Raw genomic sequence first — 144,179 nt, 5'->3', positions numbered from 1 at the left:
TGTGGGACTTTTTGGGAGCCTAGCCGCGTACGGGGCCCCGAAAACCAAGCACCGCCTTCAGGCTTTCTAAGGGCGTAAATTTTTGATTTCACTTCTCACTACCTATTACAGTTTTGAAGGCCATAAAATGCCAAGATGGCACAAAACCCCCACAAATGACCCCATTTTAGAAAGTAGACACCCAAAGCTATTTGCTGAGAGGCATTTTGAGTCCATGGAATATTTTATATTTTGCCACAAGTTGCGGGAAAATTACAAACTTTAATTTTTTTTTTTTTTTTTTTCACAAAGTTGTCACTAAATGATATATTGCTCACACATGCTATGGGCATATGTGAAATGACACCCCAAAATAAATTCTGCTGCTTCTCCTGAGTACGGGGATACCACATATGTGGGACTTTTTGGGAGCCTAGCCACGTACGGGGCCCCGAAAACCAAGAACCGCCTTCAGGTTTTCTAAGGGCGTAAATATTTGACTTCACTCCTCACTACCTATTACAGTTTTGAAGGCCATAAAATGGCAAGATGGCACAAAACCCCCACAAATGACCCCATTTTAAAAAGTAGACACCCCAAGCTATTTGCTGAGAGGCATGTTGAGTCCATGGAATATTTTATATTTTGCCACAAGTTGCGTGAAAATTACAAACTTTTTTTTTTTTTTCACAAAGTTGTCACTAAATGATATATTGCTCACGCATGCCATGGGCATATGTGAAATGACACCCCAAAATAAATTCTGCTGCTTCTCCTGAGTACGGGGATACCACATATGTGGGACTTTTTGGGAGCCTAGCCGCGTACGGGGCCCCGAAACCAAGCACCGCCTTCAGGCTTTCTAAGGGCGTTACAGTTTTGAAGGCCATAAAATGCCAAGATGGCACAAACCCCCCCCAAATGACCCCATTTTGGAAAGTAGACACCCCTAAATTTAGGGGTACACTAGTGAGACTAGGTAATAAATGGCGGGTGCCCTGAAACTATAAAAAAAATAACTAACCAACCAGCGTCACCTGTAACAGTTATATGGTGATCACTGGTGAAAGGGTTAACTAGGGGGCAATCAGGGGGCTTTATGCGGTAGTATATGGGGGTCCCTGGCGCTATAAAAAGCTGCGGCGAACCTAAATACCTACCTGCCTAACTAGCGTCACCTGTGACACTAATACAGTGATCAGAAAAACGATCGCTTATTAGGCTGGGTTCACACTGGAGCGATGTGGGAACGCCACGAATGCGCGGCGGGTTCCCGCATCACATGCCTCCCGGCGGCAGTTCACACTGCCCTATGCGAACTGCTGGGAGTGTCAGTGAAATGTTAATGACACCCCCAGATCAGTTCGCATATCGCAGTGCGATCTGCAAACTCGGATCGCATGGTGTGAACACCCATGCGATCCGATTCTGCTGCGGACCAAAAAAAGGGTCCCGTGCGAGTTTGCGGCGGGTGCGACACGAATTCAGCCATACTATCTGTATGGCTGAACTCGAATCGCACAGAGATCGGATGTGATTTGCACTGCAGTGCGGTGCGAATCACATCCGTTCTCATAAACCGCTGCAATGTGAACCCAGCCTTAGTGACACTGGCGACGGGGGGTGATCACGGGGTTAAACCTTTATTGGGGGGGTTAGGGGGGTACCTTAGAACTAAAGGGGGCTAACCCTAACTGCCCTAACAGTTATTACAGTCACAAATGACACCCGCCGGGTGATCAGGGGGTTAAACCTTTATTAGGTAATAAATGGCGGGTTCCCTGAAACTATAAAAAAATAACTAACCAACCAGCGTCACCTGTAACAGTTATATGGTGATCACTGGTGAAAGGGTTAACTAGGGGGAAATCAGGGGGCTTTATGCGGTAGTATATGGGGGTCCCTGGCGCTATTAAAAGCTGCGGCGAACCTAAATACCTACCTGCCTAACTAGCGTCACCTGTGACACTAATACAGCGATCAGAAAAATGATCGCTTATTAGGCTGGGTTCACACTGGAGCGATGCGGGAACGCCACGAATCCGCGGCGGGTTCCCGCATCGCATGCCTCCCGGCGGCAGTTCACACTGCCCTATGCGAACTGCTGGGAGTGTCAGTGAAATGTTAATGACACCCCCAGATCAGTTCGCATATCGCAGTGCGATCTGCAAACTCGGATCGCATGGTGTGAACACCCATGCGATCCGATTCTGCTGCGGACCAAAAAAAGGGTCCCGTGCGAGTTTGCGGCGGGTGCGGCGGGTGCGACACGAATTCAGCCATACTATCTGTATGGCTGAACTCGAATCGCACAGAGATCGGATGTGATTTGCACTGCAGTGCGGTGCGAATCACATCCGTTCTCATAAACCGCTGCAATGTGAACCCAGCCTTAGTGACACTGGCGACGGGGGGTGATCACGGGGTTAAACCTTTATTGGGGGGGTTAGGGGGGTACCTTAGAACTAAAGGGGGCTAACCCTAACTGCCCTAACAGTTATTACAGTCACAAATGACACCCGCCGGGTGATCAGGGGGTTAAACCTTTATTAGGTAATAAATGGCGGGTGCCCTGAAACTATAAAAAAATAACTAACCAACCAGCGTCACCTGTAACAGTTATATGGTGATCACTGGTGAAAGGGTTAACTAGGGGGAAATCAGGGGGCTTTATGCGGTAGTATATGGGGGTCCCTGGCGCTATTAAAAGCTGCGGCGAACCTAAATACCTACCTGCCTAACTAGCGTCACCTGTGACACTAATACAGCGATCAGAAAAATGATCGCTTATTAGGCTGGGTTCACACTGGAGCGATGCGGGAACGCCACGAATCCGCGGCGGGTTCCCGCATCGCATGCCTCCCGGCGGCAGTTCACACTGCCCTATGCGAACTGCTGGGAGTGTCAGTGAAATGTTAATGACACCCCCAGATCAGTTCGCATATCGCAGTGCGATCTGCAAACTCGGATCGCATGGTGTGAACACCCATGCGATCCGATTCTGCTGCGGACCAAAAAAAGGGTCCCGTGCGAGTTTGCGGCGGGTGCGGCGGGTGCGACACGAATTCAGCCATACTATCTGTATGGCTGAACTCGAATCGCACAGAGATCGGATGTGATTTGCACTGCAGTGCGGTGCGAATCACATCCGTTCTCATAAACCGCTGCAATGTGAACCCAGCCTTAGTGACACTGGCGACGGGGGGTGATCACGGGGTTAAACCTTTATTGGGGGGGTTAGGGGGGTACCTTAGAACTAAAGGGGGCTAACCCTAACTGCCCTAACAGTTATTACAGTCACAAATGACACCCGCCGGGTGATCAGGGGGTTAAACCTTTATTAGGTAATAAATGGCGGGTGCCCTGAAACTATAAAAAAATAACTAACCAACCAGTGTCACCTGTAACAGTTATATGGTGATCACTGGTGAAAGGGTTAACTAGGGGGAAATCAGGGGGCTTTATGCGGTAGTATATGGGGGTCCCTGGCGCTATAAAAAGCTGCGGCGAACCTAAATACCTACCTGCCTAACTAGCGTCACCTGTGACACTAATACAGCGATCAGAAAAATGATCGCTTATTAGGCTGGGTTCACACTGGAGCGATGCGGGAACGCCACGAATCCGCGGCGGGTTCCCGCATCGCATGCCTCCCGGCGGCAGTTCACACTGCCCTATGCGAACTGCTGGGAGTGTCAGTGAAATGTTAATGACACCCCCAGATCAGTTCGCATATCGCAGTGCGATCTGCAAACTCGGATCACATGGTGTGAACACCCATGCGATCCGATTCTGCTGCGGGCCAAAAAAAGGGTCCCGTGCAAATTTGCGGCGGGTGCGGAGGGTGCGACACGAATTCAGCCATACTATCTGTATGGCTGAACTCGAATCGCACAGAGATCGGATGTGATTTGCACTGCAGTGCGGTGCGAATCACATTCGTTCTCATAAACCGCTGCAATGTGAACCCAGCCTTAGTGACACTGGCGAGGGGGGGTGATCACGGGGTTAAACCTTTATTGGGGGGGTTAGGGGGGCACATTAGAACTAAAGGGGGCTAACCCTAACTGCCCTAACAGTTATTACAGTCACAAATGCCACCAATGCAAAAAAAAAAAAAAAAGAAAAAAAAAAAAAAAGCAATTGGTGTCACTGTGACTGGGGGGGGCAGGGGTAATTGGGGGGTGATCGGGGGGTAAAGGGGGGGGGTGTGAGTGTGCCTGGCATGTTCTACTGTGTAGTGTAGTGCTTGTGCAACTCACCGATGCTCTCTCCTCGGTGCCGGAACGAAAAATACCGACACGGAGGAGAGAATACATCACTTCCTCTCCTGTGTTTACATTACAGGAGAGGAAGTGATGTCACGGGACATTTTCATTCGTCGGGAGCGATCGCGAGGGGGTGGCCATGAATGAATGGCCGTCCCCTCGTCCGGGATCGCTTCCGAACGAATACCGACCGCCGCAGGCACCGGGCGGGGGCCCGATCGGGCCCCCGACCCGCGGGCAGGCAAGGACGTACATGTAAGCCCTTATGCCTGCTCGTGCCATTCTGTCGACGTACATCGTCGTGCGGCGGTCGGCAAGTGGTTAATGGCGGCCTTATATAGTGTGGGGCGTGCACTACACAGCCTGAGCTATGATTGGCCACAGGCAGGGTGCCTGTGGCCAACCATGGCTCTCCTCGCTGCTGGCGCTGCGATTGGCCAAGCATGCGGGGTCACAGTGCATGCTTGGCCAATCGTGAGACAGCAATGCATTGCGCCATCGCAGTGCATTGTGGGCCACACGAATTTTGCCGCGAACGGCCCAAACGTTCGGAATTCGGCGAACGCACGAACGACCGATGTTCGAGTCGAACATGCGTTCGACTCGAACACGAAGCTCATCCCTAATCATGGGCCTCTTGGCTGCATCTCTGATCAGTCTTCTCCTTGTCTGAGCTGAAAGTTTAGAGGGACGGCCAGGTCTTGGTAGATTTGCAGTGGTCTGATACTCCTTCCATTTCAAAATGATCGCTTGCACAGTGCTCCTTGGGATGTTTAAAGCTTGGGAAATCTTTTTGTATCCAAATCCGGCTTTAAACTTCTCCACAACAGTATTACGGACCTGCCTGGTGTGTTCCTTGGTCTTCATGATGCTCTCTGCGCTTTCAACAGAACCCTGAGACTATCACAGAGCAGGTGCATTTATACAGAGACTTGATTACACACAGGTGGATTCTATTTATCACCATCAGTCATTTAGGACAACATTGGATCATTCAGAGATCCTCGTTGAACTTCTGGAGTGAGTTTGCTGCACTGAAAGTAAAGGGGCCGAATAATTTTGCACGCACCACTTTTCAGTTTTTTATTTGCTAAAAAAGTTTAAAATATCCAATAGATTTTGTTCCACTTCACAATTGTGTCCCACTTGTTGGTGATTCTTCACAAAAAATTTAAATTTTATATCTTTATGTTTGAAGCCTGAAATGTGGCAAAAGGTTGAAAAGTTCAAGGGGGCCGAATACTTTCGCAAGGCACTGTAAATACAAAAAATAAACCTCCACCATATGTTGAAATAAAATATGACAATGCTGTCAAAGGACACAGGTAACTTCCACAGATACTCATCCATCCACATGCACACTAATATATATTAGAATATGTTTTACCAAAAGCCCACTGTGAGGAAGGTAGTCACAGACCCAGGAAAACAGGGATTGCTCAGTAAAGAAATAACCTCACTGTGGGCTTTGGTGCAGAGGTGAGCCGTGGATGGGGGATGGTGGGTACAGAGGTGAGCTGTGAATGAGGGGGTACAGAGGTGAGCTGTGGACGGGGGGTGCAGAGGTGAGTTGTGGATGAGGTGGTACAGCTGTGAGCTGTGCACGAGAGGGAACAGAGGTGAACCAGGGAATGGGGGTACAGAAGTGAGCTGTGAATGGGGGGTACAGAGATGAGCTATGAATGGGGGGGGTACCGGGGTGAGCTGTGAATGGGGGTTTAAAGAGGAGAGCTGTTGAAAGGGTGCAAAGACAAGCAAAGAGGTGTGCAGAGATGAGCAATTGATGATTACTTTGGGAGGGGATATGTAAGTGCTGTCTGTTGTGATAAGAGGCATGGAGGAGCTCAGCTAAGAGGAACAATTAGCTGAACTGAATTTATTCTCTTGAGAAGAGGCGATTACAGGGGGATATGATCAACATGTATAAATACATCCTGTATGTGGTCCATACTGTAGAGTGAACTCTGTGTTAAGTTATTTATTTTAATGTCATTGCAAAGGACACTGGGGCACTCTTGTAGCTACAGGAAAAGATGTTCAATCTACATATTATAGCTGCTGGAGCCCTTACAGCCAACGGCATCCTTGTTTGGCCCTCCTCTGTCCCTCTCCATCAGCGTTGGGGGTTGCATTAGCTGAGGGATGAAGAAAACCTGAGGGAGAAGAAAAACATTGGAATACTAGTTAGTACCATTTTCCAAAAGTGTATTTGCCTTGGAAGAATAATTAACCTCTAATGTTGGGTGTCCTACATGTTTGGACGTTGCTGCGTTATGTAAAACTATTAGAATAATTTTGACATTTTAGAATGGGTGCCTCAAGACTGTCCATCATTTTTAAGAGTGCCTTGGCTAAAAAAAAGTTTGACAAACACTCGTATAAGGTTCTGTATAAGGACGTTTTCAATTTATTAAAATTTATATAAATGTATTACATTTTTATGTTGGTTAAGCTCAATGAACTTGTGTCTATTTTTTAACCTAACAATAAATGTAATAATTCAATAATGTAAGGTTTAGGAAAACAGGATCTAGATCAGAAGGGAGAAAGATCAAACGCTCTACAATATATGGCTTTTCACTGTGATATCTTCAATGGGAATAACAAATATTGTTTGGTTACATAGGAAAACACAAGTTTAGCACAAGTAAATACATAAGGTATCCAATGTTTATCAACAAACACATAAACCATCCAAGTGCTGACAATGTACAAAGATCAATATGACATAATCTTCAGTATAGTATTGGTCACATGTATGGCCTGGGCACACAAGTCACCACTAAATAGGTAAAGTCAAGTAGACAGATATTTTGTTGTTTCTGCTTTGTGTTTTTTAAAGTTATTGCTAAAAGAAATATTGTATAGAGGCAACACAGGACTTATATAGGCTTTCTCATTGGACAGGTCAGGAAAGATACATATGTATATCATTTTTGGTCAATAATAGAAACACTCCTGTATACACTCTCCCCTCTGCCTCCTCAACTCACAGGCAGGGCTATTTTAATGAATGGGCACACCTGGGCATTGCCCAGGGCACCCAGCTGCATGGGGGGCCCTGCACTTTACCCAAAGCAGTTGGTCCTTGAGACCACGCTGCTCTGAAATTGGGGGCCCTATGATGGTACTGAGAGTGATGGGTACACAGGGGAGACAGGCTGGCAGCGATGTGCCGTGCTCTGCAGAACGATACCTATTATTTCACAGCCAGCAGGGAGGGGCAGGGCTGGAGTGCCAGTGATGCTCTGACCCCTCCCCATGCAGCTTGACTGCTCGGGAAGGAGGCGGGGTAGGAGCTAGAGTGGGAGCTCCTGAGTCGACAGCACTTAGAGCCCACCTGTGGAAGTAGCATTTTGGATGGTGTCATGGTGAGCCCAGCTGTCCAGTATTGTTTGCACCGAAAGGCTTGGAATGTCTGGAGGGATGCTCCCTCCTCCACCCCTCATTCTGCCTGCTTGTTGGGTATAGGCAAGTCCAGTGCTGGAGGTGGGCCAAAAGTTTACATGCACTGTATCTCCACTGGAAAAGGGGGTACTACATGGATGGAATAATGTGCTTGGAGATATCAAGGGTGTATGGGGGAAAACAATGCGGGGGGGATCTGGGGTGTATAGGGGTAGCAGTGTTCGGGGTAGCTTGGGTGGCTATAGTGCTAGAGGTATCAGGGATGTAGTGAGGCCACAGTGTAGGGTGTATCAGGCATGTAGTAGGGTCACAATACATGGGGTATCTTATGGTATATGGTAACAGTGCTGGGGGAAATATCTAGGGTGTAGAGGGGTCAGAGTGCTGGGGGGGATATCTAGGGTGTAGAGGTGTCAGAGTGCTGGGGGGGATACCTACGGTGTAGAGGGGTCAGAGTGCTGGGGGGGACATCTGGGATGTAGAGGGGTCACAGTTCTGGGGGGATATCTAGGGTGTAGAAGGGTCAGAGTGCTGGGGGGATATCTAGGGTGTAGAGGGGTCAGAATGCTGGGGGGATATCGGGGATGTAGAGGGGGTCACAGTTGTGGGGGGATATCTGGGTTGTAGAGGGGTCACAGTGTTTCTTTGCTGTACAGCATGATTGCTCATGTAGTTAATGCAAAGCTCCACCCAAAGGGGGAAGCTCCGCTTGTCTGCTTCCTACCTACTCGATGATGTCTGTTTACCTGCGCTGTCTCCACTGTAGGGGCCCCAGAGCATTACTTTGCCCAGGGGCCCATGATGCTATTAAGACAGCCCTGCTCATAGGCGAGCAATCCTGCACAATATTGAAAACAGTATAAACAAAATTAGATTGAATAGGATGGCTCCTGTCAGGAAAGGTTCCCTCCGCTGGTAATATCAATCATTTGGCATGCAGTACTGCGATCCACCAGCAGGTGTCTCCTGCTGGAATTATGTCATCTTTGGTCCGCAGTACTGGTGTCCACCAGCGGAGGGATCCTGGCAGTATGGAGCAGGTATTGCCTTCTGCAGTCAGGCGTCACATGACTGACAGCAGCCATTATAAATACCCGGCAGGTGCACACACACCTCGCCTTGGTATTGTTCCTTGTGCCCTGACCTGCTGCTTGCGATCCTGATTCTGTACCTATTCCTGTGCCCTGAACCTGTGCCCTGAACCTGTGACCCGTGGTTCTTATCCTGTTTCCCTGTCCTGGTCCCTACCCTGTCCCACCTGTTACCATTATCCCTGTCCTGCAGTCTGATCCGTCCATCCTCTCCCTGTCCTGTGTTCCTTACCCCATTTGCTGATCTCCCGTGTATGACCTTGGCCTGGCTTGTGACTCTGATTCTGGACTGCCCTTGTTTATCTGCTGATCTCCCTGTGTATGACCCTGGCCTGCCTATCGTTTACGGTCCTTGCATTTCCCATTTATTGTACATATCTGTCTGTTGTTGTTTGGGGGCTTTGTTGGTTGGTTTATTGCACTGTGTGGTTGTATTTATATTATTCACTTTCTTTAATAAATCATATTTCACTTATACACGTTTGGGTTTCCTCTGTTGCAGTCCACACAGTTCTGGTCTTATCTGATACTTAACAGAATACCAAGGCCATCCCTGACCAGAAGTGGCTACACAGAGGAACCATCTTGGTTCAGGTTGCTTACAGAAATGAATTTAGAAGTGATTCGTTATTATGCTTTGTTGACGTCTGAGAGTGGTGACTATCTCCGCCAGACACTGAAAGGGTGGACCAGTGATCAGCTGTTGGAAACCATTCGTTTAGCTCACTCCTGGGTTGATCAGGGCTGTATGTTGTTTGGGGATGTTCAGCCGTTAATTCAAATCTGCACAGAGCTGGCCCTGCCCTGCATCCCAGGGGGCCAGGATGATTTTTCTCCCCCTTTCAGTATTAATCAAGTCACATCACTGGTATGGCTTCTGGAAGATGATTCCCCTTACTTTTTTGAGCATTACACAGCCTGTTCCCAACAGATGTTAATAGAATGTGTTGATTCCGTACAATCCCTTGTCAGACAGGCAGTATGTAACCTGCAGTTTGTGCAACCACTACTTTTAGCATGGTCTGGTATTTTGCAATCAGCCACAGCCAGCCCACAACAAACCATCTCTGCTACCAAACACCTGCCTGCCCAAGAAACTCTTCCTCCATCACCTATGGCAACCTCAGTTTCAGCCCAATATACTCTACTCCCCACCAAATATCAATACCCTGTTTCTTCCTGCTGCACATATCCTGCCTTTAATCCAACTGCCTCTTTCCCATGGCCCACTATCCCTCAAGAACTTCCCCCAGCCACTGTTACCTCTTCCCTGCCATATTCCAACCCTTCTCTCCAGTTTGCTTCATCCCCTACCTATAGATCTGCAGCTACCTACAGGCCTTCAGTAGCTAAATCTAAAAAGAGACGGAGGTTCTTTCCTACCCATTTGATCCTGCCAGTAACGCAACCTGCCTCCACATCAACCAACCTGCTCCAGCCAGACGCCTTCCAGCCAGACGCCTTGCAGCCTGATGTCCCGGCCTTCCAGCCAGACGCCTTGCAGCCTGATGTCCCGGCCTTCCAGCCAGACGCCTTGCAGCCTGATGTCCCGGCCTTCCAGCCAGACGCCTTGCAGCCTGATGTCCCGGCCTTCCAGCCAGACGCCTTGCAGCCTGATGTCCCGGCCTTCCAGCCAGACGCCTTGCAGCCTGATGTCCCGGCCTTCCAGCCAGACGCCTTGCAGCCTGATGTCCCGGCCTTCCAGCCAGACGCCTTGCAGCCTGATGTCCCGGCCTTCCAGCCAGACGCCTTGCAGCCTGATGTCCCGGCCTTCCAGCCAGACGCCTTGCAGCCTGATGTCCCGGCCTTCCAGCCAGACGCCTTGCAGCCTGATGTCCCGGCCTTCCAGCCAGACGCCTTGCAGCCTGATGTCCCGGCCTTCCAGCCAGACGCCTTGCAGCCTGATGTCCCGGCCTTCCAGCCAGACGCCTTGCAGCCTGATGTCCCGGCCTTCCAGCCAGACGCCTTGCAGCCTGATGTCCCGGCCTTCCAGCCAGACGCCTTGCAGCCTGATGTCCCGGCCTTCCAGCCAGACGCCTTGCAGCCTGATGTCCCGGCCTTCCAGCCAGACGCCTTGCAGCCTGATGTCCCGGCCTTCCAGCCAGACGCCTTGCAGCCTGATGTCCCGGCCTTCCAGTCTGATGTCTTGCAGTCTGATGTCCCGGCCTTCCATTCTGATGTCTTGCAGTCTGATGTCCCGGCCTTCCAGTCTGATGTCTTGCAGTCTGATGTCCCGGCCTTCCAGTCTGATGTCTTGCAGTCTGATGTCCCGGCCTCGCAGTCTGATGTCTTGCAGTCTGATGTCCCGGCCTTGCAGTCCGATTCCTACCAGTCTGATGTCCCGGCCTTGCAGTCCGATTCCTACCAGTCTGATGTCCCGGCCTTGCAGTCCGACGCCTTCCAGTCTGATGTCCCGGCCTTGCAGTCCGACGCCTTCCAGTCTGATGTCCCGGCCTTGCAGTCCGACGCCTTCCAGTCTGATGTCCCGGCCTTGCAGTCCGACGCCTTCCAGTCTGATGTCCCGGCCTTGCAGTCCGACGCCTTCCAGTCTGATGTCCCGGCCTTGCAGTCCGACGCCTTCCAGTCTGATGTCCCGGCCTTGCAGTCCGACGCCTTCCAGTTTGATGTGCCTGATGTCCCAGTGCCCGCCTTCCAGCCTGACGTGCCGCTGCCCGCCTTCCAGCCTGACGTGCCGCTGCCCGCCTTCCAGCCTGACGTGTCGTTGCCTGCCTTCCAGCCCGATGTGCCAGCTTCCCGGTCCGATGTGCTTCTGTCTGCTGCCCTGCTTGAAGTGCCCGTTACCCAACCTGATGTGACTTTGCTCATAGCCCAGCTTGACGCAATGGACTTTCCCCAGCAACTGCTAGTTGGAGCGTCCGGAGGTCGCTCCTTTGAGGGGGGGTACTGTCAGGAAAGGTTCCCTCCGCTGGTAATATCAATCATTTGGCATGCAGTACTGCGACCCACCAGCAGGTGTCTCCTGCTGGAATTATGTCATCTTTGGTCCGCAGTACTGGTGTCCACCAGCGGAGGGATCCTGGCAGATTGGAGCAGGTATTGCCTTCTGCAGTCAGGCGTCACATGACTGACAGCAGCCATTATAAATACCCGGCAGGTGCACACACACCTCGCCTTGGTATTGTTCCTTGTGCCCTGACCTGCTGCTTGCGATCCTGATTCTGTACCTATTCCTGTACCCTGAACCTGTGACCCGTGGTTCTTATCCTGTTTCCCTGTCCTGGTCCCTACCCTGTCCCACCTGTTACCATTATCCCTGTCCTGCAGTCTGATCCGTCCATCCTCTCCCTGTCCTGTGTTTCTTACCCAATTTGCTGATCTCCCGTGTATGACCTTGGCCTGGCTTGTGACTCTGATTCGGGACTGCCCTTGTTTATCTGCTGATCTCCCTGTGTATGACCCTGGCCTGCCTATCGTTTACGGTCCTTGCATTTCCCATTTATTGTACATATCTGTCTGTTGTTGTTTGGGGGCTTTGTTGGTTGGTTTATTGCACTGTGTGGTTGTATTTATATTATTCACTTTCTTTAATAAATCATATTTCACTTATACACGTTTGGGTTTCCTCTGTTGCAGTCCACACAGTTCTGGTCTTATCTGATACTTAACAGCTCCCTTTAGCAGTTCAATGCAATTTGAATAGATGAGGAGAGAAAATTATAAAAAGGTGAGTGTCAGGGCTGGCTTAGCCCTTCCTTCTCTGGGCTGGCTGCACAGCTGTCGGCTAATTGCCAGCTCTCATCTCTCTCCACAGTTACCATCTGTTCCTGATCATGCTCGTCTGACCTGCCTACTTAAAGCTGTCCAGCTCACTTCACCTCTGCCTTCGCCTTGGTCACATTACAAGAAACCATCTCCTGTGGTTCTGTTTTAAGACTGGCTTGCTGACATCCATTCTGGCTCCTTATCCTGCTTGCAGTTGCTCTACTTGGATCCCTGACTTCTGGCTTGGCTGATTACCCGATATGGTTATTGAACTCTGGCCTGGCTGACTACTCGATCTGATTACTGGACTCTGGCTATGCTTTGACTATGCTTTTCCTATGTACCTTTTTATTTAATAAACAAGTGTGATTTAATTGTACTTCTGTCTCGGTCTTATTCATTGTTTCTGACAGTGAGAAAGGGTATTCCTTGAAATCCAGATGTCTTCAGCTAGCCTCTTTTAAGTTGTGAATAAAGTAATCCAAAAAGGCAAGGTTTAGCAAAGTTAGCAAAGCTGTGATTTATCCTGGTAGTAGTATAACTTCCTTCCACCTAAAGATGTGATCTGATATGGCTACTGAAATCAGTAATGTATACTGAGCATAGTCATCTACTGGCTGTGTACGTTATAATAGAGAGTTTAACTTCCGTGGGACTACAAGTACCACCAGCTAAGTTGTGTGAGTGTTGTTTAACCAGCAGTGTCCTCAACTATAACATGGGCCATGCCTGCTCATCACTCCAAATCTCATATGGATTAGATAATAGTGCAAATGATGAGAAGACTCCAGCCGGAACTCTCTCCCTCTCCCTCTCTCTCTCTCTCTCTCTCTCTCTCCCTCTGCTCTCTAAAATGACGGCCGCCATGCCATGCTGCAGCTCGCTGGATTCTGGATTCCGCACTGAAGAAGCTATCTGCAGATCCCTCTGGGTATATCTGTCTGGCTTCCTGCTGTGTAGGACACAAATTGTCAGCAAACTCCCTGTCACACAGACCTCCTGCTTGCAGAGTCAAAACGGTGTCCAGAGAGGCTGATCTAGGCCACGCCAGCCCTTTTTATATCCTCTCCCAGCAGTCTGTTCTGTGAACCCAGCATTCTGTTCCTTGTAGTTCAGCTCAGTCCTGCTGGCGATGTCACTTCAGCATTCGGAACTACACGTCCCATGATGCTTTGCTCTACATCCTGCCACAAGAAGAGAAGAAATTCACCCTTAGAGTCCAGCAAACACTAGAGGGAGCCAACCCCACATCAACAACACAGAAAATGTCTCTAACTTATAAGTATAATAGCTGACATTGGCTACACTAAAATGAGATATGTTTATAAAGCCACCAAAACGGGTTTTTGACAATTTTAAAAGGGCCATGATGGAAGTGAATGACTTACTAAACTAGAGATTTTTTTTTCCAGTTTCTGCATGTTAGGTTTAATAGGTTTTTTTTCTGCAGAGAAAGGCGTGGAGAAGTACATTGATTTTTTTTAAATGCACGTATCTTTATATATTAACAGCCATGCCAATCACTACAGAGTAGGGATGAGCCGAACACCCCCCGGTTCGGTTCGCACCAGAACTTTCGAACGGACCCCGCGTTCGTAACGAACTTTAGAACCCCATTGAAGTCTATGGGACTCGAACGTTCGAAATGGAAAGTGCTAATTTTAACAGCTGATATGCAAGATACTGTCCTAAAAAGGGTTTGGGGACCTGACTCCTGCCTCAGGGGACATGGGACAATGCAATAAAAAGTTTTAAAAGCGGCTGTTTTGGCGGGAACACTGATTTTAATGACGATTAAAGTGAAAAAAAAAAAATGAAATATTCCTTTAAGTATGGTGCCTGGGGGGTGTCTGTAGTATGCCTGTGAAGTGCCACGTGTTTCCCGTGTTTAGAACAGTCCCTGCACAAAATGACATTAAACGGAAATAACACCATTTAAAACTGCTTGCGGTTTTAATGTTATATCTGGTTCCTGCAATATGGTTGAAAATCATTCAGAAAAATGGCATGGGTAGCCCTCCCTGCCCATTACCAGCCTATTTGGGTCTTTTACGCATATTAAGGGGAACCCCGTACCCATATTAAAAAAAGGAAATGTGTGTGGCCCCCAGGCCCTATATACTCAGAACAGCAGTATACAGGTGGTGCAAACAAGACAGGGACTGTGTAGGTTTGTTGTGTTAAGTTGAATCTGTTTGTAATTTTCAACTGGTACATTTTTAAAGTGTAGCTCCAGTCAAAAAAACTATTTTTAAGCTTTTTGGAAAACATAGGGAAGGGTTATCACCCCTGTATAATTTGTTTTGTCGTCCATCTTTTTTCATCTCACTTGCTGTTGTCTCCTTCCGTTTGCAAGTAGGAGATGTTTGTAAATTGGATGTTTGAAAGTAGGGGCCTGCCCTATATGCTCTGCAGAAATGGCGGAACAAGGTGTTGTTTTTGCCACAACATTGTAAGCCCTCAAAGTGACTCTTGGTGGGCGCTGGAGCGCCCTGCTGTGAGCGATTATATCAAGAATTGTAATTACATGCCATTGTTGAACAGTGGTAGAAAAATTGACCTTTGGTGGTTGGGGTGCTGGTGCCACAACACTATAAGTCCTCACCGTTACTCTGGGAGGGCACAGGAAGGGGCCCTCCTGTGAAATATTATATCAAGAATTGTAATTACATGTCCCTGTTAAACAGAGGCAGAAAAATTGGGCCTTAGGCACTGGTGCCATCACACTGCAACCTCTGCCATATACTCTAGTTTTATTGCAGGAATTAGCCCTGCTGCAAAGCATTGCATCAAAAATTGTACTTAAACGCCCCTGTTAAACAGGGGCAGAAAAATTGGGCCTTAGGCACTGGTGCCATCACACTGCAACCTCTGCCATATACTCTAGTTTTATTGCAGGAATTAGCCCTGCTGCAAAGCATTGCATCAAAAATTGTACTTAAACGCCCCTGTTAAACAGGGGCAGAAAAATTGGGCTGCTGGCATCCCCCAGAACCAAAAATGTTCTTCCAACATATCAGCGGAGGAGGAAGAGGATAGACAATCAACATAACAGGACAGTCACTCAGCATCAGCATAGGCAGTCTTGAAGGGATGTGGTATTTCAAAAAAAATTATTATTATCTGCTTCAGGTGCTTGGTAGCTGTGGGTGATCCAAGACTGATTCATCTTGATGAAGGTCAGTCGATCAACTGATTCGGTGGACAGGCGCACCCTGTGATCGGTAACGAAGCCACCAGCAGCACTGAAGGTGCGTTCCGAAAGAACGCTGGATGCAGGACAGGCCAGTAGCTCAATTGCATACTGTGCAAGCTCTGGCCAGTGATCCATCCTCAAGACCCAGTAAGCCAGAGGATTTTCAGTGGGAAAGGTGTCCAAGTCTGACCTTGCCCCTAGGTATTCCTGCACCATGTAAATTAGACGCTGGCGATGGGTGCTGGAACCAATCATACCTTGGGGCTGCGGACTAAAAAATTGTCTGAAAGCATCAGTCAGACGGCCACCTTCTCCACCGCTCCTTCTGACTGATGCCTCAGCAACACGTTGTCCAGGACCAGGAGTTTGTGACCTCCCAGTCTCTGGGAACGCGTTGCACAGAGCTTTCTGCAAGGCCTCCCGGAGATGTCTCATCCTCTGCTCCCTCTGCGATGGCAAGATAAGGTCGGCAACCTTACCCTTGTACCGTGGATCAAGGAGAGTGGCCAGCCAGTAATGGTCCCTCTCCTTGATCCGAAGAATACGAGGATCCTTCCGCAGGCTTTGCAGGATCAGGGAGGCCATGCAGCGTAGGTTAGCTGAGGCATTCGGTCCGGAGTCCTCTGGGTCACTAAGGACAACATGATCCGCAGCTACCTCCTCCCAGCCACGTACAAGTCCACGTGTTTCTTGGGACTGTAAATCATCCCTATAAGACTGCTGCTGCTGCTGCTGCTGATGCTGAGTGCCAGCCTCCACCTCCATGCTGACACAATCATCCTCCTCCTCCTCTTCCTCCTCCTCACCCTCTTCCTGTGTGATGGGTGGCACAGCAGGAACACTGTCTGGATAAAGGGGGCCTTGAGAGGCAAGGAAGTCCTCCTCTTCCTGCCTCTGTTCTGCCTCAAGTGCCCTGTCCATTATTCCACGCAGCGTATGCTCCAAGAGGTGGACAAGAGGTACAGTGTCACTGATGCATGCACTGTCACTGCTCACCATCCTTGTGGCCTCCTCAAACGGTGACAGGACAGTGCATGCATCCCTGATCATGCCCCACTGGCGTGGTGAGAAAAAACCAAGCTCCCCTGACCCTGTCCTGGTGCCGTAGTCGCACAGGTACTCATTGATGGCCCTCTGCTGCGTGTGCAGCCGCTGCAGCATGACCAATGTTGAGTTCCATCTGGTGGGCATGTCACATATAAGGCGGTTCTTGGGCAGGTTCAACTCCTTTTGGAGCTCAGCCAGCCGAGCACAGGCATTAAATGATCGGCGGAAATGCACACAGACTCTCCTGGCCTGTTTCAGGACATCCTGTAAGCCGGGGTACCTGCCCAAGAACCGCTGCACCACCAGGTTAAGGACGTGAGCTACACAGGGCACATGGGTCAGTTGTCCCTGTCGGAGGGCGGAGAGGAGGTTGGTGCCATTGTCGCAAACCACCATTCCTGGCTTAAGCTGGCGTGGCGTCAACCACCTCTCGGCCTGCCCCTGCAGAGCTGACAAAACATCCGCCCCAGTGTGGCTCCTGTCCCCCAAACAAACCAGCGCAAGAACGGCATGGCATCGTTTTGCCTGCGTACTTGCGTAGCCCCTGCAACGCCTACGGAGCACCGCTGGTTCTGAGGACAGAGCACTGGAAGAGGCCATGGAGGAAGAAGAAGAGGAGGGGGTGGAGGAGAGAGGTGTGCCACAACCAATAGTAGCATTTTGGAGGCGTGGTGGCGGAACAACCTCCAACACTACTGCACCTTGTCCTGCATCCTTCCCAGCAGCCAGAAGAGTGACCCAATGGGCCGTGAAAGACAGGTAACGTCCCTGTCCATGCCTGCTGGACCATGAGTCAGCGGTAATATGCACCTTACCGCTGACCGCCCTGTCCAGCGAGGCAAGGACATTGCCTTCCACATGCCGGTAGAGAGCCAGAATCGCCTTCCGTGAGAAAAAGTGGCGTTTGGGGACCTGCCACTGAGGAACCGCACATTGTACAAACTCACGGAAGGGGGCCGAGTCTACCAACTGAAAAGGCAGCAGTTGAAGTGCTAGCAATTTAGCCAAGCTAGCATTCAACCGCTGGGCATGTGGATGGCTGGGAGTAAATTTCTTCCGCCGGTCCAGCAGCTGGGGCAGGGACATTTGCCTGCTATAATCGGACGTGGATGTACCACTAGCAGAGTTCCCGGAAGCACTTGGCTGTGACACACCTAATTCTACACCTTCATTCCTCTCAGAGCAGGTTTCAGAGAGGACTGAAGGTCTAGTGGGGTTGGAGATGCCAGCTGATGAGGAGCAAGGAGAGGTCCGCTTTGTTCTTTGGTGTGGGTCTTTGAGGTATGCTTGCCAACGAGCTGCATGGCAGGTCAACATATGTCTGGTCAAGCATGTGGTGCCCAAGCGGCTGATGTTTTGGCCACGTGAGATACGCTTGAGACATATGTTGCAAATAGCAGCGGTGCGATCTGATGCACTCGTCTCAAAAAAGGCCCACACCAAAGAACTTTTAGAATAACGCGCAGAGGAAGCGCTCTGCGCAGGCGGAGCTCTGCGGTGTGATTCAGTCGGTGTGCTGCCCCTAAGCTGGCCCCCGGAGGGCATCCTGCCTTGTTGGACATGTGCCTCCTCCTCCTCCTCCTCCTCCTCCCTCCTTCCAGGCACCCACGTGGAGTCAGTGCCCTCATCATCCCCTCCCTCTTCATCGCTGTAGCAAACCTGGCAGTATGCTGCAGCTTGTGGAACATGACTGCCAGATTGCTGTGCTTCTTGAGCATCCTCTCTCTCTGCGCTCACGCTACTGCCTTCCTCTAGCTGAGTGTCATCATCAGAGCCCACCAAACACTGGGCATCCTCCTGGAGCATGTACCCAACACTGTGCTCAAAGAGTTCAGGAGACTCCTCAGGAGGACGTGGTGGGTCTAGGGAAGGAGTCACTGATGATGACATTGAGAGGAGGGACGACGATGTGTTGGCAGCTGCTTTTCTACTACCCTGAGACTGGGTGAGAGAGGATGAGGAGGATGAAGAGGGCTTGGTCATCCACTCTACCAAGTCGTTGGCATGTTGCGGTTCAACATGTCCAGCTGCAGAAAAGAAGGACAAGCATGTCCCATGGCCACGTGCTGATGACAATGCACCGCGTCCACGACCAGCACTGTTGTCTCTAGACACAGAGCCTGCTTGCCCTCTTTTATCGGCTCGCGCCTGTCTGCCTCTCCTTGCTGGCCTTCCAGACATGGTAATGGCCTGAAGGGAGTTGGGTAAAACAGTAGTTGGGTAGTTTATATTGTGCTGGAGGCACACAACACCCACTAACTCCTGCAGATGCCTTTTTTATAGAACAGCAGAGTTAAAGGGGTATATACAGATGTATACTGTGCTGTGCTGAAAGCACACACAACTTCCAATAACTCCTGCAGATGACAATCGGGCCCAAATAGAGAACAGCTATGTAGGTGGATTATAGCGGTATGTACTGGGTACAGAGCACGCACACAGCACGCACTATCTCCTGAGTGACACTACTGACTGCAAGCTCTATTGTTAAAGATGGACCACTAGCTATATAGGTGAGGTGAATATCATGGTGTATACTGCGGTCAGGGCACGCAGACAATAACCAGAAAACGGCAGAGTTAAAGGGGTATATACAGATGTATACTGTGCTGTGCTGGAAGCACACACAACTTCCAATAACTCCTGCAGATGACAATCGGGCTCAAATAGAGAACAGCTATGTAGGTGTATATAGTGGTATGTACTGGGTACAGAGCATGCAGACAGCACGCACTAACACTACTGACTGCAAGCTCTATTATTAAAGCTAGATCACTAGCTATATAGGTGAGGTGAATATAGTGGTGTATACTGCGGTCAGGGCACAGACAGTAACCACTACACAAGAGCAAGATAGTAAATCAGCCAAAAACGATTGGTGTGTAACTGTGTTGAAGGTACACAGAACACCCACTGCTTCAGACGCCAACACACTGCACGAGGCCGCCTTAACCACCTTCAGACCGGACCATTTTGCTGGTAAATGACCAGAGGTCTTTTTACAATTTGGCACTGCGCTGCTTTAACTGGTAATTGCGCGGTCATGCAATGTTGTACCCAAACAAAATTTGCGTCCTTTTCTTCCCACAAATAGAGCTTTCTTTTGATGGTATTTGATTGCCTCTGCGATTTTTATTTTTTGCGATATAAACGTAAAAAGACCGCAAATTTTGAAAAAAAATGATATTTTCTACTTTTTGTTATTAGAAAAATCCAATAAACTCAATTTTAGTCATACATTTAGGCCAAAATGTATTCAGCCACATGTCTTTGGTAAAAAAAAAGTCAATAATTGTATATTTATTGGTTTGCGCAAAAGTTGTCACATCTACAAACTAAGGTACGTTTTCTGGAATTTACGCAGCTTTTAGTTTACGACTGCCTATCTCATTTCTTGAGGTGCTAAAATGGCAGGGCAGTACAAACCCCCCCAAATGACCCCATTTTGGAAAGTAGACACCCTAAGGAAATTGATAAGTGGCATGTTGAGCCCATTGAATATTTTATTTTTTTGCCTCAAGCGATTGAATAATGACAAAAAATATTTTTTTTTTTTTTTTTTACACAAAGTTGTCACTAAATGATATATTGCTCACACATGCTATGGGCATATGTGAAATGACACCCCAAAATAAATTCTTCTGCTTCTCCTGAGTACGGGGATACCACATATGTGGGACTTTTTGGGAGCCTAGCCGCGTACGGGGCCCCGAAAACCAAGCACCGCCTTCAGGCTTTCTAAGGGCGTAAATTTTTGATTTCACTTCTCACTACCTATTACAGTTTTGAAGGCCATAAAATGCCAAGATGGCACAAAACCCCCACAAATGACCCCATTTTAGAAAGTAGACACCCCAAGCTATTTGCTGAGAGGCATTTTGAGTCCATGCAATATTTTATATTTTGCCACAAGTTGCGGGAAAATTACAAACTTAAATTTTTTTTTATTTTTTTTTCACAAAGTTGTCACTAAATGATATATTGCTCACACATGCTATGGGCATATGTGAAATGACACCCCAAAATAAATTCTGCTGCTTCTCCTGAGTACGGGGATACCACATATGTGGGACTTTTTGGGAGCCTAGCCACGTACGGGGCCCCGAAAACCAAGAACCGCCTTCAGGTTTTCTAAGGGCGTAAATATTTGACTTCACTCCTCACTACCTATTACGGTTTTGAAGGCCATAAAATGGAAAGATGGCACAAAACCCCCACAAATGACCCCATTTTAAAAAGTAGACACCCCAAGCTATTTGCTGAGAGGCATGTTGAGTCCATGGAATATTTTATATTTTGCCACAAGTTGCGGGAAAATTACAAACTTTTTTTTTTTTTTTCACAAAGTTGTCACTAAATGATATATTGCTCACGCATGCCATGGGCATATGTGAAATGACACCCCAAAATAAATTCTGCTGCTTCTCCTGAGTACGGGGATACCACATATGTGGGACTTTTTGGGAGCCTAGCCGCGTACGGGGCCCCGAAAACCAAGCACCGCCTTCAGGCTTTCTAAGGGCGTTACAGTTTTGAAGGCCATAAAATGCCAAGATGACACAAACCCCCCCCCAAATGACCCCATTTTGGAAAGTAGACACCCCTAAATTTAGGGGTACACTAGTGAGACTAGGTAATAAATGGCGGGTGCCCTGAAACTATAAAAAAAATAACTAACCAACCAGCGTCACCTGTAACAGTTATATGGTGATCACTGGTGAAAGGGTTAACTAGGGGGCAATCAGGGGGCTTTATGCGGTAGTATATGGGGGTCCCTGGCGCTATAAAAAGCTGCGGCGAACCTAAATACCTACCTGCCTAACTAGTGTCACCTGTGACACTAATACAGTGATCAGAAAAACGATCGCTTATTAGGCTGGGTTCACACTGGAGCGATGTGGGAACGCCACGAATGCGCGGCGGGTTCCCGCATCACATGCCTCCCGGCGGCAGTTCACACTGCCCTATGCGAACTGCTGGGAGTGTCAGTGAAATGTTAATGACACCCCCAGATCAGTTCGCATATCGCAGTGCGATCTGCAAACTCGGATCGCATGGTGTGAACACCCATGCGATCCGATTCTGCTGCGGACCAAAAAAAGGGTCCCGTGCGAGTTTGCGGCAGGTGCAGCGGGTGCGACACGAATTCAGCCATACTATCTGTATGGCTGAACTCGAATCGCACAGAGATCGGATGTGATTTGCACTGCAGTGCGGTGCGAATCACATCCGTTCTCATAAACCGCTGCAATGTGAACCCAGCCTTAGTGACACTGGCGACGGGGGGTGATCACGGGTTAAACCTTTATTGGGGGGGTTAGGGGGGGTACCTTAGAACTAAAGGGGGCTAACCCTAACTGCCCTAACAGTTATTACAGTCACTAATGACACCCGCCGGGTGATCAGGGGGTTAAACCTTTATTAGGTAATAAATGGCGGGTGCCCTGAAACTATAAAAAAATAACTAACCAACCAGCGTCACCTGTAACAGTTATATGGTGATCACTGGTGAAAGGGTTAACTAGGGGGAAATCAGGGGGCTTTATGCGGTAGTATATGGGGGTCCCTGGCGCTATAAAAAGCTGCGGCGAACCTAAATACCTACCTGCCTAACTAGCGTCACCTGTGACACTAATACAGCGATCAGAAAAATGATCGCTTATTAGGCTGGGTTCACACTGGAGCGATGCGGGAACGCCACGAATCCGCGGCGGGTTCCCGCATCGCATGCCTCCCGGCGGCAGTTCACACTGCCCTATGCGAACTGCTGGGAGTGTCAGTGAAATGTTAATGACACCCCCAGATCAGTTCGCATATCGCAGTGCGATCTGCAAACTCGGATCGCATGGTGTGAACACCCATGCGATCCGATTCTGCTGCGGGCCAAAAAAAGGGTCCCGTGCGAATTTGCGGCGGGTGCGGCGGGTGCGACACAAATTCAGCCATACTATCTGTATGGCTGAACTCGAATCGCACAGAGATCGGATGTGATTTGCACTGCAGTGCGGTGCGAATCACATTCGTTCTCATAAACCGCTGCAATGTGAACCCAGCCTTAGTGACACTGGCGAGGGGGGGTGATCACAGGGTTAAACCTTTATTGGGGGGGTTAGGGGGGCACATTAGAACTAAAGGGGGCTAACCCTAACTGCCCTAACATTTATTACAGTCACAAATGACACCAATGCAAAAAAAAAAAAAAGCAATTGGTGTCACTGTGACTGGGGGGGGGCAGGGGTAATTGGGGGGTGATCGGGGGGTAAAGGGGGGGTGTGAGTGTGCCTGGCATGTTCTACTGTGTAGTGTAGTGCTTGTGCAACTCACCGATGCTCTCTCCTCGGTGCGGGAACGAAAAATACCGACACGGAGGAGAGAATACATCACTTCCTCTCCTGTGTTTACATTACAGGAGAGGAAGTGATGTCACGGGACATTTTCATTCGTCGGGAGCGATCGCGAGGGGGTGGCCATGAATGAATGGCCGTCCCCTCGTCCGGGATCGCTCCCGAACGAATACCGACCGCCGCAGGCACCGGGCGGGGGCCTGATCGGGCCCCCGACCCGCGGGCAGGCAAGGACGTACATGTAAGCCCTTATGCCTGCCTGTGCCATTCTGTCGACGTACATCGTCGTGCGGCGGTCGGCAAGTGGTTAATGGCGGCCTTATATAGTGTGGGGCGTGCACTACACAGCCTGGGCTATGATTGGCCACAGGCAGGGTGCCTGTGGCCAACCATGGCTCTCCTCGCTGCTGGCGCTGCGATTGGCCAAGCATGCGGGGTCACAGTGCATGCTTGGCCAATCGTGAGACAGCAATGCATTGCGCCATCGCAGTGCATTGTGGGCCACACGAATTTTGCCGCGAACGGCCCAAACGTTCGGAATTCGGCGAACGCACGAACGACCGATGTTCGAGTCGAACATGCGTTCGACTCGAACACGAAGCTCATCCCTAATCATGGGCCTCTTGGCTGCATCTCTGATCAGTCTTCTCCTTGTCTGAGCTGAAAGTTTAGAGGGACGGCCAGGTCTTGGTAGATTTGCAGTGGTCTGATACTCCTTCCATTTCAAAATGATCGCTTGCACAGTGCTCCTTGGGATGTTTAAAGCTTGGGAAATCTTTTTGTATCCAAATCCGGCTTTAAACTTCTCCACAACAGTATTACGGACCTGCCTGGTGTGTTCCTTGGTCTTCATGATGCTCTCTGCGCTTTCAACAGAACCCTGAGACTATCACAGAGCAGGTGCATTTATACAGAGACTTGATTACACACAGGTGGATTCTATTTATCACCATCAGTCATTTAGGACAACATTGGATCATTCAGAGATCCTCGTTGAACTTCTGGAGTGAGTTTGCTGCACTGAAAGTAAAGGGGCCGAATAATTTTGCACGCACCACTTTTCAGTTTTTTATTTGCTAAAAAAGTTTAAAATATCCAATAGATTTCGTTCCACTTCACAATTGTGTCCCACTTGTTGGTGATTCTTCACAAAAAATTTAAATTTTATATCTTTATGTTTGAAGCCTGAAATGTGGCAAAAGGTTGAAAAGTTCAAGGGGGCCGAATACTTTTGCAAGGCACTGTAAATACAAAAAATAAACCTCCACCATATGTTGAAATAAAATATGACAATGCTGTCAAAGGAAGGACACAGGTAACTTCCACAGATACTCATCCATCCACATGCACACTAATATATATTAGAATATGTTTTACCAAAAGCCCACTGTGAGGAAGGTAGTCACAGACCCAGGAAAACAGGGATTGCTCAGTAAAGAAATAACCTCACTGTGGGGTTTGGTGCAGAGGTGAGCCGTGGATGGGGGATGGTGGGTACAGAGGTGAGCTGTGAATGAGGGGGTACAGAGGTGAGCTGTGGACGGGGGGTGCAGAGGTGAGTTGTGGATGAGGTGGTACAGCTGTGAGCTGTGCACGAGAGGGAACAGAGGTGAACCAGGGAATGGGGGTACAGAAGTGAGCTGTGAATGGGGGGTACAGAGATGAGCTATGAATGGGGGGGTACCGGGGTGAGCTGTGAATGGGGGTTTAAAGAGGAGAGCTGTTGAAAGGGTGCAAAGACAAGCAAAGAGGTGTGCAGAGGTGAGCAATTGATGATTACTTTGGGAGGGGATATGTAAGTGCTGTCTGTTGTGATAAGAGGCATGGAGGAGCTCAGCTATGAGGAACAATTAGCTGAACTGAATTTATTCTCTTGAGAAGAGGCGATTACAGGGGGATATGATCAACATGTATAAATACATCCTGTATGTGGTCCATACTGTAGAGTGAACTCTGTGTTAAGTTATTTATTTTAATGTCATTGCAAAGGACACTGGGGCACTCTTGCAGCTACAGGAAAAGATGTTCAATCTACATATTATAGCTGCTGGAGCCCTTACAGCCAACGGCATCCTTGTTTGGCCCTCCTCTGTCCCTCTCCATCAGCGTTGGGGGTTGCATTAGCTGAGGGATGAAGAAAACCTGAGGGAGAAGAAAAACATTGGAATACTAGTTAGTACCATTTTCCAAAAGTGTATTTGCCTTGGAAGAATAATTAACCTCTAATGTTGGGTGTCCTACATGTTTGGACGTTGCTGCGTTATGTAAAACTATTAGAATAATTTTGACATTTTAGAATGGGTGCCTCAAGACTGTCCATCATTTTTAAGAGTGCCTTGGCTAAAAAAAAGTTTGACAAACACTCGTATAAGGTTCTGTATAAGGACGTTTTCAATTTATTAAAATTTATATAAATGTATTACATTTTTATGTTGGTTAAGCTCAATGAACTTGTGTCTATTTTTTAACCTAACAATAAATGTAATAATTCAATAATGTAAGGTTTAGGAAAACAGGATCTAGATCAGAAGGGAGAAAGATCAAACGCTCTACAATATATGGCTTTTCACTGTGATATCTTCAATGGGAATAACAAATATTGTTTGGTTACATAGGAAAACACAAGTTTAGCACAAGTAAATACATAAGGTATCCAATGTTTATCAACAAACACATAAACCATCCAAGTGCTGACAATGTACAAAGATCAATATGACATAATCTTCAGTATAGTATTGGTCACATGTATGGCCTGGGCACACAAGTCACCACTAAATAGGTAAAGTCAAGTAGACAGATATTTTGTTGTTTCTGCTTTGTGTTTTTTAAAGTTATTGCTAAAAGAAATATTGTATAGAGGCAACACAGGACTTATATAGGCTTTCTCATTGGACAGGTCAGGAAAGATACATATGTATATCATTTTTGGTCAATAATAGAAACACTCCTGTATACACTCTCCCCTCTGCCTCCTCAACTCACAGGCAGGGCTATTTTAATGAATGGGCACACCTGGGCATTGCCCAGGGCACCCAGCTGCATGGGGGGCCCTGCACTTTCCCCAAAGCAGTTGGTCCTTGAGACCACGCTGCTCTGAAATTGGGGGCCCTATGATGGTACTGAGAGTGATGGGTACACAGGGGAGACAGGCTGGCAGCGATGTGCCGTGCTCTGCAGAACGATACCTATTATTTCACGGCCAGCAGGGAGGGGCAGGGCTGGAGTGCCAGTGATGCTCTGACCCCTCCCCATGCAGCTTGACTGCTCGGGAAGGAGGCGGGGTAGGAGCTAGAGTGGGAGCTCCTGAGTCGACAGCACTTAGAGCCCACCTGTGGAAGTAGCATTTTGGATGGTGTCATGGTGAGCCCAGCTGTCCAGTATTGTTTGCACCGAAAGGCTTGGAATGTCTGGAGGGATGCTCCCTCCTCCACCCCTCATTCTGCCTGCTTGTTGGGTATAGGCAAGTCCAGTGCTGGAGGTGGGCCAAAAGTTTACATGCACTGTATCTCCACTGGAAAAGGGGGTACTACATGGATGGAATAATGTGCTTGGAGATATCAAGGGTGTATGGGGGAAAACAATGCGGGGGGGATCTGGGGTGTATAGGGGTAGCAGTGTTCGGGGTAGCTTGGGTGGCTATAGTGCTAGAGGTATCAGGGATGTAGTGAGGCCACAGTGTAGGGTGTATCAGGCATGTAGTAGGGTCACAATACATGGGGTATCTTATGGTATATGGTAACAGTGCTGGGGGAAATATCTAGGGTGTAGAGGGGTCAGAGTGCTGGGGGGGATACCTACGGTGTAGAGGGGTCAGAGTGCTGGGGGGGACATCTGGGATGTAGAGGGGTCACAGTTCTGGGGGGATATCTAGGGTGTAGAAGGGTCAGAGTGCTGGGGGGATATCTAGGGTGTAGAGGGGTCAGAATGCTGGGGGGATATCAGGGATGTAGAGGGGGTCACAGTTGTGGGGGGATATCTGGGTTGTAGAGGGGTCACAGTGTTTCTTTGGTGTACAGCATGATTGCTCATGTAGTTAATGCAAAGCTCCACCCAAAGGGGGAAGCTCCGCTTGTCTGCTTCCTACCTACTCGATGATGTCTGTTTACCTGCGCTGTCTCCACTGTAGGGGCCCCAGAGCATTACTTTGCCCAGGGGCCCATGATGCTATTAAGACAGCCCTGCTCATAGGCGAGCAATCCTGCACAATATTGAAAACAGTATAAACAAAATTAGATTGAATAGGATGGCTCCTGTCAGGAAAGGTTCCCTCCGCTGGTAATATCAATCATTTGGCATGCAGTACTGCGATCCACCAGCAGGTGTCTCCTGCTGGAATTATGTCATCTTTGGTCCGCAGTACTGGTGTCCACCAGCGGAGGGATCCTGGCAGTATGGAGCAGGTATTGCCTTCTGCAGTCAGGCGTCACATGACTGACAGCAGCCATTATAAATACCCGGCAGGTGCACACACACCTCGCCTTGGTATTGTTCCTTGTGCCCTGACCTGCTGCTTGCGATCCTGATTCTGTACCTATTCCTGTGCCCTGAACCTGTGACCCGTGGTTCTTATCCTGTTTCCCTGTCCTGGTCCCTACCCTGTCCCACCTGTTACCATTATCCCTGTCCTGCAGTCTGATCCGTCCATCCTCTCCCTGTCCTGTGTTTCTTACCCCATTTGCTGATCTCCCGTGTATGACCTTGGCCTGGCTTGTGACTCTGATTCTGGACTGCCCTTGTTTATCTGCTGATCTCCCTGTGTATGACCCTGGCCTGCCTATCGTTTACGGTCCTTGCATTTCCCATTTATTGTACATATCTGTCTGTTGTTGTTTGGGGGCTTTGTTGGTTGGTTTATTGCACTGTGTGGTTGTATTTATATTATTCACTTTCTTTAATAAATCATATTTCACTTATACACGTTTGGGTTTCCTCTGTTGCAGTCCACACAGTTCTGGTCTTATCTGATACTTAACAGAATACCAAGGCCATCCCTGACCAGAAGTGGCTACACAGAGGAACCATCTTGGTTCAGGTTGCTTACAGAAATGAATTTAGAAGTGATTCGTTATTATGCTTTGTTGGCGTCTGAGAGTGGTGACTATCTCCGCCAGACACTGAAAGGGTGGACCAGTGATCAGCTGTTGGAAACCATTCGTTTAGCTCACTCCTGGGTTGATCAGGGCTGTATGTTGTTTGGGGATGTTCAGCCGTTAATTCAAATCTGCACAGAGCTGGCCCTGCCCTGCATCCCAGAGGGCCAGGATGATTTTTCTCCCCCTTTCAGTATTAATCAAGTCACATCACTGGTATGGCTTCTGGAAGATGATTCCCCTTACTTTTTTGAGCATTACACAGCCTGTTCCCAACAGATGTTAATAGAATGTGTTGATTCCGTACAATCCCTTGTCAGACAGGCAGTATGTAACCTGCAGTTTGTGCAACCACTACTTTTAGCATGGTCTGGTATTTTGCAATCAGCCACAGCCAGCCCACAACAAACCATCTCTGCTACCAAACACCTGCCTGCCCAAGAAACTCTTCCTCCATCACCTATGGCAACCTCAGTTTCAGCCCAATATACTCTACTCCCCACCAAATATCAATACCCTGTTTCTTCCTGCTGCACATATCCTGCCTTTAATCCAACTGCCTCTTTCCCATGGCCCACTATCCCTCAAGAACTTCCCCCAGCCACTGTTACCTCTTCCCTGCCATATTCCAACCCTTCTCTCCAGTTTGCTTCATCCCCTACCTATAGATCTGCAGCTACCTACAGGCCTTCAGTAGCTAAATCTAAAAAGAGACGGAAGTTCTTTCCTACCCATTTGATCCTGCCAGTAACGCAACCTGCCTCCATATCAACCAACCTGCTCCAGCCAGACGCCTTCCAGCCAGACGCCTTGCAGCCTGATGTCCCGGCCTTCCAGCCAGACGCCTTGCAGCCTGATGTCCCGGCCTTCCAGCCAGACGCCTTGCAGCCTGATGTCCCGGCCTTCCAGCCAGACGCCTTGCAGCCTGATGTCCCGGCCTTCCAGCCAGACGCCTTGCAGCCTGATGTCCCGGCCTTCCAGCCAGACGCCTTGCAGCCTGATGTCCCGGCCTTCCAGCCAGACGCCTTGCAGCCTGATGTCCCGGCCTTCCAGCCAGACGCCTTGCAGCCTGATGTCCCGGCCTTCCAGCCAGACGCCTTGCAGCCTGATGTCCCGGCCTTCCAGCCAGACGCCTTGCAGCCTGATGTCCCGGCCTTCCAGCCAGACGCCTTGCAGCCTGATGTCCCGGCCTTCCAGCCAGACGCCTTGCAGCCTGATGTCCCGGCCTTCCAGCCAGACGCCTTGCAGCCTGATGTCCCGGCCTTCCAGCCAGACGCCTTGCAGCCTGATGTCCCGGCCTTCCAGCCAGACGCCTTGCAGCCTGATGTCCCGGCCTTCCAGCCAGACGCCTTGCAGCCTGATGTCCCGGCCTTCCAGCCAGACGCCTTGCAGCCTGATGTCCCGGCCTTCCAGCCAGACGCCTTGCAGCCTGATGTCCCGGCCTTCCAGCCAGACGCCTTGCAGCCTGATGTCCCGGCCTGCCAGCCAGACGCCTTGCAGCCTGATGTCCCGGCCTTCCAGCCAGACGCCTTGCAGCCTGATGTCCCGGCCTTCCAGCCAGACGCCTTGCAGCCTGATGTCCCGGCCTTCCAGCCAGACGCCTTGCAGTCTGATGTCCCGGCCTTCCAGTCTGATGTCTTGCAGTCTGATGTCCCGGCCTTCCAGTCTGATGTCCCGGCCTCGCAGTCCGACGCCTTCCAGTCTGATGTCCCGGCCTTGCAGTCCGACGCCTTCCAGTCTGATGTCCCGGCCTTGCAGTCCGACGCCTTCCAGTTTGATGTGCCTGACGTGCCGCTGCCCGCCTTCCAGCCTGACGTGCCGCTGCCCGCCTTCCAGCCTGACGTGTCGTTGCCTGCCTTCCAGCCCGATGTGCCAGCTTCCCGGTCCGATGTGCTTCTGTCTGCTGCCCTGCTTGAAGTGCCCGTTACCCAACCTGATGTGACTTTGCTCATAGCCCAGCTTGACGCAATGGACTTTCCCCAGCAACTGCTAGTTGGAGCGTCCGGAGGTCGCTCCTTTGAGGGGGGGTACTGTCAGGAAAGGTTCCCTCCGCTGGTAATATCAATCATTTGGCATGCAGTACTGCGATCCACCAGCAGGTGTCTCCTGCTGGAATTATGTCATCTTTGGTCCGCAGTACTGGTGTCCACCAGCGGAGGGATCCTGGCAGATTGGAGCAGGTATTGCCTTCTGCAGTCAGGCGTCACATGACTGACAGCAGCCATTATAAATACCCGGCAGGTGCACACACACCTCGCCTTGGTATTGTTCCTTGTGCCCTGACCTGCTGCTTGCGATCCTGATTCTGTACCTATTCCTGTACCCTGAACCTGTGACCCGTGGTTCTTATCCTGTTTCCCTGTCCTGGTCCCTACCCTGTCCCACCTGTTACCATTATCCCTGTTCTGCAGTCTGATCCGTCCATCCTCTCCCTGTCCTGTGTTTCTTACCCAATTTGCTGATCTCCCGTGTATGACCTTGGCCTGGCTTGTGACTCTGATTCTGGACTGCCCTTGTTTATCTGCTGATCTCCCTGTGTATGACCCTGGCCTGCCTATCGTTTACGGTCCTTGCATTTCCCATTTATTGTACATATCTGTCTGTTGTTGTTTGGGGGCTTTGTTGGTTGGTTTATTGCACTGTGTGGTTATATTTATATTATTCACTTTCTTTAATAAATCATATTTCACTTATACACGTTTGGGTTTCCTCTGTTGCAGTCCACACAGTTCTGGTCTTATCTGATACTTAACAGCTCCCTTTAGCAGTTCAATGCAATTTGAATAGATGAGGAGAGAAAATTATAAAAAGGTGAGTGTCAGGGCTGGCTTAGCCCTTCCTTCTCTGGGCTGGCTGCACAGCTGTCGGCTAATTGCCAGCTCTCATCTCTCTCCACAGTTACCATCTGTTCCTGATCATGCTCGTCTGACCTGCCTACTTAAAGCTGTCCAGCTCACTTCACCTCTGCCTTCGCCTTGGTCACATTACAAGAAACCATCTCCTGTGGTTCTGTTTTAAGACTGGCTTGCTGACATCCATTCTGGCTCCTTATCCTGCTTGCAGTTGCTCTACTTGGATCCCTGACTTCTGGCTTGGCTGATTACCCGATATGGTTATTGAACTCTGGCCTGGCTGACTACTCGATCTGATTACTGGACTCTGGCTATGCTTTGACTATGCTTTTCCTATGTACCTTTTTATTTAATAAACAAGTGTGATTTAATTGTACTTCTGTCTCGGTCTTATTCATTGTTTCTGACAGTGAGAAAGGGTATTCCTTGAAATCCAGATGTCTTCAGCTAGCCTCTTTTAAGTTGTGAATAAAGTAATCCAAAAAGGCAAGGTGTAGCAAAGTTAGCAAAGCTGTGATTTATCCTGGTAGTAGTATAACTTCCTTCCACCTAAAGATGTGATCTGATATGGCTACTGAAATCAGTAATGTATACTGAGCATAGTCATCTACTGGCTGTGTACGTTATAATAGAGAGTTTAACTTCCGTGGGACTACAAGTACCACCAGCTAAGTTGTGTGAGTGTTGTTTAACCAGCAGTGTCCTCAACTATAACATGGGCCATGCCTGCTCATCACTCCAAATCTCATATGGATTAGATAATAGTGCAAATGATGAGAAGACTCCAGCCGGAACTCTCTCCCTCTCCCTCTCTCTCTCTCTCTCTCCCTCTGCTCTCTAAAATGACGGCCGCCATGCCATGCTGCAGCTCGCTGGATTCTGGATTCCGCACTGAAGAAGCTATCTGCAGATCCCTCTGGGTATATCTGTCTGGCTTCCTGCTGTGTAGGACACAAATTGTCAGCAAACTCCCTGTCACACAGACCTCCTGCTTGCAGAGTCAAAACGGTGTCCAGAGAGGCTGATCTAGGCCACGCCAGCCCTTTTTATATCCTCTCCCAGCAGTCTGTTCTGTGAACCCAGCATTCTGTTCCTTGTAGTTCAGCTCAGTCCTGCTGGCGATGTCACTTCAGCATTCGGAACTACACGTCCCATGATGCTTTGCTCTACATCCTGCCACAAGAAGAGAAGAAATTCACCCTTAGAGTCCAGCAAACACTAGAGGGAGCCAACCCCACATCAACAACACAGAAAATGTCTCTAACTTATAAGTATAATAGCTGACATTGGCTACACTAAAATGAGATATGTTTATAAAGCCACCAAAACGGGTTTTTGACAATTTTAAAAGGGCCATGATGGAAGTGAATGACTTACTAAACTAGAGATTTTTTTTCCAGTTTCTGCGTGTTAGGTTTAATAGGTTTTTTTTCTGCAGAGAAAGGCGTGGAGAAGTACATTAATTTTTTTTAAATGCACGTATCTTTATATATTAACAGCCATGCCAATCACTACAGAGTAGGGATGAGCCGAACACCCCCCGGTTCGGTTCGCACTAGAACTTTCGAACGGACCCCGCGTTCGTAACGAACGTTAGAACCCCATTGAAGTCTATGGGACTCGAACGTTCGAAATGGAAAGTGCTAATTTTAACAGCTGATATGCAAGATACTGTCCTAAAAAGGGTTTGGGGACCTGACTCCTGCCTCAGGGGACATGGGTCAATGCAATAAAAAGTTTTAAAAGCGGCCGTTTTGGCGGGAACACTGATTTTAATGACGATTAAAGTGAAAAAAAAAATGAAATATTCCTTTAAATATGGTGCCTGGGGGGTGTCTGTAGTATGCCTGTGAAGTGCCACGTGTTTCCCGTGTTTAGAACAGTCCCTGCACAAAATGACATTAAACGGAAATAGCACCATTTAAAACTGCTTGCGGTTTTAATGTTATATCTGGTTCCTGCAATATGGTTGAAAATCATTCAGAAAAATGGCATGGGTAGCCCTCCCTGCCCATTACCAGCCTATTTGGGTCCTGTACGCATATTAAGGGGAACCCCGTACCCATATTAAAAAAAGGAAATGTGTGTGGCCCCCAGGCCCTATATACTCAGAACAGCAGTATACAGGTGGTGCAAACAAGACAGGGACTGTGTAGGTTTGTTGTGTTAAGTTGAATCTGTTTGTAATTTTCAACTGGTACATTTTTAAAGTGTAGCTCCAGTCAAAAAAACTATTTTTAAGCTTTTTGGAAAACATAGGGAAGGGTTATCACCCCTGTATAATTTGTTTTGTCGTCCATCTTTTTTCATCTCACTTGCTGTTGTCTCCTTCCGTTTGCAAGTAGGAGATGTTTGTAAATTGGATGTTTGAAAGTAGGGGCCTGCCCTATATGCTCTGCAGAAATGGCGGAACAAGGTGTTGGTTTTGCCACAACATTGTAAGCCCTCAAAGTGACTCTTGGTGGGCGCTGGAGCGCCCTGCTGTGAACGATTATATCAAGAATTGTAATTACATGCCATTGTTGAACAGTCGTAGAAAAATTGACCTTTGGTGGTTGTGGTGCTGGTGCCACAACACTATAAGTCCTCACCGTTACTCTGGGAGGGCACAGGAAGTGAAATATTATATCAAGAATTGTAATTACATGTCCCTGTTAAACAGAGGCAGAAAAATTGGGCCTTAGGCACTGGTGCCATCACACTGCAACCTCTGCCATATACTCTAGTTTTATTGCAGGAATTAGCCCTGCTGCAAAGCATTGCATCAAAAATTGTACTTAAACGCCCCTGTTAAACAGGGGCAGAAAAATTGGGCCTTAGGCACTGGTGCCATCACACTGCAACCTCTGCCATATACTGTAGTTTTATTGCAGGAATTAGCCCTGCTGCAAAGCATTGCATCACAAATTTTACTTAAACGCCCCTGTTAAACAGGGGCAGAAAAATTGGGCCTTAGGCACTGGTGCCATCACACTGCAACCTCTGCCATATACTGTAGTTTTATTGCAGGAATTAGCCCTGCTGCAAAGCATTGCATCAAAAATTGTACTTAAACGCCCCTGTTAAACAGGGGCAGAAAAATTGGGCTGCTGGCATCACCCAGAACCAAAAATGTTCTTCCAACATATCAGCGGAGGAGGAAGAGGATAGACAATCAACATAACAGGACAGTCACTCAGCATCAGCATAGGCAGTCTTAAAGGGATGTGGTATTTCAAAAAAAATTATTATTATCAGCTTCAGGTGCTTGGTAGCTGTGATCCAAGACTGATTCATCTTGATGAAGGTCAGTCGATCAACTGATTCGGTGGACAGGCGCACCCTGTGATCGGTAACGAAGCCACCAGCAGCACTGAAGGTGCGTTCCGAAAGAACGCTGGATGCAGGACAGGCCAGTAGCTCAATTGCATACTGTGCAAGCTCTGGCCAGTGATCCATCCTCAAGACCCAGTAAGCCAGAGGATTTTCAGTGGGAAAGGTGTCCAAGTCTGACCTTGCCCCTAGGTATTCCTGCACCATGTAAATTAGACGCTGGCGATGGGTGCTGGAACCAATCATACCTTGGGGCTGCGGACTAAAAAATTGTCTGAAAGCATCAGTCAGACGGCCACCTTCTCCACCGCTCCTTCTGACTGATGCCTCAGCAACACGTTGTCCAGGACCAGGAGTTTGTGACCTCCCAGTCTCTGGGAACGCGTTGCACAGAGCTTTCTGCAAGGCCTCCCAGGGAGATGTCTCATCCTCTGCTCCCTCTGCGATGGCAAGATAAGGTCGGCAACCTTACCCTTGTACCGTGGATCAAGGAGAGTGGCCAGCCAGTAATGGTCCCTCTCCTTGATCCGAAGAATACGAGGATCCTTCCGCAGGCTTTGCAGGATCAGGGAGGCCATGCAGCGTAGGTTAGCTGAGGCATTCGGTCCGGAGTCCTCTGGGTCACTAAGGACAACATGATCCGCAGCTACCTCCTCCCAGCCACGTACAAGTCCACGTGTTTCTTGGGACTGTAAATCATCCCTATAAGACTGCTGCTGCTGCTGCTGCTGCTGATGCTGAGTGCCAGCCTCCACCTCCATGCTGACACAATCATCCTCCTCCTCCTCTTCCTCCTCCTCACCCTCTTCCTGTGTGATGGGTGGCACAGCAGGAACACTGTCTGGATAAAGGGGGCCTTGCGAGGCAAGGAAGTCCTCCTCTTCCTGCCTCTGTTCTGCCTCAAGTGCCCTGTCCATTATTCCACGCAGCGTATGCTCCAAGAGGTGGACAAGAGGTACAGTGTCACTGATGCATGCACTGTCACTGCTCACCATCCTTGTGGCCTCCTCAAACGGTGACAGGACAGTGCATGCATCCCTGATCATGCCCCACTGGCGTGGTGAGAAAAAACCAAGCTCCCCTGACCCTGTCCTGGTGCCGTAGTCGCACAGGTACTCATTGATGGCCCTCTGCTGCGTGTGCAGCCGCTGCAGCATGGCCAATGTTGAGTTCCATCTGGTGGGCATGTCACATATATGGCGGTTCTTGGGCAGGTTCAACTCCTTTTGGAGCTCAGCCAGCCGAGCACAGGCATTAAATGATCGGCGGAAATGCACACAGACTCTCCTGGCCTGTTTCAGGACATCCTGTAAGCCGGAGTACCTGCCCAAGAACCGCTGCACCACCAGGTTAAGGACGTGAGCTACACAGGGCACATGGGTCAGTTGTCCCTGTCGGAGGGCGGAGAGGAGGTTGGTGCCATTGTCGCAAACCACCATTCCTGGCTTAAGCTGGCGTGGCGTCAACCACCTCTCGGCCTGCCCCTGCAGAGCTGACAAAACATCCGCCCCAGTGTGGCTCCTGTCCCCCAAACAAACCAGCGCAAGCACGGCATGGCATCGTTTTGCCTGCGTACTTGCGTAGCCCCTGCAACGCCTACGGAGCACCGCTGGTTCTGAGGACAGAGCACTGGAAGAGGCCATGGAGGAAGAAGAAGAGGAGGGGGTGGAGGAGAGAGGTGTGTCACAACCAATAGTAGCATTTTGGAGGCGTGGTGGCGGAACAACCTCCAACACTACTGCACCTTGTCCTGCATCCTTCCCAGCAGCCAGAAGAGTGACCCAATGGGCCGTGAAAGACAGGTAACGTCCCTGTCCATGCCTGCTGGACCATGAGTCAGCGGTAATATGCACCTTACCGCTGACCGCCCTGTCCAGCGAGGCAAGGACATTGCCTTCCACATGCCGGTAGAGAGCCGGAATCGCCTTCCGTGAGAAAAAGTGGCGTTTGGGGACCTGCCACTGAGGAACCGCACATTGTACAAACTCACGGAAGGGGGCCGAGTCTACCAACTGAAAAGGCAGCAGTTGAAGTGCTAGCAATTTAGCCAAGCTAGCATTCAACCGCTGGGCATGTGGATGGCTGGGAGTAAATTTCTTCCGCCGGTCCAGCAGCTGGGGCAGGGACATTTGCCTGCTATAATCGGACGTGGATGTACCACTAGCAGAGTTCCCGGAAGCACTTGGCTGTGACACACCTAATTCTACACCTTCATTCCTCTCAGAGCAGGTTTCAGAGAGGACTGAAGGTCTAGTGGGGTTGGAGATGCCAGCTGATGAGGAGCAAGGAGAGGTCCGCTTTGTTCTTTGGTGTGGGTCTTTGAGGTATGCTTGCCAACGAGCTGCATGGCAGGTCAACATATGTCTGGTCAAGCATGTGGTGCCCAAGCGGCTGATGTTTTGGCCACGTGAGATACGCTTGAGACATATGTTGCAAATAGCAGCGGTGCGATCTGATGCACTCGTCTCAAAAAAGGCCCACACCAAAGAACTTTTAGAATAACGCGCAGAGGAAGCGCTCTGCGCAGGCGGAGCTCTGCGGTGTGATTCAGTCGGTGTGCTGCCCCTAAGCTGGCCCCCGGAGGGCATCCTGCCTCGTTGGACATGTGCCTCCTCCTCCTCCTCCTCCTCCTCCTCCTCCCTCCTTCCAGGCACCCACGTGGAGTCAGTGCCCTCATCATCCCCTCCCTCTTCATCGCTGTAGCAAACCTGGCAGTATGCTGCAGCTTGTGGAACATGACTGCCAGATTGCTGTGCTTCTTGAGCATCCTCTCTCTCTGCGCTCACGCTACTGCCTTCCTCTAGCTGAGTGTCATCATCAGAGCCCACCAAACACTGGGCATCCTCCTGGAGCATGTACCCAACACTGTGCTCAAAGAGTTCAGGAGACTCCTCAGGAGGACGTGGTGGGTCTAGGGAAGGAGTCACTGATGATGACATTGAGAGGAGGGACGACGATGTGTTGGCAGCTGCTTTTCTACTACCCTGAGACTGGGTGAGAGAGGATGAGGAGGATGAAGAGGGCTTGGTCATCCACTCTACCAAGTCGTTGGCATGTTGCGGTTCAACATGTCCAGCTGCAGAAAAGAAGGACAAGCATGTCCCATGGCCACGTGCTGATGACAATGCACCGCGTCCACGACCAGCACTGTTGTCTCTAGACACAGAGCCTGCTTGCCCTCTTTTATCGGCTCGCGCCTGTCTGCCTCTCCTTGCTGGCCTTCCAGACATGGTAATGGTCTGAAGGGAGTTGGGTAAAACAGTAGTTGGGTAGTTTATATTGTGCTGGAGGCACACAACACCCACTAACTCCTGCAGATGCCTTTTTTATAGAACAGCAGAGTTAAAGGGGTATATACAGATGTATACTGTGCTGTGCTGAAAGCACACACAACTTCCAATAACTCCTGCAGATGACAATCGGGCCCAAATAGAGAACAGCTATGTAGGTGGATTATAGTGGTATGTACTGGGTACAGAGCACGCACACAGCACGCACTATCTCCTGAGTGACACTACTGACTGCAAGCTCTATTGTTAAAGATGGACCACTAGCTATATAGGTGAGGTGAATATCACGGTGTATACTGCGGTCAGGGCACGCAGACAATAACCAGAAAACAGCAGAGTTAAAGGGGTATATACAGATGTATACTGTGCTGTGCTGGAAGCACACACAACTTCCAATAACTCCTGCAGATGACAATCGGGCTCAAATAGAGAACAGCTATGTAGGTGTATATAGTGGTATGTACTGGGTACAGAGCACGCAGACAGCACGCACTAACACTACTGACTGCAAGCTCTATTATTAAAGCTAGATCACTAGCTATATAGGTGAGGTGAATATAGTGGTGTATACTGCGGTCAGGGCACAGACAGTAACCACTACACAAGAGCAAGATAGTAAATCAGCCAAAAACGATTGGTGTGTAACTGTGTTGAAGGTACACAGAACACCCACTGCTTCAGACGCCAACACACTGCACGAGGCCGCCTTAATGGCGGCCTTATATAGTGTGGGGCGTGCACTACACAGCCTGAGCTATGATTGGCCATAGGCAGGGTGCCTGTGGCCAACCATGGCTCTCCTCGCTGCTGGCGCTGCGATTGGCCAAGCATGCGGGGTCACAGTGCATGCTTGGCCAATCGTGAGACAGCAATGCATTGCGCCATCGCAGTGCATTGTGGGCCACACGAATTTTGCCGCGAACGGCCCAAACGTTCGGAATTCGGCGAACGCACGAACGACCGATGTTCGAGTCGAACATGCGTTCGACTCGAACACGAAGCTCATCCCTACTACAGAGACATACAATACCTCCAAAATATTAATACAATGTGCAATATGCCTGCAGTCTACAATTTAATATACCAAAAATATGTAACACAATATAACAATAAAAAAGCACTGCAAACATAAAATGTGTGTTATATCAAATAAGCATCATTGTAAGGGCTAGTTTCAGACTTGCTTCGGACACACTTTGTTAAAGCTCTCTGAATGCCAGGCAAAGCCCCTGTCACTAAATAAAATAGTTAGCTTACAATCCTGTATACACCTTGCTTTTGCTTAGTACTTAAAAAGAGGCTTCGAAGGGGCTTCAATGAGGCTTCAAGCGAGCTTTGCCATAGACTTCTATGGAGGCTTTGAAGACACTTTGAAGCACCACTAAAGCAACATGGGGTTCAAGTTGCCACCCTACCACTTTAAACCCAAACACATGTTAAATACACAGGTTCTGTGGCTGATTGAGATGGTAATTAAACTCACTTGGTGCCTAACCTGCATTAAATTAGCCTCAGAACCTGTGTAATTCATATATGTTCGGGTTTAAAGGAATAAGGTGGCAACCCTACATGGGGTATAATTTTTGAAGCAAAGCCGAAAAAAAGCAAAGCAAAATCAGGTGTAAACAGGACTGTAAGCTAACCATTTTATTTACCGTATATACTCGAGTATAGGCCGACCCGAATATAAGCCGAGGCCCCCAATTTACCCCCAAAAAAACTGGCAAACTTATTGACTCGTGTATAAGCCGAGGGTGAGACATGCCTGTCCATCCCTGTGTGTGTGTCCGTCCATCCCTGTGTGTCCGTCCATCCCTGTGTGTCCGTCCATCCCTGTGTGTCCGTCCATCCATCCCTGTGTGTGTGTGTGTCCATCCATCCATCCATCCCTGTGTGTGTGTGTCTCCATCCATCCATCCATCCCTGTGTGTGTGTGTCTCCATCCATCCATCCATCCCTGTGTGTGTCTCCATCCATCCACCCATCCCTGTGTGTGTCTCCATCCACCCATCCGTGTGTGTGTGTGTGTGTGTGTGTGTGTGTGTGTGTGTGTGTGTGTGTCCAGCCTACCTTTGTCCCGAGCCTCCGTCCCGTGCCTTGCCTCCTTGCCTCCGTTCCGTCCCGTGCCGTGCCGTCCCGTGCCTTGCCGTCGTGTCGTGCCTTGCCTCCGTCCCGTCCCGTCCCGTGCCGTGCCGTGCCTTGCCTTGCCTTGCCTTGCCTTGCCTCCGTCCCGTGCCCTCTTCGGCGGCCATTGTAAAATTCAAAAGCCGCGCCTCCTCCTTCGCCTGTGATAGGCGGAACACTGAATTTCCCAGCAGCCTGTGTTCCGCCTATCACTGACGTCGTATCATCCTCGTCCGTAGTACGAGGATGATACGATGTCCGTGATAGGCGGAACACAGGCTGCTGGGAAATTCAGTGTTCCGCCTATCACAGGCGAAGGCGGAGCCGGAGGCGCGGCTTTTGAATAGAATGGCCGCTGTCTGTCTGCTCGACACGCTGATCGAGCGGGCAGACAGCGATGACTCGAGTATAAGCCGAGGGGGGCACTTTCAGCCTCAAAAAAGAGGCTGAAAATCTCGGCTTATACTCGAGTATATACGGTAAATCAGAAGGTGAATACAGAAAATATAATAGAATAAAATAAATTATCAGAGAAATCACCTTGTAGCGCTGAACTTCTACTAGAGTAAATAAAGTTATACACATTAATAGTAAAACTATATTAACCCCACCATTGTATAAATTCACATGTGCATAATCTATAGTGATAGACTCTACTACAATACCATACAGATATGAAAAAATATTAAAATAAAATGAAAAAATGTGTAGAGAACAAAGAATATATATAGTCCATAAAAAGAAATCCAAACTGCGGAAAACTTTCTTTTATGTGAAAATTAAGTGTCCGTATAACACAAAGCCTTCACCACACCCTTGGTGTTCGTGACCCCCCTCGTATGGAGCACTCACCAGCTGTACTGCTCAGCACTCTCGTGTTGAGCCAGAAAAGCGTTTAAAGATCTTATGAATGGTGTTGATCAATATCCAGCAATCGCTTGCAGTATAATTCCCTTTAGATATCAATGGAATTTCATCTCAGAGTACCTCAAGGAGACAAAGAGACTTTCCATAGTGTAACACTGTAAAAATCTTTTAATCTCAATAAAAACCACTCATTATTGCCCTCACATGAACCAAACTTGAATGAAAGCACTTCAAAAAACTCCACTTCTCAACAACAGCTTCCTTTCCTCAGAGGCATCGGTGAGCACACTGGACACTGGCAGGGTTAACAGCATGAACACTGTCTCTATTAATGATTGCTGTATGGTACCTGACAGCAGAACATCAAGTTGAAATCAGCGCCAAACAAATCCGTCCAGTCCTCTCCCCTGTGTCTCCTCCTCTCTCCACCAGATATAGTTGCCAGATAGCCAAGGGGGCGTGGCTATCTGGCAACTATTCTTTGACACACTAAGGAGCACAGCTGAGGTGGAGAGAGGAGGAGACACAGGGGAGAGGACTGGATGGATTTGTTTGGCGCTGATTTCAACTTGATGTTCTGCTGTCAGGTACCATACAGCAATCATTAATAGAGACAGTGTTCATGCTGTTAACCCTGCCAGTGTCCAGTGTGCTCACCGATACCTCTGAGGAAAGGAAGCTGTTGTTGAGAAGTGGAGTGTTTTGAAGTGCTTTCATTCAAGTTTGGTTCATGTGAGTGCAATAATGAGTGGTTTTTATTGAGATTAAAAGATTTTTACAGTGTTACACTATGGAAAGTCTCTTTGTCTCCTTGAGGTACTCTGAGATGAAATTCCATTGATATCTAAAGGGAATTATACTGCAAGCGATTGCTGGATATTGATCAACACCATTCATAAGATCTTTAAACGCTTTTCTGGCTCAACACGAGAGTGCTGAGCAGTACAGCTGGTGAGTGCTCCATACGAGGGGGGTCACGAACACCAAGGGTGTGGTGAAGGCTTTGTGTTATACGGACACTGAATTTTCACACAAAAGAAAGTTTTCCGCAGTTTGGATTTCTTTTTATGGACTATATATATTCTTTGTTCTCTACACATTTTTTCATTTTATTTTAATATTTTTTCATATCTGTATTGTATTGTAGTAGAGTCTATCACTATAGAGTCACTATTGATTATGCACATGTGAATTTATACAATGGTGGGGTTAATATAGTTTAATATTAATGTGTATAACTTTATTTACTCTAGTAGGAGTTCAGCGCTACAAGGTGATTTCTCTGATAATTTATTTTATTTTATTATATTTTCTGTATTCACCTTCTGATTTATATATTTGCATTATTTAAGTAGCAGCTGGAGGTAGGGGAGGTTTAGCGCGGTGATGATACACTAGTTTGGCGTTTTTTAAGTGTGTATCCTGATTTTTAACCATTTTATTTAGCGACAGCATTCAGAGAGCTTTAACAAAGCCTGTCTGAAGCCTTGTTTTGAAGCAAGTGTAAACTAGCCATCCTTGTGTGTTGAAGCCAAAGCAAGTGTAAATGAGCCCTAAAAGCCAAAGTGACCAGGTGTATAACAAATAAAAATTAGTCCATCCTGCCACAGTTCTAAATAAACTCAAAAGTTAAAGAAGGATTCCACCAAAAAAAAAAAAATATTAAAAGCCAGCAGCTATAAATACTACAGCTGCTGACTTTTAATAAATGTATACTCACCTGTCCCGGGTTCCAGCGATGCCGGCAGCCGAGGCCGATCGATCGCTCGGCCCTCGGCTGCTGCCGCCACCATTCTAGGTGAGGGAATCAGGAAGTGAAGCGAATCGGCTTCACTTCCCGGTTCCCTACTGCGCATGCGCGAGTAGCGCAGCGCAATAGGAATTCTCCGCGCTGTCACTGGGACCCGTGTGTGTCCCAGCAGACAGCGCGGCAGGACAGGAAATGGCGTAGACTCCCACGGGAGTCTATGCCCGGAAGTGGGTGTAAATACCTGTCTTTGACAGGTATCTCCACCCCCCTCCCCCCTGAAAGGTGCCAATTGTGACACCGGATGGGGGGAGGGATCCGATCAGTGGAGGTTCCACGTTAGGGTGGAACCCCGCTTTAAGTCTTTCCACTGTGAATGAAAAATGCTTCAGTGCTTAAATAAAGATTAGTCAATCCTGCACCAGTTTTAAATACATTTCTCAATAAAGTTCAATATGTCCACAGTGAAGTAAAGGTGCTCCAGCACTCAAACAACTTTGCCCAGCAGACAAGGACAACAATGCCTCTCTAATTACAGATTGGCATATCACGCTTATACAGATGACTTCCGTCTAACATGGCACCCGGTCCTGACTCTGCTCTTTTGTGGAACTCTTCATATGGTAAACAAGAAAGAAAAAAGGGGCTACAGTAGTATAAAACCATTTAACTAAAATACACTTTATATATTTATATTAAAAAAACACTCACAAGAAACTAAAACAATCCCATATTAAGGAAGAACCTTAGCCTGCATGGTGTATTGTGTCAGAAGGAACATTAAACCTCTGTCTCAGTCTCAACTGATATCCATTACGTCACTTCCAATACTTCACTTCAGGCACCACTGCTGACATTACAGGGGCGCTAGTCGAGTGGAAATCAGATGTAATGTCAACAGTGGTGCCTGAAATGATATATTGGAAGCTATGTAGCGGATATCGGGTGAAACTGAGACTGGAGTTCCATGTTCCTTGTGGCATATTACACCATGCAGGCTGAGTTACTTGATTAATGATGGATTGTTTTGGTTTCTTTATAGTGTGTTTTTAATATAAATAAAGTTAATTTTAGTTAAATGGTTTTACACAACTGGAGCCCCTGTTTTTTTTTTATTTACCATATAGAGCAGCCGTCATTAAATAGTGGTTCGCAGTTTGACAACACGGACCGAGCGACACTCCTGGACCCTCAGCCCGCCAGTCTACAGTGCATATCCCTGTCAATCAGCAGTCACTGGTTGCTGAGACCGTGGGCGCCCTAGCAAGCAATGAGGTTGTGTGTGCACCCCGCCCCCATTGCTCGCTGTCCTGTGGCCTCTGGCTCTCTCTCCCTGCTTGCCCGCAAAGTGTGTGACTTCAAGTGTGCACCCCGCTCCTTTCAGCAAGGTTCTTGGTGCAGATCCCGCCCCCTGCTGCAGCTTCTGTGCCTTGCCCACCCTCAAGATATGGTACTTGGTACACAGTGATGTACTTCAAAGATATTTACAGGGGCAAGCTGATGAACACACACTTTATGTTAGGGGCACTCTAGGCACACACAGTGCCTATAAAAGTGCCAATCAGTGCCCCGTCAGTAACGCCTGTCAGTGCCCTTCAGATACCCATCAGTAATGCCTGTCAGTACCTCCTCATCTGTGCCACCTATCAGTGCTCATCAGTGCCGCAATGTCCCAGTCCCGCTATAAGTCGCTGATCCCCAACATTACTAGTAAAAATAGTTAAATAAATAAAAATTCCGTAAATCTATCCCATAGTTTGTAGAACCTAAAACTTTTGCACAAACCAACCAATATACACTTATTGGGATTTTTTTTACCAAAAATATATATTTTTTTATTATTATTAAATTGGATATGTTTTATAACAGAAAGTAAGAAATATTGTTGTTTTTTTTTTTCAAAATTGTTGGTCTTTATTGGTTTAAAATAAATAAAAACCGCAGAGGTGATCAAATATCACCAAAAGAAAGCTCTATTTGTGGGGGAAAAAAAAGACATACATTTTATTTGGATACAGCGTTCCACAACTGCACAATTCTCAGTTAAAGTAATGAAAAAAATGGTCTGGTCATGAAGCGGGGTAAATCTTCCAGAGCTCAAGTAGTTAAGCAGCTTCAACATTTAAAATATGCAAAGAACATTGAGTACAGTCTGAACTATCCAACTATTCTTTAAAGCTTTAAAGTGTTATTAAACCCAGTATTATGAAAATAGTTAATACCCCCCACAATGTCCACAGCTTATAAATCCTCATTTTACATTAAAATACCGCCACTTTATACCTTTTTTGGATGATCGTTACACCACGGTTACATGATAAACTGCACAGTTTATCCAGTGATGAGAGTTCAGATAGGAGGAGATTTCCACTTCAGCCTGTATACACGCCCACATGTGTGATCATAGGCGTGCACACGGGGTGTGCCGGGTGTGCCTTGGCACACCCTAATGTGTGTCCTGAGATCTGCTGTAAAATGCTGCAAGAGATGTATAGTGCACTGCCTGTGAGACAGTTTCACATTGAGCAGTCAGCAAGGCATGTAAGAGCCGTTCAGTAGTTGAAACGGTAATGTAATGTCACTGCTTGCAGAGACCGGCTGTTAAAACTCAGAGCTGATGTCGGGGGTGGGCGGGAGCTAACCTATCAAACACAAGCTAACGAAATGGGCAGGCTGCTCCATGTATCTGACCCGCCCCCTTTCTATCAGCTATCAAACACCAGCCAATGATTGGGCTGCTTAAGAAAGAGGGTGGAGCCACATACACGGAGCGGCCCACCCAGCCCCTATTCCATTGGCTTGTGTTTGATAGGCTAGCTGTTCGTTCCGCCCACCCCCGACATCAGCGTTGAGTTTTGACAGCTGGTCTCTGCAAGCAGTGATATTACATTACAGTTTCAAGCACTGAGCGGCTCTAACACTCCTCACTGACTGCTCAATGTGAAACTCCCCCTCTCCTAGATCAGTGCCAATCACTGCCTCCTAGCAATGCCCATCAATTCCACCTGTAAGTGCCAATCAGTGCCACTTGTCAGTGCCAACGAATGCCACCCATTATTGCCAATCAGTGGCACCTGTCAGTGCCAATCTGTGCCAACCAATGCCACCTATTAGTGCCCATTAGTGGTCTCTATCAGTGCCACCTATCAGTGCCCACCAGTGCTGCCTATTAGTGCCAATAAGTGCCACCTATTAGTGCCAATCAGCACTGCCTATCAGTACCCCATATTAGTGCCAATCAGTGCTGCCAGTGTTGCTTATCGGTGCTGCCAATGAGTCCCCATCAGTGCTGCCTTTCAGTGCCACCTATCAGTGCCAACCAATGCCATCAATCAGTGCCCATCAGTGCTACCTATCAGTGCCCATATGTGCTGCCAATCATTGCAAATCAGTGCCCATCAGTGCTGCTTATCAGTGCCCATCAGTGCTGCCAATCAGTGTTGCCTATGAGTGCCCATCAGTGCCGCCTATCAGTGCCAAACAGTGCTGCCAATTAGTGCCACCTATCAGTGCTGCCCACCAGTACCGCCTATCAGTGGCCATCAGTGCTGCCTATCAGTGCCCATGAGTGGTGCCAATCAGTGTCATCTATCAGTGCCCATCGGTGCTGCCAGTGTTGCATATCAGTGCTGCCTATTGGTGCACCTATCGTGTCCATCTGTGCTGCCAATCAGTGCCCATCAGTGCCACCTAGCAGTGCCACCTAGCAGTGCTTCCTATCAGTGCCCATCTGTGCTGCCCACCAGTGCCACCCATCAGTGCTGCCTATCAGTGCCCATCAGTGCTGCCAATTAGTGTCAATCAGTGCCACCTATCAGTGCCACCAAGCAGTGCCTATCGGTGCTCATCAGTGCTGCCAATCAGTGCCAATCATTGCTGCCCACCAGTACCGCCTATCAGTGGCCATCAGTGCTGCCTATCAGTGCCCATGAGTGCTGCCAATCAGTGTCACCTATCAGTGAGCATCAGTGCTGCCAATCAGTGCTGCCTATCAGTGCCTATGAGTGCTGCCTATCAGTGCTTCCAATCAGTGTCCATCAGTGCACTGAGTGCAGGGCTGGGGAGATGAAATCTGCAGCCAGGCACATTGTCCATGGGGGCCGGCTTGGTGGAGCACATTTAGCATGATAGATAATCACCACACTACTATTTAAAATAAACGACTGGAGGTAAAATAAAAGTGTCAGTAAAAGTCCTGCCACTAAGCACTGTTATGTGTTCCCACTTACTGATCAATAACTTAAAATATTGGTGGAACCCTATAATGTTTGTAAATCTCAGTAGGCTTCAATATTACCACAATACCGGTCTCTGTGATATGTAACATCACATAAATACACATCAAACTGAAAAAATAAATAAAAAATGATCAGGAATGGTGGAAACCCCTCCTATAGGTATTTGCCATACAGATCAACTTCAAGTGCAATAATTTCAGTGATATGTGATTTCACATGTAATACACACTAAAATTAGAATAAGATATAATTTTTTTTTAAACTATAATGTGAATTTTTGCCCTTGGACTTAAAGGGGTTGTAAACCCTCATGTTTTTTCACCTTAATGCAGAGCATTTATTCATGACTATCTGGGATGTCCTAAAGCAATGCACGTGAGGGGAGGGATACACAGCTTAAACAAGTCCCAACTGTCCCCTGGCCCTATAAGGCTGCCTGCAACACACTGTGACCAAAAACTGTCTCTTCTCGAGACCTGACATCCACCTGGTAAAATCTGGTGAATGTGTGAACTTAAGACCAAGCGGCTGCCCTGCAGACCTGAGCCATAGACACCCGTCGATGCACTGCTCATGAAGCACTAACCCCTCTAGTGGAATGTGCTTTCAGGTCTCTTGGTGGAACCCTGCACCTCAACTCATACGCCTGGATGATAGTTTGACGAATCCACCTCGAGATAGTTGAAGTCATAGCTGCCTTTCCTTTTTTGGGACCCTCAGGCAGAATAAATAGAGAGTCAGTTTTCCTGAAACAGGCTGACACCCTTAAGTAGACTTTAATAGCCCTCACTACATCCAGTGAGTGGAGTAACTTTCTTCCTTAGACCTGGGATTTGGAAAAAAGGAGGGCAGAATGATATCCTGATTCAAATGAAAATTGGAAAAACTCCAGACAAGGGCGCAAGACTGCCATGTCCTGGTGCAGAATCAAGTAAGGTTCCCTGCACGAAAGGGCGGCTAACTCCAACACTCTTTTGGCCAAAGTTATGGCCACAAGAATCTGGGTCTGTGGTCACAACTTCCCAGGCCACTGGTGGAAATAATTTCCCGACCTTTAAATTGCTGGTTTTTGACCACCAAATTAGGCTCCGTAGAGTCTGTTCGGACAAGACCATAGGATGATCCAAAGTTAGAGTGGTTTTGTTCCAGGCCCTTAAAATGTTGCTCTGGAACAACCTGGAGTGAAATTGAGCATAAGGGACTGTGTTGAAAGACAAAACCATTTTGTCCAATAACCTTATCCAAAGCCGAACAGATGGTTTTTCTTCTCTTTTCACCCTCCGGCCGAGCTCCACTATGGAGTTGATCCTTACAGGAGGTAGAAACACCTTTTCTCGAAGGGTGTCCAAGTTTAGGCCCAAGTACATTAATACTTGAGTGGGATGAAGGTTTGATTTGTTTATATTCAGAATCCAGCCTAGGTGTTGTAAAATCTGTACAGTCTTTAAGATGTTTTGGACAAGGACGGGACGAGATTGATCCTTCAAAAGAAGATCGTCCAGATATCCTACCACAGCAAGTCCATGGGATCTTAGGACCGCCAATACAGGGGCCACAATTTTTGTGAAGACCAGAGGGGCCATGGCCAAACCGAATGGCAATGTGATGAATTGAAAATGGCGCCCTTCTAGCGTGAAATGCAGAAACCGTTGATGCGGCATGCAGATGGGCACATGAAGTTATGCGTCCTTGATATCTATGGACACCAAGTAATCTCCTTTCTTAAGGGATGTTATCACTGAGTGAGTCGATTCCATACAGAAAGTTCGGACACTTAGGAACAGATTGAGAGACTTGAGGTCCAAAATGGGCCTTACCTCCCTATTCAGTTTCGGCACGGTGAAAAGGTTTGAGTAAAACCCTTTGAACCTTTCCCCATGAGGGACCTGCTTTTGCAGACGCTCTAAGACTAGGAGCAGACATTTCCTTTTCTCCGCCAGAACCCTTGAGCTCAGGAACCGAGTTGGAGGAAAACTCCTGAAACTCTATCCTGTAACCTGACGTTATGATGGAAATGACCTTGTCCTGAACCTGTTTTTCCCAAGCATCCAAATACAGCCAAAGTCTTGCCCCCACCCGTAAGAGCGGGGGCGCCCCTTCACAGGGTAGACTTGGAACTGGGCTTGTTTGGCCTTTGAGTCCAGGGTTTTTCTGACCCTGCGGTTTTTTAAAACCGGACTGCTGAGGCCGTCGATACCGATTGGGAGAAGAAGAACTAGGTCCTGGAGCACGGGGAATCTTAAAGGAGGGACTCTTATTCTTCCTATAGGGAGCAAAGCACTTTTCCCACCTGAGATCTTTTGGATATACCTATCCAAACAGGTGTTCACCATGAAAGGGAAAAGCTGCAAGAAGCTTTTTGCATGGTGTTTCGGCTGACCATTTTTTAGCCACAAGACAGAAGTGCACAGCGAGACATCTGCTGGATCGAATCTTTTAATGCGTCTACTGAAAAGCACAAGGGGCGAGGGAGCTCCGATAATTCCTTGGTAGCTTCTCCTTGACAGGGAAGGTTCCTGACCAATTTCTTAACACGATCCTTCAAGGACTGGCAGATGCCAATAGCTGCTATCGCTGGCTGAACAGCTGAACCAGCTTTTGTAAAGGAGGCCTTTAGCAAGAATTCTAGCTTTTTTATCGGCCGGGTCCTTAAATACCTGGGCGTTATCCACTAGGCAGGTCAAATTTTATTTACTGGGGAAATGGCGGCATCCACCAGAGGTGTACCCCACTTCTTCTTGAATTTCTCCTCCATAGGATACAAGAGGGGAAACCTTTTTGGAGGTAAATATATCCTGTCAGGATGATCCAAATCTGCATAGTTCACCTGTTCTAATAACAGATGCACAGGAAATGCCTGGGAACCCTGCTGAGGTCAAAGAGAACCCAAAGTAGAACAGGAGGGTCCAGTTTCTTGAACTGGGGGTAATTTAAAACCAGCTCGAACCATCTCTGTCAGAGATTGGAAAAATAATTTTTGGGAATGGGAGGCTGAGAATGGCTCCTCCGAACTAGACTCTCCCGTTGAGGAGTCCTCAGCTTCTCCTTCTTCCCGATCTTTTGCGACCAGATCCTCCTCTGACTCTGGGTCTGGGTCCCCTGGCCCTGCCTGGTTATTAGAGTCCTGATGCTCAGATGACTCACCATCAAGACCAGGCTCTGGAGAGGGAGATCTGTTTCTCCCTGCTTGTGTTACAGAGGCAATCATACCTGTTATTTTACCTTCAAGGCCAGCTAAGGCGAACGCCAAATCATCTTTAGTAACATAAGCTGAGGCAGGGGCACCAGCCGTGGCCACGATGCCTCACAAATGCAATGGCTCAGCTAGGCCAGAAGCCGCAGGACCTTCAGGGGAAACTGGGATAATATCCTCAAGAGTTTGATCTCCTGGTATTAAAGGAGGTACTCTTAACCCTGTATTGGTCTTGCTCCCTGTTACTCTTTTCCTGGAAGACATTGCTTACAAATATGGGAAGACAGTACTCCCTCTGAGCTTCTAACTGTAATCCAGTATACAGCAGCTATTACAGTTTTAACACCGTCCCCTTTAACCTAATGCAACTGTGTCCAAAAACCTGACTCACTTGCCCAACAAGCTCTATGCCTCCACGCGCCCACCAGGTAAACTGCCTCTTTTAAAGGTTCTAGATGGCACGGAAGGTGTGGCATCCGAATGTACACCACAAGTGGCACCAAAATATGGCACATGCGCGCCTGAAGACCCCCGACCATACGAGGTGAAATCACCTCAACAGCGCACGCGTACGACCATAAGGCAACAGCGCGTGCATACATTTGTATGGCACCGGCATCTCCACATGCGGCAGCATTTCATTGTAATAAAACACACAGCGTGGAGACATTCTGTAACAGCTTTGAGAAAAGACACAGTAACAGAGTGGAACACAGCAATCCCAGAGGGAGTACTCACCAGTCCACGCTGCAGGACCTGGAAAGGACCTGGAAAGACAGGCCCAATCTTCCCCCATCACGGCTGGTAGTGCCTCTGTGGACCTTCAAGGACTGGGTCCCCCATCTTGGGGTCCACACCCTTGGGCCTGTAAAGCACCCTTTTGGGTTTATCTTAGGCAAATTAATGACCATAATACCACTATCCAAGGGTCCAGCATCAAATAGGACACATTACAAGCAAAACCTCGTTCTTGCATCGAGGCTCGGGTACCATTCCTTTAGCTTCGTGCCATCTGAACGGATCCAATTACAATGTCCTCACTGGAACGCTCAATTGACGAAAATTTAAGAGCTTCACGTTTGTGACCATCACCTGAAGACACTGGCGAAAAAACTGAGGTAATTCCCGTATGGGAGGGGCTATATGGGAGGAACCTTCTTGCTATTGTTTGCCAGTGTCCAATCACCTAGAGGTAGCGTATAACCCAGATAGTCATGAATAAATGCTCTGTGTCCCGTGATGTATGATAAATACCAATTTATAAAATTGTCCATTATTTAACATTACATGGCAAAAATGGCAGCGCTACATATATATATATATATATATATATATATATATATAAATACCTGGACGTTATCCACTGGGCCGGTCAAATTTATATCACTAGTTCATGAAAAGAGAAGCATTCGGAGTGTAAAAACCTAAGCCCAGAAGCTCCAGATGTCAGGCTTGCACGGGAAACCCATATTCCTGCAGCTAAGACACATACAAGCCCCCTGAGCAAGAGCTTAAGAGTCTTATCGGTCCACACATTATTCTTGCTTGACCTCACCCTTCAATTCCCTCTTGACGCAGAGCGTATCATCCATTATGATGTCATAGAGAACTTTTACCCAACTTAAGTACCTCTGGTATTTGACTTCAGTATTTCAAATCAAATTAGTACATTTGAAAATACTCATAGCTACTTTTGTAGAGAGAAAAAATGTGAACAGATTGTCTTTTTGTCATTCCAAAAATAAATTCATTTTTGTCCCCCTAACTCGCACACAGGGATAAAAACTTTCTAACAGCAGAGTGAAGACTACTACTGATATTGTACACATTTTATTCGTGTTTGTACTAGAAGGTGTACCTCACTATTTGGTCAAGGTTCATTATTCAGACAGTGAAAATTAAACGGTTACCAGCTCTTAAGGATCCAAAATAATTTATACTTTTATACACAAGCAGGTGCAAGTTCAACAATGATATGTATGCATAAAAAAAAAGTGGAATCATGACATTACATGCTGGATGGATACACTGGGGTTGGCTTACTAAGGGCTGTACACTTTGCAAGGCAATTTCCTGGGAAGAGCTTAAGAAGTGTGATGGAGCAGCACAGTGGCATAGGGGCAGCACAGTGGTGTAGTGGCTAGCACTCTTACCTAGCAGTGAAAAGGGTTGCTGGTTCAAATCCCATCCACGACACTACCTGCCTGGAGTTTGCATGTTCTCCCTGTGCCTGCATGGGTTTCCTCCAGGTACTCCAGCCTCCTCCCACACTCCAAAGACATGCAGGTAGGTTAATTGGCCTCTGTCCAAAATTCACCCTAGTATATGAATGAGAAACTGGATGGACTGGTGTCTTTATTCAACCTTACTAACTATGTAACTATATACTGTATATATGCATGTGTGTGAGCTTTGGGGTGCACACCCTAATGCAATAGGCTGTGCACTCCTATGTGTGTGATGCCAATATCATGTGACCTGGCTATCTGTGAGAACAAGTAATTATTCTTTCCAGCATAAAAGACACAACTGAGCATGTGCAGGTTGGCTACCCTGCCTGTGTTAGCTGGCTTTCAGCAGATAGACAGTGCAACAGACAGATTTTACTGTTGTGGGTTTAGTAACACTTTAAAAATGAATATACACCCTACTCCCTCCCACCCTAGTTGCTTACACCTGTTAAAGTGGTTGTAAAGGCAGTTTTTTTTATCTTATCTAAAAAGCCCTCTGTGTGCAGCAGCAGTCCCAGCACCCCCTATTACTTACCTGAGCCCCCTCTCTATCCAGCGATGTGCAAGAGTACATCGGCTGTCTGTGACTCTTCCTCCTGATTGGCTGACACACAGCAGCGGCACCATTGGCTCCAGCTGCTCTCAAAGTCAGTTAACCAACCAGGAGAGAAAAGTTGTGGGGCCGAACCGGGGCTCCATGTCTGAATGGACACATGGAGCTGCAGCTCGGTTCGAGTGCCCCCATTGCAAGCTTCTTTCTGGGGGGGGCACTCGACAGGAGAGAGGGGCCAGGGGAGCCTAAGAGAGAACCAAGAAGAGGAGGATCGAGGCTGCTCTGTGTAAAACCACTGCACAGAGCAGGTAAGTACAACATGTTTGTTATTTTTATAGAAAAAAAAACAATCGCTTTAATGCCAATTACAAAGCAATTGCATCTCACAAAAAGGGGAAAGTACAATAACACAATATTTTTGACAAAGCTTTAGAAAATACAGGAATATATTTTGGAAAGGCTTTTCCACGAATGAAAACAATGCATCAGTGACCAGTGGCACTAGCAGTTTATTAACCCCCTTCATGCTGCTCATTACTAACAGCATTGTTAATTAACGCCTTCACTCTACCCCCAAAGATTAGCCCACTACAGTTCTCTGGAAAAGCCTTGTGACAGACACTGTAAGGCTCTAACTTGACAGCTAGAAACCGACATCTAAAAACATCCATTCATCTGCGTTTACATGCCACGTTTGCATCTAGAAGCATTTTTATATAAAAAAAAAACAAATGCTGCTACATACGAGTGTAGCACTCCCCTGGGTCTACTGGGAGAAAAGAGGTACCTCCAGAGGCAGGGAGCGAGCTTACATTCACCCGAGGGCTGAGTCCATAGCTATAATGGGAAGTTAGAACAGAATGAAGCGCCAGTCACTTTAGGTATTTTTTAATGCTTTAATGAGAACTTGAGGAAGGTTGTAGGAAAGGAGGATAGGGGAGGATTCAGATACCCTTTTAGCAGATCACCTACAGACTCCTTGAATTCAGAAGACAAAACAGCTTTCTTTTAATAGATCTTAAATACCTGGATAGGTCTCTCGCACAGACTTAGCAACCAGTAAAATGTCTGGACAAGCCTCTCTCACAGACTTAGCAGCTAGAAAAACTCCTGGATAAGTCTCTCTCACAGACTTAGCAACCAGGAGCTAGTTACCTTGTTTAAATTGTAGAACAGCTTGACAGTACTACAACTTTTAAGCCGACCCGGCAATACTGTAAGGGTAGTTTAGATATAGGTGCATCCTCCAAATGAGTCACCAGCCCCTCCTGAGAGACTAGCCTTCATCCTGGCTCTCTCCAGCAAAGGTCCTCCCCTGGATCTCCTATGCTTGGCTCGGCTTCTTCCACACAAGCAAGACAGCCTAAGGACCACCTCAGGATTAGTAGGCCCAGAAGCCCTTCAGGTATGGTATGGACATTAAGAGGAACCATGCACCAATTTAAACAAATAATGGTGTATGGGCCCCCTCAAAATCCATACCAGACCGAAGGATCTGGTATGGATATTAAGGGGAACCCCGCATCAAATTAAAAAAAAATCTGACGTGGGGCTCCCCCTAAAAATCCATACCAGACCCTTTATCTGAGCACGCAACCTGGCAGGCCGCAGGAAAAGAGGGGGGGACGAGAGAGCAGCCCCCCTCCCTCCTGAACCGTACCAGGCCACATGCCCTCAACATTGGGAGGATGCTTTGGGGGTCTGTGACCCCTCAAAGCACCTTGTCCCCATGTTGATGAGGAGAAGGGCCTCATCCCCACAGCCGTGGCCGGTGGTTGTGGGGGTCTGTGGGCGGGGGGCTTATCAGAATCTGGAAGCCCCCTTTAACAAGGGGACCCCCAGATCCCCCCCTGTTTGAAATGGTAAGGGGGTACAAAAGTACCCCTACCATTTCACAAAGAAAGTGTAAAAAATAGTTAAATAAGACAAACACACTTTTGAAAAATTCCTTTATTAAAAATAAAAAAAAATAAAAAAAAGATTCCAGCGGTGGTAATCCACTCTTGCTATCCAGCGACGGATCTCCGGGGTCCAGCAATGGATGATCTGATCCAGCGCAGCGAATCCATCCATCTTCCGTCTCCACAGAGGAGACCCTGCGGGATCCCGGCGGCCTGACGTTTGTTATATGCGGAGGGCGGGGCCACCCATCACCTGACCCTGCCCCCTCTGACGCAAGGGGAAACCCGGGTTTCCCGTGACGTATGGGTGACCCCGCCCCCCTCTGATGTAATGGAAACCTGCCTGTGTTACATCAGAGGGGGGCAGGGTCAGGTGATGGGTGGCCCCACCCTCCGCATATAACAAACGTCAGGCCGCCGGAATCCCCGCAGTGTCTCCTCAGTGGAGACAGAAGATGATGGATTCGCTGCGCTGGATCAGATAATCCATCGCTGGACTCCGGAGATCCGTCGCTGGATAGCAAGAGTGGATTACCACCGCTGGAATCTTTTTTTTATTTTTAATAAAGGAATTTTTCAAAAGTATGTTTGTCTTATTTAACTATTTTTTACACTTTCTTTGTGAAATGGTAAGGGTACTTTTATACCCCCTTATAATTTCAAACAGGGGGGGGGATCTGGGGGTCCCCTTGTTAAAGGGGGCTTCCAGATTCTGATAAGCCCCCCGCCCACAGACCCCCACAACCACCGGCCACGGTTGTGGGGATGAGGCCCTTCTCATCAACATGGGGACAAGGTGCTTTGAGGGGTCACAGACCCCCAAAGCATCCTCCCAATGTTGAGGGCATGTGGCCTGGTACGGTTCAGGAGGGAGGGGGGCTTCTCTCTCATCCCCCTCTCTTTTCCTGAGGCCTGCCAGGTTGCCTGCTCGGATAAAGGGTCTGGTGTGGATTTTTAGAGGAACCCCCACATCAATTTTTTTTTAATTTGATGCGGGGTTCCCCTTAATTTCCATACCAGACCTGAAGGGTCTGGTATGGATATTTAGGGGGAACCCCAAGTCAAATTTTTTTTAAATTTGACGCAGGGTTCCCCCTTAATATCCATACCAGACCTGAAGGGCCTGGTAATTGAATTTGGGGGACTCCCACGCTTTTTAAAAAAAAATTATCAATGACTTTCAATGAGCGTTCTCTGTATTACGGAGCCGACAATTCATAATAGCTGCGAGTGATTTTAAAGGACTTTTTTTCCTGCATAAATGACACTTTGTGCAGGGACAGTTCTAAGCAGCAAAAACATGCACCCCTTCACAGGCATACTATAGACACCCCCCCCCCCCCACGAAATTTAAAGGAATATTACACTTTTATTGTTTCACTTTAATCATTATTAAAATCACTGCTCCTGAAAAAACGGCCGTATTTAAAACTTTTTTTTGCATTGATACATGTCCCCTGGGGCAGGACCCGGGTCCCCAAACACTTTTTAGGACAGTAACTTGCAGAATCTTTTCTTTCTGTCAAATCTTTTTTCTCTGTCGAATATTTTCTCTATATAATCTTGGACTAATAGAGGTAAGGTTAGGCACATTCGACCACAGGTTCTATAGACAGATTGTTATTGTCAGAGTCACGTCGAATCTCCTATTCTATATCGAACTGTTGTAACAACTAAAACGAAAATAAAGCATTTATTTATGTTAGATCTTTCGTTTTTCGGATTCTGTGCTTTCGTTATCGTTTGTCAAAACGAAAACGAAAATAGCTGAAATTCGGACGAAAATGCATTCGGACGAAAACAAATGCACATGTCTAGTAGTGAGTCTTTCTTGTGTTAGTTTGGGAAGGTCTATTTTCGGCTAAGAATGTGTCAATTTGGTGTGTGGAGGGTTGTGTGGTGTCAGGATCATCTCTCAAGTTGTATAATGTGCTATAATAGTGGCTGAATGCATCAGCTATAGCTTGAGGCTCTAACACTTTTTTCTGTGTGGTAGGATGATAGAGATGTGAGATTTTAGCTTTGGTATAATGACCTTTTATTCTATTGGCCATGGCTTTCCCTGCCTTGTTGCCTGTGGAGTAATGTGTGGCTTTAAAGCGTGTTTGCGCTTTTTCATAAGTGTCTAATAGGTGTGTTTCTTAGCTTCTGTCTGAGACGTGTCAGTTCACTTTTTAGTGAGGGGTCTGGTGTATTTTGGTTACGTGTCTCTAAAGTCTTAATACTAGAGGTGAGTGTGTCTGCATGCTGCTTCCTCCTCCTTCTATCCCATGCAGTCACTTGAATTATAATCCCCCTTATGAATGCCTTATGGGCATTCCACAAAGCGGTTACATTAGATGCAGTCCCTTCGTTCAATTTGAAGAATTCTTCTAGTTGTTCCTGGATAAAGGCACAGTGTTCTGGTGAGTGTAGTATCTGGGCATTGGCTCTCTAGATCAGTGGGCGAGATTTGGTCAGAGTATCTTCCGTCGTTATGGTGACTGGAGCGTGGTCTGACCACGTTATGGTGGAAATCTGCATGTCCATTATTTTGGGAAAAGCCATTTGTCCACCAGAAAAAATTAAATCCATGTGTATGAGTTATGGCGATGTGAGAAAAAGGAGTACTCCCGTTCAGTAGTGTGGTGGCCTCTCCAAACATCATATATGTCATTTGTTCTAATAAAAGTTCCCATTGGGGACAGGCATCTGCTGTTGCGGGAGGAGGTATCCATGGAGATGTCAGGCACCATGTTAAAATCTCCACATAGAATGAGATGCCCACGTCAGAAAGCTTTAATTTTTTTCATCAGCTTATTTAGGAATCTGATTTGATTAGAGTTGGGAGCATACACGTTTACTGTTGTGTATCTTGTATTGTTTAGGGTGCAGTCAAGTACGAGGTATCTTCCATCTTCATCTAGCAAACTATCATGCAGTGTAAACGTTACAGAGCTTTTGATGGCTATCATAACCCCGTTTTTCTTCAAGGGTCCAGAATCTTTGAATATGTGGGGAAAGTGTGTGTTGGTGCACTTCGGTTCAGGGAGGCCCTGAATGGCTGGACTGGAAGGAAGGTAATGAAGGGCCGGGCATGACAGTGCTGGCTAAGGTATCGTAGGAAAGGGTTAAAAGCTGAGAAGGAATAATGGGGGAGGAGAAAAGAGAGATGGAAGGGAAGGAGGAGGAGCTGGATAAAAGGGTGGAGGGGGCGGAGCGAAAGTTCAGTGCAGGAAGGAGACAGAGAGAGGAGGCAGTTTTACTCACTGCTCCTCTATCATGGCGGATATCGAGGCTCTACTGGCGGGATTGCGGCGGACTGCAGAGGAGAGGGGACCAGTCTGGCTCCGGAGGCATTGGGAGAGCTGGCAGATGCAGCAGGAGAGGACCCCGGGACTTCTCGGCCGGGGAGGTGGCGGCACTGTTGCGGGCAGTGGCATCGGCCTCCGGGGTCTCTTTCCCCGGGGGGCTTTACGCCCCCGCCTACCTGGGACCAGGATGCTAGGTCTGAAGGGGAGGTCTCGGACGATGAGGAACCACAAGAGCCAGCAAGGGATGGCAACCATCCGGCTGTGGGGAGAGTTCCTGGACAGCCAGGTGAGTCGCAAGATTCTTTGTTGCTGACTAATGCTTTGCAGGGTTTGTTGGGGGTGGTTCGGGCAGGCGCAGGGGGGTCGGTAGCACCTGCCGGGCAGGACATGGGAGGGCTGGGGTCCGGGGCGACGGCGGGGAAAGCCGCCCAGATACAAGACTTGTTGGAGGGGCTTAGGGCATTAGTGAGGGCATTAGTGGGGAAGTTCGAGCAGGGGCTGGGGCAGCCGAGTCAGGTGGTCCCCGTGGGCAGCCCCTGCAGTCGGGGGGCATGGGGGGTGCCCGGGGATGCAGGGGGAATGGCGACCATGGCGCCTTCTGTGCCGATTTCGTTGGGGAAGGGGTGGTTACGGCGTCAGTGGCGGATAAGGGGACTAAGGAGGTGGCTGCGAGGTCGGACATTGTTCGGCTGGCCGATGCCGCGCAGTGTGACGTTTATGTGTGCTTTGAGGGTCCACTAGGGGCTCACTTGAAGCAAGAGGTGCGGGAGAAGATTGCCAAAGGGGAGTATGTGGAGATTTTCTCGCTGCTCCCATTGGAGAAGTTTAACTTGGATAGGGTCAAGCCCGACGATTCCAAGAAGGAGGACGAGGAAAAGCGGCGGTATCGGTTGATTCTGCACACTTTTTCTAATTGGCTGCAGGCGTTCGCCATTTTGGCAAGCGTCATCGGGGAGAAGAACTCCGAGCACTGCTCGGCGTTGTTCTGTTATATGGACGCGATCGGGGAGGCCCATAGGGTGTATGGGGGGGTGGCGTGGCTCTGGTACGATGAGCAATTCAGGCAGCGCAAGGCTGTGCGACCTGAATTGCGCTGGGATCACAAGGACATCAGCCTCTGGATTTTGATTAGCCTTGTTCTAATTTTTCCTATACTATATACAATTTATATGCTTTTGTTGGCGGTCTGCTGTTGTTTTTGCCCTCATTTAATATGCTGTCTGAGGCCGTCATGCTTTTGCTAGCGGTCTTCTGTTGTTTTTTGCTGCCCTCCACTCAATATGTTGCTGAGGCCTCATGTGGCCGCCATGTTGATGGGATACATTTCCGGTTTTCCTCCCCTCAGCTCAGAACGAGGCTTGGTTAATATTGATGTGTGTATATTAACGTGATGCGTCAGCGCGTCGCCCACACCCCAGACGACGCCACATATGATGAAACGTATGTAGGGTGGTCTCAACGTGTTGATGCCATCACGTGACAGGAACTTTTGGGCGCTCGTTTTGCCGGCTGGCATTTAACGCTGTTTTTATCTGTCTTGCTTGTGAGTATGTTTTCTATCATTTAATAAAACGCTATTTATGTGGATTTACGCTATGGGAGTCTTTTTCATACATATTTTATGAGTGATCCCGCCATTGGAGGTCGATTGAAGGGGGTTTGTTGCTGTCCCATTCCGATGGTCTTTTAGGAGTTCTAATGATATGTGCTATGAGCTCAGATTCCTTTTCGGTCTGGTAAGCGTGCATTCAGATTGTTAATCAGCACAGTGGTGGTGATGAAAGCTTACACTCTCGTTGGAGGAATATCCATAATCCAACGGACTGTTGCACTTTCTTATTTTTTGAGAGCACTTTATTGGGCACATTTATTTATTTATTAAATTTTATTGATGGTTGCATGTTTTTCCTTTTGAGCACCATATTGAGTTCACCAACGTTTTTTATTTACCATATATTTTTTATTTGATATTTCACAATGAATTTATTTATCTGATATTAAATATCTTTATATCTGTTATTTTCCAGTGAAATTGATAAGCATTGCATTTGTATCAATTACTTATATATGTCATTATTGTTTTCTGTTTTTTTATCATTTTTATTATATTAGTCACATTAGATTTATAGTGGTTGATGTATATAAAGAACTTGAGTTTAATCACATGCTAGGAATAATTAATTTGTGGGAGAGCGTGGTTATATTTTTTATTTTACATTTTATTTTATCTGGATGAGGCTTATGTCATCGGCGCGGGCCCCGCCTCAGTTTCTTCAGGGGGGGGGCAGGAGTGCGCCAGCCTCAGGACTGCCGGCCGGAAAGGAATGGGGGGTGTGCTGGCAGTTCAATGAAGGTGCCTGCAAGTTTGGGGGAGCATGCAAGTTCAAGCATGAGTGCTCCAGATATTTCCGGAAGGGAAAGCGGGCCGGAGATTCTGCTCAGAAAAGGGAAGACACTGGTGATACTGGCAAGGATGCTTCATTTTCTAAGTAGATATCCAGAGAGGGAAGCAGCTTGGGTGCTGGTGGCGGGGTTTTCGAGACGGCTTTAGGATTCCCTTTTCACTGACGGCGGTGCCGCCGGTGGCGGAGAACTTGAAGTCAGCTTTGCAGCATCCGGGGGTGGTGGATGACAAACTGGGGAAAGAGGTGGCCCTGGGGCGGATGGGGGGACCGTTCGGGGATAAGTCTTGGCCCGACTTGGTCGTTTCCCCGTTGGGTGGTCCGGTCATACGGCTGATGCGGCAGTTAGTTTTTTCGGTGTTTACAGTTGAATGTGTTTATCTATGCTGTGCATATCCCGGGTGTGGATGGCTGGCTGACTCCCTGTCTCGTTTTCAGTGGCACAAGTTCAGGGAGCTGGCTCTGGGCAAGGAGACGGAGGGGTTCCCTTTGCCGGAGTGGATTTGGAGGCTGCCATTGGAATTGCCGCAGGATGGATCAGGCAGTCGGTAAGTGCGGCTACATGGTCGGCTTACTTGAGGGTTTGGTCGGAGTGGTTTGGACTGGCTTGCGAGGCAAGGGTAAGTGATCGGGGACCTGATAGGCGTTTGCTGGTGCTTTACTTCGTGACCAGGAATATTTAGCAGGGGATGTCGGTGTCCGCCATTGAACGGAAACTGGCGGGCCTCACGTTCCTATTTAAGTTGATGCGAGAGGAGGATTGGACTAAAGATTTTTGGGTACGGCAGGCATTGAAGGGCTACGGCAAGCGGAACAGGAAGAGGGATTTACATAGGCCGGTCACATTTGCAAATCTTCAGGAGATGTGTGCCCGACTGGGGTCTATCTGTACATCGGGCTACGAGGCGCTGCTGTTTACAGCGGTATTTTCACTGGCATTTTATGGGGCGTTCAGGATTGGGGAACTGGTGAGCCCAACCTGGAGGATGGCTGGAGGATTGTTGGATGGGGAGGTACGCTTGGAGGTGGACCGGGTGGGGCTCTGGCTGCGCATGTCTAAGACGGACCAGCAGGGTAGGGGAGCATTGGTGTCCCTGTTTGTGCTCACTGGATCCAGGGTGTGCCAGGTGGCGGCGGTTTGAGATTTCAAGAGCGTGAGACAGGAGGGGGAGGGGCCTTTCCTGCGGCATGAGGACACTGGTCATGCTTTCCGCATAAAGTGAGTCTCTTGGATGCACACTACTTCACTGTTAGAGTCAAGTGCGGTGCGCCACATAGATTTCCTTTTGGCTGGGTGGTTTAACCCTTTGGCATTCAAGGATAGGAATTTGGGCATCCTGGGTATGTGTATGTGAACTCTAAATGTAATAAACTTTACTTACAGTTAGGGTAGAATGTCCCTTTCGAGGAAGCGAGGAGCTGTCTTCTAGGTGAGTCAACAGAACGTTGAGAAGCTGTCGGTGTTGTTCCATAAAGGAATTGGTTCCTGTTCTCTCAGAGATAAAGAAGAAGAGAGGAGAAGGGGGTGCAGGTTACAATTCAGCTAGTAGTAGTTACAATAGGAATGAGGGAAAACTGGGATCAGCAGTGTATATATGGCTGCTGGTGGTCGAGAGGGTGAAAGTTTGTGTACTAACTGCTTCGAGCAGGCACCGAGACGGAACGTAGTACTTGGCTATTTGCGTGTGTGTGGCATTGCCACTAATCTGGTACTGAATATGTATGCGTAGCAGGATGGTTATTGTTGGAAGTGAGGACCACAGCATGGTGTTTTAAGCTAGGTTGTGGTGTTACTTCAGGAATGATTCCCAAAGTGCGGAGCAAATGGATTCCTTCCTCAACAGTAGCAATATTATGTTTCACTCCATTTTTGTTCACAATGAGCTTAGTCGGGAAACCCCATTGATAGGGGATCTAGTGGTTGTTGAGAGATTTAGCGATAGTGCTCAATTGACGGCGTTGTTGGCGAGTATATGCAGAGATATCGGCATATAATTGAAGTTTTGTGTATGGCGCTGGAAGTTGTCCCAGGTGTCTTACTTTAGCTAGGAGCATATCTTTAGTGTGGTAGAAGTGGACTCGCATCAATACATCCTTGGAGACACTGGCAGGAATGTGCAGAGGTTTAAGAAGGCGGTGGATGCGGTCGATGATAGTTTCCATCAGGGACAGGAAGTCCCTAGCATAGAGGTTAAGGTCAGGTGGTAAAATTGACTCAGGTATACCCCTGTCAGAAACCATGAATCAGACCGAGACAGAAGTACAATTAAATCACACTTGTTTATTAAATAAAATAAAAAGGTAAATAGAAAAAGCATAGTCAAAGCATAGCCAGAGTCCAGTAACCGGATAGAGTAGTCAGCCAGGCCAGAGTTCAATAACCAGATCAGGTAATCAGCCAGGCCAGAAGTCGGGGATCCAAGTAGAGCAACAGCAAGCAGGATAAGGAACCAGAAGGGATTTCAGCAAGCCGGTCTTTAAACAGAACAACAGGAGATGGTTTCTTGTGATGTGACCAAGGTGAAGGCAGAGGTGACGTGAGCTGGACAGCTTTAAGTAGGCAGGTCAGGCGAGCATGATTAGGAACAGCTGGTAACTGTGGAGAGAGAGATGAGAGCTGGCAATTAGCCAACAGCTGAGCAGCCAGCCCAGAGAAGGAAGGGCTAAGCCAGCCCTGACAGTAACCCCTCCTCAATGACCCCCTCTCCCTCGGAGGGCCACCAGGCTTGAGGGGAAACCGTCTATGGAACTCGTGGAGGAGGACAGGGGCATGTACGTCCGAGGATGTAACCCAGGAGCGTTCCTCTGGACCGTACCCCTTCCAATGCACCAGGTACTGTATGCACCCACGGAACCTACGGAAGTCAACAATGGATTGTACCTCATACTCCTCATGGTTCTCAACCTGAATAGGGTGATGACGTGGCACCGAGGTGATAAATCGGTTACAGATCAATGGTTTCAATAAGGAGACATGAAACACATTTGAGATGCGCATACTAGTAGGAAGGTCCAACGCGTAAGCCACTGGGTTAATCCTGCGAAGGATACGGAAAGGACCAATAAACTGAGGTGCAAACTTCAGTGAGGGAACATGAATGTTCTAATGATGCATGCGGGTGGGAATGATCTTGCAGTCCGGAAGGTCAGGGACCTGATCGCGGACATTAAGTCAGATTTCGTGAGACTGCGGTTCCTTTTCCTGGGTACTATATTAGTCTGGTCGGACATTGTGGCCAGGACGGTATGGAGGTGGGCTAAGTCCATTGCGAGTATCAACAAGAAGTGGACTCGCATCAATACATCCCTGGGGACACTGGCGGGAAGGTGCAGAGGTTTAGGAAGGCAGTGGATGCGGTCAATGATAGTTTCCCTCGGGGACAGGAAGTCCCTAGCATAGGGGTTAAGGTCAGGTGCTAAAATTGACTCAGGTATGTCCCTGTCAGAAACCATGAATCAGACCGAGACAGAAGTACAATTAAATCACACTTGTTTATTAAATAAAATAAAAAGGTAAATAGAAAAAGCATAGTCAAAGCATAGCCAGAGTCCAGTAACCGGATAGAGTAGTCAGCCAGGCCAGAGTTCAATAACCAGATCAGGTAATCAGCCAGGCCAGAAGTCGGGGATCCAAGTAGAGCAACAGTAAGCAGGATAAGGAGCCAGAAGGGATTTCAGCAAGCCAGTCTTTAAACAGAACCGCAGGAGATGGTTTCTTGTGATGTGACCAAGGCAGAGGTGACATGAGCTGGACAGCTTTAAGTAGGCAGGTCAGGCGAGCATGATTAGGAACAGCTGGTAACTGTGGAGAGAGATGAGAGCTGGCAATTAGCCAACAGCTGAGCAGCCAGCCCAGAGAAGGAAGGGCTAAGCCAGTCCTGACAGAACCCCCTCCTCAATGACCCCCTCTCCCTCGGAGGGCCACCGGGCTTGAGGGGAAACCGTCTATGGAACTCACGGAGGAGGACAGGGGCATGTATGTCCAAGGATGAAACCCAGGAGCGTTCCTCTGGACCGTACCCCTTCCAATACACCAGGTACTGCATGCACCCATGGAACCTACGGGAGTCAACAATGGATTGTACCTCATACTCCTCATGGTTCTCAACCTGAATAGGGTGAGGATGTGACACCGAGGTGGTAAATTGGTTACATACCAATGGTTTCCATAAGGAGACATATTTGAGATGCGCATACTAGGAGGAAGGTCCAACGCGTAAGCCACTGGGTTAATCCTGCAAAGGATATGGAAAGGACCAATAAATTGAGGTGCAAACTTCAGTGAGGGAACACCAAGCTGGAGGTTGCAAGATGACAGCCAGACCCCGTCTCCAACCTGGTAGGAAGGCGCAGGCAGGCATCTGCGGTCAGCATGGAGTCTGTACCTATCATTAGCATGATGCAAAGCCTCCTGGACTTGTACCCAAGTGGAACGAAGACCACAGAGATGCTCCTCTAATGCAGGAAAACTCTGTAGAACAAATGAGTCAGGCAACATGGAAGGTTGGAAACCATAATTCGCCATAAATGGAGACAATCGGGAGGCAGAATTCAAGGCACTATTGTTAGCAAACTCTGCCCATGGTAATAGGTCTGACCAGTTGTTATGGTGGTCAGAAATATAGCAACGTAGGAATTGCTCCAAGGAATGATTGGCTTGCCCCATTAGACTGAACGCAAGCGGTATTCCCAACTGTGTACAAAAGGCTCGCCAGAACCGGGAGACAAACTGACTGCCCCTGTCCGAGACAATCACCTTGGGTAAGCCATGTAGAGAAAGATCTCCTGAGCAAAAATGGAAGCCAGTTCCTTAGAGGTAGGCAACTTCTTAAGTGGAATACAATGACACATCTTTGAGAAACAGTCTACCACCATAAGGATAACAGTGTTGCCTTGGGAGTTGGGCAACTCCACAATGAAATCCATTGAGAGGTGAGTCCAGGGCCTCTCTCCATTGGGTATGGGTTGTAGGAGGCCCACTGGAAGGTGTTGTGGAGTCTTACTCTGAGCACACACGGGACAGGCAGCTACAAAGGCAGTAACATCAGCCCGTAGACTAGGCCACCAGAATTGTTGGGAAATGGGCCAAATGAGTTGATTCTTCCCAGGATGGCCAGCTGCCTTGGGAGAATGGTAAGTCTGGAGCACAGCAGTAGGAAGACTCTCTGGGACAAAGCAGCGGTCACAAGGTTTCTCAGGAGGAGCATGGACCTGAGCAGCAAGAATTTTGTCACCCAAAGGAGAAGTAAGACTGGTGCGAACAGTAGCCAAGATACAGGAGGAATCATAGGAACCGGAACCGACTCCAACTTGGAAGTGGAGGAAAATTGTCATGACAAGGCATCAGCCCTTACATTTTTAGTACCGGGGAAATAATGAGACAATGTAATTAAAGCTTGACAAGAAAAGAGCCCATTGCGCCCTTCTGGGAGAGTTTTGCTTAGCCTCAGACAAGAATGTAAGATTCTTATGGTCAGTAAGAATAAGAACAGGCACAGTGGTACCTTCAAGAAGATGTCTCCATTCTTTCAGGGCTAAAATGATCGCCAACAGCTCTCTGTCACCAATCTCATAATTGCACTCAGCAGGTGATGATTTCTTGGAAAAGTAGCCACACGGATGCATAGCACTCTCAGAGTTAGGACGTTGAGACAGAAGGGTGCCAACTCCAGTCTCAGAAGCATCAACTTCTAGGATAAAAGGCAACATAGGATCAGGATGTGCCAACACAGGGGTAGAAACAAAGGCAGCCTTGAGAGTCTCAAAGGCCTTAATGGATTCCGGAGACCAACTCTGTGGGTTACCATCCTTTCTGGTCATATCAGTCAGGGGCTTGACCAGAGATGAGACGTTACGAATAAACTTACGATAGTAGTTGGCAAAACCCAGAAAACTCTGCAGGGGACGTAAACCCAAGGGTCGAGGCCACTGTAGGACTGCCGAAAGTTTCTCTGGATCCATCAAAAAACCAGCAGTGGAAATAACATAGCTCAGGAATGTAACCTGCCGGGGCATTACAAAGGCCAAAAAGCATTACCAGGTATTCATAATGGCCTGTTCTGGTATTAAATGCAGTTTTCCACTCGTCGCCCTCCTTAATGCGCACAAGATTGTATGCTCCTCTCAAGTCAAGCTTTGTGAAAACCGTTGCTCCCTTGAGGCGGTCAAATAACTCTGTAATCAATGGAATCGGTTAGGCATTCTTAATCGTAACACGATTGAGACCCCTATAATCTATACAAGGTCTCAGTTCAAGGCTCTTCTTCTTCACAAAGAAGAAACCAGCACCAGCAGGAGATGAGGATTTGAAAACCTTGATGAAACCTTTGTGAAAGTGCTTCAGCAACATACTCCTCCATGGCCTTATCCTCCAAGACCGACAAAGGGTAAACCCGGCCATGAGGAGGTATGGCACCAGGTTGAAGGTCAATTGCGCAATCATAAGACTGGTGTGGAGGCAAACTACCGTCTTGACCTTTATCAAGGACATCGCTAAATAAATCGCGGTACTCCTCTGGCAGGGAGGGGAGTGAAGAGGTGCACAGGACCTTGGATACCTTCAGGAAGCATGTCTCACTGCATTGTGGTGACCAGGAGAGAACCTCAGCACAAAGCCAATCAAAAGAGGGGTTGTGCCTCTGTAACCAAGGATAACCAATAACCAGCGGAAACCTGGGTGAGAAAATAACTTGGAATTGGATTATCTCATGGTGAAGAGCCCCTACGGCCATGGACAACGGAACCATCTCATGAGTCACATGGGCAGACTGTAAAGGTCAATGAATAGGCCTGCAGCCCCAGAGTCAATTAGAGCCTGTATGTCGATGGACGACTCAGCCTAAGAAAGGGTGACCAAAACCAGGGGCTTATCCTTCTGGATAACTGGGGATGAAACAATGCCACCCAAGGTCTGTCCATGACAGGACCATAAGGTTCGGGCGTTCCCTGGACGGGTAGGACAAGACTTCAAAAAGTGACCTGCCTGGCCACAATAAAGGCACAATCTCTCCCTCTTCCTAAAGGCTCTCTCATGCGCAGAGAGACGCATGAAGCCCAATTGCATGGGTTCATCTTCACTGACCGACTCGGTACCAGGAGGCATGGGAGGTGAAGGAGGCATGGGTGGGACTTCAAAGCCCGGAGCCAAATGCACAGGAGGCTTCCGCAAGCGCTCCTTAAGCAGCAGCAGGGATGGCCTGCAACTCAGGTTGTACTGGAGCAGCCACCATGGGGGATTCCAGGTGAGCCATGCGACTCAGGAGCGTTTATAACGATATGGCAAACTGATCCATGCTGTGATCTTGCTCATCCAATCTGGAAAAATATTACCAACAAGTGGATTGACTGTATCTTCTGAATTCATGGCCTTCACCTACTGTCAGAAACCATGAATCAGACCGAGACAGAACTACAATTAAATCACACTTGTTTATTAAATAAAAATAAAAAGGTAAATAGAAAAAGTGTAGTCAAAGCATAGCCAGAGTCCAGTAACCGGATAGAGTAGTCAGCCAGGCCAGAGTTCAATAACCAGATTGGGTAATCAGCCAGGCCAGAAGTCAGGGATCCAAGTAGAGCAACAGTAAGCATGATAAGGAGCCAGAAGGGATGTCGGCAAGCCAGTCTTTAAACAGAACCACAGGAGATGGTTTCTTGTGATGTGACCAAGGTGAAGGCAGAGGTGAAGTGAGCTGGACAGCTTTAAGTAGGCAGGTCAGACGAGCATGATCAGGAACAGATGGTAACTGTGGAGAGAGATGAGAGCTGGCAATTAGCCGTCAGCTGAGCAGCAAGCCCAGAGAAGGAAGGGCTAAGCCAGCCCTGACAACCCCTTATTTTGATGTTGTTACGTCTGGACCTGTCCTCGAGGCCTGCCATTTTGATTCTGACCCAGTGTTGTTTATCTCTAGTGTGATCATGTGCATCTACCAGGTCGTTAACTGTTTCTGTCATGACATTCATGCGTTGAATGAATGAATGAATGAAATACTTGTATAGCGCACAATGCGAACTGAATTGCCTATAGGCGCTGTGGCGAGCTTTGATCATCTGCTAAAAGAGGAAGGTCTTGAGTTTTTTCCTAAAAGCCAGGTGATTTTCTTCCAGGCGGATGTTGATTGGTAGAGCATTCCATAGCCGAGGCCCTTGGACAGCGAATCTCCGATCCCCCTTGAATTTATACCGGGCTTTGGGCACGAGGAGGAGGTTTTTGTTGGCTGATCGAAGACTGCGGTTTGGTGTGTAATGATTTATTTTCTCCATTAGGTATTGCGAAGCTTCTCTATGCACGCATTTGTGGGTGAGGCAAAGGGTCTTGAACGTGATCCAATTTTTTACGGTTAGCCAATGTAAGCTCCTCAGCGAAGGAGAGATGGATTCCCAGGGTTTTTTTCCTGTTATCAGCCTTGCCGCCGTGTTTTGGATCAGTTGTAATTGCGCAAGTTGGTATTGTGGTAATCCTATGTAAAGCGAGTTTGCGTAGTCCAGTCGTGAATTAATGATTGTTCCAACTACCACTGCTTTGTCATTCTTTGGGATAAAAGGGATGAGTCTGCGAAGCATGCGTAGCAGATGGTGAGATCCACTGACTACAGATCCTATTTGCGCATCCATTGACATTTGTGCGTCTAAAATAACCCCGAGACTCTTCGCTTTGGTCTTTAGGGAGATAGTCTGCCCAAAGATGGTTGGTGGAGACCAGGAGGTTTTAGTTGTGGGCTTATGATTTGGGTGTAAGATAAGAAGCTCTGTCTTTGATTCGTTTAGCTGGAGGGAGTTAGTGGTCATCCAGTCCTCTATTGATTTGAGGCAGTTTTCAAGTTGTTGTTGGTGATCTTTTTTTCCATTGATCCGGAAATAAAGTTGCGTGTCGTCAGCGTAAGAGTGGAAGCAGAGATCTGAGCATCTGATGATTTGAAGAAGTGGGCGAATGTAAATGTTGAAGAGAACGGGTGATAAAGGAGAGCCTTGAGGGACTCCGCAGGTGACTGCCCGAGTTTCGGAGAGAAATTTTCCTAGTTTCACTGTCTGTGACCGATTTCCTAGGAAGGACGCAAACCATTGGAGATCTATGTCTTGGACCCCGGCTACTTCTGTGAGTCGGACGAGTAGAGTATTGTGATCTACTGTATCAAACGCTGCACTTAGGTCTAGCAGTACGAGGAGACGCGGCTCTCCGTCATCTGCTGCTTCGAGCACGTCATCCCAAATCTTGAGGAGAGCTGTTTCTGTTCCATGACCCGGGCGGAAGCCTGATTGCAGCGGGTTCAGGAGATTGTGAGTATCCAGGTGAAGTTGTAGCTGATGTACTACAGCTTTCTCCATGATCTTAGAAATAGTGTTGAGGCTTGTAATTGGCCTACGGTTGTTTGGATCCTGAGGGTCCAGGTTTGGTTTCTTGAGTAGAGGTTTGACGATGCCTTGTTTGAGGATGCTGGGAACAATCCCTTCGTGGAATGATCGGTTTATGAGGTGGGTTATGGTTGGAGCCACGATGTCGGAGCATTCTTTCAGTAGTTTTGTGGGGATGATGTCAATAGGTGAAGTACTGCCACACAGTTTATTAATGATGTTTTTTGCGGTGTCTACGGTAATTGGGGATAGTGAAAATTTCGGCGGTTGCGGTATGTTGGTGCAGACATCCTCTTTATGTATTTGCTGGCTGGGGTCGGATGTTTTCTTCTGACAAATTGTTTCCCTGATGGTTTTGACTTTATCGATGAAAAAATCCGACAGTTTGTCACAGTAATCCTGGGATTCGCTTTCTGGGGGTTCTAGGCACACCGGATTCATTGATTGATTAACCAGTTTAAACAGTTCCCGTGGTTGGTTTGCAGGCGTTGAGATTGTATATGAGAAGTGGTCCTTTTTGGCTTGGAAGATTGCTTTCCGATAATTCTCTGTGAGACCTTTTGTAGTTTTTTTTTATATCAAATCTTTTTTTTATTTTATTTAATTTATATTCAAATTCACAAATACAACCACAAAATAAATGCATGCAATAATTTCCCATACATATATTTTTTTTTTCCCTCCCCCACCCATATCCCTCCACCCCCCCAGACCTCTCCACCTCCTATTCCCCCACCCAATAATATTAGATACACATTACAGTCAACAACATATCAAGAATATAAGTAAATACAAAGTTAAGCAGTCTACTCCTTCCTTTCTCCCTCCCACCTCCCCTCTCCATATTCACTCTCTCCCATAACTACCTTTTTTCCTATATATGTATTCCTCCTTTTTTATTGTATCTTTAACTATTTCCATCCATTCCTTTACTATGGGTGCTTCCCTCCTCTGCCATTTATACGCAATTAATTTTCTCCCTTGAAAAAGGCATCTAATTACAGCTATATGGATATCCCCCAGGACCTCCTCCTCTTCTATCAATCCCATTATACAAATTTTAGCTTCTACTTCTAGTGATAATCCAAACACTTGATTTATTTTTCCTATTACTCCTTCCCAATATCTATATAATCTTGGGCATCGCCATATCATATGTATCAAGTCCCCTCTTCGATCTCCACATCTTGGACATTCTGCGTCTTGCCTACTCCCAAACCTAAACAACTTAAGAGGGGTATAATATACCCTGTGTATTAAGTACATTAGAGATATAATATGTGATGGAGATAATGAAACTTTCGCTCCCAGCGCCAAAACCCTCTCCCACTGTTCAACCGATATTGGGCCCACGTCTCTCTCCCATTTTACCCTTTTTTTTTCCTCTATTACCCCTTCTTGTTCTATTCTCTTTAAACACCCATAAATATCTGAGATAACTCCTTTCGATGTATTACTATTTATAATTCTCCTGAGTACAGGCATCTTACTCCACTCCACAATCCTTCCTCTAAATTGTACCTCCAACGCATGTTTAATTTGTATATAATTGAAGAAGGTATGGGCAGGTAACCCATATTCGTCCCTTAATTCCTGAAATGTTTTCAACCTCCCATCCCTATACAGTTGCGCTAAGAAGTGGAAGCCCCTCCGATCCCATTCTACTAATCTCCCCATTTTTTTAATTTCCACTAAATTTTTATTTTCCCATATTGGGGAAAATTCCATATATCCTCTTTATCCCAAGATTACTTTTACCTCCTCCCAGCATTTTACCATCAGTTGAACTGTAGGGCATCTGGTCCTAAATGAGTCGGCCTCCACCGCTTCCACAACCGTATCATGCGGGGTGTCCCTCCCCAGGGGGCAGCCTCCCTTCCCCTCTGCTACTGCTAGATTACCTCCTTTCATATACTGTAATTGGGCAGCCAAAAAATAATATCTCATATTGGGTAGTGCCAACCCTCCCAGTTCCCTTGGTCTCTGTAATACTTGTAAACGAATTCTTGCCACACCATTCTTCCATATTACTTCTCTAAACAAACTTTCCATTTTTTTAAACCAATATTTTGGAATCCAAACTGGTGAATTTTGTATGACATACAATATTTGAGGCATCCACACCATCTTAATTAAATTATACCTTCCTGCTACTGACAGGGGGAGGTTCTTCCATACTCGAATTTTCCGCTTTAATTTTGACATAAGTGGGACTAAATTCCCTGCTATATACTGCCTCGGATCTGACGTCATGTTCACTCCCAAGTACTTCATTTGCTTAACTATTTTAATTTGGGATACCTGTCCTGGCAATGGAGTATCCAGGGGATCCACTGGAAGGAGGACTGATTTTTCCCAGTTGATTTCAAGTCCAGAGAAATATCCAAATTCTTTTATCAATGTCATTGCCGCCACCAATGAGGGCCCCGTATCCCCCAAAAACAGCAGCACTTCGTCTGCATACATAGCAACCTTTTCCTCTTCATTCCCCCTTTTAAACCCCTGGATATCCTGCGCCTCTCTCAAGGCTATGGCCAGAGGCTCCACCGAGAGGGCGAAAAGCAGGGGCGACAAAGGGCACCCCTGTCTTGTCCCCCTCTCCAAGTGGAACCCCTCTGAGCATTCCCCATTTATCCTCACTTTCGCCCTTGGTCCTGTATACAGCACTCTTATCCATTGCATAAATCTCGGCCCAAATTGAAATTCCGCTAACACCTTCCTCAAATAATGCCATTCCACACTATCGAAGGCTTTCGTCGCATCTAGGGACATAACTGCTCTACTCCCTTTATTTTCTGAAGGAATCTGAATATTTAAATAGGCACGTCTCACATTCATATTTGTGGACCGCCCTGGGATAAACCCGGTTTGGTCCTGATGTACTAATTTTGTAATTATGTTTTTTACCCTTGTTGCAAGTACTTTTGCCAGAATCTTAACATCTGAACACAGTAACGATATAGGTCTATAAGATGCGGTCTCCAATTGGTTTTTCCCTTCTTTTGCCAAGACCACCACTGTGGCCTCCATCATTGATAGCGGCAACTGCCCCACTTCAAAGGCCCCATTGAACACCTGTAGGAGGGCAGGTAAAAGTATATCCCCAAATTTTTTATAAATCTCTATCGGCAGTCCATCCGGACCTGGGGCTTTCTGATTTATCATTTCTGCTGTTACTTTTTGCAACTCCTCCAGAGTCAATGGAGCCTCCAAGCGCTCCCTATCTTCCTCCGATAAACTAGGTAATGTTATTTTACCGAAAAATTCCTGCATCTCCCCTTCTACATTGGGATTTGAAACTTTATATAATTCCTCGTAATATTTTCTAAACTCTTCCACTATCTCAGGTGTTGACTTCCTTATACCTCCTTCCCTGTCCAAGATCGCCGGTATTATTGGGGATGAACTATTTGATTTAGCGATTAATGATAAAACCCTCCCCACTTGTTCCCCTTCACCAAAGAGGGTCTGCTTCTGGAACTGCCTTTTCTTCTCCTCTTTCTCCCATATACATTTTTTATAATCTACCTGATTCTCCTCCCATTCCCTGTAACTCTCTTCTGAAGGGGCCCTTAAATACCTTTCTTCTGACCTCCTTACCTTCTCTTTTGCTTCGATTTCCTTAACTGTCCCATTTTTCTTAATCTGAGATATCTTTTTTATTAATTCCCCCCTTAGGAAGGCTTTCAGGGCGTCCCACATTATTCCCAAGGACGTAGATCCTGCGTTTATACTCAAGAATTCTTTTAAATTCGCTTTTACCCCCTCCGTGTTATCCATTAATTCTAACCAGAATGGATTTATTTTCCATTCCCTTCTACTGCATCCTCTCCCTATTGTCATTGAGAGCGTCACAGGTGAATGGTCTGAAATTCCCCTTGGTTCGTACTCCACCTTCTCCACCATCCCCAGCGCCTCTTCATTACATAGCACCATATCGATCCTGGACAAGGTGGAGTACGTCCTGGAATGGCAAGAATACTGTTTCCTTAAGGGGTTCCACCTCCTCCATATGTCCACAAAACCTGTTTCTTCACAGAATTGAAATAGCAACCCATTAGGTCCCTCCCTACTACCTGCCTTCTGTGGGAACCTGTCTATTTTTTGGTCCATTATCATGTTAAAGTCCCCTGCTATTATAACCGGGATTCCAGGCTTATCAATTATAAACTTCAACAGTTCATTTAATATTTCTGCATTAAATGGCGGTGGGATATACACACTTGCAATCACACATACTTTATCTTCTATACCACAAAAAAGAAATACATATCTCCCTTTATCATCTATGATGCTCTGCCTGCAGGATAAACCCGACCCAGGATCTATCAGAACACTTACTCCCCTTGAATAAGAGGTGTACGTAGAATGATATTGTATCCTATACTTCCTGTGTCTTAACACACTGATTGTATCTCGATCCAGGTGGGTCTCCTGCAAACAGAGCATCCCATAGTTGCCCATATTTCCCATAGAAAATACCGCACGCCTCTTCAGCTGTTCCTTCACCCCCCGCACGTTCCAAGAACAAATTTTTACACTTTTAGTGAAATTCCCTACTTTACTACTTGTTCCCATGCTTAAACCCAATATCGCAATATCAACCTTCTATTCTCCATTCTGTGTACTTTCTCTGTGTTTTAACACGTGATCTCCCCCCTACTATTTTCCAGTGCTCCCTAGTTAGATCACACTCACGTTTTATTTCTAGAATTGCTATAATCCATACACACATTTTTAACACATTTTATAAAAGTTTGACAATTTATTGCCTTGTGCCTCACTCAATTTCATTTTCTTGTAACCTTTTCACTAACCACCATAATTATTGCTGTTCCACACATCAACTCTGTGCTTAAATATTTTTTGTGCGAGTGACATCCTTTACCATGCCTTCCTATACCCTTCCTTAACCTTTCAACCTCCTTTCTCACACTATCATTCTTCCATTCAAACTCGCCATCCCTTTTCTCTTTCCCTGTCCCCTCCCCACCCACCCCATACCCCACTTGGGGCCCTTCTATGGGGCTTCCAAAATGACTGTTTTTGCCTCCCAGAGTGATATATCCTTCCCGCCTACCCACCCTCCCAACCCACTCCTATTACTCTTATTTCTAAGACAAAAAAAATCCCTATTGCAGCCGAGAGGAAAAAAAAAAAAAAATGGGGAAGGAGACAAAAAGAGTAAAGTGGGAGCATTCCCCTTTAGTCCAAATCACGATCCGGAAATAGTGTCCATTTTCTTTCTGTTTTCATATTATATTATTCCCCTCTGTTGAAACTGACACTCATTTTTCTCCAGCCACAATTTAACTTCTTCTGGACTATTAAAGAATACAATTTCCCCCAATGCTGATACTCTCAACTTTGCCGGATAAAGTAGTGCATAGTTCACTTTGAGACTTTGCAATTTCCTTTTGCACTCTATAAATTTAGCTCTCTGTCTTTGCAGCTCGGGGGGAAAAATCCGGATACAATGAAATCTTTATCCCATTATATTCAAGATTACTCAGTTCTCTTGCTTTTTGAAGGATAGCAATTTTATCTCTGTAGGACAGTAGTTGGATGATTATAGGTCTGGGCTGGCTTCTTCCTGCCACCGTCCTAAACGGAATTCTATACGCCCTTTCAATTGCAAAGAATCTTGATAGCTTCTTGCTCCCTACTTTATCCTTTATCCATGTTTCCATAAATTCGATAAGGCTATTGCCTTCACTTTTCCCCGGGAGACCTAAGACTCTGATATTTTTTCTGCGTATAATATTTTCCATATTGTCCATTTTATCCATACACTCATTTAAATGGCCCTTCATCGCTTGCATCTCCTGTTTCAACGGAAACAAATCATCCTCCACCTGGCTGACTCTCCCCTCCAGGTCTGTAATGCGAACCGCAGCTTTCTGTACTTCATTTTTTAAATTTAACACATCTTCTCTTATCTGTTTTAATTGATCTGATACTTCATCCAGTGATAATTTACATGTATTAACCGCAGATAAAATTTCTTTTAGAGATGGTTCTCTTCCTTTTACCAAAATTCCTCCTTCTACACCCATCTCAATGTCCTGTCCAATGCCCTTCTCTATGGAGGGATTACTCACGGACTCCTGTGCTTCCAATATTCCACCTGTTACATCTATGGTGTCTAGTTGGGCTGCTGTATTTGCTGTTTTATTTAAACTTATCGGCAATGTTTCTTTCACCAATCCCTGGCTCTTCCTTCCAGCCGTTTGCACTGTCATTGTAATCTGCTGCCGCCCCTCTCTCATTTGCACATTCTTTTTAGGTGTTTGGTTTGGAGTCTGATTAGGTGTATGAGCATATCGCTCGAGTTTAGAAGCTGCAGCAGCAGCGCCTGTCGGCCCAGATGAGTGACCAGCCTTATCCTTAGAACTGCGCAATACTTGTGTCCCATTGTGTGTGGCCGCCTCCTCCGCCCCCCTTTTCCTGGTCATACCTTATGGTCTGATGTCTCTTCCGGGGGGGGGGGGGGGGGGGTAGCGCTCTCTCCCACCTTCCGCCTTTATTCCCTCTCTCACTGGGATTTTCTGCGTGGGGATCGGTGGTTCTCTGTGGGAGAGCTGACTACGGCGGCCTCCACACTCCTCCGCTGTTGCGCCCTCCGCTGACCGGCCGCTCCACTACGTTACGGCGTCACGGCGTCTCAGCGTCCCAGCGTCTCAGCGTCTCAGTGTCCCGGCTTCTCCTTCCCTCCTCCTCCTCCACACTACCTCGGCTGCATCAGCTGCTGGAGCGGGCGGTAGGTCTGAGCCCGCCGCAACCTCTCACCCTGACATCCGGTCACGCCCCCTGTTCCCGATGGGGACCTTTGTAGTTAAAGTGGTTTTCCTCAGTGGGATTTCTTCTCCATGTTCTTTCCGCTCTTCTGCGTTCTTGCTTTAGTACGTCGAGGAAGCTATTAAACCATCCAGAGTTTTTCTTCCTGATGAGAGCCCTGCGTTTTGGTGCTACCGAGTCTGCTGATTGCCCTGTTCAGGGAGTTGAGTGTTTCCTCTGTAGAGTGGTTTAAGGTTATTGTAGTTATCTTGTTGGACAGAATGGATTTGAAGGATTCGGAGTACAGTTTTTTTATGCGATCTGGTCCAGTGCGTTGTTGTTACAGGTTTCTGTTTTTCGTTGGTGATGTTGGTAGCTATTTTGAATTTGATGGCGTGGTGATCCGTCCATGGCAGAGGTATGTTGACGTCAATGTTCTGTTTGAAAATGCGGTCCAGGGTGTGTCCTGACCCATGCGTGGGAGTCTTTATCAGTTGCTGGAGACCCAGTTCTTCTAGTTGATTGATGCAGGCAGTCACGATGGGGCCTTTAGGCTCGTTTGCCCAAAGGTTGAAATCTCAGAGTGCCAGGAAATTTTTGAATTTTAGGGTGTGCATTGCAAAGGATTCCGTGAGGGGTGAAAGAAGATTGGACTTTGGTCCTGGTGGTCTGTAGCACAGTAGAATATGAGTGGTGTCATGGGGTGTTGGTTGAAGATGTAGCGTCAGGGTTTCCATAAAAGGCACTGGGTTCTGAGATGATGGTTTAGTGAGATCCAGGTGACCTTTAAAGATCACTGCTAGGCGTCCTCCTTTTTTCCCTATCCGGTGTTCGGTTAGGATCCTGTAGTTTTCCGGCACCAATTCGGTGAGGATGGTGTTGCAGTCAGAGGTTAACCAGCTTTCGGTGATGAAGAGGCAGTCTACATTGTTCTCGATGATGAAGTCGTGTACCTCCAGTCTATGTTTGACTGTAGACCTGGTGTTAATCAAGGCGCAATCTAATTGTAGTGGTCGAGTAGATGTCTTCCTGTGGTTGGGAGCTGGTTGTCGTCCGGTTTTTAATAGTTGTTCTCTTTGAAGTATTTTTTGTATGGAAGATGGCAATGTGGTGTTGATGTTCCTTAGTCTGTGCAGAACTTCAGCTGAGTATTTGAAGTAGCACATGGTTTGTGGATGCTGTTGATGGTACTATGGGCCTAAGATGATGATCCTGATCAGGGTATTGATTCTGAGGAGGGGCTAGGTATCAGACTTGCCGCCGTGCTTGAGGCTATTAGCGCGCAAGTTGATCAGGGGATGCCTATATGGATGCGGAAGGAGTTGTTGTATTCGGTTGCTGGCTGTTCCAGCTACCTTTACTTAAGGTGAAGGTCTCCGCTCAGAAAGAAGTCTGGCTGTGATCTGGAATAGTCGTCCTAGGATAGCGTGAAAAATGGAATGGAGGCCGGAGGTAGGGGTATGCTAACCTACGGTTGTTCCTGATTGTTCCAGTGGGGCAAAAATTCCTTCCTGACCCCCGTAGGAACAATCACTGGGGGGGGGGGGGGAGTGGAGGTGCGAACTTACCTGGCTGCGGTGGTCCCCGTTAAACACTCTGGTTCCGGTGAATCTGGCTTGCTGTCAGCCTGACATTTCCGGAGAGCTGTCTGGTTGCCCCTTGCAGTGGGATCTTTAAAATGGAGGGGAGGATGGAGGTAGGATAGAGGTTAGAGACTCCTGTCTTAACTCCTGTTTTCAACTCCTGGTTATTAACTGTCCACTTTAGTTCAAAAAATCCACTTGTGTTCACAAGATCCACATGCAAGCCACCATCAGGGAGCAAGCTCCTGGAGGAGTTTGTATAACTACCTTCATACACCTGTGCACAATTAACCCCTCCCCTAAATTGGCAGGAAGAAAGAGGGAAAAAAAAAATGCTGTTTAAAAAGTGTCAGAAAAAAGTTTTTTTAAAAACTGCTAGCAAATGTATCAAATAAAGGAGGGGAGAAAAATAAATAAAACACCCCCAAAAACAACACTTGCAAGCAGAAGCAGTCAAGCAGAAGCAGTCAAAGCACAACTCCTGGTTATTAACTCTCCACTTTAGTTCAAAAAATCCACTTGTGTTCACAAGATCCACACGCAAGCCACCATCAGGGAGCAAGCTCCTGGAGGAGTTTGTATAACTACCTTGTATAACTACTGCGTTGTTCAATATGGACCACTTTCTGATCAATAAATGACATTTCCTCTTTAAATTTTTTAAACATGGTAAAGATGTCTTTGTGTAGTGAGCTATGAAGCGACATAAGCATCTCCTTCAAAGTTGTGTCCATGACAGGCATGTTTGATGTAGGAAATATGGCTATTGGGGACGGTTGGGCCTGCTGTGTGAAGAGGGTGTCTAGAACAGGGCTTACCTCCGGGAGATGAGGAGCAGAATCCAAGCGCATCTGTGGTTTAGTAGGGCTGTTGCTCGCTGAGGCTGGTTGGGGGGTTGAAGGAGAGGATGGATTATCAGCTGAGGGGAATATTGTCTCTCCATCCTCTGCATACACAGATCTCCTCTCTGGGAGATCTGTGTATGCAGCACTACTGTGAGGTGAGGCTCTGCGGGCGCCATCTTGGAACGTCCACCGGACGGCATTGTGAATAAATCTGTCAATTTCTTCGGTTGTCTGTATTCCTTTCATTTACAGGATGATCTTGGCTGGTACCCCGAGGAGTGGGGGTCAGTTGTGGCCATCTGCTGAACAAAGATTAGCGGTGAAGTCGATCGTTAATCTGCTCAGTGCGGGAGCTATCTGCTTAAGCGTCCATACTGCTTGGCGATAGCCACGCCCCTCCATACCAGAGCACTTTTTGATATATATGTTTTTGAGAAATTTTGCCACTACCGTGGGTTCCCAGGAAATCACACGATTCTTAAACCTGGCAAACTAATGTGGGACTTCACTCGGCAAAATTCTTTGTAACCCTAATGAACTTCATAGTCTTTGAACTTAAAGGGTAACTCCACTTTCATGGGGATAAAAATAGCAAATAAAGAAAAAATAATATAGCATATACTGTACAATTGTGACACAAGTCATTTTGTAATTGAATATCATTAAAAATCACCTTTCCTTTTCAATCTGTAGCAGCTGTAATTTTCTGAAAATGCAATGCAATATGGCTATCCGGAGGTGTTCTGTGCACAGAATATGTAATAGACACCTCCCAGAAACATAATTTCCTGCTTGTGTGATTGGCTCACTGATTTTCCCAGAAGTCTGCACTAAGATACAAGTCAGATTTCAAGCATCTCCTGCACCAAAATTGGCCACATAGACACAAACAAACACACAGGGATTTCTTCAGAATAACAAGAGGTAGGAATCTGCAATTTGTTATAATCCTTGCAAGGTACATAGATCACGCAGGGGGGAATGTTTTTTTCTCAAAAAAAGCAATTACTCTTCAATAATAAATAATAAATGCTTCATGTGCCAGTCCTCTTATTGTAAGGTCCCTTTCACACCAGTGGACCGTTCGGATCCACCTATTAGTTATTCAGGTGAACCCGATCAGACCACCCATTGTTTTCTATTGGGCAGTGGATGTTAGCCGACATGCGTCCACTAGCACCCATCGATAAAATCCGCTAAAAATAGATGTATGGTGATACATTCACCATCCATCCAGTGGATCAGTTTGGATGAAAACGGACATGAAGTCCGTTTCCATCTGACTCCTCATAGAGGAGAGTGGGCTGTGTCCGTGTCCGTTCTGCATAGTGGAGCGGACATGGACCTGTCATCTGCCTGCTCAGCAGGGATCAGAGGAGAGATCCCCAGCTGAATAAGGATGAGCTCAGGTGTGTTCGCAAGCTGCACGTGCCAAGCCCGCCAGGAAGTCGGCACCACACAGTGCTAATCACAAGCAGTGAGATATTTCCCGATCTCTGCAGCCGGACATCATAAAATGTCTCATTGCCTGTGATTAGCGTTGTGCAGTGACGACTTCCTGGTGGGCTGGGAATGTGCGGCTTGCAAACACGCTGGAGCTCATCCCTACCATTGAACAGACAGACTCCATTTGGATGTATCTGCTCCATGTGAAAGGTGCCTAAAAGCCATTTGCCAGTGAGTGTTGGAGTAGTTTATGGAGTCTGTGTAGGGACAGTTAGTTGCTATACACGTGTTAAAAAGGGGCTAAATGACTGTGTATTTTAGTGCAGCGTGCTTAGTGCAGGTACAAGGTCATCTGGTGCCCAGGGTGAAAATGGCAAACGCTCCCCACTCCTTTCTTATGAAAGAGTCAGTGTTGTCTCAAAACAAGAAAATATATAAATACTTATAACAATACAAATGAAAGTGTCATTAAATCCAGACTGTGAAAAACTCTCATTACATACTTTAGGCTCAGTTCACATAGGTGTAATGCATGACTGTTGTATACCAGATATGATGCTTCCAGAACCCCAACCTTACCTTATACCCCATTAACTTGAAACCACACTGGTTGGAGTAACAAAGGCCGTAGCAGCCTACTTTATTTTTTAAACAAAATAAAGAAAATAAATTCCAATAGGAAAAACTCTGTAATGAAATATGTACTCTCAAGAATATAAAAATATAACAATATAATAACTTCTGAATAGCAACCACTGTATGGCATTGGTCTGTGCAGGCAATTATTACCAAACATCTGAAACCATAACCAACTTGACACTGCGGTCCCTCTCCGAGCGTTATAATGGGCCTCAAGCCGACAAGCAGGCTCAAAGACAAACGCTGGTCGCAGTGCCCCATAACACTTTCTGTCTAACCTCAGTTATCCGGAAACCACCATCAGGAGCCCATCCAGCGATAGTTCCTGAACCATTTTTGCCATATCTCCTTCGCCTGCACAGACCAAAAACCTGCCACCGCATGAGGAAATAACCCACTTACTACCCCATGCCCCTCCACACCCGAAGTGCACGCTCAATACCATCCTGGATCCCTAGAGTCCACAGATAAATGCCCACGTCATTCAAGTGAACTCCATCCCCTCTCAGGTATCTCCAAGTCTCAAATTCGAGCTCCAGGTGCCTAATGGCCAAACCCCCGTTCCGGACCATGAAGTTACTGACCGCCCTATTCACCTTCCTCCTTGCTCTATTTACCCCATCCACTGACCTGGCCATCCGCTACGTGGTGCGGGCCACCATGTCCAACCAAACTATAATCATGTTGTGGAAATCCATGCTGAGACGCCACACATCGAACTTAATATCGCGAGTAAGGTCAATCATAGTTCTATTGCCCAGGTCATTACCTCCTGCATGAATAACTAGCACGTCTGTGGACCTATCTCTCTGCGCAAAACGATGGACCTCCCCCACCAATCTGCCTCATAACATTCCTGGAAAACCAAACCACTTAATACAGACCTCACTCTTTGAAAAACCTAAATGCCTGCCTCCCCTCCTAGCATCACCCCGTCGTGCCTACCAGCACACATAGGAATGGCCCATTATCCAGACCAATCCTTTTGCCGTACCTAAAAATAGAAGAAAACAGAAAAAAACATCCATGATCACCACAGTCCATTAGTACCTTATCATGAAAGAAACAAATTCAACACCAACCCCATCCAATGTCACCCCCTACCTAATTCCTACCGCCTACTATACCCCTCCCAGCCTAGAAAAGCAGATATCCGCCTTAATAAACCACAAATATATATACATATCTAGATAAATATTTATTTATTTATTTATTTTTTGTTTTTTAATTAACCAAAAAGCCCCAAAGCGAAAAATGTGCAAACCATAGCCAACTAGGCTCTTACCCATTCAAACAAAATTCCCCATGGAGAGTAGCAAACTAACCTGAGCACAAACCACCATCATGTGCCCTACTGCCCCTCCTGTACACTAACCATCAGCCCACGCCCCCCAGGAAGTGGAAGCACCGGTAGTCCCACCACCCTGCCTGTAAAAACCTGACGATCACGTACCTATAAGTCCTTATCCAGGGTCCCGCACTGCAACCTCTCTCCTTAACTGGCACCCATTCTTGCAGGTGTATCAAAAGCTAAGTCCCACAACCACGTAGGGCAAGGAGTCCCAAATTGCTCCGCCTCTGGCACCAACTCCCCGGAACCTGGCCCACCTGAACCTGGACAGCGCATCCGCCACCACGTTCTCCACGCCTGGAAGATGCACCGCATGAATGAACACATTCAGCTGCAGGCACCGCAACACCAGGTGACGCAGTAACCGGATGACTGGGGGGGGGGGAAGGCTGTATTGCTATTAATGACCTGCACCACCCCCATGTTATCCCCATGGAAACGTACCTTCAGATCCCTGAACCAGGCGCCCCACAGTTCCACTGCCAGTACCACCGGAAACAACTCCAGCAGCACCAGATTCGATGTGTACCCCGCTGCCACCCAGGATTGCGGCCAAGGACCCGTGCTCCATTTTTCTTGAAAAAATGCCCCAAATCCAAAAGCCCCAGCCGCATCAGTGAACAGTTTCAGTCAAAGTTGCTGATCGGCCCTGACATCCACATCACCCTTCCATTAAACGACTCCAAAAAGGTCTGCCAAACCCTCAAGTCCGCCTTATGCAATTTAACTAATCTCACGAAATGAGTCGGGGCTCTGATACCTGCCGTGCTGGCTGCCAACCTGCGGTTGAAAACCCGCCCCATCGGTAGAATCCGACAGGCAAAATTGATTTTACCCAAAACCAATTGCAATCTCCTCAGCTGAACTTTCTGAACCCCTAACAACTCTGTTATCTCCTGCCGCAAGTCCGCCAACTTGTCTTCTGGCAACCGGCATTCCATGGCCTCGGAATCAAGAACAATGCCCAGAAATACGATGACCGTCCGAGGTCCCTCCGTTTTTTCTGGTGCCAAAGGAATGCCAAATTTCTGCGCAATATGTTGCAGCGTTGCCAGCAATATCGCACAAACCTTGGAAGCCGGCGCCCCAATGCACAGGAAATCATCGAGGTAATCTATTATCGAATTCACTCCCGACACATCCCTAACTACCCATTCAACAAAAGAGCTAAATTGTTCAAATACCGCACAGGATATCGAACAACCCATTGGCAAGCATTGGTCAATGTAGAACCCATCCTCCCAATGACACCCCAACAAACGAAAACTATCCGGATGCACCGGCAACAACCTAAACGCTGATTCCACATCCGCCTTGGCCAACAACGCCCCTTTTCCATACCTGCGCACCCAATTTACTGCCGTGTCAAATGACGTGTATGACACGGAGCAAACCCCCTAATCAATCCCATCATTCACCGATCCACCCTTCGGAAAGGAAAGGTGGTGAATAATCCGAAACTTGTTGGGCTCCTTTTTGGGCACTACACCCAACGGAGAGACCACCAAGTCCTCCCAAGGAGGCAAAGGGAAAGGGCCGCTCATCCTACCCAAGGCAACCTCCTTCCGCAGCTTCTCCGAAACCACCTCCGGATATTGTAGTGCTGACTTCAGATTAGGGGACAACGGGGGGGAACCACTGTCAATGAGCAAGGAATTCTAAATCCATCCGTGAATCCAGACTCTAGTAGCCTTGCTGCTCCCCTGTCCGGATACCTACCGAGAAACAGCCGCATCCTTGCCACCTTCACCAGAGTCCCCCCTCTTTTTGCTAATGTCCCCCGGTCGGCCCTTCACTTGCTTAAAGCATCTGGATGCGGGATGAGATCCACCGCATCCCGTACACTTGTGCTTGAATCTGCAACCGCTGCCAAACTTACATGTTCCGGAGTTGTATTGCCAACACACCGCTTTCTTGTTTCGGCTGGTTGTCCTGGGGCTGAAGGTCCACCGGCTCCCCTCCCTGAAAAAACTACCCCGGTGCCCTCGCCGTCGTCAACAAACGCATCCACAAGCTGATGTCCTTGTGGTCCCATCTCATTCCGGCTGCACTGCTCTCCGCTGTCTGAACTGCTCGTCGTATCGTAACCACGCAGTTCCTCCGTACACCCGGTATGCCTCACCAATCAAATCCTGGTAACAAAACAATGGCGAACAATGTTCGGAGTGTTTCTCCCCTATGACGCTGGCCATAATGGCAAACGCCTGTAACCAATTCGCAAACGTCCTGGGAATTAATCGGTATCTCCGTTTCTCCTCATCCTCCTTTTTGGAATTGTCAGGCTTCGCCCTATGCAGGTTGAACTTCTCCAGTGGCAACAAGGAGAAGATCTCCACATACTCACCCTTCCAAAGTTTCTCCCTGACCTCCTGTTTGAGATGAACCCCCAATGGTCCCTCGTAACATACGTAGACTTCACATCTTGCCACGTCCGCCAACCTTGTAATGTCCTGCCTACCACTTTTTTCGCCAGTTGCCACGACCTTTTCGCCCGCCTGTACCACACCTTTTTCTCTCCCTACCTCTTCCACAACCATCCCCTTTACCGAAGGTTCCCTAACCAGCTGAGCCGCGGAAATGCCCGCCCCTGCCGTACCTCCTACCGGGGGTACCCATGCCGCCCCCGGCCCCACTGGCGCCTTCTCCCCCATTTCGAACGGGCTCACCAGTTCCTTCAAGCCCGCACAAAAACCTTGTAGTCCTGAGGAAACCCCCACCCCCCTGCCCCCGAACTCTGACTATGTCCCCGCTCCTCCTCCGATGACGATGAGGACCCGCCAGTCCGCTCTCCTCTGGCTGCCGCTGCGCTTGCTGCCATCTGCGTCTGTCTGTGCTCCGCATGTTCACCCTCCGATTTCCATGTGGCTTTGCCCCGACTGGCGTAAGGAGCCGCGGCCCCACAGGCTCCAGCCCTGCTTGCTGTGTCCCTGGACAGGCCCCTTCCCAATCCCCTGCCGTGGCTGTGGCTGGCCTGGGGATAGCAGACCTTCTATGCATGCTCCGTCCCCCCCCCCCCACTGCTCAGCTCCGCTCTGGGGGCGGGGCCAGCACTCCGAAGTGGCTCCATATAGGGATCCCCTGCCGTCAATAAAGCAGGCCTGGGGACATCAGCTCTTCCTCTCCTGATGGCTGCATGCTGCTCCGTTCTGGGGGCGGGGCCTGCGCTCGCCGAAGCTTCTCTCCTGCCTGATCTGTGCGCCATACCCAGACCCCTGCTGCTGATGGTCTGCTATTTAGCTGGGGGAGCCGCAGATCGCACGGCCATGCCGCTGCCCCCCGCCCGCTGTCCCTCCCCCCCCTGCCTGTCAGGCGAAAAACGCTCTGGCGGCCGGGATCTGCACGCACGTGTGCCCATCCTAGTCCCCCCTGCATTAACCTGTTCAGGCTGTGCTACCAATCCCCCCAGGGAATGCAAAAGCCAGTCCTTACCACGGACCGCCGCCTGCTCTCTCAGCTGGGTCAGAAGCCTCTCCACAGTCTCCATGCTGAAACTTTCTCCTCTGTCTTCTGTTAAACTCCCAGCATGCCCCAGGAGACTATAATAACTTTGCTAACCCCTCCCCCCTAGGCACCCTAGCCCTTCTCCTATTCTTTCTTCTTATCCTACTGTTAACCCCCGTCATGTCCGCCCTGCACTTATTGCCTTTTGCTGTCAGCTTCGGGCTCTCTGGAATGCTGCAAATCCACTGCAGGCTCCCACATCGCACCTGACTCGCAAGGCAGGTCACACTGCCTTATGCAAACCACTGCGGGTGCCAAAGTTAATGACACCCAGATCATTTCTTATATCCCAGTGCAAACTGTCAATTCGTACATGAATCGAATCGCATGGGTGTGAACACCCAGGCAGTCTGAATCTGGTGCGGAACAAAAAAAAGGGCCCGAATGCAATGCAAATTCTGTGTGGCTGAAATCGCATCGAACAGACATCACATGTGATTTGTACTTCCAGTGAGGTGCGAATCACATGTGAGGTCGCACAGCGCAACTATGTGAGCCTTATAACATGCCAGTTTCAGTGATGTCTTCCAGACTTTAGCTGTTACTCATGGGTTCTTATACGTTGTGCCTTGGTAGTCATCTGGGCTGGGAGCCCACTTCTAGAAAGAGTAGCCACAGCACTAGAATGTCTCCATTTATAGGCAATTTGTCTACCAGTGGATGTCTAAAGACTTTAGGAGAACTTTGTATCCCTTTCTAGCTACTAATCTTTATTGTATGTCTTCAGAGAGCTCCTTTTTGCATTCCCTACAATGACCGCTAGCTGACCAGCTGCCGCAGTTATACTGCAGCAGGTTGGCACGGCTGTGCAAATCGCGATAGCTATACGTCACTCCTTTAAGATGTCATAGCAGGCGCTGCATGTCCCCAGAGCCAATGCGTGTGCCGGGCAGGCGCAATGTCCGTCTGAGCCAAAGAGTGTGCTCAGCGGGTGCGATGTCCGCCGGGCACCCACGATCGCTCATGACAAAATGAGAACGGGGATGTGTGTGTAAACACACACATCCCGGTTCTCTCAGGGGAGAGGAGAAAGATTGTGTGTTCATATTGAGTAGAAACACTGATCGGTCTCCTCCCTCAGTCAGTCCCACCCCCCCTACAGTTAAAACACACCTAGGGAACACAGTTAACCCCTTGATTGCCCCCTAGTGTTAAGTGGCTATGTTTATCTCTGATCACTGTATTAATGTTAATGGTCCCAAAATAGTGTCAAAAGTGTCCGATCTGCCCGCCGTAATGTCACAGTCCTGATAAAAATCGCAGATCGCCGACATTACTAGTAAAAAAAAATAATAATAAAAATGACATAAATTTTTATATATTTATTTTTTCCTTTCTTCCTTTATGATGAATGGGGAAGAGTATGAATGTGTATGAACGGGATAGATAAGTAATTGGGATATAGAATGAATAAGAGAATAAATATGGAACCAAGATAAAAATGGTTATGGATCAGTAATTGATAATTTTGTAATAGGAAAAGTAATGTGATAATATTATGTAATAGAAAATTAATTTGTAAATGTTGGATGAATACAATTGTAAAAAAATGTTTTGTTAAATAAAAAAAAATAAAAAATTACATAAATCTATCCTCTATTTTGTAGACACTATAACTTTTACGCATATTAATCAATATACGCTTATTGCTAATTTTTTACCAAAAATATGTAGAGGAATATATATTGGCCTAAACTGATGAAGACATTTTTTTTTTTTGGGCATATTTATTATAGCAAAAAAGTACAAAATATTGTATTATTTTCAAAACTGTTGTTCTATTTTTGTTTAAAAACCAAAGAGGTGATAAAATACCACCAAAAGAAAGCTTTATTTGTGGGGAAAAAAAGGACATACATTTTGTTTGGGTACAACCACGCAATTGTCAGTTAACCGCTTCAACCCCGGAAGATTTTACCCCCTTCCTAACCAGAGCATTTTTTGCGATTCGGCACTGCGTCGCTTTAACTAACAATTGCATGGTTGTGTGACGTTGCACCCAAACAAAATTGATGTCCTTTTTTTCCCACAAATAGAGCTTGCTTTTGGTGGTATTTAATCATCTCTGCGGTTTTTATTTTTTGCGCTATAAACAAAAAAAGAGTGACAATTTTGAAAAAACGCAATATTGTTTTTTTGCTATAATAAATATCCCACAAAAATATATAATGATATATAATTATATATATATATATATATATATATATATATATATATATATATATATATATATATATATATATATATAATGATAGTGATCGGTGCCTTAAAAATGCATTGATTACTGTAAAAAATTTCACTGGCAGTGAAAGGGTTAACACTAGGGGGCGATCCAGGGGTTAATTGTGTTCCCTAGTGTGTGTTCTAACTGAAGCGGGGAGGGGACTGACTAAGGGAGATGATAGATCGGTGTTCATACTTTGCATGAACAGTCTGTCACTTCTCCCCTCAGAGAACCGGGATCTCTGTGTCTACACACAGAGATCCCATTTCTCGCCATGTTACGAGCGATCACGGGAGCCCGGCGGTCACATCGGCTCTGGGGCCATCTGCGGGTGCACCCCTAGTGGCCACCAGAGGGAGCGACGTAACATAATGGCGATTCGCGCTGCCAAGCCATGTTGCTGCTGTCAGGAAGGGGCCAAATCCTTCCGGGGCTGAAGTGGTTAAGGTAAAAAATGTTTAGGTACCGGTATTGCCCCCGATCTCCTTCCCCCCCTTTACCTACCTGAGCCCTCTATCAATCCAGCACTGTATCTGTCTGCAGCTCTTCTTTCCCCTCACTTCCTGGTATCGAAAGGCTTTCCTGTTGGCACTCAAAGACAGTGACGAGGGAGTGGAGGGCCAGGCCGAATCCCACTGTCTGTGTCTATGTTGGCAGACAGCGAGGCTCTTGAGTCAGGGCTGTCTTTAATATTGATTGGACCCTGGGCAAAAAAAATTCCTGGGCCCCCCCCATGCAATTTTGCTCTCCACCTGCTCTGAGACATACAATAAATAGCATCTAGACTCAAAATCAGTTTACTGAATCAGATCAGGCAGCTATTGCGATTGGTTGCCAGAACTTACAGTGTATCATTACCGCTCACTGACTGGTTGCTAGAGGTTACAGCACACATTATGGTTCACTGATTAGTTGCTAGAGGTTACAGCACATGATTTCTGTTTGTCGATTGGTTGCTAGAGATTACTGTGGCTATGACTTCAGGGGGGCATGATATACATATCAATGCCGCTGGCTGCCCCTATTTACATATGAATGCTGGTAATTTACATGTAAACACAGGGTCTGAAGGTGAGTCATCTGTACACAACAATAGGGCAGAGCTGGGCAGCATTAGTAGCAGCACTTCACACTGAGATATTGGGACACAGCACAGGACTAAAACCTTGAGGGATGAGGGAATTTAAACCAGGATAGTTGGCAAGTATGAGGCAGCTGCTTTGGGCCCCACAATAATGACAGGGCCCAGGTCAGCTGCCCCTTTTGCCCTGCCTTAAAAACGTCCCTGTCTGGAGTGAGTCCACACAAGTTCCTCTATAAAAAGCAGCTTTCTATGGAGGAACTTGCCAAAGAGGAGGAGCCAGGAGCGCCGGAGGGGAACCTGAGAAGAACAGGTTCAGGGCTGCTCTGTGCAATTATATAGCATGAGCAGGTAAGTATAAACCTGTTTGTTATTTTGTCTTTTAAATTGCATTTACAATATCTTTAAGCACATTGGGGGTGATTTACTAAAACGAATTTGCTGCCCCGGTTCACACCTTAATTGGTGCGATGGAAAAATAATTGATTAAATGTGCGACCTAGCGCATGCAGACGATAATAAATATGTAATCTGCCACTGGTGCTAGGGTAACTGCTGTTTTCTCATTGATAATAGCACACGCACAATATATTTGGTTACTTTCATCTCATTGGATTGTCTTGTTAGGCAATTAGTAGGTGTTCTCAGTGAATTAACCCTTTTGATGCTAATCTCATTCCTATCACTTCTAATATATCTTTGAAATTTTAATTTTTTTTCTATTTTCACCCAAATCTTTAAATAGATTACAAAGAACAGAGAAATGTTTCTAAACCCATTAAATTCATATTTTTTGGGTTTATTTTTTTGCTTCCAGGGAAACAAAATATCCCCAAATTTTTTTTTATCACAATAACTTGCATAAAAGCCTTTAAAATTAGCACTTTTGGTTATTCATGTTTGTGTCCCATAGACATTTGTGTCACATTTTTTGCCTGCTGCAATTTTTTGTCCTGCTGCAAACCGTACCGAAGGGTCTTTGGCTTATCCGTAGAAGGGACGTACTGCACCTAAATGAGGAGGGTGCAAATTAGCTGGGAGTAAAGATCGCCAAGAAGTTAGAGGGGTTTTTAAATTACGCAACGTGGGGGGGCGGGGCCCAGAGGTAGAAATAGTCAGCCCGGAACATATTGCAGAAGGTAGTATTGGGGGCATTAGTGGTAAGTTGACTAAAGCACATAAACTCAAGGTAAGGATAGAAACAAGTCCTAGTTTCAATCTCGGAAAAAAAGCAATAAGAGGATAGTATGTGACCGGTCTAAACGATGTGACATGTTCACCAATGCCAGGAGCCTGGTGGACAAGATGGGTGAACTAGAAATACTGTTGTACAAGGAGGATTTGGATTTTGTCGGAATTTCAGAGACTTGGTTCAACAGCTCTAATGATTGGCTGGCAACCATTTAAGGGTTTACCCTTTATCGCAGGGATAGAGAGAGTAAAAAAGGGGGAGGGGTATGCCTATATATCAAGAATAATGTACAAGTGAATGTAAGGGGGCTAGGGAGGAGGTGGAATCCTTATGGGTAGAGCTCCAAATGGATGAAGCTAAGGAGAAAATATTACTGGGAGTATGCTATAGACCCCCTAACCTGAGGGAGGAGGGGGAGATGGATCTCCTATCACAAGTTGGATTAGCAGCAAGGATGGAAAGTATTATCATAATGGGGGATTTTAATTATCCAGACGTGGACTGGGCAGAGGGAACCACGCATTAGTCTAAGACTCGCCAGTTCCTAAATGTCTTGCAGGACAATTTCATGGGTCAGATGGCAGACACACCTACCATGGCCGTCTTTAATAATGATTGGACCCTGGGCAAAACTTTTCTTGGGGGCCCCCTCCCCATGCAGTTTTGCTCTCTACCTGCTCTGAGACATACAATAAATAGCAGCTAGACTCCAAATCAGATTACTGAATCAGATCAGGCAGCTATTGCGATTGGTTGCAAGAGGTTGCAGTGTATCATTACTGCTCATTGACTGGTTGCTAGAGGTTACAGAACACATTACAGCTCGATGGTTAGTTGCTGGAGGTTACAGCACATGATTTCTGCTTGTTGATTGGTTGCTAGAGATTACTGTGGATATGACCTCAGGGGGGCATGATATACATATCAATGCTGCCGGCCACCTCTATTTACATATGAATGCTGGTACTTTACATGTAAACATAGAGTCTGCAGGTGGGTCATCTGTACACAACAATAGGGCAGAGCTGGGCAGCATTAGTAGCAACACTTCACACTGAGATATTGGGAAACAGCACAGGACTAAAACCTCAAAGGGCGAGGGAATTTAAACCAGGATAGTTGGCAAGTATGAGGCAGCTGCTTTGGGCCCCACAACAATGACAGGGCCCAGGTCAGCTGCCCCTTTTGCCCTGCCTTAAAAACGGCCCTGGCACCAACTAGAAATAAAGTGTTACTGGATCTACTGATTACCAACAATACAGACCTGATCACAGATGTGGAAATACGAGGCAATTTAGGAAACAGCGATCACAGGTCAATTGGCTTCAGTATAAATCACACAAATAGGAAACATAAGGGGAATACTAAAACACTGAATTTCATAAAAGCCAACTTCCCTAAACTACGAACCTTGTTAGAAGGCATGAATTGGGATAAAATCTTAGGAATAAAGAATACGGAGGAGAGATGGGTTTGTTTTAAGAGCATATTAAATAAGGGCAATACATCCCATTAGGTAATAAATTTAAAAGAGCAAGCAAAAGTCCTGGATGGCTTAACTCCAGTGTAAAAATGCATATAAAAGCAAAGGAGAAGGCCTTCAAAAAATACAAGGTTGAGGGACCATCATCAGCATTCAGACTTTATAAAGAATGCAACCAGAAATGTAAGGGTGCAATTACGGTGGCTAGGATAGAACACGAAAGACACATAGCAGAGGAGAGAAAAAAAAAGTCCCAAGAAATTCTTTAAGACCCTTAATATTGGCCCCATAAATAATGAGGAAGGACATCTGGTTACAAAGGATGAGGAGATGGTGAAGGTATTGAATTTATTCTTCTCCTCAGTCTTCACAGGGGAATCGGGGGAGGGGCTACAGGCTTCAGTAACTAAAACTGTAGTGTTTATCCTTATGACACTTCACAGGAAGCATCCTCATGACTGACAGAGGACAGAATTAAAATTAGACTTGGGAAACTTAACATTAATAAATCACTGGGACCAGATGGCTTGCATCCGAGGGTACTTGGGGAACTCAGTCAAGTAATTGCCAGACCATTGTTCCTAATTTTTACTGACAGTCTACTGACTGGAATGGTACCATTGGAAAATCCAATGTAGCACCAATATTTAAAAAGGGCCCAAAATACATCACTGGGAATTACAGACCAGTATGATAGCTCTTGGAGGGGATGATAAGGGACTATATACAAGATTTTAGTAATGCCAAGCTGCTGCTAACAAAGCAAACAGAATATTGGCATGCATTAAAAAGGGGATCAACTCCAGAGATAAAATGATAATTCTCCCGCTCTACAAGACTCTGGTCCGGCCGCACCTGGAGTATACTCTCCATTTCCAGTCCAGGATGTAGTGGAAATGCAGTGAGTATAAATAAGGGCAACTAAGCTAATAAAGGGTCTGGAGGATATTAGTTATGAGAAAAGGTTGCGAGCACTGAACTTATTCTGTCTGGAGAAGAGACGCTTGAGAGGGGATATGATTTCAATTTATAAATACCGTATTGGTGACCTCACAATAGGGATAAACCTTTTTCGCGGAAGGGACTTTAACAAGAGACGTGGCCAATCATTAAAATTAGAAAAAAAGAGGTTTAACCTTAAACTACGTATTGGGTTCTTTACTGTAAGAGCGGCAAGGATGTGGAATTCCCTTGCACAGGCGGTGGTCTCATCGGGGAGCATCGATAGTTTCAAAAAACTGTTAGATAAGCACCTGAACGACCGCAACATACAGGGATATTCAATGTAATACTGACATATAATCACACACATAAGTTGGACTTGATGGACTTGAGTCTTTTTTCAACCTCACCTACTATGTAACTATGTAACAATTCTTTTTTTCAGATCCTTGGAGAATTCTTTGCTATGAGGTGCCATGTTGAACTTCCAGTGACCAGTACGAGAGAGTGAGAGCGATAACACCAAATTTAGAACACCTGCTCTCTATTCACACCTGAGACCTTGTAACACTAACAAGTCACTTGACACCGGGGAGGGAAAATGGCTAATTGGGCCCAATTTGGACATTTTCCCATAGGGGTATAATCACTTTTGTTGCCAGCGGTTTAGACATTAATGTCTGCGTGTTGAGTTATTTTGAGGGGACAGCAAATTTACACTGTTATACAAGCTGTACACTCACTACTTTACATTGTAGCAAAGTGTCATTTCTTCAGTGTTCTCACATGAAAAGATATAGTAAAATATTTACAAAAATGTGAGGGGTGTATTCACTTATGTGAGATACTGTGTATATATATTATTATTATACAGGTTTTATATAGCACCAACAGTTTGCTCAGCGCTTAACAACATGAGGGCAGACATTACAGTTACATTACAATTTGGTACAAGAGGAATCAATCAAAAAAGGAAGGGGCAATTGATACAAAAGGTAATAGCTGTGGGGAGATGAGCTGATGGAGGAAGTAAAACAGTGTTGGTTAGAAGCAGGATAGGCTTCTTTGAAGAGAAGGGTTTTCAGGGATCGTCTAAAGATGGATAGATTAGGGGACAGTCGGACAGATTGGGGTAGGGAGTTCCAAAGGATGGGAGAAGCTCTGGAGAAATCCTGGAGGCGAGGATGGGAGGTGGTGACAAAGGAACTAGAGAGCAGGAGGTCTTGGGATGACCGAAGAGAGCAGCTTGGTTGGTATTTTGGGATTAGGTTAGTGATGTAGCTGAGGGCAGAGTTATGGATGGCTTTGTAAATTATTGTTAGTACTTTGAATTTTATTAGTTGGGTGAGTGGAAGCCAGTGCAGGGATTGGCAGAGAGGGGTGGAGGACACTGAATGGCTGGCAAGGTGGATGAGTCTGGCAGCGGCATTCATTATGGACTGAAGGGGGGATAGTCTATGTAAAGGTTATCCAACGAGGAGGGAGTTGCAGTAGTCGAGGCGAGAGATGACCAGGGAGTGAATTAGAAGCTTGGTGGTGTCATTAGTTAAAAAGGGGTGTATTCTGGAAATGTCGCGGAGACTAAGGTGGCATGATTTGGACAGGTCTTGTATGTGGGCCTGAAAGGACAGTTCGGAGTCTAAGGTTACCCCTAGCACCCTGGCATGTGGGGACAGACTGATTGATGTGCCATTGATCTTGACAGAGAAGTCAGGCGAAGGGGCACGTGGGGGAGGAAATATTAAGAGCTCGGTTTTAGATAGATTAAGTTTGAGGAAATGGTGTGACATCCAGGCTGATATGTCTGTTAGTAGATCAGTGATGCGTGAGGAGATTGATGGGGTGAGCTGAGGGGCAGAGAGATAGATTTGGGTGTCATCAGCATATAAATGGTAGTGAAAGCCATGGGAGGCTATCAGCTGACCCAGGGAGGACGTGTAGATCGAGAATAGTAGAGGTCCAAGGACAGAACCTTGGGGGGCCCCAACGGAAAGGGGAGTTGGAGAAGAGGAAGTGGAGTTGTAAGTGACACTGAAGGTGCGATGAGATAGGTAAGATTCAAACCAACGGAGAGTGCAGCCATGGAGACCAAGCAAATTGAGTTTTTTGAGGAGGAGGGGGTGGTCAACTGTATAAAAGGCAGCAGAAAGGTCCAAGAGTAAGAGTATGGAATAATGACCATTTGGTTTTGGCTGTTAGTAAGTCGTTAGTGAGTTTTAGGAGGGCAGATTCTGTGGAGTGCTGTGGGCGAAATCCAGACTGAAGAGGATCGAGAAGGTTATTTTCAATGAGGTGGTTACTCAGTCGGTTGTAGACTAAACGTTCAAGGAGTTTGGAGGCAAAAGGGAGTAAAGAGATGGGTCTTAAGTTGTTAAGATTGGTGGGGTCTGAGGCCTTTTTTGGTATGGGAGTGACTAGTGAATGTTTTAGAGGGTTGGGGAAGAAGCCAGTAGAGAGTGAGAGGTTGAAGATATGAGTTAAGGAGTGTAGGATTGAGTAAGATGGTGACCATAGTATTTGAGAAGGAACAGGGTCCAGGGGGCAGGAGGTTAGGTGGGCATTAGAAAAAAGTTTAGTGACTTCCTCTATAGTAGCTGGGTCAAAAGAGGAAAGTATTGATTGTGCAGGAGGTTAAGGAGTGTAAGGTGAGGGAGATGTCTGTAGAGCGGAGATCTTGAGAGGAATCGTCTCAATCTTATTTTTGAAGTGATAAGCAATCTCCTGGGCAGTGAATAAGGTAGTGGGTGGGGGTAATGGAGGACGAAGTAGAGTGGTAAAGGTAGAAAAGAGTTGACGGGGACTGCGTGAGAGGGTGTTAATGAGAGTGATAAAGTAGGTCTGTTTGGCAGCGTGCAGGCAGGAATGATATTTTTGGAGGGAAGATTTATATTGGCTGAAATCTTGCTGTGACTTAGTTTTACGCCACAGATGCTCAAGAGCACGGCTACATTTTTTGAGGCTTCTGGTATTGTCTGTCTGCCAGAGTTGTAGCGGTTGGGGCCTGATTCTGTGCATAGTAAGAGGGGCCAAGGTATCCATTGTGGATGACAGTGAACTGTTGTAGACAGAAGTAGCCAAGTTGGGGAAGGACAAGGATGAGATTTTGTCGTAGAGACAATCTGTAGCAGAGAAAAGAAGAGAAGGGTTAAGATGGCGAAGGTTTCGACGGGTAAAAGTTTGGTAGTTGGAAGGCGAGGAGGAGGCAGACAAGGAGAGATTGAAACTAATAAGGTGGTGATCAAATAGAGGCAAAGGAATATGGGAGAGGGTGTGCGGAGTGCATAGGTAGGAGAATATGAGGTCAAGGCAGTTGCCAACAGAGTGGAAGCACTTGTCCATTGTTTTAGATCAAAAGAGGAGGTTAGGCTCAGCAGCTTAGAAGTAGCAGGAGTGTTAAGATTAACAGGGATGTTGAAGTCACCAAGAATGATTGTTGGAATTTCAGAGGAGAGAAAGTAGGGTAGCCAGGCGGAGAAGTCGTCAAGGAAGTTTGATACCGGTTCAGGGGGCCGATAGATCACAGCAATTCTCAATGAAACTGGAGAAAATAAGCGAATACAGTGCGCTTCAAATGAAGAGAGGGACAGAGAGGGGGGTGGATGAAGAACCTAAAAAGTGCTTTGAGGGGATATATATTGGGTTGACACTTAAAGTTTTGTTTTTTGGTTGATTTATTTGCAATGTAGCAGAGAACGATTATATGTACTTTTTCTTAAAAGTACATATTTACTTTTTTCACTTCACATTGTTTATTAGCTTTTATTAGCCTGGCAATGGCAATGTGTACATTTTTAGACAGTGCACCTCGTCTTTAATTATTTATTTCCTTTCTCCCAATATTTAGGGAGTTCCATGTGCAGCAGTCTTTGTATTTTATTGGCCAGGGCACATGTTTTTTTCCTTTTTTTTATTAACTGAGGTAAATAGCACAAGAAATAAGCTTGAGCTATTTACCATGCTTAGCAATGATTTTGGTCTATATTTTCAAATCTGTATTCATTAACCACTTAAGCCCTGGACCAATTTGCAGCCAAAGGACCAAGCCCCTTTTTGTGATTGGGCACTGCGTCGCTTTAACTGACAATTGCGCGGTCGTGCGACGTGGTTCCCAAACAAAATTGGCGTCCTTTTTCCCCACAAATAGAGCTTTCTTTTGGTGGTATTTGATCACCTCTGCGGTTTTTATTTTTTGCGCTATAAACAAAAATAGAGCGACAATTTTGAAAAAATGCAATATTTTTTACTTTTTGCTATAATAAATATCCCCCAAAAATATCTAAAAAATTGTTTTTTTCCTCAGTTTAGGCCGATATGTATTTTTCTACATATTTTTGGTTAAAAAAAAAAATCGCAATTAGTGATTATTGATTGGTTTGCGCAAAGGTTATAGCGTTTACAAAATAGGGGATAGTTTTATAGCATTTTTATTAATATTTTTTTTTTTTTTACTAGTAATGGAGGTGATCAGCGATTTTTATTGTGACTGCGACGTTATGGCGGGCACTTCGGACATTTTTTACACATTTTTGGGACCATTGTCATTTATACAGCATTCAGTGCAGGAATTGAAAAGTGCAGGAATTTTTTCAAGGCTTCTGAAAAGGAAGCAAAAGTAAAAATATTATGATGAAGTTATTGTCTGAGCACAGTTCATGGTACCGTCCACCAAGAAGACAGTTCCCAGTTCTGAGAATGAGACCCATCTTTCTGCACTTTATTAAAGCATTCCTTTTTGGTATTCCTTATGGAGAGATTTTGCAGTACATTTTTCTAAGGTAAGAGGAAAGCACTTTTTAGAAATCTTAATATAAACACCACAAGGAAACCAAAAAAATTTCTACACGGTCAGATAGAGGAACAGGGGTTTAAAAAAGGAATAGTGTTTTGCAAATAAGTTAATATATTTGCTTTTTTTTTTTCAAATAATATATTTGCTTGTAAGCGGTATGCCTATGAGGACTTGACACACCATTGTTCCAGGGTAAAATGAAGTGTGTATTTAAGTAAGTCAGGTTATCCTTAATGTCACAATTCCACCCTTTGTGAATTGATATGCAGCTTGTATGACCTTTTTTGACAGAGGAAGACCTTCAATGTTGAGCTCAAATGTGAGGTTAAAGGCCCGTACACACGATCTGACTTTTTGACAACAAACATGCAAATTAGCTGTTTTGAGGCAACATCCGACCGTGTGTATGCTCCATCAGACAAATTTTTCGGTTTTCATCTGACTTTTGTTGGCTGTGCGAATGGACAAACTTTTTGAAAACATAAGTCAGATGGAGCAAAGTCTGATCATGTGTACACAAAACCATTGGACTTTTGTACAAAGTGCAAACACGCATGCTCAGAACCAATACAAAAGATCAGACAACAATACAGAAGTTGACCAAAGGTGGCGCTGGAGTAATTGAAGTCCTCTTTTGAAGTGTTGTCATTATGTTGAAACATCACTACGTTCCTGTTTGTTGCCTAAACAGTCCGATCGTGTGTATGCAATACAAACTTGCGGCCAACGCCCTTTGTACAAAAGTCCACGGGAAAGTTTGTACAAAGTCCGATCGTGTGTATGAGGCTTAAGAATGACACATCACACACACACACACACGCACACACACACACACACACACATCTTTAAGCTCCGAGTGATCGCATAACCAGTGGCGGCTGGTCCTTAAGGGGTGCAGGGGCACCGCCTCCTAATCTCCATGCGCGGCACCAGATGCATAGATTTCTACCTGTTTTTTTTTAAGCACATGACTAGAGCATGAGGCTATTGGTTTCTCCTCCCAACCAATCAGGCCTGAAAGCAGGTCGTAAAATTGCATTGGACTGGAGGAGAAGCGACCAGATTGGCCGGGAGGAGAAGCGACCAGATTGGCCGGGAGGAGAAGCAACCAGATTGGCCGGGAGGAGAAGCAACCAGATTGGCCGGGAGGAAAAGCCACCAGATTGGCCGGGAGGAGAAGTGACCAGATTGCCCAGGAGAAGAAGCAACCAGATTGTACGGGGGGAGAAGCTGGGGAAGCCGCTGAAGCCGTCCGTGACCTGGATGGGGTAAGTGTGGGGCTGGTGGGCAGGCTGGAGAGTGGGGTTTGTTTGCCACCCCCCCAAAAAGGGAGCACCAGCTGCCACTGCTCATAACCCAGAGGAGGTTACAAGGCCTTATGCCCTGTACACACGATTGGACTTTCTGACAACAAAATGTTCAAAAGATGTTGGCTCCAACTTGTCTTGCATACACACGGTCACACAAATGTTGGCCAACAGTTACGAACGTAGTGATGTACAAGACGTATGTAATATCTCCATTACGAACGCTAGTTATATCTCTGGCTCCTACTTGATTCCAAACATGCGTGGACTTTTGTCCGACGGACTTGTGTACACACAATTGGAAATTCCGACAACAAACATCTGTTGGCGGAAAATTTGAGAACCTACTAGCCAACATTTGTTGGCGGAAAGTCCGACAATAAATGTTCGATGGAGCATACCCACGATCGGACTTTCTGGGAACAAGCTCACATCCAACATTTGTTTTTGAAAAATCTGATTGTGTGTACAGGGCATAATACTCAGTCAGTGCAACCAAGCTACATCCTACAGATTTTGATGAGTTCTCTGACTGGGGGCAAAGGGTATGTACTGAAAACATTTATCAATATCTACAACTAGAGGCAAATCTCTTCCTCATCTACATTTATCTGGCATCTTCAACAGCACTTAGTGTTGTGTCATAAATTTCCCTTGACCCACAAATTTAATTCCACTTCACAGCTTATTTTCTAGCAAAAAAGAGAAGAGGTAAACAGTGGAAATACAGCATAAAAAGGAGGGGAAAAGAGTAAAGTAGAGGGGTGAAGGTATAAGAAGAGGAGAACAACAGGGAGGTGTTGGCAAAAGAGGAGAGCTGAGAATATAAAAAGGAGAGGAGAATCAATCTTTGAGGGAGGGTCAGGGGGTGTCAGGGACATGCTGGCCATAGCGCAACAGATGTGCATAGCCAGTGGTCATTGCACATGCATGGGCACAGTTCCAATGATATCAGGCATGCAGGCATGTCTACGTGATCGTGCGAATGCCTATGTGCACACGAGTGGGCAACCCATAAACTCCCAAGCTATCCAAGTTGTTAACCCTCTAATAAACAAAAAAAACAAAGCTACAGACTGTTTTCCGACTCTGTGTGCCTGTGAATATTTGGGGTGCCTGGCTGTTCATGAGTGGGGAGTCCTACATGGGATGTGCTACATAATGTTACTATTACAGCACATTTTTACAGCATGGCCATATAAATGTATAATTTTCTTTTGGCTTTTTAAAATGCATCAGCATGCATATGTAAAGTATATTTTAGTTTTCTTCTTTCTTGAAAAAATAAATAAATTACCCTTAAAACTGGTAAATAGTGATGGACGAACTTCAGACGGGACGTTTCACGAACGCCATCCGCGAACGTGTCCAAAAGTTCACGAACCGCAAGGTTCGCAGCGGACCCCATTCACTTTAATGGCAGGCAAACCTTTAAAACCTCCAGGTCATATTTTCAGCCACAAACTACTTACTAGCTGTGCACACATAGTCCCACAACATGGACACTGACATACTAGAAGTATTAAGTGAATCTGGGATCGACAACGACAAGCATTCATTTTTTATCTGTGAAATTTTGACAATTCAGGAGTGCATGAAGGCCATGGAGGAGAGGCAAGGTCAGGGCAGGCTATGAAGGGGGTGCAGGAGATGATCAGTGCCACAGTCAGGGCAGCGCAGTCCTGTGCCAGTGTCCCAGTGTGCCAACCTGTGCTTGAGCCCCTCCTTCTGCCCGGCCCTTAACCCCATCTATGCAGGGTTCCACTGCGGTGGTCCGGAAGTGCCAGTCCAGTGCTGATTCTCAGCCATGGTGCTGCCACTGCCTGCTGATTGTCTTCTCCGCTGCTATCTCCCTCACTGTCTGAAACCAGCACCGCGATAGAGACTGAGCACTGACACCAGCACCGCAATACAGACTGAGCACTGACACCATCACCGTGATACAGACTGAGCACTGACACCAGCACCACGATAAAGACTGAGCACTGACACCAGCACAGAGATAGAGAGCACTGACACCATTCCAGCACCGTGATAGAGAACACTGACACCAGCACCGTGATAGAGAGCAGTGACACCAGCACCGTGATAGAGAGCACTGACACCAGCATTGAGATAGAGAGCACTGACACCAGCATCGAGATAGAGAGCACTGACACCAGCACCGAGATAGAGAGCACTGACACCAGCACCGAGATGGAGAGCACTGGCACCAGCACCGTGATAGAAAGCACTGACCCCAGCACCATGATAGAGAGCACTAACACCACACCAGCACCGAGATAGAGAGCACTGACACCAGCACCGTGATAGAGAGCACTGACACCAGCACCGTGATAGAGAGCACTGACACCAGCACAGAGATAGAGAGCACTGACACCAGCACCGAGATAGAGAGCACTGACACCAGCACTGAGATAGAGAGCACTGAAACCACACCAGCACCGTGATAGAGAGCGCTGACACCAGCACTGACACCAGCAACCCACTGCAGGACCCAAAAATATGACACCACTCAACCTCTTCAAACAGGAGGGTAGGGGCATATAGTACAGTGTGCTTTTTTTCAGAAGTCACCAACACTTCTTCAAACTGCCCTCTTCTTGCAGGCGCTGTTGGATTGGTACCCGCAACTCTTTCTCTGGGAGTGGGAATTCCTCTGCCAGAGCACGCAAAAGCAGAATGCAGAATTTCTCTAAGCAAGGCCTGGAAGTGCTCCATTCTGACAGCCCTCTGTGAGGGTGGTAACATTTCTGCCATTTTGTGTTTGTACGTTGCCACCCAGTACTGGTCCTTGACCATTATGCCTTTTATATACGGGAGTCCCTGTTAAAACACTGGAGCATGAAGACTCCCATTTGCACTAAACTGGAAGTGGTGTGGTGGCTTGGCTCCTGCTCATCATCCAGGATAATGTCGTCCTCCTTGTTCTCCTCTCCCCATCCACGGACAACAACAGGGATCCCAGAAAGGATTAAAGCATGCTCTTCTTGCTCCTCCTCATCCGCCCCGGCACCATCCTCCTCTGCCTCCTCTTCAGACTCCTGTTGTTGACTTGTCTCAGATAGAGTAGCCCCCCTGGGAATTCATCCAGCATTGCGACTTCCTCATCTTCCTGTTCCTCCATGGCTTGATCAATGACACAATGCAATGCACGCTCCATAAAGAAGGCATAAGGTATGATGTCACTGATGGTGCCATGGCTGCGACTGACCAGTTTGGTAATCTCATCAAATGGCCGCAGAAGTCTGCATGAGCAGCCACTGGTGTGGTGAAAAAAACCAAGCTCCCCAGAACCTGTTCTGCCGCAGAGTTCGTACAGGTAGTCGTTAACTGCACGTTTCTGCTGGAACAGCCCATCAAGCATATAGAAGGTCGAGTTCCATCATGTCGGGCAATTGCAAATAAGACATCTGACTGGCAGATTGTATCACCGCTGAATGTCAGCAAGGCGAGCCATGGCCGTGTAAGATCTTCTGAAATGGGCCGAGATTTTCCTTGCCTACTGCAAGATGTCCTGGAACCCAGGGTATTTGACAATGAATTGCTGCACGACCAAGATTAAGACGCGTGCCATACAACCGAGGAGGAGAGGATGGAGTAGGAGGAGGAAAAGAAAAGACAGGCCTTCATGCAATCCGTGGCGGTAAAACCAAATCTACACGGGTGCCAGGGGTTAGATGCTTGACGGCTGTCAGAAGGTTCACCCAGTGGGCAGTAAAAGTGATATACCTTCCCTGCCCGTGTTTGCTAGACCACGTGTCTGTGGTCAGATGTATCTTGGCACCGACACTGTGTGCCAGAGATACATTCACTTGCCGCTGAACATGGCCATGTAGCTCTGGGATGCACTTCTGTGAGAAATACTTCCTTCCTGGGACTTTCCATTGTGGTGTTCCAATGGCCACAAATTTTCAAAAGGCCTCCGAGTCCACCAGTTTATATGGCAGTAGTTGGCGGGCTAACAGTTCTGACAAGTCAGCAGTCAACCGTTGGGCAAAAGGGTTATCCGGTGTCATCATTTTGTTACGCACGAACATTTGGCCCAAGGAAGCCTGCCTTTTTCCAGAAATATGTGAGGACGGCATGATGGAAGGTGGAGTGGAAGACAATTCTGAGGAGAGAGGAGAAGGAGAAGTAGAAGACGCGGCTGGACGGTGAGAGCCTGAAGTGTGGCTTTGTGGGTTCCGTTGCTCCCACTAGGCTCGGTGATGGCAGCTAATGTGCCTTCCTAAGGCGGTCGTCCCTAGGTGAGTGTTGGGCTTACCGCGACTTATGCGTTGACTGCAAAGGCTGCAGATGGCAAACACTATTGTCAGCAGCGGACACGTTAAAAAAAGCCCACACTGCAGAGCCATGTGCCGGCGTCCTGGGAGCACCAGATGTGACTGTACATGGTTGATGCCTCGCTCCTGATACATTAGCAGTCTAGCTTTTCCCTCCTGTGCAATGTAAGTTCCCCCTGCTTCTCCTCCCTATCTAGTCCATATCTCCCTCTGAACTCCCCTCCTCTTCCTCTCTTGTGGGCACCCACGTGACATCACTAGACACGTCATCATCTACGTCACCTTCCCCACCGCTATAATTAGAGATCTCGGAGTAGGCAGCAACACCGGGGACCAACCTCCTTGGGCTGATCTGGGTACTGTCGTCAAACTGCTCAGTGGCAGTTGTTGCTACCTCCTCTTCCTGATCCAATGCCAAGAATGGCTGCGCATCGGCAATGTCTTGTGATGGATCGGAAAATAATTCCTGTCACTCAAGCAGAGGGTATATGGTGGTGGTGATGTTGGTGGTAGTGTCTTTGGGGGTGCACACAGCAGAGAGTAAAGAGGGTGCAGATTGAGAGGATGAGGAGGGTGCAGAAGAGTAAGGCTGAGTGAGCCACTCAACCAAGTCTGGTGCGTCCTTTGACGTAATCGAACGCACCTTCTGCAATTTCCCCCTTTGGCCTACCTACCACCCCCACGGAAGGGCCTGCCTCTTCCTCTGCCTGTCATTTTTTAAATGACCCTGTGACAAAAGTCTCTAGAGAAGTGTAGTATATGTGGAAGAAGGTATATAACACCCCGCTTTAATGTCATTTAGGGGGCCACTGGTCTATCACACCAGTTATAATACTTTTTTCTAATTTCGTTTGTCACTCTTTGTAGTATCGCTGCAGAACCACTCAGCAGTCACAATGCTGCACAGTGGAAATGCACTATACTATGCTTTCTATATTTGAAAGTATTTTATACGTGTATTACACCCCTATATACTGCACACCAAATAGTACACCTATACCAGTCCTTAAAAGGACCTTTGTGGACCTAATAGTAGTAGCTATCTAGTAGCTAGTGAATTGCAGACTGTCCCTGCTCCAAACACCAAACTGTCCTTCCTTACACTGAGAAACAACAGCTGCAGAATCGGTCAGCAGCACTGCATGCAGTGCACTATAATATGCTTTCTACATTTGAAAGAAAGTATATTATACGTGTATTCCAACTCTATATACTGCACACCTATACCAGTCCTTAAAAGGACCTTTGTGGACCTAATAGTAGTAGCTAGTAAGTAAGTAGTGAATTGCAGACTGTCCCTGCTCCAAACACCAAACTGTCCCTCCCTAACGACAGCTGCAGAATCGGTCAGCATCACTGCATGCAGTCAGTGCACTATAATATGCTTTCTATATTTGAAAGAAGGTATATTATGCATGTATTCCAACCCTATATACTGTACATCTATACCAGTCCTTAAAAGGACCTTTGTGGACCTAATAGTAATAGCTAGTGATTAGACTGACTGTCCCTGCTCCACACAGCGTCCTTTCCCCTTTACTGACAAAAGACAGAATGTAAAATGGCCGCCAGATCAGGTCTATTTATAAGGTAGGGGGTATGTCCATGTGCTGAAATGTCTCAATTGGCTGTCCTGTACCCCATGATGGATGTGTCATGGGTCAAAGTTCTTCCCAATGTAAACAAATATGGCTGCTGCGAACAGCGCCATAAGTCCGCCGGTTTGGTGAATCGCGAACGAGCAAAGTTCGCCGCGAACCAGCTGCCAGGCGAACTGCAAGTCCATCTCTACTGGTAAAGTGCAGCAATCAGTTAAAGTATAATTTCTTCTGTTCACACATGTGCAAGGATTGTTTCAAATTCAAAATAGTTTAGTTTACATTGAGAGCTAAAACAAATTTATTCTGTTTACTGTTCGGTCACATTACTGTCAGCTGGGTTTGCAAAGTCAACTCTGAAAGAGTCACAATGTGGTATATTTATTTAGCATTCAGTCCTATGGACAGGGATGCATATATAAATGATGTCATGATAAGCAATAGGTACACACATCAGATAACATCAGACAGCCAAGGACCCCTCTGTAGGTGATACAATAATACAAGATGGAGCCTATCCAGCATAAGATCTACCATGTAGACAGTTTCCACTCCAGGACCTTTCTCGACACTTACTTTGCCAAGAAACCTGAAATGGATCTTGGAGAGGAATGCATTAGAATGACCATGGAGGAGCTTCATTATTTTTTCAAGTTTGGTATGTATGTTTAGATGGGACTTATCTAACTGCCTTAAGGCAGCCATGTTGGCATGGGAATATGGACATGGGTCATGCTCCAACGCACACAGAAAATTTGGCTCATGTGAGCCCACCTGTTTATGGAAAGGTGACTAGGTTATCCCTTTTTTCAGAACAATAGCTCATATGGCCTAGCTTATTATTGGTTGTTCCCTATTCATAATAGTGAACCTGCAAAGTTTTCAGACAAAAGTTAGGATTTTTTGCGAAATTTACAAACCCCAAAGATTCGCTACCAACACATGGTAGCGTCAACTTCAAATCTTGACATGGAGCAAAAGCTATGTACTGCATTATAGATTGTGCATTTTTTTTTCTGGCCTTTGGATCCTGCAAAATTTTGAGACAAAAAATTTACAAATGGTAAATTAAGCAAACCTCACAGATTTGTCATGATTCATGGTAGCGATAAACCCAAACCTTAACTTTATTTAATAGCATATCTATTTATATATTGTTTTTTCTTTCTATCTCTTTGCTCCAACCCTTAACCTTTACCCATCATGTTGCAAATTAAACCATTGTTGGGCTTAATTTATCTATTGATTTATGTGAAACGATGTACCAACCTATTTGATGTTAATGTTGTAAATGCATATTCTGTTAATCTTGTCCATCAACGTTTTCACTTCAAATGAAGCATTCATTTGAAAAATGGCAGCAAAAAATTGGATAAAATAAAAATGATATTAAAAAAACACTTATATGCCTTTTAATTTTGTTTTCCTCTCAGCTAACATTAAAGGAGGCACGCTCATCGACATCAGCATTGGTCCCATAATTTTCCATTTGTATTCAGCCTGCGAGTGTTTCAAGGAAATCATCCTCCTGAGATTCAATGATCATTGTATCATAGAGCTGAAAAAATGGCTGCATGATCGTACTGGAGCTTTTGATTGGACCCATGCCTTATCAATTGTCGCTGAGAAGGAAGGAATAAGGTAGAGTATCGGCCAAATTAAAAATCGAATTGCTGTGATTGCTTTTCATTTAATGAATTTGTTTATTAATTTTCAAACAAATTCCACATTTTCATAGCGATTGTGATTCGAATTGGTAGAAAACTGATCGACTGATCCAAATTCTGGGCGAAGAATAGCTGGTTGTTAACCGGTTCCCGATCAGTTCATGTCTTTTCCGTACGGGATTCCTTTAAGAGGGGCTAGAGGGTGCGTGTGCGCCCGCTGCATGGCAGGGGACCCGATGCCTGCAGTCAGAATTATCATCGGCCATGCGAGATCGCGTGCACAAGTGCCAGCGTGGGGATTTGTGGGTGTAAACATACAAATCCCTGTGATGTCAGAGGAGAGGAGACATGTCGTTTCTACCTAGTAAGTAGGAAGAGCGAAATGTCTCCCCTCCTACTCAGTCCTATCACCACACAGTTAGAACACACTGAGGGAACACCGTTACCCCTTGATCAGCCCCTAGTGTGAACCCCTTCCCTGCCAGTGTCATTTACACAGTAATCAGTGCATGTTTATAGCACTGAGCTCTGTATAAATGTCAATGGTCCCATGATCCGCAGTTCACCGCTATTACTAGTAAAAAAAAAAAAAAATATGCCATAAATCTTTAGACGCTATAACCTTTGCACAAACCAATCAATATACTCTCATTGTGATTTTTTTTACCAAAAATATGTAGAAGAATATATATTGGCCTAAACTGATGAAGAACCTTGTTTTTTTTAAAACATTTTTGGGGATATTTATTACAGCAAAAAGTAAAAAAAATTTTTTTTCACAATTGTCGCTCTTTTTTTGTGTATATCGCACAAAATAAAAACCGCAGAGGTGATCAAATAGCACCAAAAGAAAGCTTTATTTGTGGGGAAAAATTGGAAAATTTATATCAGATACTTACCGTAATTTTCCTTTCCTGATAGACTCCATGGCAGCATATGTGTGGGTTAGCCCCGCCTCCATAATTACCCAATAGGACCCCTACTCCCATAAATCTTTGCTCCAAGCTGCTATCCGTGTTCCGTAACTAGCCTACTCCAACATTTGGGAGGGAACGCCTGCTGCAATGGAGCCTATCAGGAAAGGAAAATTACGGTTAATATCTGATATAAATTTTCCATTTTCCTGACAGGCTCCATGGCAGCATACGTGTGGGAAATAACTCGCCAAACACACCCGGGTGGGCTAAAAATGTTGAGCAAAGAGACTAGAATTTTATTTTTCATTGTCCACTGACAATACTTGTAAACCAAAATTAACAGAAGAAAGCGCAGCTGGCTCCACACAATAATGGGAAACAAAAGTATTAATTGAAGACCAGGAAGCGGCTCTACAGATAACTTCTGGTGCAACATGTCGAACTGCTACCCAAGAGGTCGAGGTGCCCCGAGTTGAATGAGCCGTCACTGCCTCAGGAGGAACCAGGCCCTTTGCCTTGTATGCCCTTTGAATCGTTTGGACCGCCCAAGATGAGATTGATCTTACTGATGCTCGCATACCTTTATTTTTGCCATGGAGAAGGACAAAAAGAAAGTCTGTTCATCTGAACGAAGCTGTAGCGTCCAGATATTGCTTCAACGTGCGACCAACATACAAAGGGTGAATCTCTTGGTTGTCTGACATTCTAAACGTAGGTAGAACAGTCTCCTGATTTTCATGAAATATTGACATAACTTTTGGATTTGACCCAAGCATAGGGATCAGAACCACTCTGTCCGGAAAGAAGGTTAGAAATGGTTCCACAGACCCAAGATTCCTAATTTCCGACACTCTTTTGGCTGAAGTTATTGCCACCAAAAACACAGTCTTGATAGTGAGATCTCCTAAAGACAGGGGAGCGTCCAAACTTCTTCCAAGATCAGAAAGAAAGTCGAGTACTAAAGGAAGGTCCCATTTGGGAAACCTGGGCCTTTTCTGAAGCCTAAGCCTGATAGCTCCCTTAAAGAATTGCCGTATTAAGGTATGATTTGCCCACGAAACTCCTGTAAAGGCTGAAATGGCTGAAACTTGTACTCTTAACCACTTAACGACCGCCGCATGCCATTGTACGTCATCACAATGGCATGTACGGGCACAAGCACGTACATGTACGTGCTTGCCTTCCAGCGGGTGGGGGGTCCGATCGGACCCCCTCCCGCTGGATGCGGCAGTCCGTTTCGCTTCAGGAGCGATCCGGGATGAGGGGACGGCTGTTGGTTTCCTGCCATCCCCTCTCGATCGCTCCTGGCGAATGAGAAGCTTCCTCCCACTGTGTATTGTATACACAGGCAGGGAGGAAGTGATGTCATTCTCCTCAGGGCGGTCTTTTTGACCGGACTACGAGGAGAAATCCTGAAGGCAGTGATTGGATTTTGTGGTGCCGTACGCGGCTAGACTCCCAAAAAGTCCCACATATAATGCCTCAGCTAACCTACGCTGCATGGCCTCCCTGATCCTGCAAAGCCTGCGGAAGGATCCTCGTATTCTTCGGATCAAGGAGAGGTACCATTACTGGCTGGCCACTCTCCTTGATCCACGGTACACGGGGAAGGTTGCCGACCTTATCTTACCGTCACAGAGGGAGCAGAGGATGAGACATCTCCAGGAGGCCTTGCAGAAAGGTCTGTGCAACGTGTTTCCAGAGACTGGGAGGTTACAAACTCCTGGTCCTGGACAACGTGTTGCTGAGGCATCGGTCAGAAGGAGCGTTGGAGAAGGTGGCCGTCTGCCTGAAATGTTCAGACAAGTTTTTTAGTCCGCAGCCCCAAGGTATGATCAGTTCCAGCAACCATCGCCAGCGTCTAATTTAAATGGTGCAGGAATACCTAGGGGCAAGGTCAGACTTGGACACCTTTCCCACCGAAAATCCTCTGGCTTACTGGGTCTTGAGGATGGATCACTGGCCAGAGCTTGCACAGTATGCAATTGAGCTACTGGCCTGTCCTGCATCAAGCGTTCTTTTGGAATGCACCTTCAGTGCTGCTGGTGGCTTTGTTACCGATCACAGGGTGCGCCTGTCCACCGACTCGGTTGATCGACTGACCTTCATCAAGATGAATCAGTCTTGGATCACCCACAGCTACCAAGCACCTGAAGCTGATGTAACCAAATCATTTTTTTTTTTTAAATATCACATCCCTTCAAGACTGCCTATGCTAATGCTGAGTAACCTGTTATGTTGATTGTCTATCCTCTTCCTCCTCCACTGATATCTTGGAAGAACATTTTTAAACCTGGGTGATGCCACCAGCCCAATTTTTCTGCCCCTGTTTAACAGGGGCGTTTAATTACAATTTTTGATGCAATGCTTTGCAGCAGGGCTCATTCCTGCACTACAACTAGAGTATATGGGAGAGGTTGCAGTGTCGTCGCACCAGCACCAGTGCCTAAGGCCCAATTTTTCAGCCCCTGTTTAACAGGGGCATGTAATTACAATTCTTGATATAATATTTCACAGGAGGGCCCTTTCTGGTGCCCACCAAGAGTAACTGTGAGGACTTATAGTGTTGTGGCACCAGCACCACAACCACCAAAGGTCAATTTTTCTACCACTGTTCAACAATGACATGTAATTACAATTCTTGATATAATCGTTCACAGCAGGACGCTCCAGCACCCACCAAGAGTCACTTTGAGGGCTTACAATGTTGTGGCAACACCAACACCTTGTTCCGCCATTTCTGCAGAGCATATAGGGCAGGCCCCTACTTTCAAACATTCAACTTACAAACGTCTCCTACTTGCAAACGGAAGGAGACAACAGGAAGTGAGATGAAAAAAGACGGACAGCAAAACAAATTATACAGGGGTGATAACCCTTCCCTATGTTTTCCAAAAAGCTTAAAAATAGATTTTTTGACTGCGGCTACACTTTAAAAATGTACCACTTCAAAATTACCCACAGATTCTACTTAACACAACAAATCTACACAGTCCCTGTCTTGTTTGCACCGCCTGTATACTGCTGTTCTGAGTATATAGGGCCTGGGGGCCCCACGTCTTTCCTTTTTTTAATATGGGTACGGGGTTCCCCTTAATATCCGTACAAGACCCAAAGGGGCTGGTAATGGGCAGGGGGGCTACCCATGCAATTTTTCTCAATGATTTTCATCCATATTGCCGGAACCAGATATTACATTAAAAAACGCAAGCAGTTTGAAATGACTTTTTCCTGATAGGCTCCATGGCAGCATACGTGTGGGTAGCCCCGCCTCCACGATTACCCAATAGGACCCAACTCCCATAAATCTTTGCTCCTGGCTACTATCAGTGTTCCTTTTTTGTCCTCCCCAGTAGGACCAGATGGTTTCTTTCCTGGAAATAAAACTTCACGACGATCGATTGGCTGATTGACTGAGAATTTTTCCTCCGATAGGCCCTGACTGTTAAGCAGGGTATGGAGAGTATTTGCAGAGTAGCGCTGAAGAAAGGATTTCCTACCTGAGTGCGCACGGTCTGTGTCCCGTTGCTATGGGTGACCATTATCTGCTGGAGGTATGGCGTGTGTGTTCCAGTCCGTTCGGCCAGGTGATCGTTGGTGGAGTGGTGAGCCTTTTATCTATCCATGGCAGCATTGTATTTGTGTGTATTTCTTTTGTTTGTCTTGCGGTCTCCTCCATGCCGTTTGCGTTCGCTTCCGCGTTTCAGCAAACCTCTCTCCTACTTCCGGGTTATGCAGGCGTTCTGCGCATGTGCGAACCCGGTATGAGACCGAGGCTTGGTTCCCGCGCACGCGCGCGAGCGCCTCGCGTCTGACGTCGGCGATGACGTCACGGGCGCCAAATTTAAAAGGCTTTGGAAGCTGTCAGAACCCTGGGAATGTTTGCAGTGGTCGCAGTGACTTCCCGGGGCTGTCAGCGCGGCGGTTTAAGGTAAGAGCATGTCCCTTAGGCTGGGGAAATGCTTTTAAAAAAAAAAAAAAAAAAATGTGTGTTTTATTTTTCTCTTTGGTTGCAGTGTTTCTTAAACTGTGGGTTTATTGTGAATATGGACGCCTTACTGCCTCCTAGTGGCCAGCCCGCTCATGTTAGGTAGGTCTTTAGTATTCATGTTTTTTATATAATGGAGAGAGTTTTTGGCATAGGTAGGATTGACTGTATATCCTTTTCTCTCTGTGTCTGTTTTACCCTTACAGCCCTTCTGGGTCTGATCCACAACCTATCACTTCTAGACGCAGTGGATCATCAAGATCACACCGCCATAAATCCTCCTCAAGATCTAGCCAGCATAGGTCAAGATCTGAACAGCATAATAAGAATTATTCTCACCCCCCTGCTGCTCACTCCAGCAAGCGTACGGAAAAATCATGCTGGGGGTGCAGGATGCCTGTTCCTTCGGACGTATCCTTATGCGATCATTGCTTCTCCAAAGCTGCAGATGAAAGGGATGATGCAGACCAGCGTTTGGAGTCAATAGTAAGACGGGTTGTGAAGGAGTCTCTGCAGGAGAGGGATGTTCTACAGCTGTGTGAATCCCCGTCAGAATTATTGGCTCCTCCACCTGGAGAGAACCCATTGCAGGAGACATGGGAATCCTCTCAGCCAAGCCACCTATCTGCTCCCATCTCAGATAGTGAATCTGACTGTGAGGATCCTGGTTTAGGTTTTGACTATGGACTGGTGCCTTCATTGGTCAAAGCAGTGAGAGAGGCTCTGAAGTGGGAAGACCCTATTACTTCCCCACCAAAGCAGAGAAAGTTCTTTAAACAGCTCAATAAGGAGCGACAATTTTTTCCCTTCCTTTCAGAGTTGGGTGACATTATTACCGAGGAATGGAGCAAGGTGGATAAAAAGGGTTCCATGCAGTCAAAAATCCTGAAATTATATCCCTTTAAAGAAGAGGATGTGAAGCACCTGGAGTCAGCACCACTGGTGGATGCAGCATTCATGCGTTTGGTGAGATATGTAACCCTACCCTTAGAGGATACGGTATCCTTTAAAGATCCTTTGGAAAGGCGGATCGATTCAGACCTTAAGAGGATATATCTGACTTCTGGAATGGCTTGCAAACCAGTGCTTGCAATGGCAGCGGTATCCAAGGCCATAGAATCATGGGCTGACTCTGTAGAGGAATTCCTGAGGGGTATTTCTATTGAATCAGCAAAAGACTCCCCTATTCAAGAAATCAGGATGGCGTCTGCCTTTTTGGGGGAGGCATCTATTGATGTTATCCGCCTGATATCTCGGGATATGTTAGCAGCAGTCTCAGCTCGCCGTGCGTTATGGCTCCGTCCATGGCTGGCGGATCCAGCATCCAAACAGGCCTGGTGCCGTATTCCCTTTGAGGGGTCATCTTTGTTTGGTAACAAGCTGGATACTGCCATATCCCGGGCTACAGGTGGGAAATCTGGGTTTCTTCCCCAGGACAGACGTCTTCAAAATCAAAGGCGTCCATTTCCTAGAAGACAAGGCCCTGATCGCGCCAGGGAGGCGCGGAGCTATAGACCTGGTCGAGAATTCTCAAGGTCATGGAGATCCAGGCAATCTTCTTTCAAAAATACCTCAAAAGGGGGTTCGTCCGGCAAGCAGGATTCCGCAAAATCCTTTTGAAATTGGGCCCGCTCAAACTTGTCAGGTGGGGGCTCGTCTTCTCCACTTCAGGCATGTTTGGGCGGCCTCAATTCGGGATTTTTGGACTGTAAAAACAATTTCCTCAGGTCACAAGTGGGGTTTTATCAGCACCCCAAAGCTAAGATTTATTCCCACAAATCTTCCAGAATTAAAAGAGAAGAAACAAGTCCTATTGACCTACGTGAACTCTTTACTGGATCAAGGCGCAGCCCTTCCCGTTCCAGAAGAAGAACGTGGAGAGGGCATGTATTCCCCTTTGTTTCTGGTTCAAAAGAAAAACGGCACATGGAGGCCGGTAATAGATTTGACCCATCTCAATTCCTTCATTCGCAAAGAGAAGTTCAAGATGGAATCTCTGCTTACCATCCAGCAGTCCGTGTATCTGGGGGACTGGATGATATCAGTCGATTTGAAGGACGCTTACTTCCATGTTCCCGTGGCAAAGGAGTTTCAACAATACCTCCGCTTTGCAGTAGGCATTCAACATCTTCAATTTACATGTCTTCCCTTTGGGTTAACAACGTCCCCACGGGTCTTCTCCAAAGTTCTTTTGGCAGTTGTGGCCTTTCTCAGAGTCAAAGGTGTTCGTCTCCATCACTATCTCTACGACCTTCTTCTGCTATCCCAGAACAAAGATCAGCTCTTGGAGCACAAAGACCTAGTCATCTCCACTCTACAGGAGTTCGGGTGGCTTCTGAACTTAGAAAAGAGTCACCTAGATCCAACTCAGTCTCTTGTTTTCCTAGGGGCGCAGTTCAACACAGCAGAAGGTACTATCGCCCTTCCAGAAGAGAAGGTTGGAGTCATACGAGACAGGATTCATGCAGCACTTGCAGCATCCCATCTCTCGGCTCTCCAATGTCTGAGGGTGATTGGCACAATGTCAGCCACCATTCCCATGGTAAAGTGGGCCCAGTGGCACACTCGTCCCTTTCAGAAGGGGTTTCTACAACAGTGGGACTTATCCAGCCAGACACAGCGCATATTCCTCACTCCAGCCATGAGGACGTCTCTTCTTTGGTGGCTACAGGGGAAGAACCTGCGCAACCACCATTCAATCATTCCCATCTCATGGGTCACGGTAACTTCAGATGCCAGCAACCGAGGATGGGGCGCTCACTGCCTTTCGGAGGTCGCTCAGGGCAGGTGGACGTTTCCATCACAGAGAGTCGTCACCAATGTTCTGGAGCTAAGAGCGGCCTTCCAGGCGCTTCGGTCATTCCATCATCTGACAGCGAATGCCTCGGTCATGCTAAGGTTGGACAACACAACCGCGGTGGCTTACGTAAAGAAGCAAGGGGGAACTCGCAGCTGGTCCCTGTTACAGGAGACGGAGCCAATAATGAATTGGGCTCAGAAGAATTTGTCCAACCTTTCTGCAGTCTACATCCCAGGGGTGCAGAATGTTCAGGCGGACTTCCTATCGCGTGTCGAGTTGGACAACAACGAGTGGTCTCTACACCGGGAAGTATTCGATTGGCTCCTGACCTTAGGATTGTCCCTGGAAGTCGACTTGTTCGCTTCCCCGTGCAATCGGAAGCTTCCGAAATATTACTCAAGGTTCAGGGATCCCCAGGCATATGGGATAGATGCCCTCACAGAACATTGGAAGTTTCAGACAGCTTACGCCTTCCCTCCAGTTCCGGTGATCCTGCATTTCATTCGGAGACTCAGGTCAGAGAAGGCGGAGATTCTCGCAGTGATTCCTTTCTGGCCCAACAGACCTTGGTTCCCTCTACTGCTGCTCCTCAGTTTTCAAGAGCCAGTTCCCCTGCCTCTCAGGTCGGATTTGCTATCTCAAGGCACAAGGTTACATCCATGCCCATCATGTCTGAACCTCAAGGTATGGTTTTTGAGAGGGAAAGGCTAGAAGCTCTTGGTTGTCCGGAAGAGGTCATCCCAACCCTTCTCAATTCCAGACGCGGGAGTACTAATAGGGTATATGAGCGTATATGGTCCAAGTTTTCGGCCCATATGTCCACCAGAGAAAATTCTTGCAGTTCTCCAACAATACAAGACATACTAAGCTTTCTTCAAACAGGCCTTGATTTACCTCTAGCTATCAGTTCATTGAGAGTCCAAGTATCGGCTATTTCAGCCTTTACGGGTATTTCCTGGGCAAACCATGCACTGGTACAACAATTCTTCAAGGGAGCTACCAGGCTCAGACCCCAAAGAAAACCAAGGTTTCCTAAATGGGACCTCCCTTTAGTGCTGGTTTTTCTCTCAAACCTTGGAAAGGATTCTACGGAGCCTCTGTCCATAAGGGATCTCACTCTCAAGACCATCTTCTTGGTAGCTATAACCTCAGCCAAGAGAGTTTCTGAGATTAGGAATCTAGGTTCGGAAGAACCCTTTCTGACTTTCTTTCCAGATAGGGCAGTATTGATTCCCATGTTGGGATCGCATCCCAAAGTAACCTCGGTCTTCCATGAGAATCAGGAAGTTGTGCTTCCCACTTTCAAAAACTCAGAGAGTCAGGATGTTCATCCTCTGGACGTAGGACACGCGCTTAAACAATATTTGGAAGTCACAGCTCCCTTTAGACAAACGAAATTTCTTTTTGTTCTCCCTCATGGCAAGAATAAAGGATTGCGAGCTTCGGCTAGATCTATCTCTACCTGGATCGTTCAGATCATTCAGAGGGCGTACAGAGCAAAGGGCTTGGCTCCTCCTGAGGCATTAACGGCTCATTCAACACGGAGTATTTCAACATCGTGGGCAGCTTCTCGCCATGTGGCGCCTGAAGTTATTTGCAGAGCGGCCTCTTGGTCTTCTATTAATACCTTTGTTTCTCATTACTGTGTAAGAGCCAGCGGCTCTGTCTTCTGTTAATTTTGGTTTGCAAGTTTTGTCGGTTGACAATGCTAAATAAACTTTTGTTCTTTGCTCGACATTTTGCCCACCCGGGTGTGTTTGGCGAGTTATTTCCCACACGTATGCTGCCATGGAGCCTTTTAGGAAAACGGAAAATTTATATCAAATACTTACCGTAATTTTCCTTTCCTGATAGGCTCCATGGCAGCAGGAGTTCCCTCCCAAATGTCTGGAGTCGGCTAGTTACGGAACACTGATAGTAGCCAGGAGCAAAGATTTATGGGAGTTGGGTCCTATTGGGTAATCGTGGAGGCGGGGCTACCCACACGTATGCTGCCATGGAGCCTATCAGGAAAGGAAAATTACGGTAAGTATTTGATATAAATTTGCCGTTTTTTCTGTTAAATGTCATTTTATGCAGGGACTGTTCTAAACACAGGAAACACATGGCACTTCACAGGCATACTATAGACACCCCCCAGGCACGATATTTAAAGGAATATTTCACTTTTTTTACACTTTAATCGTCATTAAAATCAGTGTTCCCACCAAAACTGACATTTTTAAAAACATTTTAGGCATTGACCTATGTCTCCTGGGGCAGGAGCCAGGCCCCCAAACCCTTTTTTCAGGGCAGTATCTTGCATATTAGCCATTAAAATTAGCACTTTTTAATTTGAACGTTCGAGTCCCATAGACTTCAATGGGGTTCTAACATTCGTACGAATTTGCGGTCCGTTCGAAAGTTCTGGTACGGCTCATCCCTACTGGTGGACACAGTTATCACAGATCGTGGCGCTGTGTGCACCAGAAGGTTCACTTCTGGGAGATCGTACAGGAACTAGAGGATACCCACCCGGCTGTTTCTGTACATAGGTCAGGTGGAAAGTTGTTAATGTGTATGTAAAACCAAAACTTTTTTTTTTCATTTTTTGAATGGTGGTTAGGGGTTAGACCCTCTGTTGTTAAGCTTTTATTGTAGGCTATTTGTTTGCTGGACTATCCAAGACAGAAAGTGAGAAGAAATCCCAAATTTTGGAGTTATCACTAGAGCAAGAAGTGAGGGGAAATCACATACAAATATTCTGGCCACACTTTGGAGAGATTTTCTTTCATTCCCTCTTGCGCTCCATAACAGGCAGAAAAATATCCTAATTGGGGTTTTACCCTACGTTCACACATATGCGTTTTTTTGTGCATTTTTTAGTTTGTAGAAACGCACTACAGTCCATTTAACATAGTTTCCTATGGCACTATGCGCTTTGTGGCCGGTGCGTTTTTGGAAAGGGTCAGGGACTTTTTAGCCGCAATTTGCAGCTAATAGACTTCAATGGAGCTGTACCAGAAACACAAGTGGTGCATTTTTGATGCGATATTTTATGTGTTTTGCGTTTTGCGGTTCTTATTTCACCACTGTATATAGTTGGTTACTAAGCAGGGGGCTGGGCAGCTGTCCACTGCATCCTTAGCAACCGATGAGTCATCATCTGTCAGTGGAGTTCCCCGCTGAACAGCTGAATGTAAAGAAAAAAGTACCAGCAAAAAAATTCACAAAAAAAAACAGCATAGGTCCATACCAGGCCCTTCAGGTCTAGTATGGATTTGGAGGGGATCCACACACCAAAATAAAAAAAAGTGTGGGATCCCCATCAAAATCCATACCAGAACCTTATCTGAGCATGCCGTCCAGCAGGTCAGGAAAGGGAGGGGATGGATGAATGCCCCCTCCCTCTTGAACCATCCCAGACCGCATGCCCTCAACATGGGGGGTGAGTGCTTTGGGGCAGGGGGGCCCCCACCCCAAAGAACCTTGTCCCCATGTTGGCTCTTCCCAACAACCCTAGCCAGTGGTTGTCTGGGTCTGTAGGAGGGGGGATTATTGGAATCTGGAAGCCCCCCTTTAAGAAGTGAATGGATATCGGGTTCATCGTACCTCTACCCATTCACCAAAAAAGCAGTGAAATGTAATAAAAACATAAGAGACGGTTTTTGACAATTCCTTTATTAATAGAGCTGTCTTCTCTAACTGTCTCTTCTCGCCATTTTCTTCTTCCCGCCATCTCCTCCTTGAGCTTTCTCTTCACACTGTCTTCTCCTTCCCGCTGTCTTTTCCTCGAGCTGTCTCTTTCTGCCGCCACCGTCTCTTCCCAGTGCTGTCTTCCTCCTGGCTGCCAGTTATCCGCTAAAAAAAATTTAAATACCTACTCTTGTTCTGTTCATGTCTTCATCTGTTTTGATTGGTTTAAAAAACGCAAAATGCACTGAAAAACATGCCTGAAAAACACATCAAGTGCAGTTGCATAGATGTGAACCTAGACTTAAACCTCTCTACTCTAGCCAGAACAAAATAAAATTTTTGGCTATGCATAGCCTTTTAATTTCACTTTCCCCATGGACTCCAATATGCTTTCTAAAAATGGCAAAAAAAAATTTTTTTTTTGTGGAGATTTTTGAAGAAGCAAAACACCAAACCTACACATTCTGACAAAACTGTCATAGTGTATAAACTCACTTTTTTTTCCAAATTTTAGTGAACTGTCTGAAGAGAAGGATATGCGGCTGAAGGCGGCAATCAAACACGTGGTGAAATGTTACGATGATAGGGAAAACATAACTGATCCATTGGTGTTACCACCGGCAGATTGTGTACTGGTTACAAATGTCCTGGATATCATCAGTAAAGATAAAGTTGATTTCATTAGGAATCTACAAAAGTTCACCAAACTGCTGAAGCCTGGAGGACAGTTTCTGCTATATGGAGCCCTGAATGCGACATATTACTTAGTTGGCAAAGATAAATTCCACGCCTTTAATTACAATGAGCTCTTCATCAGAAAAGCCATTGAACAAGAAGGCTTTGTCATCAACCATTGTCACATTCGCCCAAGGAAAACAGAGAGTGACCTCTCCGATTTTAAGGCCATGATCTTTGTCTCAGCCTACAAAAATTAAATAATTAGGAAAAACAAAAGGAATATTTTAATGGTGTTCTATAAATCATAGGAGTGAATTCTTGGGCAGTGGGATATTCAAGTAAACTTATTGCTGTGTCATGGAGTTTGATAATGAAAGTTCAGATTTAATATCGGCAGTGCTTTCAGCATCATATCTATATGTAATACACCTAAAGTTACATAGTTAGTCAGGTCGAAAAAAGACACAAGTCCATCCAGTTCAACCACAAAACAATATATATTAGTATTGTATTCATCTTTAGGGTTATGGCAGGCTTAAAACTGTTCTTTTTACTTCTAATCAAAAACATTTCAGGTGTATCAAAATAAAATGTATGTAAAGTCTTACAGTTTGTTTTCTTTAGAAAGTACCCACAGCCTGTGTAGAGAAACCTGTCCCCTGCTGGCATACTTTAGAGAAGAGCTCTCTGAGGAAAAAAAATATCTATCTGCAGATACCACCCTGCTAATTCAGAGATAAAGATTTCAGCGGGGGGGCGTATTGGACCTCTGCGGAGAGATAACTGCTTCCACACTGGGGCTGCATGTTTATGTTAAAGGAGAACTTCAAGGTATGAATGGCCAGGCCAGGATGGCCAGGACACCTCTGTGGGTTGTAAGAGGGTCCCGTCTGCACCTGAGCCCAGGCCCAAGGTCACCCCTACCCCCCGGACTGGGGAGCTCCCTCAAAGGCCCCGACAGCCTAACACTCCATCTCCATCTTCCACTCGAGCAACACCTCCCCAGCTGAGCTGACTCTGGGTATTTAAGGGCCCCCTGCCAATACAGATTGGGGATTGGTCAGGGTTCCTCAGAACACCCCAGGTGGCTCCACCTCCTCTCTCCACCTCTCTTTCCAGAAAGTACTAGAAGATTCTGGAAAGAAGTGGGAGGTCCTGGTGACACCACCTGTGAGTCACCCAGCACTACTCTAGGTCACTTCCAACCCAGATCACCAGAACACACCCAAGCTTGGCTGTCAGCCAAGCCTGAAAATGTACCTGTTCTTAAAAAAAAAAAAATACATTACTCTTCTAGCACAGGGGGTGCTACAGTGGGTTGGGTGTAGGGTTTCCACTTCATCCCTTTCACCCCAAAAACATATGAATTACACAGGTTCTGAGGCTAATTTAATCCAGATAAGGCACCATGTGAGTTTAATTACTACCTTAATCAGCCACAGAACCTGTGTAATTAATTGGTTTTAAAGGGATGAGGTGGCAACCCTAGTTGGGGGGTGAAAAAAAACACGTCTTATCTATGGAGTTGTACTACCCCTAAACTACAAATATAAATGCACCCTAATGCAGCGTACACACAATCGCACATTTCAACAACAAAATCTATGGGATTTTTTCCGACAGGTGTTGGCTCAAACTTGTCTTGCATACACATGGTCACACATTGACGTACGATGAGCTGAGAAAATCAAAGTTCAATAGCCAGTGCAGCTCTTCTGCTTGATGCCGAGCATGCGTGGAACTTTCTGTGTCGGAATTGTGTACACACGATCAGAATATCAACAGATTTTGTTGTCGGAAAATTTTAGATCTTGTTCACAAATTTTGTTTGTAGGAAAATGTCAGATGGAGCCTACACACACATTTCCCATCAAAAAATCAGACCGTGTGTATGCGGCATTACTGTTCTGGACCCCTATAAGGCTGCTTTCACACTGATGTGCTGTGGTTTGCCAGCAGTGCACTCTCTGAAAGTGCATGAAAACACCTGCATTCAGGAGCTTTGGTGCACTTTCAGAAAGTGCACCAAACACGCATAGGGTTGCCACCTTTTCTTCAAGTCAAACCCGAACACTTTAGCGGCGCACTACAATCTTTTTTTATAGAATGAACTATACATATATTTTGCTACTAAATAACATTTCTAATCATATGAAGTTAATAACAAGAGTTCTCTTTTACATCAGAGTCCACAGAGTTCCTCTTTACATCTGAATTCGCAGAGTTCCCTTTCACTGAAAGCAGGGGGGGGGGGGCTCTGCAGACTCTGGTGTAAGGGAGAACTCTGGGGACTCTGACATAAGGGATGCGCTGGGAACCCTGATCTAAGGGGGAATACTGAGAACTCTGATGTACCGAGAGGACTCTGATGTAAGGGCAAAGACTGTGGCCTCTGGTGTAAAGGGGAACTCTGATATAAGGGGTGCTCTGAGAACCCTGATTTGCCTTAGTGTACTTACTCAGAGGCAAGAGAGTGAAGGGGGGAGACTTCAATCACAGATGGATGGATGGAGAGATGGATGGTGAGCTCACTCACCTCTTGACAGTCAGCACCTCTCATCCAGTTGGAACTGAGGCTGCCCTTTTCTGAGGTACAGTGCCAGGGATTGGAGTGTGGGCAGACAAAGAGGGGTAGGGGTGGGGGGGAAGAGGTGCAGATCGAGCCCTCTCTCCTCTCCCATCTGTATGTGTTTGGGGGGGGGGTTGTTAATGTTGGCTTTGGGGAGTGTAAAAGAGAGTAACAGACATTCTCAGCTTAGACAACTGCAGCCAGCAAACCTGCTGGGAAGCCATAGGCCAGTCTAAATACTGTGTCCGGGTTGCAGACAGTCTGAAACCTGGACACATGATTCCAAACCCGAACTGTCCGGGTGAATCCTGGACAGGTGGCAACCCTAAACACGCAGGATATAATAGAAGTCTATGACTAAGCACAGCAAACCTGCAGGAAAGCTGCAGGTACACTGCAACGTGGTGTGGGCAAACTGCAGCACATCAGTGTGAAAGCATCTCTATACTATTATGTCCAGTGTACTGCTTCACACTGACCAAAAGATCTCTTCTTTCCTGCTCCTGGCACCACTCTGGAGACCACTAGCCTAGAGGTGGAATGCAGTTGGTATCACTCTATATGGGACAGGAGCCAGCACTACAGTGGAGTCCTCGGCAAATGCAGCTTGTGCTCCCTATTACAGCTTCAACTTTACAAGTAGTCACTCTGCATTGCACTCTGATGCTCTGGAATGGAAGGTCAGCAAGTTCAGACAGCAATCTACAGGTTGCTGACCTCCACCATCGAGTATACACACATACCCAGTTGAGCTTGGAGGTTTTCAGTGGGGGTGTCCTGGTGTTCCTGGACCTGGAAAAGGCCTTTGACTCTATTGCTTGGACATATATGCAGCATGTTTTGGAGCACAGGGGGTTTGGCAAACCTTTCTTAAATAAATTGATTAAAAAAACAGCAGCAGTGGCCTTCGTGCTACTATATATAGAAAACACAAATATGAATAAACTACCAAATAATGTAAATCAAATGGTAAAATAAAAATGAAAAAGATATTCACAAACCACAGTGCAAACAATTCAACGCTAAAGTGTTTGTGATAATTCCAAAAAAAAAATCATATTAAAAGTGCTAGAATAAATGAGTGCACTGAAAGTGTCAAAAACACCAATGCCCCAAAAATTCACCCAGGATTACCAAATATATATATATATATATATATATATATATATATATATATATATATATACGGTATATGTAAATACCTGGATGACACAACTGTAAAAATGATGAATGAAATATAATAAAGTGCAACATAGTGCTAAAAAAAATGAACCTGCAGCAGAATCTAATAGCGTTCACATAACACTAGAAAGTAAATAAATAAATAAATAAATAGTGACCCTACGCAATGGTATAAGTGCATAACACTAAAATAACCTATAATAATATATAAATGTGTATAAATAAACAAATATATAAATAGTGATACGAAATCGTATAAAAGGCACTCAAAAAATGTCCATGGATGAGAGAAATATGCTCATAAAATTTTAAGCTTATTCAATAAAATTATATTAAAAGTCTCTAAAATGCTATTCTTATGCTGTCATATATAACAAACTCCCACAGAAGTGAAGAAAGCACACTGATAAAAATGTAATCCAATAATGAGCTCACAGAACTCTCACCTCCACTCCTTAGTTATGTCAGCATCATTTTGGATAGCCTCCTTGCTTGTCTCAATATCTGCCACCAGGGAGCCTTCTGTCTCTATAGCTCCACGGCTTGGTTGTATCAGCATAAGGTTGTGCTAGATGGCCTCCTCATCTATTCCGGTCTCTACCACCAGGGGGCCCTCTTTCCCTACAGATGGTTCAATACATGTCGAGCCACCACATCCACATTTATATCTATTATTATGTGAAGAGGAAAAAAGGGGATGCCTCCAATGGTGTAATATATTAAAATCACAAACTAAATTTATTAATAAAACAAATTGGACTCTTACATAAAACAACAAATTAAAAGCTCAGAAAAAAGTAACCGCCTGGCGTTTTCCGCCAGTCTCACTTCACTTCCGGGATTACGAAGCTCCACTCCTGGCCACTCCCTACGCGTTACGTCAACCACATGACTTCAGGAGAACATCAGTGTGAGTTTGCTAAATACCTTTTCTCATCAGCAGAAATATAGTATTCTTGTAACTTCTATCAGTATCTGGTTAAAAAGAGAAAGAGCGTGAGTGCTACTTCATTAGGCTAGCTCCGAACGCACGCTCTTCCCCACTCTCTCTCCAACCAGAAGTGACATGCATCGCAGTCTGTGAGCCGTCCTGAGTGTCTGAAAGGACTGGGAACCAACGGTGTCCCTGGACACTTCAACTGCCTCCTCACCAGTGAGAAGATCGTCTTCCCCATGAGCGGGTGAACCACATTATTAATCCCACATGCGCTGACATCTCATACATCTTGTGAGTTACCAATTGTCTTTTATGGAATAAAATGTTAATGTGCTGCTCTCCTTCTGTCTTTGCCTTCCACAGAGTTACTTCTAGCCTGTCACAAGCTGGCAGACATCCACAGACAGCTAATCTAAGAACACTTCAACCGTCCTTGTGCCACAAATGTACTCCTCCATATGAACTCATTGTGAAAGAGAGTTCTATTTACCCACTCTCTCTTTATTCAACTGAGCAAGCGCACATGATTGAATGTACTTTCTCTTACCATTGGTGGTTCATGACTGATTGAAGCAATAACCATTTCCCCAGCATTGGTGGTTAGTGGATGGCTGTAACAATAAACGGCTCCCAGGATTGCTGATTTATAGCTGGCACTCCTCCCCCACTGATACCTGAGGTCTCTTCTGGTTATCAGAGGGAGACTGCAGCAGCTCTAATGATTGAACTATAAGATGACCAACAGAATGCCACAAAGCTGCCTGCACCCTTCTCCCTCTGCTAGCATCCAATTGAGTACGGGATAGAGGCTTCTTTCAGTGCCAGGTGCCAGAACACAGAAAGCAATCCAGTAACTGGCACACCACTGCCACTCTGCCTATGGTACCAGGGCACCCTGTAAATGGTACACTTCTAATGTGATCGCACAGTGGAGCCTACTCTCTTTGGGGCACATGTACACATGCATATACACATGAGCGTCTGCAGAACTTTTTTCAGAGGGTGGGCATAATTTTAAGGTCACCCATGCTCCACCCCTTTTGACAATGTCATTGTCATGGTCAGAGACTGTGGATATAGTACAGATACACCCAGATACATTACACCCCCATACACACAGATAGATTACACACCCCATACACACAAATACATCACACCCCCATACACCCAGATACATTACACCCCCATACACACAGATACATTATACCCTCATACACATAGATTACACCCAGATACATTACACCCCCATACACACAGATTACACTCAGATACATTACATCCCCTTTACATTACACACAAAATGATTAGTATGGAGAATTCCTCTCCAATCAATTTCTATATTACTTCAGATGACATTAGTGAGAATTAAATGGATTACTAACCCCAGAAAAGGCAGGTGGAAGGCTCCAACAACAGCTGTACATGCCAAGCAGCTCAAATGAGGCTGGAGCCCCATGTGGTGGGTGTTCTTGGGGCCCCTATCTAGAAGGGAGCGCTGGGCCTCTCACACATATCCAGGCAGAGCACACGTAGTCAGCAGTCTGAGCCAAAGAGGAGGAGAAGAGGGGAGAGAAATCATCAGTGATCTGGTCAGGCTGAGCATTAGCAGACGCTGTCTAGGCAGCAGGTGAAAGGTAACAGGCAAGCTGCCAGAGAGCTTTTCCTGCCTCTGGCCGCGCTGCCTCCCCTCAGATTAGGGGCCGCAAACACAATCACTACCTGACACTCCATGTTGTGTATGTGACTCCTGACTCCTGGGACATGCAGCGCAGCGCCCTCAAATGATTGTGTGCACTTGCCTATAGGTAGCTCCAGTTTTGCCAGGGGGGGCACTTAACCCCCTTGCCCCTACCCGTGGACGCCCATGCATATACGTAACACATCATGCATGCTCTCTTGGGGGGAAATGAAGAAAAAGACAGCAGAGAAGAAGAGAGGGAAAAAAAGAAAAGAAAAGGCATGAGAGGAAGAGGAGAAGAAAGAGTAGGAAATAAAGGAGAATAAATGCGGGGAGTAGAATGGAGGAGAAAAGAGAAGACAGGAGAGAAGAAAGGAGGGAAAGGGATAAGGGCTTCTAATATAACAAAAAAATTAAAATAATAACATATTCAATGCTCACTGTGGCAATGATTACATTCTTCATGTCCTCAGTCCTATGTATTAGTACTACAAATGGCCATATACAGCTCAGAAATATTAGCTGAGAGCTAATATACTCGATGCCTGTCAGAAACCATGAATCAGACCGAGACAGAAGTACAATAAAATCGCACTTGTTTATTTAATAAAAATAAAAAGTTAGATAGAATAAGTGCATTCAAAGCATAGCCAGAGTCCAGTAACCGGATAGAGTAGTCAGCCAGTCCAGAGTTCAATAACCAGATCGGGTAATCAGCCAGGCTAGAATTCAGGGATCCAAGTGGAGCAACAGCATAGTATCCCTTTACAGGCATACTATACACACCCCCCAGGTACAAAGTTTAAAGAAATATTACACTTTTATTGTTTCACTTTAAGCATTATTAAAATCACTGCTCAAGAAAAAATGGGCGTTTTTAAAACTTTTTTTTGCATTGATATATGTCCCCTGGAGCCGGACCCAGGTCCCCAAACACGTTTTATGACAATAACTTGCATATAAGTCTTTAAAATTAGCACTTTAGATTTCTCCCATAGACTTGTACAGGGTGTTCCCCAAATTGTTTGCTGTTCGGTGAACAGGAAAACAGGCAATGTTCGAGTCGAACATGAGTTTGACTCGAACGCGAAGCTCATCCCTAATGCTCAGTAATGAGGGGTTTGTTTGGAGGTTTCCCAAGCAAAGGCTGAAAGTTCTCTGAGTGATTATGATTCAGTTGTGTTCTGCACAGCTTTTAAAGAACAGAAGCCTATTTAGGCTTTATGTACACTGGCCTATATTTACTGCAGCCTCGGGAAAACGGGAAATGCAGTAAAATCGCAGCATGATTTTGCTGCTGTTTTGCGTTCCTATCCTGAAAGTGATTCTTCCGCATTCAGGAAAAAGAGGTTGAAGCTCACCTAAACATGGCAGCTCCTAAACTCTGCTAAAAGCCTATGTGTATTTTGACACATAGGCTTTTATGGAGTTGAGTTTAGGAGCTTTGGCAATAAAACACCAAAAGCTCCTAAACACAAGTTTAGGAGCTGTCAGTGTAGGCTAATGTACATGAAGCCTTAGACATGCCACCTACAGTATTTATTTGCCCAAGGTGAGTAGGCAGTCTTGTGAACACACACAAGATTGTCAGTCACAAACCTGCTTCCAAAATCTAAAACACAGCTTTTCATAATAGAGAATAATAACACCGCTGAGCACACATAACCAATAGCCAGGTGTAATCAAAAGTATAATATATATGATGTATAGTATATAATGAAATTAATACATGAAATTGGGCACAAATAATTCTAATAAGATAAAGGTAATTAAAGGTAAAATACAATCTACTGGTGTTCTGCAGTACAGTGTGTCAGTTTACCTGAGGCCAGGTGACAGTTGCACACCATTGGGGTCAGGAGTGCAATGCTAATATAGTGGACCCTATGGCTGATGGCTGCAGATGGAACTCTGGGTGGTTTAGGAAAGCAGGTCCACTAGAGCACCAATACGGATTCCACTGGGAGCTAGGCATAAGATTCCCCAGAGTCTAAGAGCCAGCAGGTGTTCACCAGCGCCTGTTGAGGATGGAGGATGGACTGTGGTGCAACTGGCTCCAGGTCGTGGCCCCCAGGGTCTCCCAGCTCACGCTCACGGTAGGCTACAAGAGGATAGAGAAGAAAAAGCAGCCCAGTACAACAAGGGATAGTCAGGAGATAAGCCAAATGTCGGGGCAACTAGCAGACCAGGATAGACAGAGCACACACCAGAGGTCAGGGTAACAAGCAGGCAGGTAAGATAGTAAAAGAACAAGCCAGGATCGGTAACAGAAACAAACATAGAGCATATAGCAAGCAGGAGACAGGAAACCAAACACAAAATATTGCTTTGGCAAGGCAGGCTTGGACAGCACGGTGTTAAATTGTATATCATGTACAGGGGTGGACTGACCAGTCGGTCATTCGGGCGCCGCCCGAGGGCCCGAGGCCATTAGGGGCCCAGTTTCGGCCACTTGAAGCGGCTGTGCCTGTATTACATACCGTGATCATGCCGATTATAATACTGCTAACGGCGCACTGCTCCCGCCGGCCCCTCCTTCCCTCCCGTCCATCCCAGGCAATGTCACGATGCATACAGTACAAGCACCTGGGACGGACTGGAGGGAAGGAGGGGCTGGCGGGGAGCAGCACGCCGTTAGCAGTATTATAATCGGCATGATCACGGCATGTGATACAGGCACAGCAGAAGAGTGGAGGGGCTAGCTGGGAGCTGCGCCGTTATAAGAATTATCGGCATCCGGTAAGTGAAGCCTGGGCCTGCCACAAGTGATAAGTGATGGGGGGATGGGGATTGGGGGGGCGGCGGTACAGATGCATGGGGCCCCGGTTCCCCCCACCCCACAGTCCCCCCCTCTGTAAATGTCTCCCTGTGTGTCTCCCCCTGGGTGAGTGTCCCCCTGTGTGTGTGTCTCCCCCTGTGTGTGTGTCGCCCCCTGTGTGTGTGTGTCTGCCCCTGTGTGTGTGTCCCTGTGTGTGTGTGTGTCTCTGTGTGTGTGTGTCCCTGTGTGTGTGTCCCTCTGTGTGTGTGTTTCTTCCCCTGTGTGAGTGTCCCCCTGTGTGTGTTCCTGTGTGTGTGTGTGTCCCTGTGTGTGTGTGTCCCCATGTGAGTGTCCCCCTGTGTGCATGTGTGTCCCCGTGTGAGTGTCTCCCTGTGTGCGTGTGTGTCCCTGTGTGAGTGTCCCCCTGTGTGTGTGTGTGCCTTCTCCCTCCAGTGACCTCCTGTGTGTGTGTATGTGTATGGTCTCCCTCCTGTGTGTGTGTCCCCCTGTGAGTGTCTCCCTGTGTGCATGTGTGTCCTATGTGAGTGTCCCCCTGTGTGCGTGTGTGTCCCCGTGTGAGTGCCCCCCTGTGTGCATGTGTGTCCCCGTGTGAGTGTCCCCCTGTGTGCGTGTGTGTCCCCGTGTGAGTGTCCCCCTGTGTGCGTGTGTGTCCCCGTGTGAGTGTCCCCCTGTGTGCGTGTGTGTGTCCGTGTGAGTGTCCCCCTGTGTGCGTGTGTGTCCCCGTGTGAGTGTCCCCCTGTGTGTGTGTGTGCGTTCTCCCTCCAGTGACCCCCTGTGTGTGTGTATGTGTATGGTCTCCCTCCTGTGTGTGTGTCCCTGTGTGAGTGCCCCCCTGTGTGCGTGTGTCCCCCCGAGTGAGTGTGAGTGTCCCCCTGTGTGTGTGTGTGCACTCTCCCTCCAGTTTCCCCCTGTGTGTTCCCCCCCCTGCCGTGTCCCCGTGTGCTTTCTCCACCCCAAGTCTCCCTGTGCAGGTGTGTGTGGCTTGAGTGTGGCACCCAAGGGGCCCCATGAGCTTCTATTTCCCAGGGGCCCCATGAGTTGTCAGTCCGCCCCTGATCATGTAGAGGCTAGGGTTGAACCATACTGAGGGAAGATTACTTAACCATGCAGGAGTGAGAGTATGAAGGTATTACTGGTGATTCATGACGAAGTGTCTGGTTTCATAAAGCAATATACACTCTTATTTAAAGGGTCACATGTGCCCTATATATTATACAGCTGTTCTAAACCAATATCTGGTACGGAGGGGGGGGGGGGCAGAGATGCAGGAAAGGTTAGACAGGTACTGGTAGTAGAGGACTCAATTATTAGGAGAACAGAGAGGGCAATCTGCCATAAAGACAGTGGTAGCGGAACAGTATGTTTTTTTACCTGGGTGCTTGGGTTCGTTACATCGTGGAGCGGGTGGACAGATTATTGGGTATTGGGTACCAGCTGTCCTGGTACACGTTGGCACCAATGACAAAGTGAGAGGAAGGTGGAGAGTCCTACAAAAATGATTTCAAGGACTTGGGGAATAGATTGAAGAAAAGGACCTCCAAGGTGGTTTTGTCTGAAATACTACATGTTCCTCGAGCCACACCAGAGAGGCAGAAGGAGCTTAGGGAACTAAACAAGTGGGTGAGGAACTGGTGTAAGAAAGAGGATTGTCAGTCAGTTACCAGCTTTTTAGTAAGGACAGGCTGCATATAAACGGGAAAGAAAAATGGCTACAAAGTTGGAGGGGCTTTTAAACTAGGTGTTGGGGGGAGTTCTAATGAAGTGACGGTCAGCAGTGAGCAAAGGACATAGGGTAATAGTGGAGCCAGTTGTCAGAGAAATGGCTGTGTTGTGGACAATCACGCCAGTAACCGCCATGGTAGCGCCAGATGAGTTTCCGTGCGTTTATGCGCACAAAGATGCAGCCAGTTCAGGGCAGTCTGTGTACGCCAGTGTGTGTGCATGCTGTGACAATTGTAGGTGCACCCCCCAGCCTATTTAAACCTGCCACTGACACTTGCAGTCTGCTGGATTATCAACAGCTTCCTGTGTTCCTGTGCCTTGTATACCCTGAAAACCCCTGGCTTGACCTCTGCTTGGATTGGCCTGTGATGCTGTCTCTCTCCTCGCTCTGGCTTTGGCCCGGCTGATTACTCCTCGATTCTCTGCCCTCTGTGTATGACCCGGCTTGTTCCTGTACTTCTTTCGGGCTGTCTCCTGATATATGACCCCTGGCCTGGTTGTGGACCCTGCTCCTGGTTTTTCCTGCTGCTTCTTACTCAAGACTTCTCTTCACACGGCTGCCCACATTTGCTACCCAGTGCACTCCAGCCATCTTCTGTCAACCAGCCAGCCTGCAGCATTTCTGGCAACCCCTGCACCTTTGGGCACCGTATCCGCTGTATTACTCCCAGGGGAGCACTGCACTCAGCTACAAGGGACACCCTCTCAGCAACCCGGCCTCACACTAGAGACTTGACACCAGTAGTGATAATATAGCTGGAACATTTAATGAAGGGGTGAATGAGTGGTCAAATCTAAAAAACAAAGTATGAGAAAACCTAAGGAGAAATTAATATGCACCCATACAACACTGAGAGGAGTATACACAAATGCCAGGAGTCTAACTAACAAAATGGAGGAACTGGAGCTGCTATTACACAAGGAAGACTTAGACTTTGTGGGAATAACAGAAACTTGGTTTGACAGCTTCCACAACTGACTGGCAAATATTCAGGGGTATTCCTTGTATCAGAAGGAAAGGGAATGTATAAGAGAGGGAGGGGTATGTCTATATATCAAAAACGAAGTAAGGGTGATAGAGAGGAGTGACATTGTGAATGGAATGATGGGGAGGTGGCATCCATGTGGGTAGAACTCTCTCTCACACTCCCCCCTCTCTCTCACACCCCCTCTCTCTCACCCCCTCTCTCTCTCTCCCTTCTTTCTCTCTCACACACCCTATCTCTCTTCTCTCTCACACACTCACTCCCCCCTCTCTCACCCCCTCTCTCACCCCTCGCTCTATCTCTCTCTTTCTCCCTCTGTCTATCTCTATCACCCCCTACCTCTCCTTCTCTCTATCACCCCCTCTCTGTCTCCCTGTATTTCTCCCTCTCACGTCTCTCTCCTCTCCCTCCGCCCCTCTCTCTCACTCCCCCTCTCTTTCTCACTAGACATGTGCAGAGTAAAATATTTCGTTTCGGAATTTCGTTTTCGTCCGAAAAATTTATTTATTTAGTTACTCCCGAAATTCGCTTTTATTTATTTAGTTTTTCGTTCAAAAATTGCATTCGTCCGAAAATCCACATGAATTACGGTCGAATCTGTCTTTGAAGGCTTATGGTGTCTGTCGAATGTATAAAGAAGATTCAACGGAGCTAGTATATAGCATACTTCGTGTGAACTTTAGAACCCTATTAAAGTCTATGGGACTCCAACATTCAAAATCTAAAGTACTAATTTTAAAGGCTAATATGCAAGTTACTGTCCTAAAAAGTGTTTGGGGACCCGGGTCTTGCCCCAGGGGACATGGATCAATGCAAAAAAAAGTTTTAAAAACGTTTTTTTCGGGAGCAGTGATTTTAATAATGATTAAAGTGAAACAATAAAAGTGTAATATTCCTTTAAATTTCGTGGGGGGGGGGGGGGGGGGTGTCTATAGTATGCCTGTGAAGGGGCTCATGTTTCTGGTGCTTAGAACTGTCCCTGCACAAAGTGTCATTTATGCAGGAAAAAAAGTCCTTTAAAATCACTCGCAGCTATTATGAATTGTCGGCTCCCGTAATACAGAGAACACTCATTGAAAGTCATTGATAAAAAAATAAATAAATAATAAAAAAAAAAGCATGGGGGTCCCCCAAATTCAATTACCAGGCCCTTCAGGTCTGGTATGGATATTAAGGGGAACCCTGCCTCAAATTTAAGAAAACATTTGACGTGGGGTTCCCCCTAAATATCCATAACCAGACCCTTCAGGTCTGGTATGGATATTAAGGGGAACCCCGCGTCAAATTTAAAAAAAATTGACGCGGGGTCCCCCTAAAAATCCACACCAAACCCTTTATCCGAGCACGCAACCTGGCAGGCCGCAGGAAAAGAGGGGGGGACGAGAGAGCAGCCCCCTTCCCTTCTGAACCGTACCAGGCCACATGCCCTCAACATTGGGAGGATGCTTTGGGGGGTCCATGACCCCTCAAAGCACCTTGTCCCCATGTTGATGTGGAGAAAGGCCTCATCCCCACAACCCTGGCCGGTGGTTGTGGGGGTCTGCGGGCGGGAGGCTTATCAGAATCTGGAAGCCCCCTTTAACAAGGGGACCCCCAGATCCCGCCCCCCCCTGTTTGAAATGGTAAGGGGGTACAAAAGTACCCCTACCATTTCACAAAGAAAGTGTAAAAAATAGTTAAATAAGACAAACACACTTTTGAAAAATTCCTTTATTAAAAATAAAAAAAAATAAAAAAAAAGATTCCAGCGGTGGTAATACACTCTTGCTATCCAGCGACGGATGATATCTCTCCAGCGATGGTTGATCTGATCGAGCATAGCGAATCCATCCATCTTCTGTCTCCACTGAGGAGACACTGCGGGATCCCTGCGGCCTGACGTTTGTTATATGCGGAGGGCGGGGCCACCCGTCACCTGACCCTGCCCCCCTCTGACGCAAGGGGAAACCCGGGTTTCCCCGTGACGAATGGGTGACCCCACCTCCTCTGATGTAACGGAAACCTGCCTGTGTTACATCAGAGGGGGGCGGGGTCACCCATACGTCACAGGGAAACCCGGGTTTCCCCTTGCGTCAGAGGGGGGCGGGGTCAGGTGACGGGTGGCCCCGCCCTCCGCATATAACAAACGTCAGGCTGCCGGAATCCCCGCAGTGTCTCCTCCGTGGAGACAGAAGATGGATGGATTCGCTGCGCTGGATCAGATCATCCATCGCTGGACCCCGGAGATCCGTCGCTGGATAGCAAGAGTGGATTACCACCGCTGGAATCTTTTTTTTATTTTTAATAAAGGAATTTTTCAAAAGTGTGTTTGTCTTATTTAACTATTTTTTACACATTATTTGTGAAATGGTAGGGGTACTTTTATACCCCCTTACCATTTCAAACAGGGGGGGCGGGATCTGGGGGTCCCCTTGTTAAAGGGGGCTTCCAGATTCTGATAAGCCCCCTGCCCGCAGACCCCCACAACCACTGGCCATGGTTGTGGGGATGAGGCCCTTCTCCACATCAACATGGGGACAAGGTGCTTTGAGGGGTCACGGACCCCCAAAGCATAGTCCCAATGTTGAGGGCATGTGGCCTGGTACAGTTCAGGAGGGAGGGGGGGCGTTCTCTCGTCCCCCCTCTTTTCCTGCGGCCTGCCAGGTTGGGTGCTCGGATAAAGGGTCTGGTGTGGATTTTTAGGGGGACCCCACGTCAATTTTTTTTTTTAATTTGACGCGGGGTTCCCCTTAATATCCATACCAGACCTGAAGGGTCTGGTATGGATATTTAGGGGGAACCCCACGTCAAATTTTTTCTTAAATTTGACGCAGGGTTCCCCTTAATATCCATACCAGACCTGAAGGGCCTGGTAATTGAATTTGGGGGACTCCCACGCTTTTTTTTAAATGTATTTATTTATATATTTTTTATCAATGACTTTCAGTGAGTGTTCTCTGTATTACGGAGCCGACAATTCATAATAGCTGCGAGTGATTTTAAAGGACTTTTTTTCCTGCGTAAAAGACACTTTGTGCAGGGACAGTTCTAAGCACCAGAAACATGAGCCCCTTCACAGGCATACTATAGACACCCCCCCCCCCCCTACGAAATTTAAAGGAATATTACACTTTTATTGTTTCACTTTAATCATTATTAAAATCACTGCTCCCGAAAAAACGGCTGTTTTTAAAACTTTTTTTTCATTGATACATGTCCCCTGGGGCAGGACCCGGGTCCCCAAACACTTTAGGACAGTAACTTGCAGAATCTTTTCTCTCTGTCAAATCTTTTTTCTCTGTCGAATATTTTCTCTATATAATCTTGGACTAATAGAGGTAAGGTTAGGCACATTCGACCACAGGTTCTATAGACACAGATTGTTATTGTCAGAGTCATGTCGAATCTCCTATTCTATATCGAACTGTTATAACAACTAAAATGAAAATAAAGCCTTTATTTATGGCGGATCTTTCGTTTTTCGGATTCTGTGCTTTCGTTATCATTTGTCAAATCTAAAACGAAAATAGCTGAAACTCGGACGAAAATGCATTCTGACGAAAACGAATGCACATGTCTATTTCTCACACTATAACTCTCTCACCCCCTCTTATTCTCCCCCCATATCTCCCTCTCACTCCCCCCTCTCACTCCCCTCTTTTACACTCTTCCTCTCTCTCACTTTCTCTCTCACCCCCTCTCTCTCACTCTTTCTCTCTGAGGGAGTGAAATGTGTTGCCATGGTATAGACATGAATCGGTATGCCGTGACTGTGACAAACAATGAGCCGGACTGTGGAATACATAATGAAATTAGGCCAAGACTACTGGGGCGTGCCTGGACAAATCAGTGCATCTCGGATGCTACTGGATTCGAATCTGGGAATTGAAATGAGTGAAATGTGTGAGGTGAGTGAAAAGAGTGAAATGATTAGCCATGACAGAGGCACGAATTGGCATGTCGCAATTGCGATGGACAACGAAGTGTGGTATGGACATGAAGCAAACACCAACTGAGACATCCCGGAATGAACCAGTGCAATGCGTACGTGAATGGGTTTGAATCAGAGTGAGGTACGTAAAATGAATGAAATGTTTACGCATGATAGAGGCACGAATCGGTGGCTAAGTACTATGGCTATGTGCAGGGTTTCTTTAAAGAATGATTCGCAAGTTCTGTATCAGGGTTTGGGCGACACCAGATGCGTTTAGCAAATGATGATGCATGAAATTAAATATTTATATGAAACCCTACCTGTGACAGCCGAGCCAGACACGTCGTACAAAAAAGTGCGAACGGAACAAAAAGCCGTGGAAAGTTTCGAAACGTGCAACTCACGAACGCCATTGATTTGGAAGAGTTGGCCTGGTGACGTAATCGTGCACAGGAAACTGACAAAGACCACACACGATCGGCTGTTTAAATACTGCCCGGGCTCCTCCCATAAATTCAGGCCACTATACTGGCCTTCTTACACACACTGTAGTTGTGTGACAATAGCGATTATATTTTTGCTATTTTCACACTAAAGTTCCTCCTTCGCCAGGAGGCAAGTCGTGAGACCAGTTTCCTGATTGGCCAGTGCGTCAGGAGATCCTATTGGATGCCTAGCGCTTAGCCGGAAAAGAGAGGAGACACACAGTGGAGGAAGCTGCTGGAGAAGCGGACACCGGAGCTGCTTCCCACACCTCACCGCACACACGGCAGACAGGCCGTGCTGGAGAACATCACAGCCCGCCATCTAGATCAGGCAAGTGCCAGACCGCCTGCTGCCCAATCTAGGGTGTGGTAGTGCTTGCGCCGCCGGCCACCCCAAGGGGGGAGTGGTTGTTTGCTTCCCCCCAAAAAGAAAAACCCACCAGCCGCCACTGCTCTATAACTTATACACAGACTAAATAATACACACTTATTTGTTTTGTTTTTTCCACCAAAGAAATGTAGCAGAATACATTTTGAGCTAAATATAGGAAGTAAGATTACTTATTTGAAAAATTTTATAACAGAAATTAAGAAAAACTTTTTGGTCTTTTTTACTTTATATATAGTAAAATGTAGTATAGTAAAAAGGAAAAACAAAAAACGGGTGATTAAAGGGGTTGTAAAGGTAAATGTATTTTCACCTTAATGCATTCTATGCATTAAGGTGAAAAAACATCTCCCACTGCCGGCGCCCCCAGTTTTACTTACCTGACTCCTCCAAAAGTCCCGCGCTCGCCCCAGAAGCCCTCTTCGCCGCTCAGCCTGGCCGCTGATTGGCTGCAGTGGATGGATTGAAAACAACGCAGCTATTGGCTCGCGCTGCTGTCAATCACATCCAATGGCACGCCAGGGGCGGGGCCGTGTGATACAGTGAGCGGCTATAGCCGCCGGCTGTATCACAGGAGCGTGCCCGCAGGTGCTTCTCACCATGCGAGGGAGCTCACATGAACGTGAGAAGTACCTGCGGGAGGAAGCAGAGACAGCCGCTGAGGGACCTCAGAAGGTTCGGGGCCACTCTGTGCAAAACGAGCTGCACAGTGGAGGTAAGTATAACATGTTTTTTATAAAAAATAAAAATAAATAATACCTTACAATCCCTTTAAATAGTACAAAACAAGCTCTATCTATCTAAAAAAAATCATGTAAATACAGTGCTGCATGACTGACTTCAAAGTTTCACAGTGCTAAAAACTGGAAAATGGCCCAGACTGGAAGTAGGGATAACAATCCAGTCTTCAAGTAGTTAAACAATCCTTTGCTCTCCCGTTAAGGCTGTGAGAAGACTAAATAAAAAATATTCTCTTCTGTTTGGCAGATGATCACAGTGCAATCACCTGAGGCTGATACTAGTAAAACACCATGAGAAGACAGGAGACACTGGGGGTTGCTGCCAGGGATACATCTTTAGATTGGAGCCTGGCCCACATAAAATCTACTATGTACACAGCTTTCATCCCAGAGCACTTTTTGATATGTATGTTTTTGAGAAATTGCTGACTATTAGCAATGAGGTAAGAGTTTGCCACTACCATGGGTTCCCAGAGAATCGCGCATGTTCGAGGTTCTCAAACCTGGCAAAATAATGTGGGACTTCACTGGGCCAAATTCTTTGTAACCATAATGAACTTCATAATCTTTGAACTTAAAGTGTAACTCAACTTTTGTGAGGACAAAAATAGCAAATAAAATAAAAATTAATATAGCATATACAATTGCAACACAGGTCATTTTGTAATTGAATATAATTAAAAATCACCTTTCCATTTCAATCTGTAGCAGCTGTAATTTTCTGAAAATACAATGCAATATGGCTACCTGGAGGTGTTCTGTACACAGAATGTGTAATAGACACCCCCGAAAAACATAATTTCCTCTTTGATTGGCTCACCGATTTTCCCAGAAGTCTGAAAGATACAAGTCAGATTTCAAGCATCTCCTGCACCAAAATTGGCCACATAAACACAAACACACACACAGGGATTTCTTCAGAACAACAAGATGTAGGAATCTGCAGTTTGTTATAATCCTTGCAAGGTACATAGATCACTCAGGGGTGAATGGTTTTTTCTCAAAAAAAGTGAAGTTACTCTTCAATAATAAATGCTTTATGTGCCAGTGATCTCATTATAAGGTCCATATTACAACAGCGGACCGTTCGGATCCACCTATCAGTTATTCAGAAAAACTCTAATTACATACTTTAGGCTCGGTTCATATAGGTATAATGCAGGAACGCTGCAAATCCACTGCAGGCTCCCACATTTCACTTGACTCGCAAGGCAGTTCACACTGCTTTATGTAAACCACCATGTAATATATGAAATATGAAATATTACGATATTTCAAAGTCTTAAGTATATGTTGAAATCAATCAATTCTTGTGAGACGAATTTCCTTAATTAGATCTGAGTCAGCGTAATTCAAAAATGTGTATTTATTGTACACATTTAAATACAAAAGGATGCTTACAAAAATAGTACAATGATAATCATTTGTATAAAGTTATTGCATGTATGGAATAACCCTTTGTCTGCAGTGAAGAGAGATGTATCAGCTTGCCTGCTTTTGGTCTTTCAAGTACATCTGCCTCGTGGCAAGGGCAGGAAAACAACAGGAACTTCTCCTTGTGTGTGTAAAATTCAAGAGCCCCCCTCCTCCCAGCACTCCTCATTATATTAACCAGGCTCTAATCTCCCGCCCGAAAGATAACTCCTCCTCCACAGAGGTGGGGGCTAAGGGTGGTTGTTATAACAGAGCTGACATGTGTTAACACTTAAACCACAACTCCACAGTCTAATGACAGGATGTGAGGGAGAAGGAATAATTTAGACTTAGAGTCTAGAAAAACATTGTCTCAACTTACATAGGCCTTCTCACTTACACATAAAATGACTTTCTAAAAACATATATATAATGAACTAGATAAGTTTACATAAACAATATCACTTACATAGCCCTTGAAAGTATATATAAAATATACAATATTCATCAAAATCCTGACAGGTTTTAAATATTTACTTTTCCAGCTATGCAAGCCATAACACAGAATTAATTGATTCAAGGTTTTGCATTCACACAGTATGAGAATATGGGAATATTATTATCCTGAATAAAGTATAATAAAGCCAATTAAAATTTAGATATTAAGAATATAACATTCCCCTCTGAAATATGAATACTAATCATATTTTTCAGATTAAAAATTCATCCATCATCATTCATGTCACATTCAAACAAACATTGATTCAATAATTCCAAATGCTTTGTCCTGCACAATTGGATTCATACCTTCAAAATGCATTTTCCTCTTTAATTTACTTTGTAACAAATCATCTCCTTTCTTAATATCACTTCTAATTCGATTATATAATTTTTTCATTCTAAACATTAAACATAACTGGAATATAAAGAATAACATGATAATAATAAAAATAATTACAATAGGATGTGATAAAATATTTCCTGCTGCTGAAGTTATCGAAGTTTTTCCCCACATGGATACACTATTACTAAATCTTTTCCACCAATTACTTCCTGAAAATTCTGACCATTGATGTGATATTTCTTGCAAATTACCTTGTTCATGTTTAAACAATACTTCTGCATTCTGCAATTCCTTAGCCAAAGCTATTAATAAACCTTGATCCTTTTGAATTATATTTGCCCATTTTTCCCATGGAAATTCATCTATTTGAGAAATATTATACTGTGTAGGAAGAGCGCTAATATTTTTCATAAACATATTTGTTAAATTTATTCTCAATCCATTAATACTTATTGCAACAATATCTCCTTCTATACAATACAACCCTTGATTTAGGTTTTCTGTATTTGTACAAGAAGAGAAAAAAGTTTTAACCCTTTCTGTATCTGACATAATTTGAAAACAAACCTTCTTTTTATCTACACGAGTAACTAATTCAGAATTAATTTTATTTTCAATTCTTGCTGAACATAATGTATGATTATGATAACAAGAATGAAATATGCTTTTATCTTGATTAGGTAAACATATAATTTTAGACTGGAATTGTAAACATGATGACAAATCTAATTGTTCTAATTCAGAATTTTCATTGTTAAATACAAAATCTGTGTACTGTAATTTATAGTATAATAATTGTGTATTACTGACAGGTAATCCCAAAACAGTGATTGGAACCAAAATTTGTTCTTTTCCGGCTATTGGAATCATAGAAGAACTATAACATATGTCCTGCTTGCATCTTATCCATTTATTTACCCATAAATCTGTATGATTTATCGCATATAAATATTCTTTGGGCAAATACTGTAAAATGCCAAGAGGAGTTATTCCACTCTGAAATGCTTGCGCAATTATTTTAAAATTAGTGGAATATTCCGTTTGAATCTCTAGACATGCTCTGGCTATATGAGAATGTTGTTCACTTCTCATCAAATCAAGAGTAATATTTTGAAGATGTAAAATAGATGGACCCATTATATTAGCAGTTTTAATTACCATATTTTCTAAAATCTGATTTAAATGTCTTTGTATTTTAATACCGTTACTTCCCACTAAACCAGCGGTTTCTAGATCAGACTTTAAAGTATTAATATCCATACTATTTGTTATACTCCCGATTGTGCCAATCCCTCCTAAAATACCTTCAACAATACCACGCTTATTTCTGTTATAATTTCTATTATTAATTCCAAACCATCTCTCAATACCCAATTCCATATTAACCAGATGTCCTTGACATTGTGGAAACCTTATAGAAATTTTCCATTCTGAAACATTAAAGTTCCACAAAACAATGACAAACTTTCCCTCTCTCAAAAGAGTTCTGGATTGGAAATGGTTAATCTGAAAAGGGCTTGCAGAGAAACTTTTCTTATTGACACATGGAGTTTTCCTTGGAGACATAACAACAACACTTGCCTTTGCACATTTCACCGGATAATTTTCTATTGATATGCAACATTTATATATACCAGTATCATTCAAAGATACTCTCATTTGTTGATAAACAAATGTATTATTAATCCAATTCACATTACCAAAAATTCCTTTATGAATTATGACAGTAGAACTATAAAGAAAACTACCCAAAAACTCATCATTCCTTTTCCAAGTCAACAATGAATTTTGAGGTAAAGATATTTTTGTATCACATATCAAATGCAAATTATCTTTATCTTCCATAATTTTCAAAGATTGTGGGAAAATATTAATTTCTGGAACAATCTTATCAACTATAAAGATATCAATTTTGACCCTTATTTCAGTAAATTTTCTTATAACTTTAAAATCCCATGTTCTTACAACGTCTCCTTTTTCATCTCCAATGATGTTTAAATATTTTGGATTTAATATCTTTACAAAACTTTGAAAAAGATAATAAAATTGATCAAAGGAATAAAGTATTTTCCCAGATCTTGTCATAATATTAGTAACATCTCCAGACCAGATTGTTGACTCATTACCCTTTAAAAATATAGACCAGAAACTCCTCAACAATATGTTACACTCAAAAGTTCCGGTTTTGTTATTTAGTCTATAAAATCCCTGCATTTTAACAAACTTTGTTTTGGATTCTATTTTAACTTTGATGTCAATATCATTGCTGTGAATGAAATACAATTGTAAACAACAACGATATCCATCACCAATACATAAAAATCCATACAAATCTTCTGCTGTATTAATATCAACATCTCTAAAATTATGATTTTTATCATATGCACTAATATCAATAACTCTATCATTTTTGTCCTTTGTAATGATATCAATGTTCTTATTTTTCAGTTCATCTGCATTGATATCAATGTCTACATCTCTCTTATTTCTGAATAACATATGATCTTTGTTGTGTAATTCTTCATTCCTGTTAGTCTTTATATAACTTGAGCAGTTCTTGATATATCTTATCACAAATAAAATTGTCACTAGGGAAAAGATGCATCCTGTAGTGATGATACACTTTCTCTCTTTAAAACTTTTCATTTGTTGTGCTGACATCTTTTTTTCTTTTGAAATACGCACTTTCTTCAGATTCGATTCTTATTTTTAATTCCTGAAAAAATAAAGGCAGCATCATTATCTTGGAATATAAAATTTGTTATACCCACATTTTTCTTTCTACATACTTGTTTCACTGAACTGAGAAAGTATTTGTACCCCTTGAACATCCCAAAATGTCCATGGACTTTCCCAACTACTTTTCCATGTTTCAACTCCTGAAACTCTGTGACGTGCATTTCACCATCTCTGGGTGTGGCCTCACATGTAACAATTCTTTAATCATCTTTTATCTTTTCTGTGTTAGACTTGTGTCAACAATATCTAATTTTATCTTAAATAAACCTTTCTGTTCCTGGTCTACTTAATAGACCGCTTATCTTATACAAAAGATAATTTTGGTTTAACAACAAAATAACAAAATGTTACAAAAAACAATATCAATTGTAAAATATCAAAAAATAGATTATTCTGAAGATTAAATCCGATATGTGCGTGGATTTAATAACAATCCTTCATGATATATATGTGTCTTGTGTGTGCTGGAGAAAAAATCTCCCTGGAATGTGTGCCCTCCAGTAATTGACTGTCTCCTCTCCTGTTACAAAATTCTACTCCTAAACACCAACTCCCACCTTTTTCCTTTTTAAGACTAGCTTAAAAGTTCCGCTGGGCTATATTGTTCCACAGAATGAGTATTTTCCCTCCCACCTTTCTAAAACAATGGGTGTCTCATTCTAAATTCCTAAGGGTTGCTATGAATAACCCTTTGTAAAAAACCATTTTAAACATACACAAACCTTTTTACCTTATCAATATATATATACAAATTATTTCTTATTCTCTTAATCAAGAAACATTGTAATATAAAAACTTATATTTTTAACTAACAAAGACACTTTTTATCATGAATTAACTTTCTTTTTCAAACTTAGAAATATGAGGAGAAACCATTTTGTAACTTTTCTTCAACCAATTATAACTCCACGAGGCAATACACACACCATTTTACTTTTTCTTTTAAACTCAAAAGGAGAATACTTTGTAGCATCAGAAATTGTGCTTCTTACATCCATTAAGAATAACTGGAACAACATCAACCCAAATATTTCCTTTGTCCAACAACCTTTATCAATCCTAGATTTAATTATCCGATACATCCTCACAATAATACCTACAAACTGTGAATGTTATCATACATGAAATCTCTGTTCTATTCCCTGATATTACACATTCTCTGTCACAACTGAAGTTTGCTGATATATCCCAAACTAGAAAAACATGATTATTCAACCTCTAAACAATAGTTAAAGCATCATCATTAGTGAATCCCACCTGTAGGTGCTGTGAACTATAAATACACAATAATCCTTTTTCGTCATGACACAAACTTATGGTCTAATGACCCAAATAATAACTTCGTGGCAACCTATGAGGACTGAAAAAAGCGTTATATCCTTTTTTTCCTCTGAAATTAAAGGAATATGTGTGTCCACTTTCTTCACAGCATTAATTTATACCATATCAGGTTGGACTACTAACTCTCCATGCAAAAGCTGCTTCCTTTGCCAATAAATCTGCTGTTCTATTACCTACAGATAACTCATTATCATCTTTTTATGTGCTGGAATTTTTACAATAGCATATGCAAGAGGATTACTCTCTGCAAGGTCAAAAACTACTTCTAATGTCTCTTTCTGCACAAGAGTCTTATTGGATGAATCCACAAAACCTCTACATAGATAACGTACAACATATGAACTATCACTATAAATCACTAATGAACCTTTCTTCTCTTCCTTGTCAATACTATCTCAATATCTTTAAACAAACCTGTATCCATTTTGGTCTGACTCCAAAGACTTTTATGTGCTCTAACTGATTGTTCCAATTCGAGATTGGTTCCTGTGTGTGGCCAATTAAATCTGAAGACATGTCAGCGACTGCTGTACAAATACTTCCAACGTTACTGTACTTTGAGGAATCTATTAACATAGATTTGGGCCTAGATGAATCTTTCCATATAGTAGAATTACTTAAATCAATAATCCAATCTAATTTACTAATCACATCCATGCCTAAAATATTCTCTGTATTTTGGCAACACCATATGTCTATATTTGTTTTCTATTCATTCAATTGCTAATTGAGTACCATGCTGACTGAATACAAAACTTTTCAATGTTCAGCTTGAACAAAACAAAAAATAAAACTCAATACTCATGACAATGACACATTGATAAAAAAATAATAATCCAATAGATTATCCTTGAAAATATTAAAATTATATCTAAGTCCTCAATAATATTCCAAACGTCAAAACCAAATCTTTTTAAACTCATATCAATCCTTATTCATAGCCATTAAACGTCAACCAGAAAATTCTTACCATATCTGCAGTTTAATTTAAGGACTGCTGACTGTTTTCAGAGTATTATATGCTACATAATTAAACCTTTCCTGTCTTAATGAACTATTTTCAGTTTGCAATCTTTGTCTTTGGGTCTTAGAAGAAAAATGAATTTGCTTATTATGACCTCTATACCTCAGATTACTGTGCCAACGTACAGAATAAACTTCTTGACGCCTGGGCAAAATTTTCGGATAATACAACCTCTTTTGTGTATTATTATTATTCAACTTTTTATAGACTTTCCTCTGAGCATATGGCGATGAAAATCTACATTTCTGCTTACTATCAGTATTATTTAAGTCAACTGACTTCCCACTCTCATTGTCTGAGGAAATATTAACATTTGACTCATTACAGGATATGACGTTGACGGCTGCCTTCGTCATATGTTCACCATCCTCCATCCTTGAGCACTGAGCATGTGCAGGACTCTCAGCTTGTAATAACTGGGTCTTAAACAAATTTAAAACATTTCCATGCACACAGCTTTCCAAAAAACCTATTTGATTTTCATTTTCTTTCAGAGATTGCAATAATGCATCAATTCTATGTTCCAATTCAATTTTTTCAGTCAATAATTGTTCAGTATATTTCTTCTCCTGCTTTGCTGCAATTTCTATTTCATTCTCTAAATGTTCAATATATGTACAAAAAGTCTCACAACTTGAACAACTAGATTCAAAAAGTACATTTTCAGTTACACTTTGACTTTGTTTTCCTGGCATATCAAACACCATAGTATTATAACTTTTAACAAGTTTCATTATATTACGTACTTTTTTCTTTGTTTTAACTAATGAGAATCTATCCTTCTCAATGTCAGCATTTGCCTGAAAGCATTGATCATACATTAATTTCCATAAAACAGCATCAGAGACCTGTTTCGATAAAGCTTTAAATTCTAATGTACTTTCATCAGCTAAAACAGCTACAAATTCCATAATTACGTTTCTACTCACCAAATAAAAAACCCGTCAGTTTTTTTCCTGGAAATTCTCCGGTCTTTCACAATCAATCGATCGATTTTTCTTCTAGGTTCTTTTTCAATCTTTGCGAAGTTTAATCTCTGTTCATCAATTCTTTCCCCTCTGATCACAAGGATGGAAGTTGAAAAAAAAAAAACTTCCGACTTATGATTGAACTGGTTGTAGCTCGCCAATTGTAATATATATATTATATGAAATATTACGATATTTCAAA

General features: G+C 45.9%; 1 protein-coding gene and 1 long non-coding RNA gene across 2 annotated transcripts; one reads left to right on the top strand and one right to left on the bottom strand.

Moving 5' to 3' along the window:
- Positions 1-24,906: 24,906 nt before the first annotated feature.
- Positions 24,907-124,533, bottom strand: LOC143934278 (uncharacterized). The gene is made up of 3 exons (XR_013263241.1): positions 124,340-124,533; positions 31,984-32,171; positions 24,907-25,198 (listed from the first exon to the last, which is right to left on the bottom strand). It is a non-coding gene; the product is annotated as an uncharacterized LOC143934278 (long non-coding RNA).
- On the top strand, positions 105,052-118,529 carry LOC143934277 (nicotinamide N-methyltransferase-like). The gene is made up of 3 exons (XM_077457742.1): positions 105,052-105,202; positions 105,978-106,185; positions 118,106-118,529. The coding sequence occupies exons 1-3, from the start codon at positions 105,052-105,054 to the stop codon at positions 118,524-118,526; spliced, it is 780 nt and encodes a 259-aa protein (XP_077313868.1). The 3' UTR covers positions 118,527-118,529.
- Positions 124,534-144,179: the final 19,646 nt, after the last annotated feature.

This window comes from Lithobates pipiens, unplaced genomic scaffold (genome assembly GCF_037356315.1).
Source record: "Lithobates pipiens isolate NorthernLeopardFrog02 unplaced genomic scaffold, aLitPip1_a1.2 Scaffold_27, whole genome shotgun sequence".
Classification (NCBI taxonomy): Eukaryota; Metazoa; Chordata; class Amphibia; order Anura; family Ranidae; genus Lithobates; species Lithobates pipiens.
This window is presented reverse-complemented; position numbering and strand designations above follow the sequence as displayed.

What these genes read in the sequence shown, in the direction of transcription:
- LOC143934277 (XM_077457742.1), top strand. Translation starts at nt 105,052, where the DNA reads ATGGAGCCTATCCAGCATAAGATCTACCATGTAGACAGTTTCCACTCC. An exon ending in TCATTATTTTTTCAAGTTTG is followed by an intron (nt 105,203 to 105,977) that starts GTATGTATGTTT and finishes TTTTCCTCTCAG; the next exon opens with CTAACATTAAAGGAGGCACG. An exon ending in GCTGAGAAGGAAGGAATAAG is followed by an intron (nt 106,186 to 118,105) that starts GTAGAGTATCGG and finishes TCCAAATTTTAG; the next exon opens with TGAACTGTCTGAAGAGAAGG.